The sequence below is a fragment of the Schistocerca americana genome, chromosome X (assembly GCF_021461395.2).
Source record: "Schistocerca americana isolate TAMUIC-IGC-003095 chromosome X, iqSchAmer2.1, whole genome shotgun sequence".
Classification (NCBI taxonomy): domain Eukaryota; kingdom Metazoa; phylum Arthropoda; class Insecta; order Orthoptera; family Acrididae; genus Schistocerca; species Schistocerca americana.
In genome coordinates, this window is record NC_060130.1 from 281419956 (window position 1) to 281541851 (window position 121896).

Genomic DNA, 121896 nt, shown 5'->3' on the forward strand with positions numbered 1-121896 from the left:
ACCCTACATCCCTTGGCAGTTCTGACATCGCTTTAGGTTTCTAGCTCATAATTTTCATGTTTGTGTCTCAGTGCAATTTTGTGCGTATGTCGATGTGTGTTTGAGGAGCCTGATTCTTCGGCCTACTTATGTAAAATAAGTTGGAGGTTATAGGAAACCATGGAAAGTAAGAAGGACTTCAGCAATAGAAGTGTATGCATATGGAAAGAGGGAAAGATAGACCGGTACTCAATAGAGAAGTAAGAAAGGAAAAAGTAGAAACGGTTGCTAAGATCAAAGAAGTGAAATAAGATAACCCCAAAGAAAGGAAAACCTTTCCAACTCCCGTTCCCCACCGGTACTTGAGTGAGAAGCCAGAGGAGGTATGATGTTAAACATCTCCTACAGAACGGACATTCTCACCTTCACCTTTGAAGTCCTCGAAGAAAGATCTTAGCAACTCCTATGGAATGGAAAATGGTGAAGAATCAGTTACACTTGTCGGCGAAGGTAATTATACAAACCCTCCCATTTACTTTGCATCTCACAAAAGGTATAAAATTACTCTATAAAAATAGAAAATTATACACTACGATAGCACAATTGTTTATTCATTCAGTTTACACTATTTTTCTTACATACATAAAGTACTTTGCTCAGTTTATGACATCTAGATATTACTTTGCTTGAATAGTACGATGATATTACCTTTATGCTAGTACTATTTCCTATTTGTTTCATTCCATGTTTAGATATCACTGCTCATTCGTGAATCTCTTCAATTAGTCACTATCTTGTAGTCATATTTGGTCACTTAAATACTAATATGATAGAATAGTGTAAGAGGTTATGAATAGATTACAGAATAGTTGAAGATTTGAAGGGAATTCAGTGTGGGAAACTAATGTGGAAGTAACACCGAAAACAACTCAAGGACCAACAGTCGTCACTCCACCCATTAACACAGAATGTTAACATCCCTGGAGTACAGATGTGACTCCTCCTGGATCCCATGGATCTGACATTAACCTCACTTGATTATTCACAGACCAATATTTCTCATTAAATTTCGTGTGAAAGTTTCCGCACAATGAAACAATTACCATTTTATTAGGAAACACAAAACTAAGTAAAGTTATTCTATTTTCTACTCTGTCATGGACAAGTTTGAATTCTTCATCCATAACCTTGCTAGGAACATTAGGATTCGAAAAAGCAACAGTCGAAATGTTTCCGGAGATTTTACTCTCGGTAATTTCTTGATCTATAATTATCTCAAATGGTTCCGCCAGAATACTTACATTTATAATGTCAAAGTTGGCTAATTTTTCTTTAAAATTTTGTTCTACATTGTTTATTCACAAACTGACAGTTCATATACTAACACCTGGAATACTCGATTGAATAATCGATATTAATTCCTTAGGCCACTCTGTTCTCTCTTTTAAGATAGTCATTTTCTGGTTTACAGAATTACATTTAACATTACATAAAGTTTCACAAGATTCTAATTTTTTGATAAGATTGGGGTCTTTATTATTGCACTTAGCGTCAAATTTAGTTTCCAAAGCAATCGTGCCTTCACACAGATTACTCAATTATTTATTCTGAGTGTCTACTTTGACATACAACAAAGTGATGTTTGTTGCTTGGCTTTTTCGAATTTTATTTGGAGCCTGTAACTGAGAAATTACAGATTCTACCTCTTTACTTAGAGTTGCACTTAAAGCTTTAGTCTGGTCTTTTATAGTTGCAGTATGGGTATCTATTTTAGTACCGATTGAGTGTGTCAAGTCTAGGGTTTTCTTGAAATGATCATCTAAATCTTTTCTAAAAGCATTTAAAAATTCATCCTGGGCTTTGAAATGATCCTCTAACTTAGCATCTAATCTAGTTAGAGCTTCACTCTGGGCTTTAATTAAATTTACTAATTCAGACAAGTCATGCCATTCTTTAGCAATTTTCATAGCCATGGCTGGTTCTGACTTCTCCCCAACTGGTTGTGTACTGTCCATGCTTCTATAGATTTTTCTCTTGTGAGCATCTAATACTACAGGGTGGCGCACGAAATGTGTCACCAATTTGTTTTTGAATATAAACTTTATTGTCAATACAATTTGAAAGGAACATATACTACAATGAAGAGCCGTCCATGGAGATTTTTTCTAACTCAGCACACGCTCAATATGTCCACCATTTCATTTCCTGACTTCCTTCAAATGAACACTGAAGTTAGTGATTACCCTACAGCACATGTCTTCCGTAATTTCACTGCAAGCTTGAAGAATAAGTCTTCTGAGGTCCGTTAAATCACTTGGATGTTTCGGGAAAATTTTTTCCTTTAGGTACCCCCAAAGAAAAAAGTTACATGGATTAAGGTCTGGACTATTGGGGGGGCCAATTTTGTCCACCATTGAAGCTTAGGCCGAGGTTGCTTCACTTCCAATACTGTTCCTTCCTATACAAATTTATCGTACAACCTGTGAATGGTCTTATTGCAAGGGACCCATCATGTGTTAAACTGTTGTCGAAAATGCCTCTGAGTCACAACAAGGCCTTTTGTTTCATGAAAAAGTAACACCATTGCCGATCGTTGCTGTGTTGTCAGACTTCCATTGTCAGCCATTGCTGCTTATTAGTCTTCTAGCGGCAGTATCGTGAATTACACGTCATTTCGTAACTCATTTGTTTTTCCAAGCTCTGCTGGTACTGCTGTAGAGATCCCAGAGGGATATCTAGTGTGCGTCGTAAATTGTGAAAGAAACAATTGGTAACACATTTCGTGCGCTATGCTGTAATTTCAATTATACCAATTACACAGTAAAAGTTTGCATCATAGTATTTTGTAACACCTCTTACTAGAATAATAAAGTTTTTATTTCACACTCACCTGGCATAGAATTTTATGCTGTGTCTATGAGCAGGTGCAGTATCAGCAACGGTGAATAGCACAGGCTCCGGCAACTTCGAACGGTGGTTGCAGTGTCGGCAAGAGGACGCGAAGTCAGCAATGGTGAACGGCAGTTGCAGACAGAGACGGTGGCTGGTTACCATGTTGGTGTCATTGGCAGGATACTGAATCGACGTCAGGGCTGGTTACTGCATCAACATCGGCTGGTTACTGCATCAGTGTCGGCTGGGTCGACGTATGTGTGAGGACTGTTTACTTCCTCACACCAAATCTTCTTAATTGAACTATTCTCTGCGTCTTCCTTTGTTCGGAGCTTATTAACTTTTTTGCCCTTTTTTTTTCTTTTAGGTAGAATCCAATTCTGTGTAACGGTTTCTTTGTCTTGTTACTCTCAGTTGCTATGACAACTCAGTATCTTCTTATCTCAATTTCTGTTGTTAAATTCCTCCTTTTTGAATCGTGTGATGGTCACCATGTTCTGGCAGTTTCCTGCAACTAGAGGAAGCAATGAGGTGCTGGTGTGCGAGACTCACATGTCCCTTTCATCACTGGACTTATTTGGAGGTGCTTTGCTGATCTGTTTCTCAGGATAGCGTGCTGCAACAATCTGCCCAACTTCTTCTCCAAAGATATGATGATGTTTGGAGGAATTTTTTCTACTCTTAAAAAGATTGCATACACACAGGATACTTTTAAATCAACCCTGCTATATTTCACTTCCACAGACAGAACACCACACAACAGTTTCACATCAATGAATGATATTTCATAAATCCAATGACTTCCAGTCCATCAGAAACTATTGATTACTTTTACAATAAATACTGTTCCAAAAATTTCTCAAAGTTCTCTCAAGTCCACCATCTGCAATTCTAGTGAGTCAGTAAGTAAGGGTAAGTAAAAGTAAGAGTCTTTTCTTTTCTTTTACATAATTCAACTGTTTACAATAATGACTGATGTAGCACCGTCTTGGAGTAAGGCGCACTTTCTCTTAGTGCTGGTCATGTAACTTCTGTGATGAGTGCAGCAACCACTTGCCCATGCCAATAGACCATCACTACTGTCGTATCCTCTTGATACAAGTCCACCCTACGCACACAGAAAACCGGTGCGAGGTTGACACTCTCCTGTTTCTCATGCTCATACGTAAAATATTGGGTGTTCGAGATGGTGGAAAGCCGCAGGTCTCTAGAATTTGCATCGAAATTCTCGAGGCACTACAGTTTTGTTGTGTACACTCTCTGGGTTTCTTAATGTGACACTCTGCATTCTCTATTTAGATAGTGTGAAAACCAGTTGCCACAATGTCTCTGCTTCCCTAGGAGAATACTGTGGACTGCACAATCAAATGCATTTGAAAAAAGCAGCTCTATGATCAGCCCCAGAGGACCAAATGATGCTAACAAGCTGCCATGTCATCCTGTGCCAATGGTGGCATTTTGATGTGGTATGGGGTGTATGGACTCAGCATACTGTTCTCCCACCAGTTATCAGTTTTCCAGACCTTGGAACCATTACTTCTCATTCAAGTAGCTCCTCAGTTGGTTTCATGAGTATCAGTGCACCCTGTTCCAGATGTCCCACCAAGAAAAAAATCCCTAGCAGTACCAGGAATTGAACCCATGATCTCCACACAGCAGGTGGACAAATGTTTTTGAATAGTTGCAGCAAATATCAGTTCGCAATATTTTGTCACTTAAATTTCATATGATCGGATTTGTGAATTGAAAACTAGCATGCCCTATGAATCCTTCTGCAGTACAAATTAGGATGGACTAATTATCTTATTTTGGATCAGGCATATTATTTTTCTTGTGCAGGTCATCTTTTCACTACCTTAGAGGAGGAAGTAAACAGCAAGACTATTCAGCAACTTTTATTTTGTATCTGTACTTTATGGTCTTCATTGGACCACTCTAGTCAATTAAACAAAGGTTTGTTAATATTCAGTAATAAAATTCAATTCTTTAACAATTCAATAACACAGTTGAATAATGCAATGGCTATACAAAGGATTATTTTAATTTATTGTTGTATAAAGGATTTTTCTGTATTCTGTATGCCCAATATTTCTTCATTCTTTCAGATATGCTTTTTTTTCTTCATTTGAAATCACTATTCCTCCAGTCCTTTTGTTGATCTTCATTTGTAATTGGATTTGTGTATCTTGCAGTATTTTGGTTTTGTCTGTATTCTTTTAGGTCATCTACTGTAATTTTGAGTTCTCTTATGTCTTTCTTAAGGTCTGTAATTCTGTGATGTTGCTCTTTCTAGTCCACAGTTCTTCTATTATTCTCTCATTAATTTTATTTTCTGGTTTTATGATCAGATTTCCAAAGAATGTGTTTCTTCTTCCAGTAACTTTCAGGTTTGCAGCCGGATCCCATCAACATTCTGCCACCATATTTTGGCCAAGAGACATCCGGCCATCCTCAGGTGAGTAGATGAAGTAATGAAGAGACCTGATGCAGTTATGGTATTTATAGCAAATTCCGCACATGCGAATTGTACTTGCAGGTTACGGCGCAGGTGTTAGGAGGTGACACGCATGAGGCAGCCAAGTAGTGTGTGATGCCCTCAGTGGTGAAGAATGAATAGTCTAATCACTGAGTATCGACTGAGCATGTCAATTCTGCTGTGACCGCATAATTTTAATAATTGGATTCCAATTTGTATCCAGCTGAAAGCTGTTATTGTGATTTATTAAATTGTCAGCAAGATGTATTATCATGGATTCTTTAATTACAGAGTCCCAGAAGCTGGAAACCGGTGCTAAAATTTTGGTGTTATTGTATTCCAGTGAATGTCCCATGGAAATGCAATGTTCTGCTACTGCTGATTTTAAGGGTTGCCACAGATAGGTGTGTCTTTCATGTTCTACACAGCGTTCCTGGACCGTTCATGTCATCTGACCTATAAATGCCGCACCACACTAACAGAGAATTATATAAACACCCGCCTTCCTCAATTGTAAATCATCTTTAATGGATCTGACTAAGGCCCTGCTCTTTGCTGGTGGATGGAAGATGATATTGATATTATTTTTCCTAAGCAATCTGCCTATATTAGAAGATACGTTCCCGGCATATGGAAGGAACACAGTTGATTTATAGTCACGTCACCTCAGAGCATTGCTTCTTGTTATTATAATTGTGCATGGCCTTCTGAATTTGATGCAAAGTATAGCCATTCTATTTAAAAACCTTCTCCAGATGCACTAGTTCTTCATGAAGGCTATCAGCATACAATATTACATTCGCCTGATGAATTAAAGTACTGAGAACACCGGCAGTTTGTGCGGAGTGATGGCAGCTGGATGCCTGAAGATATACATATGTATGTCTGGCTTTTCTGTACACCGAATGTCCCAAAGACCCGTCATTCTAAAAAGGGTAAAGTCCCATCTTTCTCAATCTCCATAGTAAACTTGATGTTCTCATGTAAAGAGTTTAAATGACAAAGGAATTTTTCCAGTTCTTGAGTGCCATGAGGCCAAACAATGAAAGTATCATCTATATAACACCAAAAAACTGTAGGCTTTAAGACGGCAGACTCACGAGCTTTCTCCTCAAAGTCTTCCATAAAAAGATTGGCCACCACAGGGGACATGGGACCCCCTGGCGACACTGTCAGTTTGTTGAAAAAAATTGTTATTAAATAAAAAATACGTTGAGGAGAGAGTATGTTCAAACAAAGCCATCAAATCATCACTGAACAAGTTACCAATAAGATGTAGCCAGTCAAATAAGGGCACTTTGGTAAAAAGTGAGACCACATCCAATCTAACTAGTAAATCCAACCTGCTCAGCTTAACAGTCTTCAAATGATTGATAAAATCCTTGGAATTATACATGTGGTGGCAGCACTTACCCACATACAGCTTGAGTAAGGAAGCAAGATGTTTTGCAGTTGAATAAGTAGGAGCACCAATATTACTCACTATCAATTGTAGTGGAACACCATCCATGTGAATCTTGGGCAGCCCATACAGTCTTGGTGGAACATCATTGTGTGGTCTTTTGATAACTTGTTTAGGTAAAGAAATATCGTTCAAAAGAGTAGCAGTCTTTCTGGATATATGGCTCAGTGGGTCCTTATCAATTTTGTGGTACACAGAATCACTTAAGCTGTTGTTGTGGTCTTCAGTCCAGAGACTGGTTTGGTCTTCAGTCCAGAGAGTGGTTTGATGCAGCTCTCCATGCTACTCTATCCTGTGCAAGCATCTTCACCTACCAGTACCTACTGCAACCTACATCCTTCTGAATTTGCTTAATGTATTCATCTCTTGGTCTCCCTCTACAATTTTTACCCTCCATGCTGCCCTCCAATACTAAATTGGTGATCCCTTGATGCCTCAGAACATGTCCTACCAACCGATCCCTTCTTCTAGTCAAGTTGTGCCACAAATTTCTCTTCTCCCCAATCCTATTCAATACCTCCTCATTAGTTATGTGATCTGCCCATCTAACCTTCAGCATTCTTCCGTAGCACCCCATTTCGAAAGCTTATATTCTCTTCTTGTCTAAACTATTTATCATCCACGTTTCACTTCCATACATGGCTACATTCCATACAAATACTTTCAGAAGCGTCTTCCTGACACTTAAATCTATACTCAATGTTAACAAATTTCTCTTCTTCAGGAACAGTTTCCTTGCCATTGCCAGTCTGCATTTCATTCTCTGGACTGAAGACCACAACAACAAAGACAGAATCACTTAGTTGACTACATATCTTCATGTTGCAGGATTCCCTTGTTGAAAGGACTGTAGCATTACCCTTATCAGCAGGGAGTGTGACTGTACCAATATCTTCACGGAGATTGCGAAGAACAGCTCTTTCTGCTGGAGAGTTGTTGCTCTGTTGCAGCACACATTTCAGCAAGATATGACATGATTCCCGTCGAATTTCAACTGCAGAATCTGCGGAAAGAGGTCCAATAGCCTCCTCAATAGAACTAATGAAAGACATTAAAGGAGGTGAAGAAGGTGTAGGAGCAAAGTTTAAACCTTTCACAAGCACTGACATTGTTGCATTGTCAAACGATTTCTCTGTGAGATTCACAATGGATTGTCCAGAAGGGACTTCTTGTGGTTTACGTGTTGCGAGATGATTAAACTTAGTACTTTGTCTGTCTGTACTATCCCTGTGGGCCCAGTCCACTTTGGCCGAAGATACACCATCAATCCAATCGCATGTAAGGGAGGAGCATCTTGCCACAATCTTCAGATGCAAATAAAATAAATCTTTGGAAATCACCTCTAACTCTCAACATGTAAAATAGATTCGTTCTCTAACCAAGGCCATACTTGCCCTGCGCTTAATCTCATTTGCAGCAATGCTATTAATAAAATGAACAACTCTAGCAAACATTGGAATCAAATTATTTTCTCTACATTTCAATAAGAAATTTAATGAGCACAGTAACCTGGCTCTTTTCTCATGTAATTTATCCAGTCTGTGGATATCCTGAACCATCTCCTCCCCACAGAGGTATTTTTAGCACAGTTTCCACCTTCTGGGACTCTGTAATTAAATAATCTGTGGAAATATGTCTTGCTGACAATTTAATAAATTGTGATAACGGCTTTCAGCTGGATAAAAATTGGAATCCAATTATGAAAGTTATGTGGTCACAACGGAATCAACATGCTCAGTCAATACTCAGCGATTAGACTGTTCTTACTTCACCACTGAGGGCAGCACACACTAACTGGCTGCCTCGCACATGTCACTTCCTAACTCATGTGCCATAACCCACCAGTACCATTCACATGCGTGGAATTCACTATAAATACCATGACTGCATCAGGTCACTTCAGTACTTTGTCTACTCACCTGAAGATGGCCGGACATCTCTGGGCCGAAATATCATGGCAGAATGATGATGGAATCTGGCTGCAAACCTGAAAATTACTGGAAGAAGAAATACGCCGGGAAAATTTCAGAAGTCACATCAATGTGTTTCTTCCTGATCATGCTCATTACCTGTTCTATTTTCCTGTATAATCTTTTGTTTGAAGCTATTCTCCAATGCCCATTAACTTTATATTTTTTATTTATGCATATCATAATTATTCTTCATTCTGTCTTAAGTTTCTGTCAATTTCTGCCCTGTTAGTTGTTTTGAATATTGTTTCAGCTGCATATGTTATTCCTAGTTGTGTATCTGTCTTATAATGTTTTAATTTTGCAGCTATTGACAGTTTTTTGTATGTGTTTTTCTAGTAATGTAGTTTGCTTTGCTCAGTGTTTTTATTATATATTGCCGTATCAGATTCTCATTTAGGTTGTAGTTTAGGGTTTCACTTAAATATTTATATTTATCAATAATTTTGATTTCCGGTTTTTCTATTGTACTTTCATTTGCAACTGGTGTATGAGTTAGCATAATCTCTGTTTCTTCAAATAATATCCTAAGGCTGATTTTTCTGTGCTGTTTCTTGTAGCAATTTAACTTCTTGTTGGGTTTCTTGACCATTGTTAGCTAGGAAAGCAAGACCATCAGCAAATCCCAAGCAGTTTAAACTTATATCATCTTTACAGTTTCTAATTTTTATATCCTTTGGTTTATGCTTGTAACATTCTCTTATTACAGATTCCAGGGAACAGTTGAATAGTAATATTGGCAGGCAATCAACCTGTATTTTTATGAGGAATAGTTCATAAATTCCTCCTCTAAACTTTACTTTTGTGTTGGTTAGAGTAAGTATTATCACTTTCATTAGTTTTGGATGAAGTCCTAGATTCCTTAAAATTTTTGACACTGAATATCTAAGGAGACAATCATATGTCTTATTAAAGTCTACAAATGTTATTGCCAGAGTTTTGCTCTGTTTCTTGTAATATACCATAATTAATTTTAAACTAGTGATCTGCTCTCCACGTCTTCTTCATTGTCTATAACCTCCTTGGTATTCCCTAACTCCTGTTCCAGTTGTTCCTTGATGCTTCCACACAGGATCATGGATAAAATCTTGTATGAAAGCCTAGGAGAGAGATTCCTCTGTAGTTGTCCAGATTACTCTTAGCCCCCTTCTTGTATAGCTGATGGATGATGGCCATAGCCCAGTGCTTGGAGAATTGTTCAGTTATCCAAATTTTTGCTAGAGCCATGTGTGATGAGGGTTTGATTGTGTCACTTGAGTATTTTCACATTTCAATAAAACTTAATCTTCTCCATATGCCTTTTCCTACATATACATCTACATCCATACTCCGTAAGCCACCTGACGGTGTGTGGTGGAGGGTACCTTGAGTACCTCTATCGGTTCTACCTTCTATTCCAGTCTCGTATTGTTCGTGGAAAGGAAGGTTGACAGTATACCTCTGTGTGGGCTCTAATCTCTCTCATTTTATCCTCATGGTCTCTTCGTGAGATATACGTAGGAGGGAGCAATATACTGCTTGACTCCTCGGTGAAGGTATGTTCTCAAAACTTCAAAAAAACCCGTACGGAGCTACTGAGCTTCTCTCTTGCAGAGTCTTCCCTGGAGATTATCTATCATCTCCGTAATGCTTTCACAATTACTAAATGATCCTGTAACGAAGTTCGCTGCTCTCCATTGGATCTTCTCTATCTCTTCTATCAACCCTATCTGGAACGGATCCCACACCAGTGAGCAGTATTCAAGCAGTGGGCGAACAAGTGTACTGTAACCTACTTCCTTTGTTTTCGGAGTGCATTTCCTTAGGATTCTTCTAATGAATCTCAGTCTGGCAACAGCTTTATCGATGATTAATTTTATATGGTCATTCCATTTTAAACCACTCCTAATGCCTACTCCCAGATAATTTATGGAATTAACTGCTTCCAGTTACTGACCTGCTATATTGTAGCTAAATGACAAAGGATCTTTCTTTCTATGTATTCACAGCACATTACACTTGTCTACAATGAGATTCAATTGCCATTCCCTGCACCATGCGTCAATTCGTTGCAGATCCTCTGCATTTCAGTACACTTTTCCACTGTTACAACCTCTCAATATACTACAGCATCATCCGCAAAAAGCCTCAGTGAACTTCTAATGTTATCCATAAGGCCATTTTTATATATTGTGAATAGCAACGGTCCTACGACACTCCCCTGTGGCACACCTGAAATCACTCTTACTTCGGAAGACTTCTCTCCATTGAGAATGACATGCTGCATTCTGTTATCTAGGAACTCTTCAATCCAATCACACAATTGGTCTGATAGTCCATATGCTCTTACTTTGTTCATTAAACAACTGTGGGGAACTGTATCAAATGCCTTGCGGAAGTCAAGAAACACGGCATCTACCTGGGAAGCCGTGTCTATTGCCCTCTGAGTCTCGTGGACGAATAGTGCGAGCTGGGTTTCACACGATTGTCTTTTTTAAACCCGTGCTGATTCCTACAGAGTAGATTTCTAGTCTCCAGAAAAGTCATTATACTCGAACATAATACGTGTTCCAAAATTCTACAACTGATCGACATCAGAGATATAGGTCTATAGCTTTGCACATCTGTTCGATGTCCCTTCTTGAAAACGGGGATGACCTGTGCCCCTTTCCAATCTTTTGGAACGCTACGCTCTTCTAGAGACCTACAGTACACTGCTGCAAGAAGGGGGGCAAGTTTCTTCACATACTCTGTGTAAAATCGAACTGGTATCCCATCAGGTCCAGCTGCCTTTCCTCTTTTGAGTGATTTTAATTGTTTTTCTATCCCTCTGTCATCTATTTCGATATCTACCATTTTGTCATCTGTGTGACAATAGAGAAGGAACTACAGTGCAGTCTTCTGTGAAACAGCTTTGGAAAAAGACATTTAGTATTTTGGCCTTTAGTCTGTCATCCTCTGTTTCAGTATCATTTTGGTCACAGAGTGTCTGGACATTTTCTTTTGATCCACCTACCACTTTGACATAAGACCAAAATTTCTTAGGATTTTCTGCCAAGTCAGTACATAGAACTTTAGTTTCAAATTCATTGAACGCCTCTCGCATAGCCCTCCTCACACTACATTTTGCTTCATGTAATTTTTGTTTGTCTGCTAGGCTTTGGCTATGTTTATGTTTGCTGTGAAGTTCCCTTTGCTTCCATAGCAGTTTTCTAACTCGATTGTTGTACCACGGTGGCTCTTTTCCATCTCTTACGATCTTGCATGGCACATACTCATCTAATGCATATTGTACGATGGTTTTGAACTTTGTCCACTGATCCTCAACACTATCTGTACTTGATATAAAACTTTTGTGTTGAGCCGTCAAGTATTCTGAAGTCTGCTTTTTGTCACTTTTGCCAAACAGAAAAATCTTCCTACCTTTTTTAATATTTCTATTTATGGCTGAAATCATTGATGCAGTAACAACTTTATGATCACTGATTACCTGTTCTGCGTTGATTGTTTCAAATAGTTCAGGTATGCTTGTTACCAGAAGGTCTAATACGTTATCGCCACGAGTCAGTTCTCTGTTTAACTGCTCAAGGTAGTTTTCAGATAATGCACTTAAAAAAAAAAATCACTGGATTATTTGTCCCTGCCACCCATTATAAACGTTTGAGTCTCCCAGTCTATATCTGGTAAATTAAAATCTCCACCCAGAACTATAACAGGGTCGGGAAATCTACTCAAAATATCTTCCAAATTTTCCTTCAGGTGCTCTGCCTTAACAGCTGCAGAGACGGGGCCTATAGAGACACCCAATTACCATGTTTTCCTTGAGTGCTTTTTCTGCCCATTGTTTGGAAGTCTAATTTATTCGGTTTGGTTCTTATCAGGGCATTTACATTGATTTGTGAGAGTTATTGGTATTCTTCACAGTTCAAAAGCTTATTAAATGCTTTTGCCATGATTTTAGCATTTTCTTTGTTACTGTGTATCTTTCTTCCAGTCTCCATCTTTCATTATTAGTGTAGGGTGTTCATATTGTTGTAGCTGTTTCGAAAAAGGTTTTGTAGTAAAAGGTACATTCAAAAAGGAATGTGCGAGAGGCTGTAGAATGAAAACTACTGAAGGGATCATAATGCCATTGCCTACAGAAGAGGGTGTGGTCTCTATAAGAGTGCTGATCCTCTAAACTATGCACAAGAAGGACACAGGCTCACACCCACATGGCAACAGACCAATCATGTGCACACATTGACTATACACTGTACTTAGACATGGAGACTTCAAAAGAATTTCATGTCCACTGCAAGGGTCATGGCACAGCATAAAAGATTCCAGGATGGACAAATGTCATGTACCAATGATGCACAATCTGGAACGACACTCCGTATTAGGGGCACCACTGTCCAGCTGGTGAATGCCATCATTATTGAAGACCAGCAGCAGCCATTGTGCCAGAGGTCAAATTGAGCATTAGAATTGCAATGAACATGCAGTGCTCTCCTTACACTTGTGCCATTATTTGATGAATTTCTATTCCCCCCTCTCCGTCTGGTGTCACAAAACACACTACAGCCCTTTGATGTTCTTTTGAAGCTTCCATTTCACTATTTTCAACATGAATGAGTGCACATGATGTTTGACAGGTGTACATGATTGCTCTGTGATAAGGTGTCCACAGATTTTTAGAGGATTAAATTCATGACCTTTTCATGACTTTTTCATTACCTCCATTATTATATTCACAACTTCATGAAACTGTGTGTGGTATGATGACAAAAACACTTTTATATGAACCTGAAAGCTGGTTGAAATAAAAGATGAATGTAATAATTCTTATATTACTCAACTGTATATCAGCATGAATAATGTAACTGTGTATGACTTGTAATATTTCAATCATCAAATGCTATAAAAATATTAAACTCTTACATAGGATGGCGTATGACTATTTTCAGACATATTTATCATCACATCAATTAAAATACAAATTGTTTTAAAGTAGTAATGTTGAAAACTTACAATTTTCCTTAAGACAACAAACAATTTTGACGTACAAAATGTACATCAAATGTTAAACTTCACAGTAAAAGAATCAATGTTTAAGTTTCATAGCTAAATTTGAAATTGCAACATCTAAAACTTCAACTTCTTCTTCTTTTACCATTTCTATAATCATTCTTTTTTATTTTTGAGCTCTTTTATTTCTTGAATTGTCCTTCTTTTAAGATACTTCCTCAGCAACACATGAGATGGCAGCACTGTCATGGGGCAGGTCATGCATCCTCCTACCACCACCTACTCCAGTTCAGTTAGGAACATCACCTATCCTAACAAAGGCAGGGCTACCTGTGAAACCAGTCATGTGATCTACAAGCTAAGCTGCACCCACTGTGCTGCAGCATTCTATGTGGGTGTGACAACCAAGAAGCTCTCTGTCCGCATGAATGGCCAAGAAACAAGTGGTCCACCCTGTTGCTGAACATGCTGCCAAGCATGACATCCTTTATTTCAATGACTGCTTCACAGCCTGTGCCACATGGTTCCTTCCCACCAACACCAGATTTTCTGAACTGCACAGTTGGGAACTCTCCCTGCAATACTTCCTATGTTTCCATAACACTCCTGGCCTCAACCTTCGTTAGTCACTGTCCTCATCCATCCAGCCTCTCCCCTGTTCTCATTCCAGCACTACACAGACGTCATTCCACCATCACACTCAGTCTTTTTACTTCTCTCCTTTTCCACTACTTCCCCCCTCCCCCCCCCCCCCTCCACCCTTCGCTGCCCACCATCTAACCTGCAGCACTTCACTGTCTGCCATCCCCCACCATACTATCCCTCCCCCTCCCCACCTCTGCTGGGTGTTTGTGTGTGTGTGTGTGTGTGTGTGTGTGTGTGTGTGTGAGAGAGACGAAGGCCTTAATGGACAAAAACTTTATTCATTTATGACAGTCACTTTGTTGTGCCTACCTGCAGCTTAGCACCTCCACTATATGGTGAGTAGCAACTTTCCTTTTCATGCTATTGTTACATTCCTTACTGGATTTTCCATTGTTTAATTACTGTATCTATTATTTTTGTATTTTTGTTACAAATTGGGGACATGACCCTCTGTCTTGGTCTCCTATAAAAAATTCTATATCCTTGTAATTTCAATAGGTATTCTATCATGTCTTTAGGTCTCACTGTTAAAATTTTGTGTTTATCTAATTTGTCTGTGAATTTTTTAAGTTTTCCAGTTTAAGTAATGAGCTTATTATGTTGTTTGTTGTTATATAGTTTTTTTTGTTTATACTGAACCTTCTTTTTGTGTGTTAAATGGCATTTGGGTGACCAAAAATGCTCTGATCCATTGTTGTCCTCAAGTTGACTAAACCTGAATCATTATAGTCTTTATCTGCCTTTTTAGTGTCTTTTTTTAATAAAGACCTTTCAGTATTTGACTTACAAAAGTTATTAAACTGAGTTAACTCCAATAATTTACAATTATGGTTGTTAACCACAGAGTTGTTATTTCATTAAATAATACATAGGATCCTCCCCCCCCTCCCCCCCCCCCTGCTCTCCATGAACCATGGACCTTGCCATTGGTGGAGCCACAACGGAGGGGTATATCTGTGGAGAGGCCAGACAAACATGTCATTCCTGAAGAGGGGCAGCAGCCTTTTCAGTAGTTTCAGGACCAACAGTCGGGATGATTGACTGATTTGGCCTTGAAAACTCAACCAAAAAAGCCTTTCTGTGCTGGTACTGCGAATGGCTGAAAGCAAGGGGAAACTTCAACCACAGTTTTTCCTGAGGACATGTAGCTTTACTGTATAGTTAAATGATGATGCCGTCCTCTTGGATAAAATATTCTGGAGGCAAAATAGTCCCCCATTCAGATCTCCAGGCAGGAACTACTCAGGAGGGTGTCATTATCAGCAGAAACAAAACTGGAATTCTATGAATTGAAGCGTGGAATGTCAAGTCCCTTCATTGGGCAGTTAGGTTACAAAATTTAAAAAGGGAAATGGATAGGTTAAAGTTAGATATAGTGGGAATTGGTGAAGTTCAGTGTCAGGAGGAACAAGACTTCTGGTCAGGTGAATACAGGGTTATAAATACAAAATCAAATAAGGGTAATGCAGGAGTAGGTTTAGTAATGAATAAAAAAATAGGAATATGGATAAGCTACAATGTACATTATTGTAGCCAAGATAGACACCGAGCCCATGCCTACCACAGTAGTATAAGTTTATATGCCACCTAGCTCCGCAGATGATAATGAGATTGAAGAAATATATGATGCAATAAAAGAAAATATTAAAACTGAAGAAACTGCAAAAAGGTACGAATTTCAAGAGGTGGGACCTGAATAAACTGAAAGAACCAAAGGCTGTAAACAGTCTCAGAGAAAGCATTAGGGAATGACTGTCAAGAACAGGGGAAAGAGATACAGTAGAAGGAGAATGGGTAGCTTTGAAAGATGAAAGAGTGAAGGCAGCAGATGGTCAAGTAGGTAAAAAGACAAGGGCTAGGTAGAAATCCATGGGTAACAGAAGAGATATTCAATTCAATTGATGAAAGGAGAAAATATAAAAATGCAGTAAATGAAGCAGGCCAAAAAGAATACAAACATCTCAAAAATGAGATCAACAGGAAGTGCAAAATGGCGAAGCAGGGATGGCTAGAGGACAAATGTAAGGATGTAGTAGTGTGTATCACTAGGGGTAAAATATATACTGCCTTCAGGAAAATTAAAGAGACCTTTGGGGAAAAGAGAACCACCTGTGTGGATATCTAGAGCTCAGATGGAAAATCAGTCCTAAGCAAAGAAGGGACAGTAGAATGGTGGAAGGAGTATATAGAGGGTGTATACAAGTGTGATGAACTTGAGGGAATATTATGGAAATGGAAGAGAATGTAAATGAAGATGAAATGGGAGATACGATATCGTGTGAAGAATTTGACAGAGCACTGAAAGACCCAAGTCGAAACAAGGCCCCAGGAGTAGACAACATTCCGTTAGAGCTACTGACAGCCTTGGGAGAGCCAGCCACAACAAAACTTTTCCATCTGGTGAGCAAGATGTATGAGACAGGTGAAAGAATAGTAGAATATAATAATTCCAATCCCAAATAAAGCATGAGCTGACACATGTGATAATTACCGAACTATAAGTTTAATAAGTCACAGTTGCAAAATACTAACATGAATTCTTTACAGACAAATGGAAAAACTGGTAGAAGCTGACCTCAGGGAAGATCAGTTTGGATTCTGTACAAATGTTGAAACATGCAAGGCAATATTGACCCTATGACTTACCTTAGAGCCGCACGGGATTAGCCGAGCGGTCCAAGGCGCTGCAGTCATGGACTGTGTGGCTGGTCCTGGCGGAGGTTCGAGTCCTCCCTCGGGCATGGGTGTGTGTGTGTTTGTCCTTAGGATAATTTAAGTTAGTAGTGTGTAAGCTTAGGGGACTGATGACCTTAGCAGTTAAGTCCCATAAGATTTCACACACACAGACACACACTTATCTTAGAAGATAGGTTAAGGAAAGGCAAACCTACATTTCTATCATTTGTAGACTCAGAAAAAGCTTTTGACAATGTTGACTGGAGTACTGTCTTTCAAATTCTAAAGGTGGCAGTGGTAAAATACAGGGAACCAAAGGCTATTTACAATTTGTACAGAAACCAGATGGCAGTTATAAGAGTGGAGGTCAATGAAAAGGAAGCAGTGGTTGAGAAGGGAGTAAGACAGGGTTGTAGCCTATCTCCGATGTTATTCAATCTGTATATTGAGCAAGCAGCAAAGGAAACAAAAGAAAAATTTGGAGTAGGAGTTAAAGTCCAAGGAGGATAAATAAAAACTATGAGCTTTGCCGATGACACTATAATTCTGTAAGAGACAGCAAAGGACCTGGAAGAGCAGCTGAACAGAATGGACAGTGTCTTGAAAGGAGGATATATGATAAACATCAACAAAAGCAAAACAAGGATAATGGAATGTAGTCAAATTAAATGAGGTGATGCTGAGGGAATTAGATTAGGAAATGAGACACTTAAAGTAGTAGATGAGTTTTGCTATTTGTGGAGCAAAACAACTGACTATGGTCACAGTAGGGGGGATACAAAATGTAGACTGGCAATGGCAAGTAAAACGTTTCTGAAGAAGAGAAATTATTTAATATTAAGTATATATTTAAGTGTCAGGAAGTCTTTTCTGAAAGTATTTGCATGGAGTGTAGCCATGAATAGAAGTGAAACATGGACAAAAAACAGTGTAGACAAGAAGAGAATAGCTTTCGAAATGTGGTGCTACAGAAGAATGCTGAAGATTAGATGGGTAGATCACATTACTAATGAGGAGGTATTGAATAGAATTGGGGAGAAGAGAAATTTGTGGCACAACTTGACTAGAAGCAGGGATCAGTTGGTAGGACACATTCTGAGGCATCAAGGGATCACCAATTTAGTACTGGAGGGAAGCATGGAAGGTAAAAATCGTAGGGGGACACCAAGAGATGAATACACTAAGCAGACTCAGAAGGCTGTAGGTTGCAGTAGTTATTCATAGATGAATAGGCTTGCACGGAGTAGAGTAACATGGAGAGCTGCATCAAATCAGTCTCTGGACTGAAGACCACAACCACAACAACAACAACAACATAGGATTATCACCACTCCTCCTGCTATGACTCAATATTTTTGCCATTTGGTTAGTTTTCATTTTAATTACTCCTAAATTATTCACATTTTGCCACAGCTACCGTTACCATATTTAAAATGGCAAGACTTTGTCAAAAGCCCTCAATGAGTAGCTTTCCATAGATATTGTCTCTCCCAGTATTGTAAGTCTTCTATAGCTAACAAAGTCCTGTCTTTGTAGGGACCTTTGTTGTTTACCCATGTTCCTAATTACATACTTTATTTCCATTAGTATCCAGCTGCATAATCCTAAATTTTGACATTTCATTATCAAATCATTTGTCAACCTGAAGCACAATGTGGCACACACAGTGTTATATGGGGCATGCCATTCCCTTCTTCTGGGGTAAAGCCAATTCACATACAGTTAAATTATAGAATAACCTAGAGAGTAACATAGAAGCTGAACAATGATGTTACTGCCGTAGTTATTTTTGGCATGTACAAAGAACCAGCAGTACCAGGTATCTAACACAGACTGTTCATCATGATACTCTCATATCAACTTACAGATATGAGTATAATACATGGCTTGTTAATTTCACAGTTTTTTCAGACCAACTGAAATTATTGTCACTTTCAGCGAGTCATTTTCACTCATCCACATATGTGAGATGTGTGTGATACAGAGGATATATTGATGTCATAGCCCATAAATGTGATTTGGTAGTGGACAGTCAACAGTTATACGTTGTAGATTAACCAAGGTTTTCTTGGGTGGCCAGTTGGTCCAATGAACTTTATCTACAGACACACAGTAGTCACCACATATAACACCTACCTTGACTTGACTCCACAATTTTGCCCGTTAGCCACACCAAGTGCAATAAATGTTACTGTAGCAGCTCACAAATAACTCATAAGGGCAAATGTTAGAGATGAGGAGTCACTACAAAACAGCCCTCCAGGTCCTATTCCGAATTACTAACTGATCAATTTGATACATTTTACAGGGTTTATGACGAGGCCCTAGAAACACCACACAGTTGTATTAGGAATTTGGGAGTGTGGTCATAATTACTGATATGTAAATCAAACAGCCCTTGAGGAGGCATGTAACCTCTAGAGGGCACATCAGCAGGTAGCAGAGAGGGGAATGTCCCCCACATATGGGTGGTAGGGGGAAATCAAATACCTCCCATGGACCAACAGGCACACATCAGTGTCTGACCAAAGTCTTATGAGCCATTCCCTGAAAATATTTCTAGAAGTCATGCATCAAAGGTTATAGGAAATATTTTAGAAATTCATTGGTGAAACTATAAAAACTTTAGATACAAGAGAAGCAATAGTTGCACTACAATTTTAGTTCAAAAAATGCTATGATTAGTATAAAAAAGTAGGGCTTAATTTTATTGCGGCACACATTTTCAACTGTCCCCATTGACTTATATCAACGCCAGTATGCAGCTGGGGATATTCATTTCACTGCAATTACAATCTATTTTGGCCAGCTATTGGCCAAAAGCAGTGCTCATACCATAGCTGTAGTTCTCTTATCCCCATTTTCCCACTCTTGCTTGCTGTGACGTAAATATCCCCTACTGCCCTTGTTAGATCACACACATGAGAAAGAATTATAGGGGGTAGAGCACCTCCAACTTCTCACAGCACAATAAATAACTTTCTAGCCAATCTACCATCCAGACTAACAGTTGGCATATTTGTAAATGAATGCATTAAAGCACTGACATTAGTTGATCTTGATACAACTACCTGGGTATCTAATTTCCGAGGTTCCTTTCATATGCATTTCCTCTTCAAATCCCAATCGATCAGAGTTGAAAACTGATTCCTTACTGAACAATGGAATAAGTTTGTTTATCTCATCTACAAATTTTTGGGCCAATTCTACAGTTTGCTGTGCATCATCAAGTTGACACTTTGCTTGAAATTTCGTTATCTTACATCTTCCAGTTCTGTAGCAATGTTGAATTTATGCAACCATCCACTGCTTACCTTGATATCACTGTAATCTAAGTCACTCACAATTTGATGTGCATAGCATATTAGGTCACTGCCATGCACATCCTGTAAATTGTATCAAGCATCCTTGAAATGTGAAACACCAGTTTTTGTAATAAGTGTGCCTTGTCCTCCCTTGAATATCAGTAGTTTTTCTTATGCATGACATTGTCATATTGCTGCAGACTTATTCAAAATCTGTACGCAACAGTTTTTTTTACTGTGCTGTGTATGGTCTTCCACATACGTAATTCTGTTTAGAACCTGCTCCTTCAATGGTTGTCCTTTACTACGTTTCAGTGGAGAGGGAATTTGTGGCTCCCTGTCTGCCAAGGATGATGAACTACATGGCTCATCACCTGTTTTAATATCATTTTCTATTTTTAAGCACACATTGTCATCACTGTATTCCTCATGTACATAGTCCACAGAGTCGAGTGGGTACGACGCCAAACCTTCCACTGACTCATCCTGCAGAAACACTAATATTTCATCTGCCACTTCTTTTTCACCCTGCAAAATTCCTTGGGTTCCTTTCTGACAAAATGTCAACTTCAGCAACTGTTGTTGTAGGTACAATGAAATGTTTTCTTTGTTTATCATTCCATTGCTCTGCTTTGTATCAACACACCACTAGCACTGTAGTGATTTACTTGCTGACTAAGCAGAAATGTTAACAATGTTTAAAAGAAAAAAACTAAATACCTAGGACATAACTTACTGAAGATAAAATATATACTTCTAAAATTGATAACAGAAGGGAAAATTGAGGTTAAAAGAAGAAAAGTGTAAAGAAGAAGAATGTTTTGGTTAGATAATATAAAACAGTGAGTGCAACTCAGCTGTTAGCAGTTCATGGAATAATGATGCATCGTGGGGTTGCCAACATCCATTAATGAATAGGTAGCAGAAGAAGAAATCAAACAGCTGTTGCATCAGACAACATTCATTAATGTCACTTACCACGGGCAGCTGAGGAAACACAAAGAATTAAGTGCTAACATACTATGAGTTAGAACTGACATGCTTAGCACAGAAATTGCAACACATGAGTGGCATTCAAATGAAAACCGAATACCTGCAACAATGTGACCATGGAATGGCTCTATTCAAAAGTAATAATAATAATGTCACGTGACGAGGGCCTCCCGTCGGGTAGGCTCCTCGCCTGGCGCAAGTCTTTCGATTTGACGCCACTTCAGCGACTTGCGCGTCGATGGGGATGAAATGATGATGATTAGGACAACACAACACCCAGTCCCTGAGCGGAGAAAATCTCCGACCCAGCCGGGAATCGAACCTGGGCCCTTAGGATTGACAGTCCGTCACACTGACCACTCAGCTACCGGGGGCGGACATTCAAAAGTAATCACCCCATGCATTAAGACACTCATCCCACTGGGGGATGAGATCAATTCTTGTTTCGTAGAACACAGTTGGCTGCTGATGGCTCCACAACCAAACCAACTCTCTCATTTCCTCATCCAACTGAAACTGATGTCCACATGTCTTTCTTCAAGTCACCAAAGATGTAAAATCACACAATGACAACCCAGACTGTACAGAGGATGTTGCAGTGTTTCCCTACCAAAGTCCTGTAGCGCAGCCTTGATCCAAATGGCAGTGCAGGGGCTAGCATTATTGTGCAACAGAATGATTCTGTCCAACAGTATTTTGACATCACGAGGATAAATGGCAAAGCCAACAGTGGAAACATCCCACATCTCTCCCCCCCCCCCCCCCCCACCACCAACCAAAGAAATCCAGAGCTGTTCACACAAGTCATGATGACCTCCTTCTCTAACTGCAGAGGCAATCTGCTCATTGAGTTCCTTGGATGTGGACCACAATCATTGCGCAGTGCTATGAAGACACTTTACAGAAACTGCAATGTGCCATAAAGTCAAAACATCCAGGAATGCTGATGGATGGAATCGTCCTGTTGTATGATAATGTCCGCCTACACACTGCCAATCGAATGATGACTACATCACAGTGACTTAGTTCGCAAACACTGCAACATCCTCCATATAATCCAGATCTTTCACCATGTGATTTTCACACCTTCGGAGAACTGAAGAAAGACATACATGGACGTCAGTTTCAGTCAGATGAGGAAGTGCAAGAGTGGGTGTGGTTGTGGGTCAGTCAGTGGCTAGCCACATTATGTGAAATAGGAATTGATCGTCTTGTCTCCCAATGGGATACATACTTCTTAATGTGTGTCATGATTATTTTTGGATAGAACCATTCCATGATCCCATTGTGGCAGGTGTTCAGTTTTCATTTGACTGTTCCTAATATGTCCCACACACAGCTTCATACTAGACTCTTCTGCATATCTTTGTCAAATGAAGTGCCATTAGTAAAAGCAGGCATGTCACTTAACAGCCAAAATGCTTTTGTGGATATCATTTTACTAATTTCTTTCTAACCAACAATTATTGCATCTATCAAAATAGTAAATACAAACAGAGCAGAGGTATGGTCATGGAAAATAAGATAATAACTTTCACATGAACCACTTATAAATAATTAAATCAGTAAGTAGGGAAACAAGTTATGTCAGATTATTTATTTTTTAGGGTTTTGAAGAATCTGCATTTGTTAGACCTAACTAGATACATTCTAGAACGATATGCAATACAGGCAACAATCATATTTTGCCTTTCAACATTATGAGGTGACATGAATTATGTCAGCAACATAGTCGTTTTCTTCACGTTGCACTGACCATTTTGTACAGTTGGTGCAACAGCTGTAGGAACATTTCATCTGTCAGAAAATACTGCAACCCAATTATTGTTTCAATTTTATCTGTGGTTTGTGCAGCCATCCAAGAGAAATCAGAATGAAAGTGGGGCAAAAGAAAGATAGATCAATTTGAATGCCAAATGAAGAGGATTAAGGAAGCAATGACTCAGTTTTATCTACAGTAGCTTTAGATGAAATGATGTTCCAAGAAAAGCACAGACAGTGGCATAATAACATTCCCTGCACAACTACTTGAAGTTGCCACAGGTGGTTCCTGCTCTTGGGGGTCCCATAGTACTGGCACATTAGTCTCAACCCTATAATGGCCCAGGATTTACTACATTTAAAATGAAATTTTATAAGTTACAAAATTCAACAAAATGTTTTTGATGGGTTTGAGTTCAGATGCAAAATGCAGAGAAAATGTAGTGTTCCAACAAAAGAAACAATAGATGCATTTCAAACACACACAGTGTGACTGGTTAGCTACCCACCCATTTTATAATATAAAGGAATTTATCAATTTTAATATGGTACTGTAATGTTGATAACTAGCCTGTATTTTTTTTTAATTATCAGTTGTACTGTACCATGTGTACCTTGTTGTCTACTGCCATAATGTTTTAGTGACAGTAAAATAATAATAATAATTGTTACTATTATTATTACTATGCCAACAGAAATTTTATAATCACATTCAAGGGTCAAAATGTATTGAAATTCTTCCACAGTCTTTAAAAACTATGAATGAAAGAAATCATCATATACATATATAAAGAGCAACTTTTTTGCCACATGGCAAACAAAGATGGCCGAGAAGAACAGGCTTTGAACTTTGAAATTTAAGAAAGAACATTTCTTTAATATTTTATGATTTCAAATGATATATATATTTGTAAAAGTCCCTTCTTATGTTTCCACAGTGTTTCACAAAAACGGATCCTCCACATAGGAAAGTATTAGTCCAAGGCAAAACATGCAAACATGTGCAGAACGAAAGCCTTGCCCTACTAAAAATTCCTGAAAATTGCAAAGGCCATCGATTCCTAATGTGGAATTGCATATTTTATACTTTTAAAGGAAGAATACAGAAATTGACCAAGAAAAACACTCCTAAGGAAAGTGTCAAATTATAGCAAATAACATGTTTGTCAAAATAGTTCATGGGTGAACTATTTCAACATGAAGTGCACCAGGAGAATCTGAAGAATCACAAATAATATGTTACAGTGATTTTGACTCACGGTGAAGATGGAATGGATTTCATTTCATGGTGGCCTCTAGAAAATCAGCCAACAGGTGAGTACTTCATAACAAAGATCAAAGTTGTACCATTTCAAAATTAATATTTAGATATAATCCATCCAACTATAGAACACTGAAGTTTATCCTTTTATAAATAACTGAATCATGATTTCTAATAACTGATTCCTCCCATCTGATGAACCTGGCTTTAAAGGGTATATGAAATGGGATTAGTTAACACCATCTAACATAAAACTGATGATATTTAGAAACTGTTGACATACATATAACTAGATGAAGTACAACTCTTTTACGGCGAAAAATTTAACTGGACAACTCTTTTTGTTTAAGGATCCCATTTACAAGAATGTGATTCTGTTGTACCTTTATACTGCCTGCAGTTAGTGTAAACACACATTCTTAAAGAAACAAAACTCTAATGAGAATAGATCATTCTTGTAATTACATTCTGATTCTTGTTTATTGTTATCACAAATTTTCCATGTAATTTTCATAGTTTATGATATAAATAGATTTAAAAATTTGAAACTTGTCAATTTAACACTTTAGCTACAGAATAGTTTTTGGCTCCTTAAAAAGGAGAAAAGACTTTTATTAGTGGTTGTTACTGTGATTTTCATTTTAAAATATGACATCATCTTCATTAAGAAAAGATAAAATTTGGTTTTATTATAAAGTTTTGTTTTTACTTTGACATATTTTCATTACAAAAAGATAAAATTGGTTTTAGTATAAGGTTTTGTGTTAGACTGTTTGTTTGTTCCAGCCTATGCCTGTTTGTAAACAATGGCTCATGTAATGCTTCCATGCACTGCGTGTGGCATCATAGGTGTTGTCTTATTCATAAATTGGCTCCCTGTTTTGATTAAAGAAACTGTAAGAAAAAAAATTAAGTATAATTTCTTAGCAGTGTGACTTGCTTACTCCTATATTTATTATTTTGTTGTACTGATGATGATTATGGTATGCGATAAAGACTATGCTAAAGGTCTGATAGAGATGCCACCTGCATGAAAATTTCCTCTTGCTGACTGAGGTGAGAAGATACTTTAATGGCAATGCTAAAATTTAAGTACAAGATAAGATTGTTTCTCATCATGCACCCTCTTTTTTTTTTCCTCATCAGTCTTCTGACGGGTTTGATGCTGTCCACCACAGATTCCCCTCTTGCGCTAATCTCTTCGTCTCAAAGTAGCACTTGCACCTGACGACCTCAATTATTTGTTGGATGTATTCAAATCTCTGTCTTCCCCTACAGTTTTTACCCTCTACAGCTCCCTCTAGTACCATGGAGGTTATTCCCTGATGTCTTAACGCATGTCCTATCACTCTGTCAACATTCTTCTGTAGCACCACATCTCAAATGCTTAAATTCTCTTCAGTGCCAGTTTTCCCACTGCCTATGATTCCTTACATCATCAACTAACTTCTTTAATGGTGTTAGTATTTCATTATAAAATGTATGAAGATGATGCCTTCTTACAAAAGATATTCCCAACTTAACACTATAACACCCTTCCACCACTAGGCCAATTTTCTAATCTTTCTTTACTTTTCATTATGTCAAACTTCTGCAACTCTTTCACTACTCTGCACCCCTTACTGTTACTTTCATATCTGTCTTAGTGCCAAACCTTCCCCATAAGGTATCACTATTAGTGCTTCCTACAGGATTTTATTCATAAGCTGCAATTCATTACTTCAACTGGACTTTCTGTGCTCTTCCTGCCAAAACATTAACACAAATGCTTCAACTCTGGCAGTGGTAACTCACACTCGACTATGTATTTAGTTCCTCCCAATGTCTGGCACAAAGATAATACTGATCTTGCCAGCTGATGGTATATTATCCAGTTTTTTCTATTTTCCACCCACCTACCCACTCCCCGTCCCACACACATTCTAACTTTAACAATTATTTACACCAGTCCAATAAAGAAAATAGTGTTTGTCTTCCCCTTCTTAACAATTGCAATATTAAATTTTTACTCCCTGTACCTCACTGTGATGTCCTTGTGCATTTCACAACCTCTACCTGCATGGGCAAAATTCTGGGGAATGAACATCAGTAACAACACAACAAAAACATATAAATAATACATTTAATCACAACATACACAAAATACAATGAAAGCCACATTTATATCTTATGAAACAACAAATTTACAACATCAATACATATATTGAGCACTATGAACACAGATACACATTTCTGTACAGTATCATCAAACTTCAAGGTTACAAAAATACTTGCTGAAGAAGATAACACATTATATTTTAACAAAAGTAAAAGAAACATTTTTGTTGTACTTCAAAAAATTAGTATACACCTTTCTTTACTAGCATTTTCTTTTATGAAATACTAATAATGTAAATATTTAAAAATTAAAAAAATTATTTCTTTGAATACCATAAAATATTGAAAGACTAGAGATGGAAAAGTGGGGAAACTTTGAAGTGTATCAGTATTACAGTGTTAACAGAGGCACAGCCAAGACCTGAACACACACACACACCCTTCTCGTAAGCCACGTTATTGCTACGAACACCACCAAAAGAGGTCATATAAAAACTGTGTCAGAGGAAGAGCTACACATAACAAATTGAGCTGAGACATCTGCATCAACATTTTAATGGTACAATGCAGATCATATTCCTGTTATGGTATTGTGACAAATATTTTATATAATTATTCCATTCATTTCTTCACAATTTCTTTGGTCATCAGCATGTAAAGTGTACAATGATTGATTCATGACACACATTTAACTCTGAAATACTTCAACATATTTTGCCAATTTCTGGGATTTATTTAAGAGATTCTGTATAAATTACATGCAAGTAAAGCTGCCATAAATTACATGTAATGTACAAGTAAAACACACACTTTGAAAGTTCACATGAAATATGTTGTATGCTTTGCTTGCACCTACCATTTATAAACAATTTTGTATTAAAACACACCAAGAATGACACAGATATGTCTCTGTCATCAGGAGTCTAGAAAAATGTTTGCATCTGCAAATAAAATACTAATATTTACTTTGAAACACTGTTATTGCAGCACAAGTGCAGCTTAACAACGATCTTCATTAAATGAACCAACTGAACAACTAGAGGCAAGAACAAAACTTACAGTTTGAATGATTTAACAGAAAAAAAACAAGAACAAAAGTGAATATAAATTCATTAATCACTCCTCAGCAATTGTACTGCGGAGTGGCTGCAAAATGACAGAAACAACAGAACAATTATTAGATGTAATTCAAAATGTAGTTGGCATAGACATCTACAACAGAAGAGAGCAATAGTGAAATCTTTGGCCGAACGTGTAACACATGGTGGGCCACTATCATTGGTTAGAAAGGGCAAGGGCGGGAATACTTCACTTACTAACTAATGATGATGGCCCACCAATGGTAGCCACAAGAATTTTACCCAATAATCCCACGTCTCCTTTTTATAAGAGGACATGGCACTGGTCTACAACAGTGTTCAATCAACAGTGGACACCACAACATCCTGCAGCAGAGGGGTCAAAACTACTATCATTTAGAAGAAAATATGATGTGGTCTAACCACCCAGAAGATTTTAGTTCCAGTGGCAACAGCCACAAGAGCCAGCATACATACATTTTAACCACAGAGATTCTTTTATGTATAAATACTGATAAACCCATTACTGGGTAAAATCCTCTTAATCTATCATCCTTACTTATCAGTATTAAAATATATAGTGATAACATAAATATATATACATATACTTTTCTCTTGAATATTTCACTTCCATTAGTCTGTATAAAATGCAGATGATTAAATGTGTGATAATCTAGAACACATTACAATAGTTAAGATACCTAATTTGAAAGTACACATTAAAATACACTGCAGTCCTTACATGATATACATCTTCAAAAATAATTTAGAGTTCAAAAGAATTGAGCATAATGACCACAAATGTGCTGTTTTCATTATATACATCTCTCTTTCTAATGTTTTCATGGATATCACACTTTTTTTTTTTATTTGGTATAACAAGCTTTGGCTTATTACACAAAACTAATGTTCTACTTCTCCTTTTACTCTCAGGAATGAGAGAAAGAGCAATGAAAGCGTTTATGCATTCCAAGTATGCACAACACGGTAAAGACTCTTCTCTATGTGAAATGTCTGAAAGACTAGAGACAAAATAGTACCCACACAGTAGAATTTTTTCAGTGGGTGAGTATTATAGGAAACACAGCCACAAACTGCACACCAATGTCCATCTCTTTGATTTATCTTCAAACAGTCTCCACCCTCTGAGTACAGAAGGTGAGAAACAAGACAACAGTGTGTCTAAATTATTTTCAGTTCCAATAAGGCTCTATCAAAATAACAATATTTAAATATGAACAATAACAGAGATAGATGGGCACTTGCAATTTTCCAGTTATAAAAATGCTATAAACTCTAGTTAGAGAAAAATGACCTATTATTTTATCATCACCACTGCCCTAAGGCTTCCACAATGGTTCCTGTTAAATGTAATACGATACCTGTCAGAATTACACAATTACAGTCTCCAGTTAAAGCTATGAAATATTTCTGACCACAAATCTGAGGTCTATTATAATCTATGATTGCATATTCTCTCACATTTTCCAGTAACGACAATCAGTTGGTCATCACAGAGTATAAATTTTGGTATGCAGATACCGCCCTGCATCTCTTTTCTCTAGCTCTTAATATTGAGTTTTCCAACAACCAAAGTCCAAAAGTTCCCTAAAATGTAAATTATGTTTTGTTCCAGAATAGCTCTGAAATAAAACATCTACTACTGTCATTTATGTAAATAGAAGACACTTTATGCAGTATTGACTCTGCAGTTATGCAATTTATGACTTTTCTAAGTGCTGAAAGGCAGACTATTGTCCTATGTTGTCCTTTAGATTCAATAAAATACAGCATAAATGCTACCGCATTTCAGTGCTATTGCTTGTGCTTCAAATGTTTGACTCGGTATATCTGGTGTCCAAAAAAACAATTAGAACACAAAATGGACACAGGTCTTCAGTCACGCAGTCAGTCTGTTTGTTTCATATCCCATGTATCATTTGCATGATAAATCATAACAATGTGGAATGAGTTACTTTATACTCACAAATTATTTTTAAGTAAGGCTACATGCTGATCATTTAGAATGTCTTTTTTTTGTTTTCTTCTCTTTTTAGGGCAATAAAATTAAGACTGAAATGAAATCCCATCTGAGTGCAGCACCTGTTGCTACAATTGGGAGCTGGAGATATACTAGACACGTAGACACGGGCTACAACTGAATAGGAGAGGGAAAAAGAGGTTGGCTGAGCTTCTTGCAGATAATATACTGGAGCCACCACCACAAAAAGCAACATCCCTGTGGTTACTGGTGTCACGGACTTATCTTTTATAGATTAGGATCAGGAGTCAGGCACCCTGTTTTGAAAGAAGTCAAAATAACAGACGAGCACAAAATGTTGAAGAATGCACAGAGAAGTAAAGTTAGCTTATTTCCTCAACATATTAGAGACTTGAGAAATAAAGTAAAAGAGCTTCTTGGGTGGAAAATTTACAGAGCTCTGAAAAGATAGACATCCTTGCATCTATCTGAGCATGAAATATGCACAGGGTTAGGTAAGTTACATACAAAAGATTACACTGTAGCAATTTATTCAAGCAGAACTAATACGGGAAAAGCAGGAGTTGTTACATATATTAAGACAGAACACATATTCAAACACATTGAGACAAGTATATTTTGAAGAGATCAACACACACAAGTTTGTGTTTGTGAATTAATACTGAAAAATAGTTCACTTTTAATTCTTGAATAATACTGAAAAATAGTTCAATTTTAATTCTAACTGCATATAGATCCTCACTGGAAAATTTTGAAATGTTTAAGATAAATCACGATTCTTTACAATGCTACCGGTCAGATAGCAGTAAGCTGTTAACAGCTTGTTGTGACATCAATGTAGATTTTCTAAAGGATTCTGATAGAAAAAGTGATCTGAAACCTCGTGTGGATTTACAATTTGATCTCTGTTATTACATTTCCAACATGGGTAGATAAAGGCAGTAGGACCCTAATTGATAATGCTTTCTCAGTGAAGCTCAAAGCAAAAAAATAACTGTTTAACCAGTAACAAATGCTCTCTCTGATCATGATGCACAGTTATTGAGGATAAATAACATTGTGCCTCACAGTATGGATATTGCTCAGTGGAAATCAGTTAGAATAATTAAGGACTCCAGGGCAATTTTTTTTAAAGTAAAGTTTACAAGATATAACATGGGATGAAGTTTAATCTATACCAACATAAGTTCATATCATTATTTGAAAATAGTTTTCAAACATAAGCTAATCAGAAAGGACATTCAAAAGCCATGGATCACTACAGGGATTGAGTATTTTGGAAAGGAAAAGGGGAATGTATCTGCTGGCAAGAATAAGTAGAGACCCTGCAGTAGCTGTACAATACAAATACTACTCAAAATTAATAAGAAATTTTACTAAGAAATCACGGAACATGCACATAATGTCAGAAATCAGTCATTTCGATGACGACTTACTTCTATATGGAATGTAGTGAAACAAGAGACACGACACCAAGCCACAGAACACGATAACATCACTACTGAACTGAATGGAATGGCTATAAATGATGAGTCACAGCTAGAAAATTTATTTAATAATCATTTCTTAAATATAGCAGAAAGTATAGAGACAAACAGTTCAGTCGTATGAATGTATTACCAACTTCTCCTACTGAAATTAAGAAAATTTTATATGCTCTCAAGAATATAAGCTCCTCTGGTTTTGACGGTGTTTGCAATAGAATACTAAAGATTTGTTCCCATACAATAAAGCTGGTCTTATCTGAAATATGTGCTGCATCACTAACTCCAGGAACTTTCCAGAGGGGCTGAAATGTGCCATAGTCAAACCCCACTTTAAGAAAGGCAATATGAGACATGTCAATAACTACTGACCTGTTTCATTGCCCACATAATTTTTCCAAAATTTTTGAATTCATGTATTCTAGAATAGTATCTCACCTGAGCAGCAATAATATCCTCAACAAATCACCATTTGGCTATCAGAAGAGTTGCTCTACCAAGAACTCCATTTAAATGTTCATTCATCAAATTTTACAAACATTAAACAGTAAAACAGTGGTGGCTGCTACTTTCTGCAACCTATCTATGGAATTTGACTGTGTGAATCACAGTATTCTCCTAGAGAGAATCAGAGAGAACCAATTTATGATTTAGTTTATTTTAAAATTGCATCATAAAGAATACATACTAATGTCCAGAATTCATACAGATGGATGGAAGAGGGAGGGAGGGCAGGGGGCAGGACGGGTGGATAGGGAGGTGAGTAGGAGGGAAGGAAGGGCATGGTGGGGTGATGGGGGTGGAGGAATGGGGGACTGTAGGGAAGGGGAGCAGAAGGAAGTGAGGGGGCACAAGTAAGGGGGGGGGCAGGGGCAGAAGGAAGGGGAGGAAAAAGAAGGGGGGGGGGGGAGACATAATGGGGAGTAAAAGGAAGAGGGAGGAGAATAAGGAAGGGGGCACCAAAGGGAAGGGAGGTGTGGAAGGAAAAGGGGGGGGGGGGGGTGGGATGCAGCAGAAATGGGGAGCAGTAGTAAGGGGAGAGAGGAGGTGCTATATAGCTGTTACGTTTCCTAATAAAAAGATTCCACCTCCCTCCCTCCTCACCACCTACTTCCTTCCTTCCAACCCCCCCCCCCCTCCTCCCACCAACCCTCTAGTCCCCCATTCCTACAGATCCTCCCACCTAACCTGCCCTGCCTCCTTCCTACTCACGTTTCCCCCACATCACCATCTCCCTCTTCCATCCATCTCTCAGAATTCGAGGCTTTTATTATGCATACTTTATGATGCAGTTAACCCTCAAGTGGGCGAGCCTGTGTATAAAGTGCGCCAGCCATAAATAACATTGTCCTTTACTGTTCAATTGCTAGTCTGTATATATTCCCTTGTTATTGTTTCAGTTAACACTGCGATAAGTTGTGCCATATGTCCAAGAGAGCAGCAAAGGCATGCGACTTCTCATGGTTAACAGCTTCAGAAATTGTACTTAATATGTACACCTCACATGATGGTCTATACTTTGCTTGCACTGCTTGCTAGTGTGTGCGTTTTTGACCAATTTTCAAGCACTTACTTTTCGGTACGAGTTTCATTCTTGTTGCTACTTGATTTTTCTTTGTCATGTATCTTACTTATGAATTATGCATTGCCTTTTATTGCCACTGTTTCCTGAAGATGATGTATCAAAAAGTGTCACAATAAATAAATCCATCTGCGACCAAGACATCTCTCAGAATTTATTACAAGTGAAGGTTGAATGGTCATGTACCTAAACTGATGATGAATTTTTCAGTCAAATGGAAAAAAATTTCTTCCAGTTAAAAATACAACAAGCAGCTATACTGATGATTATATAAGGGTCAGTCAAAAGAAAACTGAACACCCACAACAATGGGACGATGAAATTGCTGCATTCAAAAGTAATCACAACACACTTTAAGACATTTATCCCACTGGGAGACAAAATTATCAACACCTGTTTCATTCGCTGACAGAACCACAATCACACTCACGCTTACACTTCCTCATCCAACTGAAACTAGCACCCACACATACTTTTTCAGGTCACCAAAGATGTGAAAATCACACAGTGAAAGACCACGGCTGTACGGAGGACGTAACAGAGTTTCCCAACCAAATTGCTGAACCTCTTCCTATTGGCAGTGTGGGGGGCGGGAGTTATCGTGCAACAGGGTGATTCCATCTGAGTGCATTCCGACGGCCCAAGGCCCGATGGCAAAGCCAACAATGGAAACATCCCATATTTCCCCTGCCAAAGAAATCTCCTCTGCCAATCAAGCTCCTCTAGCTTGGAACCACAATCAATGCGCAGCACTATGACGAAACTTTGCAGAAAATGTGATGTGCCATAGTCAAAATGCCAAGGAATGTTGTTAGACTAAATCATCCTGGTGCATGATAACCCCACATTGCCAATCGGTTAAAGGCTGCGCCTCAGCAGTTTGATTGCGAAACACTGCAACATTCTCTGTACAGACTGAATCTTTCATCATGTTGTCTTCACATCAATGGTGGTTGATGAAAGACATGCATGTCGGTTTCAGCTGAACGAGAAAATGCAAGAATGGGTGCAGTTGTGGATCTGTCAGTGGTCAACCACATTCTATGAAACACGAATTGACTGTCTCATCTCCCAGTGGGATAAATGTCTTAACATGTGTGGTGACTGCTTTTGAATGGAACCATTCTATGGTTTTGTTGTGGTGGGTGTTGCTTTACATTTGACTGCCCCTCATAAAAGAATTAATGATGAAGGACATACGCAGAATAGACCATGAACACTTTCCCACTCGCAATCATAATGCTCCAGATTGACATCTACCATCTTGTTACAACCCAATAATTTACAGCCAGACAACGTGATGACCTGTGTACTGGACCCATATGATCTGCCTGCAGAGTACGCATTATACATTAGTGTAAAGTATTTGCTGAACATACCATGAGTGCAGATTTCAAAAATGTGAAAATCACGTGGTGAAATGCCTTGGCTGTATGGAGGACATTGCAGTGTTTCACATCCAAGCTGCTGAACTGTAACCTCATACTGTGGGCAGTGCGGGGGAGGGAGTTATCATGCAACAGGATGATTCCATCTGAGTGCATTCCGAAAGCCCGAGGGCCAATGGCAAAGCTAACAATGGAAACATCCCATATCTCCCCTGCCAAAGAAATCCCCTCTGCCGATCGAGTTCCTCTAGCAGGAAACCACAATCGATGTGCAGCATTATGAGGAAACTTTGCAGAAAATGTGATGTGCCATAGACAAAATGCCCAGGAATGCTGTTAGACTAAATCATCCTGGTGCGCGATAACCACACACTGCCGATCGGTTAAAGGCTACACCTGAGCAGTTTGATTGGGAAACCCTGCAACATCCTCTGTACAGCCTGAGTCTTTCATCGTATTGTTTTCACATCAATGGGGGCTGAAGAAAGACATGCTTGCATGTCAGTTTCAGCTGAATGAGAAAGAGCAAGAATGGGTGCAGTTGTGGATCTGCCATTTTACAAAACAGGAGTTGATGGTCTCATCTCCCAGTGGGATAAATGTTTTAACATGTGTGGTGACTGCTGCTGAATGGAACCATTCCATGGTTTTGTTGTGGTGGGTGTTTGCTTTTCATTTGACAGCCTTTCACGAAAAATTGATGAAGGAGGTACCCAGCATAGACTAGGAACACTTTCCCACTCACAACCATAATGCTTCAAATTGACATCTACCATCTTGTTACAATCCAGTGATTTACAGCCAGACAATTTCAAAAATGAAGAGGTTTGTATAAAAGGTGGAAATATTTCTATTCCACATGCTTTTTCATGAAATTGTGGCAATAGCTGAATGAGGAAGATAGTGATAAAAATTGCCACGATGAAGACCGTTGCCATAAGGATACCACTGATTTTAGTGGTCAAATGTCTGATCTATAGTGAAGAATAAAGTGTCAATATTGAAGAAGAGTATAATTGCCAAGACAAGTTTTAAAAGTACAGTTAGTACAAATGAATCACACAATGCTGTTTCTTTTCTAATCATTGACACAAAAAACCTCGAAGTTGAATTAGTATCACACCAAATCAATAGTTGCTCCAGACCTTGCAATTTCCAGTTTTTTCTGGAGCTGCCTCAATGATAGACAAGATACCTGTTATACCCATGCATGAGAAGTCAAGTCCCAATATTGTTAATCACAATGATAATAGAAAGATTGACTCGGGGCTTGGATGGAGAAGCAGGCATATTGCTGTTTTGTTATACCAGGGTGTTGGTTAATATGTATGGTTCGTGGTCAGCCAACTTGAAAGGGAAGGTTAGTTTTTAACATACCACTGACATCGAGGTCATTAGAGATGGAGCACAAGTGTGGATTAAGGAAGGATAATGAAGAAAATTGGTCATGCCCTTGCAAAGGAGCAATCCAGGCATTTGCCTTAAGCAATTTAGGGAAATCTCGGAAGTCTTAAATCAGGACGGCCAGAGGGGGATTTGAAATGTCATCCCTCTGAATGCGAGTCCAGTGTGCTAACCACTGCACCACCTCATTCGGTAGTTGACATGAGAAACAATTTACCCATATGTTTGTTTGAGAGGGTACTGTCAGATACACCATATGTGATATGTTTTGACAGTTGCTGTTAATACTGCCCAGGTATCTTATTAAAAGGCTAACAGAGCATGATACATGGAAATACACATATGGATGTAGGAGCCATAATAATAAGTGTGACAGAGAGCACCAGGTGAGAGAAAGAAGGAATGAGAGACCAGAAAGCAATCTCTACATTATCACCTGGGGCCAATGAAAGCAGGAGGTATTAACATTATGTCATCAAGCATCAACAGAGATCAGAGCTCCTCTCCCCCCCCCCCTCCCCCACCACAACCCCCCACACCACCTCAGGACATGGGAAAAACAGGAGGAATCAGATAGGAAATGATATCAAATTGTGAGGATAGTGGCACTGAGGGACCAGTGGTCAGTGTCAGTAAGTGACAGAGAGAAAATAACTTTGAACTTTTACTTTTGTAGACTGACATTTATCTATCATTTCACACAGAACTGATTACATGCATTTTGAAACAGAAGCTATTGCTGTGGAAATATAAATACTTCGGTGCTCTAAACGGAAAGCTCATTTTGCTGTTTTTCAGTTTTCCACCGTGTGAAGAGTGTGAATCTGAAGCAGCATAAAACAGAAACGGAGAATAAAAGTTTTTATTTAAAAACACTGCAGTGTTTATTGTCACTGCATAGAGGGCTGTTCCTCGCCGCTCTCTCCAGCTGTCATCATGGAGCTTTAATAGTCTGATGATCGTACCCCACAACTGAAACCGGTCACCTGATAAACAAATATTAAAATTTTTAACAATTTACAGGCAATCCTAGACTGTTTTTATTTAAAAACTTTTAATTTAATGATCACTGTTTCCCAGGAACAATGTCCCAAATGATACTTATAACTGGCTGTTGTTCACAGAAAGTTTCAGTTGATACACGAGAACTTTCAGCTTTGCAGCTTTTAATCACTGCCTATTGTGATAATGTTTACATGCTCTTCCCTTAACCAAATATCTTATGAAGCAGCAGTTGACTGTAATCCAGTGGCAAACCTCACAGATATATACGAACAGAAGATATCGATATTCTAGGTATTGTCTCATAATACTGGGTCATAATTTGAGGGGGGGGATGTACAGCAATGATCAACAGCCTTTCTTTTAATGGACAGCCAAAGAATAGAGTTGAATGGTATATACAGCCACAATTACAAAAAGTTAAAGTAAACGAAGAGTGCTCATCAAAGCTGCACTGGTGTCTTGTGCAGTTTTCTAGTGTTTTGTGCATGTTGAGTGAATCAAAGGTATGAGCAGCAGAGCAAAAAGGAAAACAAAATGTTAAACTTAAGCTCAGGGAGCAAAAGCACAGACATGTGCAAAATTTGATTCTAGAGTTTTTGAGAAATATAGTAGAAAAGACACAACAGGCTATACGAACAAAAGGATGAAAACCTGATTGAAAGAAAGCACAGAAGTAGTTCATTAAATTACTCACACAAAGCCAATAAGCAGCACAGGGAAAGCTAGAAAAGGAGAGGTTGAAAGTATACAATTTATTTTAAAAGGTGAAGGCAAACTCAAGAAAGACCAGTTTTTTAAGAGGGAAAATGAGAGGAAAAGTTTGTATGTGAAAAAGAGAAGAAACAGCAGAAGCTCAGCAAATTTTTGCAGGATGGCAAGGAATAATGAGGGGAAATAAAATTATCTTGAAATGCAGGTGAGATCTGAAGAACAAGAAGGATGGGAGGTAATAAGAAAGGAAGATCAGTGTTTAGCATACTGTCAACAACAAAATAATAAGACACAGACATTTGGAGGGTCTAAAGACACAATGGACTAAGAGGAAACAAGTCAAAAAGAATGCAGAAGTTACAAAGTACAAAAGAGACATCATACGAACTGAGTCTCCCCATGGTTCAACCTGGCTCAAGAATGGAAGACCACTGCCAGTAAAATGTCAAATGATTTTTTTAATTGTGCACAAAAAAAAAAAAAAATTAAATTAAAAATAAAAATAAATTACAGTCTGATCATAACTAATGACCTCTTCTACAAGAAAAGATGTAATCTGTGTATGATACAACTACTCAACACAATACATGGCTCTTCAGAATAATTAAATAACGTAAAAACTTATTTCATATGCAACATTTTAAGAGCAACTAGAGACCTCTTTTTCAAACATAATATTCAAAATTCTGGAAATCCCATATATCAAACATAATTCAGTTTTTAATCATACTGATATCAAGTATGGTAACCACAAACCACAACTACATGCATGTATAGCTTCTGAGAACTATGATGATTATGTAATACAATACTTTAAATCAGATTTTCTGAAGATGTGTTCACATGAGAGAACTGTGCAAAATTCTAGTGCATAGTGGATCCGATGGATAAACATTTACAGCTAAATGTCTAGTCCTCAACTGACCTGTAACAGTATCTTTTTTATTTATATTTTACAAAAATAACGAAGTGAAAATCCTGGGAATCTTACTCCACAGCCACACAGTATCCAGAAACACATTTTGTACTACAATATCAATAGGAAATAATTACACTACTGCCCACTAGCAGAGCAATCACAGCCATTGGTTTGTCACAATGCTAGTATATTTTTCATTTGACACAACATGAGTACCTTTTCAATTACACACACAAAGGACAACAGTAACAATTGTAACAATTACAGCCTTTTAAATTATTTTTCACAAATTAAAAAAGAACAAGCACTAATAAACTACAAAGTAGTAATCATTCTTTACACATAAATCTTTGAAAAATTTTAGGCAGACTAACAGACAAAGAAAACATCCTATCTCATAATGAAAACAAGTTAACAAAACCTAAATAATTATGTTTTGTCAGTAAGTTCGAGTAACGATACAACAGAATACTTAAGGATAAATAATTTCAGTCATTTCAACAGTTAATAAATCCTGCTAAAAATGCTTGAAACGAGAAGAAACACGAATATCAGTATATGTGTTTCTTGTCTTGAGTTTTTAAGAAAAAACAGATGCAGTAGACATCAGTTTATGTACAGAAACTGAGCAAGCAACATTCAGAAGCAAGCGTCCGTGTGCCAGTAGTAGAATGACAGGAACAGTTCTTTGTGATGAATCACCAAGAAAGTCATTCAATTTAATAAAAGAGCTTGTTTCTCTCAACAGTGCTCAAAATCAAGATGATATATCTGATTAGTGAAAAAGTGTGGAGGAGTTACAACTGTTCCAAGCAGCAGATGGAAAATGAGAAAGAAAAGAAGTGGCTGATATGAATGAGGAGGAATGCAATCATAACATGAGGGGAGAGGGGGGGGGGGGGGAGAGAGGAGAGGGAGAGAGGGAAGGGGGGGAGAGGGGGGAAGGGGGGAGGGGAGGGAGAAGGGTGTGGCAAGTGACTCCATAATCAGTATGCTCACTGATATGCACAAACAAATATAACACTCATTATAACACCATATCAAAAGGAAAAAAAGAACAATAATAATCAGATTAATAGCTTTTGAGAATATTTGCTTTAAGAAATTATTAACTGAAATTGTACTTATTTGCTTTTGGGAAGTTAGCTGCAAAATAGAAACACAGTGTCAGCACTATGCAAAATCCCCTGTAGTTGATTCAAAATGTCTAATCATTGCAGTACTTACCGCCAGAGGTAGAACACATTAGTTTTTAGGATACCACTGGAGTTACAACAAATTATCAATATATGGCACAGCATAGATCTAAATTGGGAAAATATTATTCTGATTAATATTGTATAGTGATAGCTTTTTAATGTAAATCATTATCATTTACCATAAATTCTGTCATCCACTCAGTCTGACACAAGACAATTTTTCTAGTCTTCAGCTTCGTGGCTGCTTAAATTCCATAACATTAAGCAACTGAAGTGGCATTCATGGACACCGATGTATATTATATTGTTGTGTTCATCAAATTGTTATAATTACATTCAGAATTAGTACAACATGTCTAGATTATATTCTGGTGCCAGTAAATTTCTGCTTGCTTTGTTTCCTGGGTTTGATGCTATATTGCCACCTTTTACAGTGAAAATTAATACTATCTTCAGTTCTCTGAATAGTCAATTCTGAATTATGTCAACATTGCATTAATCTTTGGAGTTTTTCCATATTAACTTAAAAAATTATGCCTTGTAGTCAGTATATTCTCCAATAGAAAATTAATGCTTTGAAATAATATTCCATAACTCATTTTACATCTTGTGCAAAATATTTAGTACCACTGTTACTTAACAGATATATTTTATCTTAACAAAATTCATAAAGTTCACAAACTTGTATAAGTAAAATCACACAGAAAAGATCACTGTGGTCCCTATTACACTTAACCTTTCAAAGTGTATTCAAGTTTACTGATACTGTACTATACAATTGTTTCTAATACACTATTTTATACATAGGGCAACCACAGCCAAAATATTCCATGATTTGAATAAATAAGACCACTGCAATTGTTAGAATTCTTTATTGGAAGACAGACAGATAGCAGTTATTTGGCACTGCCAACAGCAACGCTTCCTCCCCAGGCTGTCTACAGTGGGGGTCGGGGATGGCCTTAGTTCCCAATACATTTTTTCATAAATGCACACGTATTTGTGAGTCAGAAGTTTTAAATACTTGGACATAAATGTCGGGGATGGCTCTATCTGGTTTAAATAGAAACTTTAATCTCTCGACTTGAAGCACCTGAAGATACAAATTTAATTTGCAAAACTGATAATGTTCTCCAACAAAGAATTCTAACAGTTGCAGGGATCTTGTTTGTTGAAATCATGGAATATTTTTTCTAACTATGAATGTTAGGGAAATTAGTAAACTGATCTGGTAATCACACCATCAATCTGAGCAGCACATTTGTGCAATTCTTTGGTTGAGGTAAACACTCAAACAGTACCACATTTTTGTCAAAAATACATATTTAAAAAGCTGAACAATAAAGCAAATGTTTCCTACAAGTTGACATATTTCAGTCTAGATTCGGAAGTCAACACTACATATGGGATTGAATTTTTTTGATCTTTAAAATTAACAACAAAAATATGAACTGGGAATGGGAGGACAATAAGTTCTTAAGCTGCTCAAACATGAGTAGAAGGAGATGTGGGAAAGTGCATAAGGAACATGAAAACCAATATTGTTTTGATTTTTTCTTTTTAGATACAAGCAGTAACTAATGGAGAAAAGTTTGTTTTACAAATATTCAGTGGGAAAAAAAAATACTTTCATACTGTCACTGTGAGCTAAGCGGAGGACTGACAATGTATACTTATTTCTGTATCTTATATTTATTCATGTAGAAGTAAATCTAGAAGACTGTGAAACTTTGAGTACCCTTTCAACATCTGTTCTTCTTTTTCATCAGACACATTGTTGATTCAAACACATGGTGATATAATGCAGCCTCCTGTTAGGTACTTAACGGGGTGAAATATCTCTGTATCTCCAAAGTTCTCTCTCTCTCTCTCTCTCTCTCTCTTTCTTTCTTTATTAGAAACACATTGATGATAGGCCACTCAATAGTAATGCAGAATTTCCAATACTAGTTTCGGGTGCATTAATTTGATAGAAAATGAAACAAAGATTCTTGTTGTGCCAGCAGTGAGAAACCTGAAACAAGAAATACTGTAAGATAATAAAAAGAGACAAATGAAAACAATGTAATAAAGATTTTATGTGTCAAAGATAGACCTTACACAATAAATGAACAATGTGTATGACAATTTCTGTCTTTAATAAATTCAATTATTTTTATGTATTCATTTAATTGAAATATTTTTATGACGTCAGTAAATTAAATTATCTTTATGTAGTTGTAGTTGTAGTAGTAGTAGTAGTAGTAGTAGTAGTAGTTGGCTCTGAGCACTATAGGACTTAGTAGTAGTAGTAGTAGTAGTAGTAGCAGCAGCAGCAGCAGCAGCAGCAGTTGTAGTAATAGTTCATTCAGAAATACCAATATGATTGTATAATTTTAGAAAACCAATAAATGTAAATTAACATAAAATCAAAATTTTAAGCTTAATTTTAATCTTCACAATACCTACTCCAATCAAAACATAAACTGACATATAGCAGGCTCCAGCAGATTCAGACCCGACCAAAGGATAAAAATACTAGATTTCATAACTCGAGGTTTCTTCATACACCAAAGGAAAGAAATGGACGGCAGGATACAAGACAGTCGAGTATTATGGAGAAAATAATCTGGGGCCATGGGTCATGGGAGAGACAGCGAAATGTAAGAAATAGAAAGCTACACAGTGAAACATCACAAGTTAGAAAGCCTCTCCTTCACTCCAATAAAACACAACATGGAGTGTTTAGAAGAGCATGCAATTTACCTGATTCATTTATCCATTTTCTGTTTCATTTACAAAAAGCATATGGGAGAAGTGACTGGTTGCGTGTATTCATGTACGCAGTCGACATGTCAGAAATACAAGAAACACAAGCAAACTAGAAGTAGAACCAAGACAAATATTTGAAGCAACGGCAAGAAAAGAAGTAAGTAACAATGTGCTAAGAAACAGCAACAAAAACAGAGCACACACTAGAGAAGGTGCTCTGCTATATGGAGAATATGAAACTTTCTAACAGATTGAAACTGTGTGACAGATCAAGATTTGAGCCCAGAACTTTGCCTGGATATCCAGACCTGGACAGCTGAGTCAGTAAGAGCATTATCTACAGAGGGGAGGTTCCAGATTCAAGTAGCGGTCCAGCACACAATTTTAATCTCTCTCAAAATTTCAAAACAGCACTCACTCCCCTGCTGGATGAGACATTTGCACTGGAGTTCTCTATATTCATTCCACTGTTTGTATTCCAGTACAGAATTTCCAACATCATATTGACTCCATGTCTGTTTAGCCCAAATATGTAATTACTTGGTTCATATGTTGGATCATCCCTAAAATTCTGAATGTGTAAGTTCCTGAATCTTCTAGGTAGGGCATTTTCATTGAGTGGGTCAATTTGATTAGTTAAGATCAATTCTCACAGTGACGCAATCAATATTCAGAGAGTTTCAAATAATTATTTCACAGATGGAAGTCAGACAGGCATAGCCTAGTGATGCTTTGATTAGACAGAAACAAGTAGACAGATGGACTCAATAAACTACAAATCAGGTTTGTGACACTAGTGTTGTAACATGTAGAAAAGATGACAGTTCGCATACATTGAGAGGTGTAAGAATCAATAACTTTAATGCACTAGTGACCATTCACATTAAACGGGCTTTGTCAATGGTACAGTACAAGCATTTCAATGAGCATATCAGAAAACTTAAAACTAAAGTCAATTCTGTGCATGTCATAGAAATCTTTTCTACAGTAAAATCAGTTGTCTGGCAGATAGTTTCATTGTTTTATTTTTGTATTTTTCAATAGCATTGATCAGTCACAGAGAGGTAACACATTAGACATTCCAAGGATATAATTGGTGATTTTAGTTATACGGACATTAGCTATAGTCTAAGCCATGTTTCTGTAACATTTCATCTCCTAATGCTAGACACATCTTCAGAGGTTATAAAGTCTTTGTTGGTTGATTTGTACACTCAAACAAGCTCAGTGAGGCAAACTGTTTATATGTAACAACGCAATGGTCAGGTTATGACATTATTTGATCACTACCTAAGCATGCAGAGTCATGCCAGCATGTGTTATGGAGCTCGTACTGCTGAAGAGTTGGTGCTGTTCATTTTATTTAGCACTTTGGCCCTCAACTTGCCTAATTTCAGTCCTCCTTTTCTGTTAAAGATGTTTTTTAACTTCTATGGTGTACGTACAGCCTGGCATAGCATGCATTTAATTGTTCTGAGGACACTCAATTCATCTGAATTCCAGTTTGTATTTGCTGATACTTTTCCTTGGTTCTGGCACCATGTTGCTGAATTTCTTTTCTGGCAATGACTTGTGTAATGTTGTTCCTGACATTGAGAACAGAAACACAAATATACAGTGTCACAATTGTAGTAAAAAGAGAACAACAGGGATCTACAGCACTAGCCTTACATACTGTATGGACACACTTTTTTGGGATCAAAACCTTTAAGCTGAGATCCCAGTAAAGTTACCCTACTGTGTCTTCATTACTCAGAGACTGTGTATGACTTCAAATATAATCCTCCAATAATTTCCTCTCTCTTTGCTGTATGAAGGAACCTCAATTCAACTAGTTAGTACTGAAGTAATTTTTTTTAATGTGTGTTTGTCATCCATCGACTGATAAATTCTTTTACTTTTATTTAACTGCTGTTACATTTTGGAATTTCCTTTCTTACTTCACAATTTAAAAAAAAAGAGGCTGCCAAAATAGTAATTAAAACCAGTCACTCCTGAGCATTGCACTAAGAGCATACAAAGTCACAATTTCAATGACAAATTAAAACTGTGTGCCCGACCGAGACTCGAACTCGGGACCTTTGCCTTTCGCGGGCAAGTGCTCTACCATCTGAGCTACCGAAGCACGACTCACGCCTGGTACTCACAGCTTTACTTCTGCCAGTACCTCATCTCCTACCTTCCAAACTTTACAGAAGCTCTCCTGCGAACCTTGGAGAACTAGCACTCCTGAAAGAAAGGATACTGCGGAGACATGGCTTAGCCACAGCCTGGGGGATGTTTCCAGAATGAAATTTTCACTCTGCAGTTTCAAAATCTGGTATTTCCTAACACAGCAGAATTTCCATTCAAAAGGTTTATCTGCTGCTGGTGATTATGGGTTTACAGAGACTAAACATCTAAGGTCATCAATCTCTTACCCATCCCACAGGATAGAATCAGTGTACCCCACCTGTTGGCGTCTTGAGTAAATTCTATGTCCAAGTGTGAGAAAGTTTTCTAAATGTTTGTGTAGGATGTATCTGATGCTAAACATGTGTACCAGGCCAATATTCACCAATTTGGATGTGGGAATCTGCATAAAAACCACAACCAGTGTGGCCGGCAGGGTATTGCGAGGCGGCGTGTGTCCCTGTGTATTGGCAGGGGTGCTTTAACTTGCACAGCTATCTGGGCAGGAACCTGATATGTTGACATTATTAATTTGTAGATAGTTAAATCTATAAAGATTAGTTTGTGATTAACCAATATCCTTTAACCCTAGATCACCAGCTTATCATTTTGATGATGCACGATTGCTTAATCAGTTATGTTTTTCACATCACACTGCTATACTTCATTGTAGCTTCCTAGCTTTTGAAATGGTTGATTATCAAGTATTCACTGTTGAAACTCACTGGTTTGATTCCACAGTACTAAGTGCTATGTCATAAATTTTATGAGAATTTGTATCTACATATCCAGAATTACATGCGGTAACTTCAAGAACCAGAACTATTTCTAGCAATAACATTGGTTCACTACATATAAAAAACAGTATAATGAGCATAATGTGTGCTGTCAAGCATTTGAATTTTTATTTTATTTTGGATGAGTATTCTGCATGGAGATGACCAAAATTTCACAGAAAATAATGAAAATTCTTGGGAAAAAAATAGATGAAAGTGGATTCGACAGTGATTCTAGTTTGAACAATGAAATTAGAGTCTGATGAAATGGTAATGCCCCATTCAGATAGCGAAGATATTCCAGGGCCAAATACTGACATGAGTCGAAGCAGTCCTGAAGACAGTCTTGTGCTTGGGCAATGTGGACAGAAATGAAAATGGCTTGAATCTGAAAATTCTAATGAATCCACATCTGAAAGTAAAGAAGATCATACAATTTCCTCACCATCAAGGAACACAAATACCGTGTTGGGGGGGGGGGGGGGGGAGGGAGGAGGGGTAATAACAATTACTGCTGGTCTGTAATATCTGCCAGTTGTTCAAGTTGTCACACACCAAACAGAAATGTTATCCTCCTCATTCAGGCGCCCATTCAACGGGCTAAGGCAGTGAAGACACCTCTGGAGACATTTTCTTTCTTTTTCATGCATCAGATGATAAACGCTATAGTGGCACGTACTAATGAAAAGAAACCGATAGGAGGAAATCAAGAAATAAAACATTGACACACACAAAACCAAACCTGCCTAGCAGAGATAAAGGCCCTTCTTAGAATCTTTGTAATAGCAGCAGCTTAAAAAAACAGTCATCTGTCTGTAAGAGAAATGTTCAATACAGATTAAGTTGGTTCTCTATACAAAGCCACAATGAGTTCTGAAAGGTTTGAATTCTTAGTCTCATGTCTGAAATTTGAGAACAAATTCGTCAAGCTACAAGAGAAAACTATTATTTCACACTAATAAATTTGAGAACAGTTTACTCAAAACAGAAAGACCTGTTATAAACCAGAGCCATTTGTTACTGTAGACGAGCAACTGTTGTTTTTTCATGCAAAATGTCCTTTCCACTTTTACATCCTAAACAAACAAAATAGATATGGGATGAAAATAGTAATGACCTGTGACACAAAAACAAAGTACATGGTCGACACATCTCCTTACCTAGGAAAATGCAGAGAGACAATTGGAATGCCTCTTGGGGAATTTTATGTAAAGTAAATGACCAAGACTCTTCGAGTGTCAAACAGAAACATTATGGTAGACAATTGGTTTACCTCACTGAAACTGGCAGGTGATCTTTCAAAAGATAAACTCACACTGGTGGGCACTATTCACTCCAACAAACCTGAAATACCCTGAGCTACTGTCCATGAAAAACAGAAACATAGGTACATCTATGTTTCGCTTTGACAAAGAAAAGAACCTCTGATTTCATATACAGCACAATCAAATAAAATGGTTGTTCCGCTGTAAACTGCTTATGACCAGCCCACTGTCAATGGCATCAGTAAGAAACCACACATAATAGAGGATTACAATGCTACCAAATTTGGAGTACAATGCTGGACCAGATGTGCAGCACCTATTCATGTAGCTGGAAAATCAGAAGACAGCCACTAAGTGTATTTTATGGCATGATAAATATTGGGTGTGTGATGTGTGATGCTTGGGGTATCGATACCTACAATAACCAGCAGCAGAAAACCAACAGATTGCCAAGAAAAGACTTTTTATACACTTGGGTGAAGAATTCGCTAAATTCTGGATGACGAAGAGGCTAGAAAATCCCAGCCTACAAACACACTTTTGAGTAGCCACACAATATGTCCTAAACTAAAGCGTCACCATCACAAAGGCGAGAACAACCTACCACTGGCAAGAGAACTCTTTGTCACATCTGCCCTTCTAAAAAGGAATGAGACTCATACATTGCAGAGAATGTCTTAACACTTACTGCAAAGAACACTGAACAGATCTGTGCACAAACTGGTGTAAATGAAGAAATGTGAACTGTAAAAGAACAAGAAATTACTTAAAGATGCGATTTTGTTTTGAGTTATAGCATTTTATTGCATTTTCAATTTCCTGTAGTGTGTTTCTATGAACATCATAAAAAGAAGTAAAATTTATGAGGATTTGTGTTAGGTGTTATTGGAATAGGCTTTGTGATGTAGGGTTGATCATAATTCTCTCAGTTTGTTTCAGAAGTCTTATCTAAGGTTCCAGGAAGATCATTGAAATTAGTTGAAGTTACAGATTTTCTTTATAGTTGCAGAAATATGACAACAGGGGTCTAATACACCTTTGAACACTGATATCAGAGCCTTTTGTGCAATTACACACCCACCAAAGCTGCAGAAAACAGTCACCTAAGACACACATAGAAGCATAGCTCATTTAGAGAACAGTTACATTATGAATTTAATAACAATGGTTAAAATTTATCATTTGCAATTATACCTAAAGATAATTTCTAGAATGTGTTAGCTATCCAGTTTTCCATTCAACAAATCTTGAGAAGCAACCATCACCATTGGTTGGCAAATTGGAGGTGGTATAGAATTGAGCAATTCTGTCAACAAAAAATGAACACTGTAGAGGCATCCTATCATTGACAGCCAAACATTAACGAAAATCACAGACATCAACACTTAAAACAGACCTTTGAGAAGCACCATTTGCTTGTTTGAATATTTTATATTGAGTGTTTCCAACCTGATACACAAAAATCATCTTGCACAGACACCTACAAGGTTTTGTCTTCAAAACGAGCATGTTGCATTGTCATCTCTACATGTGTAAGGTTTTCAAGGGTTGAAATTTATGTCCTGAGCCCAAATTTGAAGTAGCCAGTTTCCTATATTCCAACTGACTATGTGTTCTACACTCATTCTTACACGTTAGTGAACGCAGTACTACAACAGTTATTAGATAATACACTGGTACTCACTTGCTTCAGGAGGAGTACCACAACTTCCATCACCCAGAAGTCTGGGAAGCCTTAAATAGGCTACCTTCCAGCTCTATGTTAGGTATTTTATCATGCTATAATAGATAATACCATTTTCTACACAAACTTGCCCACTTAGTTGTCACATGGAGAAAATGTAGTCGTACTGTTTGATACTGTTGGATGTGAAGTCCCAACTAACCCTCTGCACTGGTGTGCAGTGGCGCTAGACAGATAAGACTGTTGTTTGCAGTGGCAAGGACTAAATGGATATAGTTTGCCATAGTTACCACACACTGTTTGTAGACACCCCCACTTCAAAACAGAACTTACTGATCACTTGTCATTCTTGCCAGAAATTCTCCTTATGGTTTCTCATATGTCTGAGGTGGCACTGGAATGATTTATTGAGTACAAAAAACCGTGCAATGAATTATTCTTGCTCTCTCGAAATGTTCTTTATGCCTTAAACATTATTACTTGGAAGCACGGTGGTTTTCTGCACTTGATAGGCATCTGAACCATTAAAGTGCTGTATTCTTCACCCAAATTGCAGAGCAACATCAGACATAGTACAGCTGTCATGGTGACTTCAGGACTTTAGGATGGGATGGGTGCATCATGATTGTCAAATCTGCTGTGATGAGGTCAACAGTTTCCTATTGAGACCTGCATATTCTCTTGGGTGGGTCCAAATGGGAAGTAGTCACTGCCTGGTTTCATGAACTGCTTTAGCTAATGTGTGACTTTAATTTGGAAAGTAATCATTTAAAAGTCACCAATTCTTTTACACTGAGAAGTGAATGAGGGGAGTACAATAGAGTGGGGTTTTAAGGGCACAGAATGACCCATCACAGTGTTGATGGTATGTTACCATTTGTAATAAGAAGGTGTAGTTCCTACAACATGAAGCTCTTTATAACAACTCAGTCCCTGTGGCTAGTATATGCATTAAAATCCCTTAGAAGTAGTAACAGTATGGGGAGTTATGATGTATGATCTTTGAAAGGATCTCTGTCAAGAGCTTCCTGAGGTGGCGAATAAATATTAACCAATGCGGCATTAAATGTCATTTATTTATTTATTGGTCCAAGAATCAGTTTCGTACATTGTTTGTACATGTGATATAGGACAGTGGTAAACTTAGTTAGTTTACAATACAGTAGTCATTTTGACTACATTGTTGACATAACAAAAATGCATAACAATGTAGGTTGGTGTACTACATTGCTTCTACATGTGACAATAGCAGTTATTAAGTGAGATGACATGATAAGCACAATGTGAACTATATTATGTATTGACAATTAGTGAAATTTGGTAAATGAGGTTTACTTATTATGAAGTTCCATAAGCTCAGACAAAGACTAGAAGCAGTGGTCAAGCAAGAACTGTTTTAACTTTATTTTAAATGCATTTAATGTTGGTATGCATTTTAGGTAAGAAGGCATATGGTTATACAGGGTGTTACAAAAAGGTACGGCCAAACTTTCAGGAAACATTCCTCACACACAAAGAAAGAAAATATGTTATGTGGACAAGTGTCCAGAAACACTTACTTTCCATGTTAGAGCTCATTTTATTACTTCTCTTCAAATCACATTAATCATGGAATGGAAACACACAGCAACAGAATGTACCAGCATGACTTCAAACACTTTGTTACACGAAATGTTCAAAATGTCCTCCGTTAGCGAGGACACATGCATCCACCCTCCGACACATGGAATCCCTGATGCGCTGATGCAGCCCTGGAGAATGGCGTATTGTATCATAGCCATCCACAATAAGAGCACGAAGAGTCTCCACATTTGGTACCGGGGTTGCGTAGACAAAAGCTTTCAAATGCCCCCATAAATGAAAGTCAAGAGGGTTGAGGTCAGGAGAGCGTGGAGGCCATGGAATTGGTCCACCTCTACTAATCCATCGGTCACCGAATCTGTTGTTGAGAAGTGTACAAACACTTCAACTGAAATGTGCAGGAGCTCCATTGTGCATGAACCACATGTTGTGTCGTACTTGTAAAGGTACATGTTCTAGCAGCACAGGTAGAGTATCCCGTATGAAATCATGATAACGTGCTCCATTGAGCGTAGGTGGAAGAACATGGGGCCCAATCAAGACATCACCAACAACGCCTGCCTAAACGTTCACAGAAAATCTATGTTGATGACGCGATTGCACAATTGCGTGCGGATTCTCGTCAGCCCACACATGTTGATTGTGAAAATTTACAATTTGATCATGTTCGAATGAAGCCTCATCCGTAAAGAGAACATTTGCACTAAAATGAGGATTGACACATTGTTGGATGAACCATTCGCAGAAGTGTACCTGTGGATGCCAATGACTTGCTGATAGTGCCTGCACACGCTGTACATGGTACGGAAACAACTGGTTCTCCTGCAGCATTCTCCATACAGTGACGTGGTCAACGTTACCTTGTACAGCAGCAACTTCTCTGACGCTGACATTAGGGTTATCGTCAACTGCACGAAGAATTGCCTCGTCCATTGCAGGTGTCCTCGTCGTTCTAGGTCTTCCCCAGTCGCGAGTCATAGGCTGGAAGGTTCCGTGCACCCTAAGACGCTGATCAATTGCTTCGATCGTCTTCCTGTCGGGACACCTTCATTCTGGAAATCTGTCTCGATACAAACGTACTGCGCCACGGCTATTGCCCCATGCTAATCCATACATCAAATGGGCGTCTGCCAACTCCACATTTGTAAACATTGCACTGACTGCAAAACCACATTCGTGATGAACACTAACCTGTTGATGCTACGTACTGATGTGCTTGATGCTAGTACTGTAGAGCAATGAGTCGCATGTCAACACAAGCACCGAAGTCAACATTACCTTCCTTCAATTGGCCCAACTGGTGGTGAATCGAAGAAGTACAGTACATACTGACGAAACTAAAATGAGCTCTAACATGTAAACTAAGCGTTTCCGGACACATGTCCACATAACATCTTTTCTTTATTTGTGTGTGATGAATGTTTCCTGAAAGTTTGGCCGTACCTTTTTGTAACACCCTGTATAACATAGCTCCAGAATGATACATTCCTCTTTTGCATACATTTGTATTTACTGTGTTCCTGTGTAAGTTCACCTTCTGTATAGTTTCATGTGTCTGTATCTCATAGTTGTGTTTGATAAGATTTTCCTTTTTTAAGATGCTGTCTTTTGTGAAAATTAGTATTTCGTATATATACAAGCAAGGCAGTGGCAATATTTTCAGTTTTAAAAAGGGGTCTACAGGAATCCTTACAGTTAGCTTTTTTTTCATCACCCTGATAATCTTTTTCTGTATTTTAAATGTTCTTGTAGTATTTGTGGAATTTCCCCAAAAAATTATTCCATACATAAGTAGCGACTGTATACTGCAGTGATACATTGTCAGCACTGATGAGCAGCTTGTATTTTGAGTGAGGATCCTAACAGCATATGCTAGTGAATTCAGTCTCTTATTTAAATTGTTTAGGTGTGCCTCCCACTTCAGATATGCCTGAACGTGTACACCTAGAAATTTTGTATGACTGACCTTCAACACATTTTTTCCTTCGATTGTGAAAACAGGGTTTGCAGGATGGAGGTTTTGTGTGGTATGGAAGTTAACTGGCACAGTTTTTTTTCAGAATTTATGATGAGCCTATTGGTCTTGAACCAGTGTGTTAAGGTACGCATAACTGATACTGCAGCCTCGTGCAGATTTTCCTCATTCTGTGATTTTATTAGAATATTAGTGTCATCTGCAAACAGTACAGTGGTTCCATCATGTATTTTACTAGCCAAGTCATTTACATACAGCAGAAATAGAACAGGTCTTAGAACTGACCCTTGTGGGACTCCATACTTGATTTTTGCTCATCATTGTAAAAATTAGAAATTTTTTGTGTTTCACTATCTTTGTGTTTTATTTCTGTAATCTGCTGACTATTATCGAGGTATGACTGGCTCCACTTTTCAGACTGACCTCAAATTCCATAATTACTTAATTTACACAAGAGAATGCCATGATCAATTACATCAAAGGCTTTACTTAGATCCAGAAATATGCCAGATACATGTTGTTTATCATCCACTGATTTTAATACTTCATTTAAGAAGGCAAAAATTGCTGCCTGAGTTGACTTTCCAGTTCTGAACACATGTTGGGAGTCACTTATCAGCCTCTCTTTAACTTTGGAAAACTGTTAATCTTCTAAGGAAGATTTTTTCCATAATTTTGCTGAAGCCTGAAAAAACTGAAACTGGTCTATAATTAGCAAGATCACTTTTTGCACCTTTCTTATGCAGAGGTGTTACTTTTGCAGTTTTTAGATTATTTGGAAATACACCACTTTCAAAAGATGAATTTACTACGTCTGTTAGTGGTTCCACAATAAATGTTGCACTAACTTTGATAATAGCACCTGGTATCTCATCAACACCCACTGAATATTTATTAGGTAATTCTTTTAGGAGTCTTGACAGTTCCTCGGGTGTTGCTGGATACAGGAATAACGTGTTTGAATGAATTTTTTGATTTGAGTGACTGGTTGGCTGTTAGTCATGGTGTGTATTTATTAATTGCTGTGCTATATTTGAGAAATAATTGTTGAAAGCACTAGCAACATGTCTGGAGTCAGTTAGTTTATTTTTATTCATAATCAGCTCTATATTACTGTGATTAACTGGCCTGGTACCCATTTCTTTCCTTATAATTTGTCAGGTTACTTTAGTTTTATTCTTGGAACCACACAATATTTTGTCATTTCCTAGTTATTTTGCTTTTGAAATAACTAGTGTTAGTATTCTTTTGCATCTTTTGAAATATGCAATAAAGTCAGGACTGGTATTATGATTGGAGTACTCATACAATCTCCTTTTATTTTGACATGATATCCTTATCCCTTTTGTAATCCACTTGTTTGTTTTTTGAATAGAGTTCCACATAATTGTTTTCTTGGGAAAAGCCATTTCAAAAAAATGTTTGAATGTAGCCATAAACTTATCATATTTCTCATTGGTCTCTTTACAGTCATATACATATTTCCAACTTTCACTCTCTAGGAGAGAACAAAAATATGCCACATTTTTTATACTGAAATTCCTTACAGTGTGTTTTATTCTACTGGGAATTTGATGTCCTGAAACATTTATTGCAAGAATTTGAGCATAGTGATCGCTAAAACCCATGTTTAAAATTTTTGTGTTACAGGCATATTTGCACGTATTTATCAAGATCTGATCAATAATAGATGCAGAGTTAGGTGTTTCTCGAGTTGGTTCAGTTACTGTTGGACTGATGTTGAACGACTATAGTAAATTTATAATGTCATCTCTGAATTTATTGGATTTAGAGAAATCAATATTAAAGTCACCACATATAATTATATTTTTCTTGGGGGAGTGAATTTCTTCCAAGAGTTCCTCCATGTGATTGTAAAACACTTTTTTGTCTCCATCTGGTGACCTGTATACACAAATAATAACTGTATTTTGCCTTGGTAGTTCAGCAATAGGGAGTTCTCTATCTTTTTCACAGGACAGTTTATGGTATTTAGTTAGCCTACATTATTGAATTCAATATTTTCTTCAACATATATACAAGTACCCCCATGACTCTATATTTTCCTACAAAACATGCTTGCAAGTTTGAACTGAGGAAGGTATGTTTGCTCTAACATATCTTGTTTGAGCCAGTGTTCTGTAAAGCATAGTACAGAAACATCATTTAGATCATTTAATATTATTTCTATTTCATTTAGTTTATTTGGGAGTGACTGAACATTTTGATGGAATGTGCACTGCTGCAACAAGTACTTGTTCATCTGTGATGGATGAGGGGAGAGAGTACATGCCTCCTCCTCTCTAGCTGTGTTCCAAATGTGGTCACCTTTCAGTGGAAACTGTACCTTCTTAGTACAAGATCATTAGTATTTTGAAAATGGCTTCTATGTAGGCACAAACACAAGTCTGTGCTAAACACTTCAGTTTTTCTGTGTGTATTCCTGAACTCATTATTGTTCCACTGGGTTGCAGGATCATATATTGCAAAGGTCTGCCAGTATTGCTGAGCTCTGTCTAAGGGTGGAGTTTTGGTACTACACACTAACACATCTGAAGTACTTTAAGTTCATTTTTTGTAAGATGTTTCACCCATTTGGGTCTTACAAAAAGCTACAGAACTATGCAGTCTGTCCCTGCAGAGCGCAATATGCCTGGGTAAGCCTAGTACAACTGGAGTTCATCTGTTGTGTCACAGATTGATTGCCAATAGCTTTTATATTGAAATAAAAGTTATTGGCAAGCAACACCATTTATGTTAAGTGCAATATAAACTTATTTATAAAAAGACTTATGCCAGTTAGTTAAGAAAACAGTGAAACAAATAAATTACACTCCACACCAGCCTGCAACAGTCCATGTCGGCCTGACTCTTAAGCACAGTGGTCCTGATGGTGAGTTGTGAGCATTTGGAACACAGTGATTGAGTCACAGGGAAGCTAGTTGGCACAGCAACAGCATTGGGAAGGGCAAATGTATGTCCAGACCATGGCAGATTAGAGGAAAACCGCAATCAGCACAAAGTGGGACAGAACTTTAATGTCATTTGGAGTGTCTTTTATAACTGCAAAGCACTCTCGTCTCAAAACTGTTATTTTGCCATTAAGTAATCAAAGGCATCCAATCAGCAGAACAATTACTCTAGCTACAACTTTCATGGCAACTTCTGATCCACACATATTTCAGAATCTGTACTTTTGATTATAAAGGAACTACTACATCACACACTGCTGATAGTGACAAGAGTATACAACCTCATATCACACAAATTTTGATCTGTAAATAGAATGATCTGTTGATGGACCAGGAAAGAATGTGGTATGCACAAACTGTTTAAACAGAAGTTCAGAAGTACCATGATATTTGAGAGGTCGCTTCTGGAACAGTATCTTGCATCTCACTGCAATTCGTTGCCTAACTTTCCAGTTGCTGGAATTTTTTTCCCACACTTACAGAACTATTGTACCTTTGATATCGGTATGAAAATGTCAGTGTTGAAAACGAGAATGCCGCAATACATAAGAAGTAACAGTAGCCAATGATGTGTGAAATGAATCTACTGATAATTTTGTTTTATCAGAAGTGAAAGTACGGTGGCAGTGAAATGTTTTAAATTTCTACTGATTTTTTAAATGTTAGCATAAACATAAATGCTTTACATTTGTCATACAAGTAATGAATACAAAAATGGAAGAATAATTGAAAGGTCACCTCCTGGAGATACAGCTTACCACATTTTTGTATCCTGTTTTCAAATATTGGATTGTACAATAGACCCTTCTGACAGGAACTCACGAATCCAGTCACACAACTGAGACAGTACTCGATACGCACATAATTTTATTAGAAACCACTTGCAACAAACAGTATCAAAAGCCTTTTGGAAATCTAGAACTAGGGAATCAATTAAAGAGCCTATGTCAGTAGCATTTATTACTTTGTGAGAATAAAGAGCTAGTTGTGTTTCACAAGAACAATACTTTCTGAATATGTGCTGACTGTGTCAACAGATTGTTTTCCTTGAGTTAATTCATAATATTAGAATGTAGTATATGTTCCAAACTCCTTTTGCAAATTGACGTCACTGATATGGGTCTATAATTCATTTGATTACTCCTACTGCCTTTTTTGAGTATTGGTGTGACCAGTGCAACTTTCCAGTCTTTAGGTACACATCTTTTGACAAGCAAGTGGTTGTATATGACTGTTAAGTACAGAGTCATTACATCAGCATACTCTGAAAGGAATCTAACTGGTATATACAATCTGGACCAGAGGACTTGCTTTTATTAAGTGGTTTCAGTTGCTTTGCTACATCAATGATATCTATTTTTAAGTTACTCATGTTGGCAGCAGTTCTTGATCTGAATTCTGGAAAATATACTGTCTCTATTTGGTCAAGGAATTTCTGAAAACAGTACTTAGTGACTCAGTTTTAGTGGCACTGTCATCAGTAACATTACCATCGCTATTGCACAGTGAAGGTATTGATTGTCTTGCTGCTGGTGTATTTTCCATATGACCCAATCTCTTTGGATTTATGCCAGATTTCAAGACAAAGTTTCATTGTGGAGCCTGTTAAAAGCATCTCGCAAAGAAAGTTCACACTAAGTTTTGATCTCCTGTAAAACTCTGGGAATCATTGGGAATTTTTCATTCTTTTAAATTTAACATGCTTTTTCCATTGCTTCTGCAACAGTAGTCTGACCTGTTTTGTGTACCATGAGGGGGAGGCATCAGTTCCATCTCTTAATAATTTATTTGGTATAAACCTTTTAATTGCTGTTTATAATATTTCTTTGGATTTAAGCCATATCTGGTCTACACTTTCGTAGTTGGTTCAGACGGAATGGAGGATGTATCTTAGGAAGGCATCAAGCAAATTTTTTGTCTGCTTTTTTAAATAGATATATTTTGCATTTATTTTTGGTAGGTTTGGATGTTACAATATTCAGTCTCACTACAACAGCCTTGTGCTCACTAATCCCTGTATCTGTCATGATGCTCCTTATTTGTGTGGGATTATTTGTTGCTAAGAGGTCGAGTATGTTTTTGTGACCATTTACACTTTGAGTAGGCTCCTGAAGTACTGATTCAACACAGTTTTCGGAGAAACCACTTATTAAGAATCTGGATGATGCTTTACACCTACCACTGACTTTAAACACGTATTTTTGCTAACATATCAAGGGTAGGTTGAAGTAATCACCATGTATAATTGTACAAATGGGGTACCCATCTGAATTGAAACTCAATTCTTCTTTGAACTGTTCAGCAACTGCATCATCCAAGTTGGGAGGTTGGTAAAAGGAACCAATCCAATAATTAATTTATTCCAGTTTTCAAGTATAACCTCTACCCAGAGTAATTCATAGGAACTACCTACTTCAACTTCACTACAAGACAGACTACTTCTAACTGCAAAAAACATTGCACCACCAACTGCATTTAAACGATCCTTTCTCAACAACGTTAAGTTCTTTGTAAAAACTTTGGCTGGGCTCATCTCCAGCTTTAGCTAGCTTTCAGTATCTATAATGACTTGTGCTTGTGCTTTATATGAGTGTCTGGAACTCTGGTTCTTTCCCAAATACAGCTACGACAATATACTACTATAATACCTATGGTTCCTAGGTCAACCTTTGTCCTTTGTTTGACCTGCACCCTCTAAGACTGAAACCCTTTTTGTTCTTTGTTGAGACACTCTACCCTAAAATACCATCCACTCCACTCCGCACAGCCCCCATTATCCGTGCAGTCATCTCCTGTGTCTATTAAGCTGGACCCAATACCACACCACCCTATGGTGCAAGTCAAGGGATCTGCAGCTCACTTGGCCACAAAACTGTCAGAGCCTCTGATTCTGACCTTCTTATCAGCCCTGTACCAAAGGTCCACAATTGGTCCAGCCGATGACGCTACAGATGTTGAGCTCTGCCTTCATTTTAGAAGCAAGACTGGCAGTGTTCATCAATTCAACTAGTCAGAATCTGTTGCAATCCAAAGCTGCACACATCATTAGTACTGACGTGAGCTATCACCTGCCCCTTCTGCTGTTCATGGCACCCAGAAGGACTCGTTCCACATTTGGATGACTTCCCCAGTATGCACACAATATTTCTTCCCCTCCTTGGTAGTCATGTCCCTAAGGGACACCATTACATGCCTAAAATTAGAGCTCCCAACTTTAAATAATCCCACATTCAGTGACTGCCCAGATCTTGCAGGTTGAGTGGCTTCCTCTATAACAGGACAAGCAACTGCATCTGGCTCAGCCACAGATAGCACCTTAAACCCATTTGTCAGATAAACCAGGGAAGCCTCTTGATCCTCCCCCCAGAAAGTCTTTCACTGCCTGCCTTGGGACAACCTGCCACTCAAAAACTGGTGAGGGTTCAACCTCAGTGTGTGGGCAGTAACCGGGGCATCAACAGTAGTGGACCAGTTGGGCTACATATGGGACATATTGGAGCTACCCCAGATCCCCACATCTGGTCCCCCACAGCAATGCCCATTGGCAACAGCCTCAAGCTGCGAGATTAATGCCAGCACTGCCTAGAGCTGTGAGAGAAGAGTCACTATCTCAACTTGCATCTGAACATGGCAATCACAGCCACTACCCTTACTAATGTTGGCGGACCTCTACACTGCACAATTATTAAAATGCTAAACTGCGCATAGCAAGCACACAAACACAGAACAGATTTAAGAATTAAACTAGTAATCACACAGGTAACTGAAAAAAGTTGCTCCTATTTGGAGCTCATAAAAATAATTCACCAAAACAGGACACTGGGAAATTTGTTGAAAACTGTTGCAAACAGTCAGGGAATAAGTACTAGGTCTCTCAACACTCCATAGCAATGTCACAAGTATCTTTGTGAGAGTACTGCATACAAACCACTTCACCCCTTTTGAATCCACAAGGTGCAAGCAATGCTGCTGGGAGACTACCAACAGACTCTGTTGATTATAAATCAGCAGCTGCAAGACTACTATTTATCAAGAATGATACTCTTCACAGCTAGAGCCTGATTCACAAGGAATGGCACAGTGAATTTTCATAATATACGTGAATGAGCAGAGGAGGTAGGTCCCCACACCCCAAGTTCAGATTGAGAGAGGATGAGAAACGAAATCAGCTATGTGATTTTCAAAGGTATCAGCCCAGTATTTGCCTGAAGTGATCTATGGAAACCACAAAACACCAAAATCTGGATGGTCAGCCGTTCTCCCGAATGAGAGTGCAGTGTCTAAACCACTGTGCCACTTTGCTCAGTTATGTATCTTGGAGGAAGTAACACATTTCTCAACTCTTACTGGAGTAGGGTACAAGTACCTAGGGATTCTGAAAGTTAGACCATTCATGAGTCATAATACCTTTCTTGTGTTGCACTGCAGTTTGTTGAGCATTTCAGTCACATTCTTGTGCTTCAGTGACACATTATGTACCTCTACTCTGAATCTTCCCCAATCCCTTCCACAAACCCAACTTTGTAAGACCTGTTCACTGATGAACATCACCCATGAACAGTTTCAATGAGGATTTTCTAAGTGAATTACATTTCCTTGAGTTCTACCAATAAATTTCAAGACTGGCCTCTGCCTTCCTCACAGGTTGATTTATGTTGTGATTTAATTGCTCAGGGCACATACCACACATATTTGACTGCTCACAAATTGTGTCATCAAATGGCTTTAGGTCTTTTGTCCCATCACAAATCTTACATTATAATATATTAATTTATGTTGATTATTGGCTGCCATTCTTTACATCAAGTGCTTATCATCAACAAGTCTTCCTGCATTTCAGAACAAATTTTAATGACATTACTCCTATGTACATAACTGTGTCACATGTGAACAACAAAAGAGAACTACAAATGGTTACCTGCAAGTCATTTACATATGTATCACTTCCTACATGTACACTGGACACCATATTCTGATTGCTATGTTTTCTTCAATCAGTAGCCCATTCATTCTGATATTACATTATAACATTTTCTCTTCACGACAGCAGATAGATGCATTTTCCGTGGACCTGTGACTTCTCACTATGATGTGGAAGGTTTCAGTTAGTTTATAATTATAATACATGTGCGTGGATTACATGTCCCCACCTCTCGCCATATGAGGGTATGTTCAGCACTGCTAAACATGATTGTCTTCCGGTCTAGGTGTTATGGTGTGGGGAGGCATAATGTTGTATGGGTGCACTGATATCCAAAGTACACTCATTGGTAAGTGTTATTGTTACATTATGCTCCTTCCCCAAGTGCATCTTTTCAGGTGGGCATTCGACCCCGACTTCATTTTTTTGGATGACAATGCGTGACTGTATCAAACACCGGAGGAAGAGGAGGTGGAGGTCTTGGAATGAGAGGATTTACAGAGGCCGGCAGCACCCTACAGATGCCTGAATTGTTCGCTTTATTTTGATTGAACCACCACTATTAAATTATGTAAATGTAATTCAGTACCCCTACAAAGTACCTAGCATCGTAATGGACAAGGTCTCAACATAATTGTGAGTTGTTTGTAATCAGTCACGTGAGACTGCTCTGAAATAACTGGAGCCACAATCATGAAAAATGCACTTAGCACGTATAAAGTGGCATTACCATACACAAATAAGTAAATCATAATGAGCTGCCTGATTTCAGCAGAATCATAATGAATGACATGGTAGTTTCTAATAGACACAGGTACGGGTGTAACTTGAAAGAGGGGAAGCAATTGCGCCTCCACCTTCCCTTTTTACAAGGATGTGATCTTCACAAACTGAGCTCAAATCCTGACCCACAATACAGATGGACATATCAACTAAGATTAAGTTTGAAGAAAGGCAGAACATGCAAAGCAAGTTTACTCAAAACCATGTCACGTGTCATGAAATCTCAAAACTATTTTAGCATTCACCATGAAATTAATGTGGGTTGCCCCCTCCAGGACAGAGAGTGCACTGTTGCATCACATACTACAGTATAACAATCATAGTGCTGAAACTGATTTTATTTTGTCTGCTGTGGATTGTCTATGCAAATTACTCCATCATAAATTTTAAAAAAATGTTCACCAGTCATAGCACACAAACTTGCTGTAACAGCACACGATATAAAGATTCTTAAAGAAGAAAAATGTAGTAGCCCACCAGTTGCTACACCTACTGCGGATGCAAGTTGGGCCACTATGGCAAGCATAGTGTGCACTGACATTCAAATAGAATACCCACAGACACCCTTGGTGGCTGCCAGGGGCGGCACCCTCATCAACCACAGTCACTGTTTACAAGAAACTGCTTCGCCAACATTTGAAGGCTTTCTGAGTGGTCGACAAGGTTGTCTGTAAAGTTCTTTTCTTATATTTGTTTGGTAAATAAAAAACCCTTCTCTTGCTGCACTTTTCTCCCAGACCAATTTTGCCTTTTATCACTTTTAAGGCATCATCAGTGGAACCTGGAATGATATAGTTTTGTTTTTATGTGTGTTACTTGTACATTCTAAAACAGTTCATGTTTCTTTTTTTATGTAAATAAGCAATTACTCACAGTTCTTCATGTTTCTGGTTGGCATCTGTATTTCTGCCATCTGGTCACATGCTAGAGATGTTACTATGACTGATAGTGCATCATGACAGTAAGGGCAAACAAGATCAAAAGTGGACAGAAAAATGTCTCATCTTGTTTGCCCTTATTGTCATGATGCACTATGACTGATAGTTCATCACAGCAATAAGGGCAAACAAGATGAAAAGTGGGAAGAAAAATGTTCAGAACATAAGAAAATGCTTATGTTTCGTAAATAGAGGAGTACTACAACATCCAGCATGTGACCAAATGACAGGAAATGCAGATGCTTGAACTAAAAGTGCGAACTGTTTTATAATCTACAAGTATTACAAATCAAAACAAAACTGTATCATTCTAAATCCCACTAATGCTGCCTTAAAGTAAAAACAAAGGCAAAACACGTCTGGGGCAAATGAAATACAGCACAGCAAAAGAAGCTGTTTTTTATTTACCAAACAAATATTTCTGTGCTTGACGTGCAGGATGGGCACACAAATAAACTTTTTCTTTTCTTATCATGGATAACCCCTCCCATATGTATCACTTTGCCAGTTACCTCTTCTGCAAGAACCGGCATCATTTGCTTTTGATAATATGTGCCATTTGCTATTTACGTACTACCGCAAGTGTACACATGAGGTCACTGTACGTGTTGAATTATACCAATGTTGCATACAGCCAGAGTAATCTTCATTATGCTTGGGCAGCTGAGATTCATGGGCGCAGTCATAAGTGTCGGTTCATCACGGCTAAGTATCAGGAGTTGTATGCAGACACCATGGTCATAGACACAATCATTTGTTCATACACAGATACGAAGGTGCATAAACATGCCCTTCAGCTCTAGGAACCTACACTGAAGGTGGATTTCAATATTGCACAGTCATTCAAGGTCTCCACATTGCAGACCACTAATAAGAGGCTTGGAGTGATATTACCATTGTTTACAGTGTGCAGCCCCAGAGCGTTGAGCACAGGACACTGGGGGAAGAAGAAGTAGCCACAGTACAAAAAGTCCAACCAGGGTAATGTGGACAAACACGTCGTCAGCAGCAAGCACAGCAAATGCCACTTCCTTTGTGCTCCCTTGTTCCGTACAGCATGAGCGAACAGCCTGCCCCAAGCGCTTGATTTCTTGCTGTGTAAATGTAAGGGGGGAAAAAAGGTCCCATAGCCATGGTATGTCGATGGCACAATCTTACAAGGACTTTCGTACACACAATGGCGGTCACCATGTCACAGCACCTACCTTCCATCTGCAGTCAAACAGTGAGGCACAACACCTTGTCTGAACATTTAAGACACTCGTGCCCAAGTGCGTGGAAGATTTATGGCTAAGGAAGATCTCATTTTTTTTTAAGTTCTTACAGAATGACACTCATCGTGGCTAAAAGTTCTGCTGAGCTCCTGCACAGCTGTCAGCTGCCAACCCTGCTCAAACTCTTGCAGTTGAGCATGCATCCCCCAGCAGTGCCAGTTTCATCAACGTTTGTGCGTGGCATGCCAGTCTGGACCATGGATTTCAGATGGCAGTCTCACTGGATTCTGGTCACCATCCACAGCCAGCATTGTCACAGCATCTTCATGGTTCGCACCAAAGATCAACTCGTGGCACACCATCGGAACCAGTTGTGTCCAAGGATGGGTGAAGGCCCTTCCTCAAGCTGTGGGCCTGGTGCCCTGTTCCTCATTGGCCCTGGCCACTCTGGGGGTCAGGCAGACCTCACCTCTAAGGCACTCAATGCTCTGTCAGCACCCATGGTGTGTTTGCTTCCTGCAACCAGTGCTGTCTCCTCCCATTGCACTGAGCAGCTGCCACCATCAGCAGGGACAGAAGCCAGTTCTACATCACCAGAGCCTCCTCTCCAGTCCACCATCATCACTACATGGTCCAACACCACCTCATCACAGACTCTGATGTCCAGATGGCTCCTGCCCCTGCCCCCTCCTGGTCGCATCCTGTCCACCAGCTGCCATGGGTGGCCTCGTCCAAATCACTTTCGTCCATATGCGTCAGTCGGGATGGATCGGGAACTTATGTCTTTGGCTGCCACTGCCGATGCTGCCACCAACACCATGGATGTGTCTGCAATGACAGCACCGTGGACAGCGAGACCTGGCCCTTCCCACTGAAAGGAGGTAGTGTAGTAACCCACTGGTTACTATGCCTACCATGGACACGAGTCAGCCCACTACAGCGAGCATATGGCTCTGAGCACTATGGGACTTAACATCTGAGGTCATCAGTCCCCTAGAACTACTTAAACCTAACTAACCTAAGGACATCAGACACATCCATGCCCGAGGCAGGATTCGAACCTGCGACCGTAGCGGTCGCGCGGTTCTAGACTGAAGCGCCTATAACCGCTCGGCCACCCTGGCCGGCACAGCGAGTATAGTGTAAGGTTAGTTTGCATGTTGAGGAATTTGGGGAATGATGGTGAAGCAAGGTTCGAGGTTAAGAAATTCTGCGAAGTCGACAGGGGATGGTTTGGAGGCAATTGGGGTGGATCACGGTTGGATGGAGGAGTGAACTGAATTAGGGAAAGTCCAATATTGGTCTTTGGTTGAGTCTGATTGGTAGGGTTGGTGGCAAAAAAGTATGTCCACTGTGGGCACCAGGAGAAGGTCTTTAACAAGCCCTGCATGATTGAATTTGGGAGTGGGGCAAAAGATGAGGCCTTTGGAAGGGACTGATATTTCTGTGGGGCTAAGATTCTGGAGGAAAGGTTCATGACTGTGTTGCAGGTTTGTTTACGTTCTGGATTCTGTGTGGTGGTGGGAGGGAGTTTCGGAGGGTGAGGTAAGTCTAGTAAGTCTGTGAGACAGGGTTTGTCAGCTAGGAGGGGTTGTGGGGGAGGTTTGGAGGTTGCTGTAGAGGTTGTACTACAAGGTGAGAGTAGGAAGTGAGCAGGATGGAGAGCTTTTTGAGGTGGCATTGTGCATGTTGTTTGAGCATGTCTCATAGAACTACTACACTTACCCAACGATCCAAAACTCCCTCCCACCACCACAAAGTATCCAGAATGTAAAAAGACTTGCAACACAGTCATGAACCTTTCCTCCAGAAGCCTCAACCCCACAGAAATATCAGTCCTTTGCAAAGGCCTCACCTTTTGCCATACTCCCCAATTCAATCATGCAGGGCTTGTTAAAGACCTTCTCCCCTTCTCCAAGTCCCTGCAGTGGGAACACTTTTTCACCACAGCCCTACCAATCAAACTCAACCAAAGACCAACAGTGAACCTTCCCTAACTCAGTTCACTCCTCCATCCAACTGTGATTCACCCCCACTGCCCCCAACCCAATCCCTGTCAACTTCACAGAATTTCTTAACCTCAAACCTCGATTCATTCCCCAAATTCCTCAACATGCAAACAGCAGATGCGCAAAACTATAGGCCTATATCTCCAACATCGATCTGTTGTAGAATTTTAGAACATGTTTTTTGCTTGTGTATCATGTCATTTCTGGAAACCCAGAATCTACTCTGTAGGAATCAACATGGATTCTGGAAACAGCAATTGTGTGAGACCCAACTCGCTTTATTTGTTCATGAGACCCAGAAAATATTAGATACAGGCTCCCACGTAGATGCCATTTTCCTTGACTTCTGGAAGGCGTTCGATACAGTTCCGTACTGTCGCCTGATAAACAAAGTAAGAGCCTACGGAATATCAGACCAGCTGTGTGGCTTGATTGAAGAGTTTTTAGCAAACAGAACACAGCATGTTGTTCTCAATGGAGAGATGTCTACAGACGTTAAAGTAGCCTCTGACGTGCCACAGGGGAGTGTTATGGGACCATTGCTTTTCACAATATATATAAATGACCTAGTAGATAGCGTCGGAAGTTCCATGCGGCTTTTTGCGGATGATGATGTAGTATACAGGGTGTTACAAAAAGGTACGGCCAAACTTTCAGGAAACATTTCTCACACACAAATAAAGAAAAGATGTTATGTGTACATGTGTCCAGAAACGCTTAATTTCCATGTTAGAGCTCATTTAAGTTTCGTCCACCTACGCTCAATGGAGCACGTTATTATGATTTCATACGGGATACTCTACCTGTGCTTCTAGAACATGTGCCTTTACAAGTACGAAACAACATGTGGTTCATGCACGATGGAGCTCCTGCACATTTCAGTCGAAGTGGTCGTACGATTCTCAACAACAGATTCGGTGACCGATGGATTGGTAGAGGCGGACCAATTCCATGGCCTCCACGCTCTCTTGACCTCAACCCTCTTGACTTTCATTTATGGGGGCATTTGAAAGCTCTTGTCTACACAACCCCGGTACCAAATGTAGACTCTTCGTGCTCATATTGTGGACGGCTGTGATACAATACGCCATTCTCCAGGGCTGCATCAGCGCATCAGGGATTCCATGCGATGGAGGGTGGATGCATGTATCCTCGCTAACGGAGGACATTTTGAACATTTCCTGTAACAAAGTGTTTGAAGTCACGCTGGTACGTTCTGTTGCTGTGTGTTTCCATTCCATGATTACTGTTGTTTGAAGAGAAGTAATAAAATGAGCTCTAACATGGAAAGTAAGCATTTCCGGACACATGTCCACATAACATATTTTCTTTCTTTGTGTGTGAGGAATGTTTCCTGAAAGTTTGGCCGTACCTTTTTGTAACACCCTGTATAGAGACGTTGCAGCATTAGAAAACTGCAGTGAAATGCAGGAAGATCTGCAGCTGATTGGCACTTGGTGCAGGGAGTGGCAACTGACCCTTAACATAGGCAAATGTAATGTATTTCGAATACATAGAAAGAAGGATCCTTTATTGTATGATTATATGATAGCAGAACAAAGACTGGTAGCAGTTACTTCTGTAAAATATCTGGGAGTATGTGTACAGAATGAAGTGAAGTGGAATGATCATATAAAATTAATTGTTGGTAAGGCGGGTGGCAGGTTGAGATTCATCGGGAGAGTCCTTAGAAAATGTAGTCCATCAACAAAGGAGGTGGCTTACAAAACACTCATTCGACCTATACTTGAGTATTGCTCATCAGTGTGGGATCTGTACCAGGTTGGGTTGACAGAGGAGATTGAGAAGATCCAAAGAAGAGTGGCGCATTTTGTCACAGGGTTATTTGGTAAACGTGATAGCGTTATGGAGATGTTTAGCAAACTCAAGTGGCAGACTCTGCAAGAGAGGTGCTCTGCATCGCGTTGTAGCTTGCTGTCCAGGTTTCGAGAGGGTGCGTTTCTATTTATACCTCCCGAGGATATCACGAATGTAAAATTAGAGAGATTAGAGTGTGCACAGAGGCTTTCCAGCAGTCGTTCTTCCCGCGAACCATACACGATTGGAACAGGAAAGGGAGGTAATGACAGTGGCACATAAAGTGCCCTCTGCCACACACCGTTGGGTGGCTTGCGGAGTATACATGTAGATGTAGAGCCTTGAACCCACAGAAAGAACCACAGTCCACAATCTAAAAGCTGATCCTGACATTGTAATCCTACCTGCAGACAAAGGCTCCACCACTGTTGTTTTGAACCACAAGGATTACCTGACAGAAGGACTCCACCAGCTGTCAAGATACATCCACCTACAAACCTTGCCACAGTTACCCCATTCCAGTAATCCAACAAGATCTCCACTCACTACTCAAATCCCTAGGTCTATCCCAGAACCTCTCCCCAGAGTCCATCTCTCTACTCACTCCTACCACTCCCCACACTCCTCCCTTCTACACTCATGCTCATAAATTAAGGATAATGTTGGTACGTGGTGAAACAACACTCTGATGGGTGGATTGCGGGTTTAAATCACCTCAAGGTATGATCATGCAGTGCATTTGACCTGCGGTCAACGCCCAGTGGCGCTGGCAGTAGTCCACATACCCAGAGATGTGTTGGTGCATGTCAGAGTATGGTGCAGCGAGTAATTGTGCAGACATTTACAGACGTGCTAATGATCACTGTGTGCTGAAAATGGCTCAAAGAACACATATTGACGACGGTATGAGAGGGCGACCGGAGGCCGCTCAAACACAGCAGGTCGTAGCACAGGCCCTCCGTGTGCCACAAAATATGATCTCAAGATTATGACAACGATTCCAGCAGACAGGAAAAATGTCCAGGCACTACAGTACGGGATGTCCACAGTGTACACCACCACAAGAAGACCGATATTTCACCATCAGTTCCTGTAGATGGCCATGGAGTACTGCAGGTAGCCTTGCTCGGGACCTTACCGCAGACACTGGAACAGTTGTCTCCAGACAACGAAACAGACATGGTTTATTCACTTGAAGACCTACAAGATGCATTCCACTGACTCCTGTTCACAGGAGAGCCCATAAAGCCTGGTGTCAAAAACACAGTACATGGTCATTGGAACAGTGGTCCAGGTTATGTTCACAGATGAGTCCAGGTATAGTCTGAACAGTGATTCTCACCGGGTTTTCATCTGGCGTGAACCAGGTTCCAGATACCAACGCTTTAAGGTCCTTGAAAGGGGCCTGTATGGAGGTCATGGTTTGATGGTGTGGGGTGGGATTACGATTGGTGCACATACACCCCTGCATGTGCTTTGACAGAGGAACTGTAACAGGTCAGGTGTATCGGGACGTCATTTTGCACCCGTATGTCCGCCTTTTCTGGGGTGCAGTGGGTCCCACCTTCCTCCTGATGGACGATAATGCACGGCCTCACCGAGCTGCTATCGTGGAGGAGTACCTTGAAACAGAAGATATCAGGCAAATAGAGTGGCCTGCCTGTTCTCCAGACCTAAACCCCATCAAGCACATCTAGGATGCACTCGGCCGACGTATCACTGCACGTCTCCAAACCCCTACGAAACTTCAGGAGCTCAGACAACACTGGTGCAAGAATGGGAGGCTATATCCCAGCAGCTGCTCGACCACCTGATCAAGAGTATGCCAACCCGTTGTGCGGCCTGTGTACGTGTGCATGGTGATCATATCCCATACTGATGTTGGGGGTACATGTGCAGGAAACAGTGGCATTTTGTAGCACATGTGTTTCAGGATGGTTTTCTCAACTTATCACCAATACCGTGGACTTACAGATCTGTGTCGTGTGTGTTCCCTACGTGCCTATGCTATTAGCGCCAGTTTAGTGTAGTGCCACGTTGTGTGGCACCACATTCTGCAAATATCCTTAATTTATGAGCATGAGTGTATATGATTCCTAAAGTCTATAAAACTAACCACACAGGACGCCCCATTGTGTAAGGTTACTGTACCCCCACTGAGAGAATCTCTGCTCTCTCAGACCAACACCTTCAATCTGTTACCCGAAACCTACCCTCCTATATAAAAGATACCAACCATTTCCTCCACCGACTCTCCACAGTTCCTGTCCCTTCAGCACACGGTGTCCTGCTCGTCACTATTGATGCCACCTCATTGTACACTAACATTCAAAATGTCCATGGCCTTACCGCTATTGAACACTACCTTTCCCAACACCCGACGGATTCCAAACCCACAACCTCCTTCCTAATCACCATGACCAACTATATCCTCACCCACAATTACTTCTCCTTTGAAGGCATTACCTACAAACAAATCTGGGTACCACTATCGGCACCATCCTATGCCAACCTATTCATGGGCCATCTAGAGGAATCCTTCCTAAACACCCAGAATCCTAAATCCCTCACCTTGTTCAGACTAATCGAAGGTGAGGACACCCTATCCACATTCCTCCATAACATCAACAACTTCTCCCCCATTTGCTTCACCTGGTCCTACTCAACCCAACAAGCCACTTTCCACGATGTTGACCTCCAACTCAAAGATGACTACATCAGTACATCTATCCATATCAAACTTACTAACCACCAGCGATACCTCCACTTTGACAGCTGCCACCCATTCCATACCAAGAAGTCCCTACCGTACAACTTAGCCACTTGTGGTCATTGCATCTGAAGTGATGAGCAGTCTCTCTCGAAATATACCAAAGGTCTCACTGAAGCCTTCATGGATTGTAATTATCCTCCCAACCATTTAAAAATACAAATCTCCTGTGCCTTATCTTTCCAGTCTCCCAAAACCTTCCAAAGTCCCACCGTCAGCCACAGAGGAGCGTTCCTCATAACTCAGGACCACCCAGGACTGGAGCAACTGAACAACACTCTCCCCGCCAGGGTTTCGATTACCTCTTGTCATGCCATGAAAAGAGAAATGTCCTGCCAACTATCCCTCTCACAGTGTTATTCTTCCGTCCACGAACCTACACAATATACTCACTCCATCTTTACACAATCCCTGCTCCCAATCCTTCACCTCACAGCTCATACCCCTGTAATAGACCTACATGCAAGAAGGTCCCATACATCCTCCCACCAACACTTCCACCTACTCCAGTCCGGTCACTAACATCACCTATCCCATCAAAGGCAGTGCTACCTGTGAAATCAGTCATGTGATATACAAGCTAAGCTGCAAGCACTGTGCTCCATTCTGTGTAGGCATGACAACCAACAAGCTGTCTGTCCACATGAATGGCCACTAACAAACTGTGGCCAAGAAAGAAGAGGATCACCCTGTTGCTGAACAAGCTGCCAAACATGACCTCCTTCATTTCAATGACTGCTCGACGGCCTGTGCCAAATGAATTCTTTCCACCAACACCAGCTTTTCTGAATTGCACAGGTGGGAACTTTCCCTGCAATATATCCTACATTCCCGTAACCCTCCTGGCCGCAACCTTCATTAGTCACTGTCCTCACCCATCCAGCCCCTTCCCTGTTCCCATTCCAGCACTACACAGCTGTCATTCCACCATCTCATCTCAGTCAGCCTTTTTACTTCTCTCTTTTTCCAATACTTCGCCTCCACCCCCTTCCCCACCTCTCCCAGCCCTCCGTCTAAGCTGAAAGCTTTCACTGTGAGAGTCTTTTTGTTGTGCCTATCGGCAACTCAGCATTTCCACTATATGGTGAGCAGCAACTTTCCTTCTCATAATATTGTTACATTCCATCCTGGATTTTCCATTGCTTGATTTCTTCAGTCTCTTCATATCTGCAGAGCCAGTTGTAATATAAACTTTTACTACTGTGGTGGCTATTTGCTTAATGTCTATCCTGGCTACAATACCGCATACACAATGCTGTCCATAGTCGCTTACCTGCATTCTGACTTTCTTAATCATTATTAGACCTACTCTTGCATTACCTCTGTCTGATTTCATACTGATAACCTTGTACTCACCTGACCAGAAGTACTGTCCATCCCGAGCTACCATTTCCCTATTTAGATTTTCTAACCTGCCAGCATGATTAAGGGATCTACCATTTCACACTCTAACATATAGATTGCCAGTTTTGTTGCCCTGACAACAACCTCCTGACTAGTTCCCACCTGGAGATCCGAAGGGGGACTACTTCACCTCTGAAATACTTTATCCGAGAGGATACCATTATTTAACCACACAGTAGAGCTGCATGCCCTTGAGAAAAATAATGGTTGTAGTTTCTTATTGCTTTCTGCTGTTTGCATTACCAGCATTATAAGGCCATCTTGGTTGACATTACAAGGCCAGACCAGACTATCATTCAGACTACTACCCCTCTTCAAGAATCACACATTTGTCTGGCCTCTCAACAGATACACCTCCACTGTGGTTGCACCTACAGTACAGCTATATGTGTTGTTAAAACATGCAAGCTACCCCACCATGGTGGGGTGTGGGTGGGGAGGGGAGGGGGTGATATGTGCTATTAATGAATAACACTAACACCGTTAAGCTTGTAACCATTATCATCGTCTGTACTGTGGAAGTTGCAGCCTCTTAGAATGACTGTAATTTTTTTGTTTGTCTTCTCCATACACAAAGTTTTTTCTGTGCTAGGAGGTAGAGCTCTTCCATACATGTTCTGAATCAAATCATGTTTCACTGAATTGCAAGAGCCACTGATCAGTGATGGTTTACCTCCTCTTTTGTCTCTGCCACGGTCAGTGTCATTGTTGCACATACTGTTGGTGCCGTGGCGAGCACAGCCACACAAATGCAATGGTCGGCTACTGTGGCAGAGTTAAGCGGCGCCTGCAACTTAGTACCGGTGCGTTCCACCAGCCAGCGCTAGAGGCGTTCCCGCCAAACATTCAATCAGCCGCAAACTACACATGCGCACGAGCCTTTTTCCAGCATCGATGGTCACACTATGATATCACCATCTGCCAATCAGGGATCACCAACGGCCGCCAATCATCACTCCGGAATCAGCGGAGGAAGACTAGAGCTGCCGTGTTAAATAGCCGGAGGATAGGAAAGCAGATGTCTTTCGACCCGCCACGGACTGCCGCCCAGAAGAGACTTCGACACAGCCAGATCGTCCAGGTGCCACGTCTTCGCTACGCCGGCCAACGACCCTGGACTCTGCATCCGCCGGAAAACATCGAGAGAAAACCCAACAAAGGAACGTAAATTCAGTTCAGTTGCTAATATTTGAATTCAATAAGGTGGCATAATTCTTTGGCTTGTTATAAAATTTTGGTAGGAGAAGAAGCTTTTTGTTTTTGAAGGATGTTATCTTTTTGTAAAATTAAGCCGTGGCCTTGCTCCACCTAATAAAAATTTTTTGTTCGCAAATGTGTGTTAATCTGTGGATATAACAGTTGGCTCTGGAGAAGCTGAGGGGCTCAGAGGCAATTTTCCATTTACAGGTGCACCTATAAATACATTCACTTTTTGTCATCTGGGACATTTGTTGCTTTTGGTGATAGGTAATTAAAGAACTGTTGCATAAGGGGGTGGAAAATTTTGGAGGCTGCACTACTTGGTTTCTGTCACTCATCATAGGGGTTTCTTCTCACCTTCAGTTCCTCAGTGTTTGTTGGTTCATTGATTTAGAGTGAAAGGAACTAAACTGCAAGGTTATCGGTCCATTAAACAGCAAACCAGGAGTTGTCTTTAAAAGTTCAGTCAAGACAAGGCATTAAAACCAAGAAACGAGAAGGAATAAAGAGGTGAAAAGGGCAGAGACCAGGCTGGGCCAACGAGCAAGGGACATCCAGGGGTGAGGGGGCAGTCAGGGGGGGGGGGGGAGGGGGGGGGAAGGGTGATCCAGCAACCCTTTAGGCAGTCAATGCAGCCAAAAAGCCCTACCTTACAAGGTACAATATAAACCACCTTCGCAGGCAAAATGTAACACCAGATCAGCCTCTTTGGCATCATCTGCTAGCACCAGAGGTATCATGTCAGGAACATTAAGATGGCACTTCAAAGCATCTGAATTCGGGCAGTCTGTGAGTATGTGGGCCAATGTCAGGCATGCCCTCCATCGGCAGTGGGGGGTTCCTCACATGGTAGAATGTGGTCATGGGTCAGCCACGTGTGGCCAATACAGAGTTGACAGCAGACAGTGGATTCCCTGTGAGAAACATGCAGGGAAGGCTGCTACGAGGTCATGGTCTCATTGTCCTCAGTTTGTTTGGGGAGATCAGGGCAGAACATTTTGAGTTTCAGACATCTGCAATTAATGGTGTACAAATGACCGAATGTCTGGTTCTAGGACCCCCATTTCCAGAATCTGCTTCCTGACGACCAGCTTGGCCAACTAATCAGCTCATTCATTTACCGAAATGCCAACATGATTATGGGTCCAAACGAAAATGACTGGTTGTCCAGCTTGATGGAGGTCAGAGACAAGATCCTGGATAGCAGTAACCAGTGACTGAGAAGAGAAGCACTCGTCTATAGCCTGAATGCTGCTAAGGGAGTCACTATATATTAGGATACTCTTGCAGTGCAAGAACGAACATGGCTAAGGGGTAGTTTAATGGTCAAAGAGAGAGAGCAATGCAAGAAATAATGGCAATACATGACAAACAATACATCAGATCCCTTAGCATAGAGACAGCAATGGCACTATTCAGAGCCAAAATCTTCCCAATACTGACATATGGCATAAAAATTATTGGACCACATCTTACAGTGAACAACCTAACAACACTACAAAGAGTGAAGGCAACCTAGATAAAGAAAGCAATAGGAGTGTCCAAAACAACACGATCGAGACTTGTATATTTGCTGGCGAGGGAACCCCTCCTTATTGAAGACCTTCGTACAATCCTGATGCTACCCAATAGCAGCGCCATGGAAAGTCTACTTAAAACATTGGAGGAAAAAAGAGAAGACATGCCTCCAGAATTTCACAGCACAGGTGCCATGATTGACCGAATATGGACAAAGGAAAACTTCGAAATGAGACACATGATCACCAGATTGGCAGTCCATGGCTTCCACCACATTATTTGCAACAAATCATATCATGAACCAAACAAAATGTGTGAGTGTAAACTGCGTCACCAAATTTGCAAACGTTACCATATAGAGCTCTGTACCAAAAGGACACGAACAATAAGTGACTATGCAAATCACAATATGTGAAATTTCTAATTTGTCTTATTATTATCACTGTACATTGAATTTGTATTGCTATTTGGCTGCAATAAACTTATTATTAAAAAAGGGGGGGGGGGTGCTCAGTACAGGGCCCTTTGGGAACCCGTTTTCTTGGTTATGGGGAGTACTGAGTGAAGCACCCACTTGGATCTGGAATGTACGATTCAACAGGAATTTCTTGACAAAAATTGGGAGTGGACCCTGGATGGTGATGCCACATCATGTCATAAAGCTTCTGAAAAAATACAGCGATGAGGTGCAGAGGTTTTCCAGATAGCGGACTCCAGGTGAACCAAACTATCAGTAGGGGAGCAGCCTTTGTGAAAACATTCGAGCAACTTACAGAGAATGTCCGTAATGCTGATCGGGTGATAACTGTCCATGTCTAGGGCTTCTTACCAGGTTTCAGTATCTGAAGTATCACACTTTCTCGCCACTGGAATGGAAACTCACCCTCATTCCAGATCCGATTAAAGAGGGCAAGGGAGGGGGGAGGGCGTTAGGCTATGACCCAAGGCCATGTGCTACCACCGGTTGAGGCATCAGGGGATCCACTGATAGGTTCTGTGGCACATTGCCTGGGGAGATCTGGTGTCTCAGGTGCCACTGGGATCTCCATGTTGGGCACAGGGGGCCATGCAGAGTCTGGTGGCATCACATCCACCAGAGTTTTCTTCGTCTTAGAGGAATTCTGTTTGTCCTTGTCCTGCTACTCCTCAGAAGGCAAGGACTGTGAAGGTGTCCCTGAATTGGTTTCAGGAACACAGAAAGAACAAGAAGTCTGACAGCCAGCAACCTGTGGTTCCTTCAGCCACCAGCTGGTGTCTGGCTGTGGACCAGCAGGAACCATCTAAGGAAGAGTCCTGAGGGACCCCTTCCTAGCTAGAGAAGAAAGAGGAGGATGAGACAGGATACGCAGATGGGGGAGAGGCACAAGTAACGTTCACATGGAACGCACTTCCACAATACCAGCAAACAAGGGTAACGGTGCAATGGGAAGGTATATGTCCGAACTTTATACACATGAAGCATTTCATAGGTGGAGGAACACAAGATTTCATGTCTCACTGTAGAACATCACCTTGACCTCCTCAGGCAATGTATCATCCTCGAAAGCCAAGCTGAAAGCCCCAATAACAACTACATTTTTCCTTGGTCCCCTATTGACATGACAGATGAAGTGCATACTCTGTCGCTCTAAGTTTGTCCGCAGGCTCATCATCACATTGAAAAAGATCATGGTGAAAGGTGATGCCCTGGACCATATCAAGACACTTGTGGGAAGTAACAGGAACGTCACCCAGCTTTTCACAAGAGTGTAGCTCCTATGAATGGGCAGGAGATGACGTGTTAATGAGGAGGGAACTGCTCTTCATCTTAGAGATGGCTGAAACTTCCCCACTTTTATCTTCAATGTGTTCCAAAAATAAATAAAAATAAAGACTTTGTGGCCAAAAATGTATGTTGGTCCTGGTACAGACCAGGTATTGGGAGCTGGATTTTGCTCCTTGTTGTTTAGTCCTGTGTTCTTCTCACAGCATGGCCAGGGAAGGGAACACATTGGGATCATAATTTGTTGCATCACACAAAGGCCTTTCCATTTGAAGAGACTGCTGTGGCCGTGCGACCACCTGTTTGAGAAAGTTTAAGTCAATTTACATGCAAACTATCCACCATGGTGCCACCCAATCTGAAGGGGGGCACTCCCCATGGGTGCCACCCAGTCACAGCATGGTCTATCCAGCCAGTAATCCATTTCCAGGAGTCCCCATGCCCCAGTCATGATGGGCGCGTACTCCATGGCCTACATGGGGAAAGTGTAGCCAAGTGCCAACAGTGTGATCCCTGCGTTGTCAAGGGGCTACCACTGTGCAGGTATTTGATGACCCCCTCCCCCACTACAGGATGGATACTGTGCTGGATTTTGGGCATACTACGACATCAGGAAGGAAAGGGTGTCAGGACGGAAGGGCACAGAGGCAGAGCATGCACCACAGTGTATTGATGACACACACTCCTGAATAACTTGGGAAAGAGGGTAGGTCAAACCCAATAAAGGGTGCCACATAATTGTTAATGGAAGGTGGAGATAGCATCAGGCCTGAAATTATAAATCAAGACCAAAATCGTGAATTAAGTCCAGGCAGGTTCCGCACCAAAAGTACAATCCGACAAAGTCAGAAGAGGTAAGAGAGAGTATGTGTATGTTTAGAGCACAGAAAGAGGGAGTAGTGGTGGTGGTGGTGGGTAGTGTTTAACGTCCCGTCGACAACGAGGTCATTAGAGACGGAGCGCAAGCTCGGGTTAGGGAAGGATCGGGAAGGAAATCGGCCGTGCCCTTTCAAAGGAACCATCCCGACATTTGCCTGAAACAATTTAGGGAAATCACGGAAAACCTAAATCAGGATGGCCGGAGACGGGATTGAACCGTCGTCCTCCCGAATGCGAGTCCAGTGTGCTAACCACTGCGCCACCTCGCTCGGTGGAGGGAGTAGTGTTGCAAAGACTGGGCCCGTGGTAGCGAATCACGTTCTCACCAAAGAGAGGTGAGCTCCATGAGAGGTCCTCAATGTTTATCTCATAAATGTTCCACACTCAATAACCTGAGTTATTTACAGGTTGAGGGAAATATACATGATTCTTCTGTTTTATGTCCTGTTCCATATCTGCCACACACAGCTTGATTGTTACAAGCAAAGTTTGTACGACCACACTTAATATTTACAGTACCTCATAGGGATTTGTATACAGAGTCTAATTTCAACCCAAATAAAATTTTAAGTTAAAACAAATGCTATGCAGTATTTTATAGTGACAATCTACTTTTCTTATAATGACATTCCTGTGATGAGCACATATGACTATTATACCTGCTGTTCTTAGGGGTTAATACCCATAAAATGACAGAAACTACTCACTAGCCAAAACTATGGTTGTTACAAATTAATTTAAGTCACAATACAGTGTTGTCTAATTTTATGAATGCTGAAAGCTAACACACTTTTTCTCTAATGTCTCAAAATTATTTGACTTGTTTCTAAAACCCAACAACTACCTCCAGATCTTTATAAATATAGAAAAGTGATGCTTTTTTGAAGGATCTTTCCTCAATCTTCACTAAAATACATTAATTATGGCAAACTTTTGCCCTGTTTGTTTATTTAACATAAATTATATATAAGGCAAACTGGCCATTTGACCATCATCTTCTGTGCAGATGCACAAGCAGTGCCCGAATCTGCTGCGGGTAATGACTGTAATAGGCAGGGGCACTATGAATATAGTGCGGGACAATATGTTGCGAATGTGGGTCTCACAGGAGGCATGCCAGAGATAAGTCCCTGGAGTTGCTCTATCCTCTGTGTCCTCAATGGCTCAGATGGATAGAGCGTCTGCCATGTAAGCAGGAGATGCTGGATTCGAGTTCCAGTCGGGGCACACATTTTCAACTGTCCCCATTGACTTATATCAACGCCTGTATACAGCTAGGGGTGTTCATTTCATTGTAAATGATTTATTTTCTCACAAGATCTGCCCACCTGACATCTCATTGTTGATTATTAGTAGTCTCAATTGCCCAAATCTCACTGGGATTTTATAGAGTTTGATAAGCATAAACCAATGCTCAGAAAGGTAGAGCATATAATAGCCAGAAAGATTCACAAATATCAGAGCATGCCTATTATGAGTGGGATGCATCAGTGCTCCAGAATTAGCCCAGAAGTGTAAGTTTTGCCTCAACAGAAATTGTAACCTTGTCCAGTCTATTTTTAAGTTAAAGATTCTTTTAGAGGGATTTGCACCACCCTCACAAGCCGGGTGGTTAAACTGAGACTCCTGTTTGAGAGACATTTGATCAAAATGCTGCACAATGGCAGCTACTACATGTCCAGAGTCTAATGGATTTGTTATGCCTATTGGTAGCTTCTGCTGCCTGAGACATCTAGGGATTAAAAAAACTTGAATTCTCCCTTATCTGCATGCAACACACATTAGCTTCTTTAATGAGGCCTTTCCAGCAAGAATGAAGCTCCAATGATATGCCAAAACTCTCCTGACCAACAATGAAAGTGCCTATGACACAGGACTGCCTAAACCAGAGGTTGTTCAGAGTTTCAGGGAGAGCATAAGGGAACAATTCACAGGAATAGGGGAAAGAAGTACAGTAGAAGAAGAATGGGTAGCTCTGAGGGATGAAGTAGTGAAGGCAGCAGAGGGTCAACTAGGTAAAAAGCGGAGGGCTAGTAGAAATCCATGGGTAACAGAAGAAATATTGAATTTAATTGATTAAAGGAGAAAATATAAAAATGCAGTAAATGAAGCAGGCAAAAAGGAATACAAACGTTTCAAAAATAAGATTGACAGAAAGTGCAAAATGGCTAAGCAGGGATGGCTAGAGGACAAATGTAAGGATATAGAGGCTTATCTCACTAGAGGTAAGATAGATACTGCCTACAGGAGAATTAAAGAGACCTCCGGAGAAAAGAGAACCACTTGTGAGAATATCAAGAGCTCAGATGGAAACCAGTTCTAAGCAAAGAAGGGAAAGCAGAAAGGTGGAAGGAGTATATAGAGGGTCTATACAAGGGCGATTTACTTGAGGACAATATTATGGAAATGGAAGAGGATGTAGATGAAGATGCAGTGGGAAATACGATACTGCTTGAAGAGTTTGACAGAGCACTGAAAGACCTGAGTCGAAACAAGGCCCCGGGAGTAGACAACATTCCATTAAAACTACTGACGGCCTTGGGAGAGCCAATCCTGACAAAACTCTACCATCTGGTGAGCAAGATGTATGAGACAGGTGAAATACCCTCAGACTTCAAGAATAATATAATAATTCCAATCCCAAAGAAAACAGGTGTTGACAGATGTGAAAATTACCGAACTATCAGTTTAATAAGTCACAGCAGCAAAATACTAACACAAATTCTTTACAGACGAATGGAAAAACTGGTAGAAGCCAACCTCGGGGAAGATCAGTTTGGATTCCGTAGAAACACTGGAACACGTGAGGCAATACTGACCTTACGACTTATCTTAGAAGAAAGATTAAGGAAAGGCAAACACACATTTCTAGCATTTGTAGACTTAGAGAAAGCTTTTGACAATGTTGACTGGAATACTCTCTGTCAAATTCTAAAGGTGGCAGGGGTAAAATACAGGGAGCGAAAGGCTATTTACAATTTGTACAGAAACCAGATGGCAGTTATAAGAGTCGAGGGACATGAAAGGGAAGCAGTGGTTGGGAAGGGAGTGAGACAGGGTTGTAGCCTCTCTCCGATGTTATTCAATCTGTATATTGAGCAAGCAGTAAAGGAAACAAAAGAAAAATTCGGAGTAGGTATTAAAATCCATGGAGAAGAAATAAAAACTTTGAGGTTCGCCGATGACATTGTAATTCTGTCAGAAACAGCAAAGGACTCGGAAGAGCAGTTGAACGTAATGGACAGTGTCTTGAAAGGAGGATATAAGATGAACATCAACAAAAGCAAAATGAGGATAATGGAATGTAGTCGAATTAAGTTGGGTGATGCTGAGGGAATTAGATTAGGAAATGAGGCACTTAAAGTAGTAAAGGAGTTTTGCTATTTGGGGAGCAAAATAACTGATGATGGTTGAAGTAGAGAGGATATAAAATGTCGACTGGCAATGGCAAGGAAAGCGTTTCTAAAGAAGAGAAATTTGTTAATGTCGAGTATAGATTTAAGTGCCAAGAAGTCGTTTCTGAAAGTATTTGTATGGAGTGTAGCCATGTATGAAAGTGAAGCATGGACGATAAATAGTTTGGACAAGAAGAGAACAGAAACTTTCAAAATGTGGAGCTACAGAAGAATGCTCAAGATTAGATGGGTAGATCACATAACTAATGATGAAGTATTGAATAGAATTGGGGAGAAGAGGAGTTTGTGGCACAACTTGACAAGAAGAAGGGACCGGTTGGTAGGACATGTTCTGAGGCATCAAGGGATCACAAATTTAGCATTGGAGGGCAGCGTGGAGGGTAAAAATCGTAGAGGGAGACCAAGAGATGAATACACTAAGCAGATTCAGAAGGAGGTAGGTTGCAGTAAGTACTGGGAGATGATGAAGCTTGCACAGGACAGGGTAGCATGAAGAGCTGCATCAAACCAGTCTCAGGACTGAAGACCACCACCACCACCACCACCACCACCACCACCACCACCACCACAACAACAACAACAACAACAACAAGATACAGTAGCAATAAAAGACAAAGATGTAAATTATATTCCTTGAGCTAAAAAAAAAAGAAAGGAAAACAGAGTTATGAAGAGTGGTAAGACAATGTATCAGGTCTTCCCATTCACTAATTTCAGGATTCCAAAACTATATCCTTGATCACTTGTGCTTCTTGAAATCTTCAAAGCAGTGCTGTGTTGAAACTGACGACCACATTCAAAATCACTACTACATTGCGGCATTATCTATGTGAGAATAGATCACTAGTTTATGTCTCAATATATATGACGCAAGCCACAATACAGTGCATTTCTGAGGGTCCATTATGCAATATTAGGTACTTCTTGTCCTATTTCACCTGCGTATGGAGTTATGAAAACCACTGCCTATACAGCTTGGTACATGCCATAATCTCTCTCACGTTATTCACTTTGTCTCAAATGTGATACATAGTGACAGCAGCAGAACTGTTGAGTACTCATTCCCTAAATTTATCCAAAAGAGCTTCTTGAGAACAATGACACCTTTCTTCAGAAGTTTCCATTTAAGTTCACTAAGCACCTCCATTAGACTTCTGTATCAGTTGTACTAACCTGTTATGAACCTAGTCAACATTTCCTGAATTCATTTGATATCTGTTGTCAAGCTTACTCAATAAGGACTGCATAAACACTGGAGCAGTACTCTAGAAATCATCACACTAGGGTTGTGGCTGTGGTTTCCCTTTACAGATGCACTGCTCTTTCCCAGAAGCTTTCAAACAAATGTATGTCTTGCATTTGTATTCCCTACTACTGATTTCACATATTTTGTCACATTCTGTATACCCCTCAATATTTCATACAATGTGACCCGCTCCGGACATTTTAAATCAATCTTGTAATCAGATGCTACTGGGTTCCTTCTTTCCCTTTCTTTTAGACATCATCTTGCACAGACCCACATTTGCAGTTCAGAATGGCTACCGAAATACTGTTCAAAATATTTTACTTTTCTCTATAATCAAACAATGATAGTTCCTTGCAGATAACAGTATTGTATTGTCAGCAAGCTGATCATGTTGCTGACTCTACCCAGTAAACTAGGCCTTCATTGGCACACGTGCAGATAAATATCAATCTGGATGGGTGAAAATGATAACAGGGAGTGTGGTTCTTCATTTTAGGGCATGGGAACAGACAGTAAAAGCCTAAAAGCCCTGACAAAAATTGTAATGTGTGTGTGTTCAAGTTCTAAGTTGTACTGACCGGTAAAGGGATTGTTCATTTGCGCGTGGTAAATGCTTGTGAAGAGTGTTGAGTGTGCATGAAGAAAATGCACAAGACTTGTTTCTATTTATTTATTTATTGTTCCATGGGACCACATTAAGGAGAAGTCTCCATGGCCATGGAACGAGTCAATACATGAAATTATAACACAATAGTGGAAACAGATAAAATGAAATATAAGAAACACATTCAGACGACAATTCGTAAGATTAAATAAAGAAAATCAAAGAAAATCAATAATGTAACACTGGAATTTGCTTAATTTTTCAGCTCTTCCAGGAAATCCTCGACAGAATAGAAGGAGTGAGCCATGAGGAAACTCTTCAGTCTAGACTTAAAAGTGTTTGGGCTACTGCTAAGGAGGAGGAGGAGGAGGAGGAGGAGATTAGTGTTTAACGTCCTGTCGACAACGAGGGCATTAGAGACGGAGCGCAAGCTCGGGTGAGGGAAGGATGGGGAAGGAAATCGGCCGTGTCCTTTCAAAGGAACCATCCCGACATTTGCCTGAAGCGATTTAGGGAAATCACGGAAAACCTAAATCAGGATGGCCGGAGACGGGATTGAGCCGTCGTCCTCCCGAATGCGATACTGCTAAGATTTTTGAGTTCTTGTGGTAGCTTATTGAAAATGTGTGCAGCAGAATACTGCACTCCTTTCTGCACAAGAGTCAAGGAAGTGCGTTCCACATGCAGATTTGATTTCTGCCTAGTATTAACTGAGTGAAAGCTACTAACTCTTGGGAATAAGCTAATATTGCTAACAACAAACGACATTAAAGAAAATATATACTGTGAGGACAACGTTAGAATTCCCAGACTATTGAATAGGGGTCGACAAGAGGTTCTCGAACTTACACCACACGTAGCTCAAACAGCCCATTTTTGAGCCAAAAATACCCTTTTTGAATCAGAAGAATTACCCCAAAAAATAATACCATATGACATAAGCGTATGAAAATATGCAAAGTAGACTACTTTTCGTGTTGAACTGTCACTTATTTCAGATACTGTTCTAATGGTAAATAAAGCAGCGTTTAGTTTCTGAACAAGATCCTTAACGTGGGCTTTCCACAACAGCTTACTATCTATCCGAACGCCTAGGAACTTGAAATGATCCGTTTTGCTTATAATATGCCCATTCTGTCTGATTAAAATATCGGTTCTTGTTGAATTGCGAGTTAGAAACTGTAAAAACTGAGTCTTACTGTGATTTAGCATCAAATTATTTTCCACAAGCCATGAACTTATTTCATGAACTACATTATTTGATACTGTTTCAATATTACACACAAGATCCTTCACTACCAAGCTGGTGTCATCAGCAAACAGAAATATTTTTGTATCACCTGTAATACTAGAAGGCATATCATTTATATAAATAAGAAACAGCAGTGGCCCCAGCACCGACCCTTGGGGAACGCCCCACTTAACAGTGCCCATTGGGACTGAACATCACTACCACTCTCAATATTGCGGAGAATTACCTTCTGCTTTCTGTTCTTAAAGTAAGAGGCGAACCAATTGTAAGCTACTCCCCTTATTCCATAATGGTCCAACTTCTGCAGTAATATTTTGTGGTCAACACAGTCAAAAGCCTTCGTTAAATCAAAGAAAACACCTAATGTTCGCAACCTATTATTTAATCCATCCAAAACCTCACAGAGAAAAGAGAATATAGCATTTTCAGTTGTTAAGCCATTTCTAAAACCAAACTGTACATTTGACAGCAAATTATGTGAATTTAAATGCTCCAGTAACCTTGTATATACAACCCTCTCGATAACTTTAGCAAACATCGATGACATAGAAATAGGTCTATAATTGTCAACATTATCCCTGTCTCCCTTTTCATAAAGTGGCTTCACTACCGAGTACTTTAATCGGTCAGGAAATCGACCACTCCTAAAGGAAAAGTTACAGATACGGCAAAGTACTGGGCTAACATACATAGAACAATACGTCAGTATTCTGCTACATACCCCGTCATATCCATGAGAGTTCTTGGTCTTTAGTGATTTAATTATTAACTCAATCTCCCTCTTGTTAGTATCATGGAGGAGCATTTCAGGTAACAGTCTCTGAACACTTTTTTCTACGAGCGCTATATGATTCCCTGTTGGGACTAGGTTTCTATTTAGTTCACCTGCTATATTAAGAAAGTGATTATTAAATACTGTACATATATGTGAATTATCAGTAACACGGACATTCCCACTACGCACTGATTCTATATCCTCGACCTGTCTCTGCAGACCCGCCAATTCCTTTACGACTGACCATATGGTTTTAATTTTATCCTGAGACTTAGTTATTCTATCTGTATACCACATACTTTTTCCCTTCCTAATAACTTTTTTAAGCACCTTACAATACTGTTTGTAATGGGCTGCTACATTTAGATTGTGACTGTTTCTAACGTTTTGATATAATTGCCACTTTGTTCTACAAGATATTCTTATCCCTTTAGTCAGCCACCCAGGCTGCCTGTTTGTGCTAGTACCCTGTTTTGAACGTTCCAACAGAAAGCAACTTTCAAAGAGCACGAGAAAAGTCTTGAGGAAAGCATTATATTTATCGTCTACTGTATCAGCACTATAAACATCTTGCCACTCTTCTTCCTTGATAAGGTTTACGAAGGTCTCTACAGCAACTGGATCAGCTTCCCTAAAAAGTTGATAACTATATTTAACATGTGTTGCAGCACAAAAATCTTTTAGAGTTAAAATTTGTGCATCATGATCTGAAAGGCCATTCACCTTTTTGCCAACAGAATGCCCTTCTAGTAATGAGGAATGAACAAAAATATTGTATATGGTTGTTCTACTGTTCCCTTGCACTCTCGTTGGAAAGCATATGGTTTGCATAAGATTATATGAATTAAGGAGGTCTACCAGCATCCTTTTCCTTGCACAATCACTTACACAATTGATATTGAAGTCACCACGTATAACTAACTTTTTGTATTTCCTATAAAGTGAACCAAGAACTTCCTCTAGCTTTAGCAAAAATGTTGTGATATCGGAGTCTGGGGATCTATAAATAACAACAGTAAGAAGTTTAGCTCCACTAAATTTAACCACGCCTGCACAACATTCAAACACCTTTTCAGTGCAGTACTTTGAAACATCAATTGACTCAAATGGGATACTGTTTTTCACATACATGGCTACTCCCCCACACCGCAAAGAGCTCCTAGAAAAGCTGCCAGCCAACCTGTATCCTGGTAAATGAAGCCTCTGAATTATCTCCTTATTTAAGAAGTGTTCAGATATACCAATAATTTCAGAGTCAACATCTATGAACAGTTCACTAACTTTATCTCTAATACCTTGTATATTTTGATGAAATATGCTAATTCCCTCATTAATCGGATACCTAAGCTTTGTCGAAAGTGGTTTCTTTGTTAGAGAGACTTCCCTTAAGCAGGAATACCTATCAACTGACTTCAATCTAAAAAAGGTACAGCTCTAACAACCACAACTACCGGAATTTTCTAAATGTACTACATTTGTTTAAACTGTCAACTGCCAGCAAATCACCAAGGGATGGTTGTTTTTTTTTTTTTAGATTGGTAATTGGAGTCTACTTTTAGCACCAGTTTTGTAATAATATCTGTCAACTGGTGGTCAGGTTACATAGTCATAATAAGCCTTTAACAAAATCCATGCACACTACACATTAAGCGTTTGGTTATGAAAATTTACATGTTTTTCCCAACAGACAAGAAATTTATATCCTCATCAATTTCATGTGATTATTTAATGTTGCTGGTTTGCCACTACATTTTAATTGCTTTAGTAAGTAATTGTGGAAAAAATGTGTATAATCTGGTTCTAATTTGTCAACAGTACAATGTATATTTTTGGAATAATTTTTACTGTTACCTTTCCTAAGTTATGATTTTTTTCTGGATGTACTATGTATATTACTACTTACCCACACATTGCATTTTAGAGTAATTTTTATGGCCTACTTTGGATATATGGTTATTTTCTAAATCAGTTTTTATGTTATAATGGGTCCCACTGCTGTTATAAGACATGTAATAAAATTATCTCCTTCATATGAGTATTCATAACCGTTTGCTTTACAGTTTCATTTCTGTTGTATCAACTGTAAATGTATGTAAGATGGATTCTGACCCAGTTCTTGTGCAAAAGTGTATAAACAGAGTGCAATGTATTTTTTGGGACAAATCTTTTATAGATTAAAGAGAACACCGTTTCCTTATACCCAAGTTTTGTTTGTATCATATGAGAAAATTTGTTCTATAAACAATAGGTGTGGGAGTGGAAGTTTCTACTACACTAGCGTATTTCATGCACTTGTGTCTGTAGCCAACATATCACTAATTCTTTGCAATTTGTAACAGTAGTTCTTACTGATGATTGCACTAAACGATCTCAGCATCCACAATGTGCTTTAATATCATTCTGCTTTTCATAATTATGATTTTTTTAAATTAAGCCTCAGAAACAGGTTATAATGTGTTAACATGTCCAAACAGGATGAATGAGATGTGTGTATCATCATGTCGTTAAATATGATAAAAAACTGTTAGTCTGCACACTAAAAAAAAAAATTATTTTTTTTTATAAAGAATATTGTGTTTCATGACATTTTGACCTGTTCAATTGTGGCATATACTGTACAATCACCACCATTTATGTATTTGACTTCGTGGTTTCAATGTAATATTTTACATAAATTAAGAACTTTGCACCTCTGACTTCCCACACCAGATAGTGGTTACTGTGTTATAACAAATTCTGTTACATTTGATGTCATGCTATTTGTATATTTTTCTTTTTTACTAGTCCTGTTATCCAACACCTTATAATTTACCTGTTGATTTTTATTCTTGCACGTTTCTTTAAGTTGTTTTGAAAACAACACGCCAGTGTATGTTGGCAAGATGTGCATTCCCCGTTCCTTCTTGCTATGTATTTTTAATGTACAATTTTAAATTTGAAACATTCAATTAATGATTTGCAAGTGCACATTTGGTATTTTGTGGTAATCTCTTGGCAAATAAAGTAATGTCAAGACTACGTGACGTGTCACATAGAGGGCGTTCCAAGCCCCTGTCACACTGAGGTCTGTTGTATAGGTGAATGTAAACAGCAGCCTCAGTTATTGTGATCATTTCATTTCATAGCTTGTGTTACTGCTAATAACTAAGACACCAGTGCCTACGAGCTTTAATTTGTACGCTAAACGTATGTTCTTACCAACAGTTGGTTTATACTCAGATGTATTTGTTGTCTTTTGTTTCTTATTCACTGATCGCTATGTGAAATGTTTAACTTCCAGCACTGATGATCATTATGTGATCGAATATAAATTTTGCTGTTAATAAATCATCAAAATCACGGCCAATGCTGACCTTCCTTCTAATTTTATTTATCATATGGTTGTTGTACACACAGTACACTACGGAGTCGCCAATCAAAATTTTACTTTATTACAGTTTAAGTGTGTGTTAATATTCTTTAGTTTTCTGAAAAGTAGATCATGTGCAACAAATGTAGATGTTTGCAGAGGTTGGTTAGTATAGAAGAAACAAGTCAGGGTTGTAGGTTTATGTTTCACTGGGGCGATTGTAGTGGGGAAGCCAGTAAAGTATCAGATGAGGCTCTCGCATGGATTATGTAGTCAAGACAAGACGATCCTGAATGGGGAAGAAAGATTTGTGCCCTTCATGCACATTAGAAATGATGTGCTTTGAATTTGATATGTTGAAAAGAGAAATACAATGGTAGATGGGAAATGGTAGCAAGTAATAAGCAAAAGGAGGAAACCTGAGAAATCACATTAAAAATTCAAGTTAGCAATAAAAATGATGTGTTACCTAGAATACAAGTAGAGCCTCAACCAGTTTTTGAACAAAGCAGAGAGCAACGACTTTAAAACCAAGTCCACAGAAAAGCCAGGTAAAAAGAAAAGAATCCTGCTGCTAGGCAGCAGTCACAGGAGTGGTGTGGGCCAAATTCAACTGGAAAAGCTACCTGCAGAATACCAGGGCACAAGCATCATGAAACCCTGTGTCAAGCTTCGCCAGGTGACAGAACATAGGGGCCTTCTGCAGAAATTTTGATGAAGAGGATCATGCACTTAAAGTATGGGGAGCAGAAAACGGCATGGGTAGCAACTTAATAGAGAGTCTAGTAAAAAGGTGACCTGGAGGAAAGAGGAGTAGAAATAGCACAATTGTGTGGGGTTTATGGGTGTTTCTCAGTGCCACGACCAGCTCTGGATTAACATGGCTGTTAGCTGTGTAAACAAAGAGCCGAGTGGATTTCTTTTGACTCAAATATCATTTCTGTCATGCCTGTTGCTGCAATTGGGAAACTGGGATATACTAATCATGGCCTGCACTTGAATTGGAGGGGAAGGACACACTAGCTGAGTATCTTGCAGGAAGTGTAAGGGGGCAGCATAAGCACTAAAGTCAAAATCCCTGCAATTACCGTAGTCAGTGGGGCATATTTTTTGGGTTAAAGCATGTTATAGAAAAACACACTTGAAATAAATTAGAACAGGACTGTAAGATATGTAATAGTTACCATAAAAGTAATTTCTTTTATCGAAACATTAGGGACTTTAAAAACAAGATAGATGGGCTTCTTTTAGGCCTAGAAGATGTGGGAAATTCTAAAGTGTGTATTCTGTGCCTCTGAACACCACTGTAGCCAAAGGGATGGTGAAGTTGAATACCAAGAATTATAGACTAGTATCATTTTCATGTAAAGCTAACAGAAAAAGTTGGAGTTGCAACATATGTAAAACTTGAAATTAATGTTGAAACAAATATTTTCATGTAGATCAGAATGTAGAAGCCTGTGCATGTGAGATGTACCTGCAGAATACTTCTCTGGTGATTTTAACAGCCTTAAGATCCCCTTTAAGAAAATTTTAAGTACGAGAAATTTAGATGCAATATGGAGCTCCCGGTCAGACAAGAAAAACAGTCATCAGTTCACAGGAATATAAAAACACAGGTTTCTTAAAAGATACGGACTGGAAAAATGAACTAAAATCATTATTTGGGCGTTTGAATCTAATTTCAGTAGTCAATTTTCCAACTTGTGTGTAGTAAGTAAATTGTCAAGTAGTATGTACATCCTGACAAATTAATAATGTAGATAAACAGATTAAAACTCCATAGGATATTGTCAAATGGGAGACAGTACAACGAATCAGTGTACAAGATTCCATAACAATTAAATGACAATATCGTGATTTAATTGATAAGTTGTGAGTACTTATTACTTTCTCAATGCAGAAACAAAAATAGGATTAAATGGTTCACTCAAACAAGCAAGAGGGGTACCTTAAAACTGTCATTCCACAGAACTTTAAGCAAATAGAAGTAGCACTATCATCCTTCAAATAAGTAACAGAATTGTGAAAATTCTCAGAAAATAAATGCTAGTCTGGTGTTGATGGGATTACAAAAGGAATTCTGAAAAATTGTTCCAAGTTAATAAGTAATGTCCTTCATGATATATGTAATGCATCACTGGTGCAGGAAATTTTTCCAGACAGATTAAAGCATCCAGTTGTTAAACCATTTTATAAGAAATGTGACAAAAATTATTGTCAGCCAGTTTCCTTATTGATACTTTTTCCCAAAATATTTGAAAAAGCAATGTACTCATGAGTAGTCTCACATTTATGTAGAAACAGTTTACTTAGCATATCACAATCTGGATTTCAGAAGAGTTGTTCAACTGAGAATGCTATTATACATTTACTCACCAAATAATACAAGCCTTAAATATAGTCATCTGGTTTATTTTTTGATCTTTCCATGGCATCTGCTTGTGTAGATCATGTTATACTCTTGGAAAAACTAGTCTGAATCATACTTACACTGCAAAATGTGCTAAATGGTTCAGACTAAGTTGGAAGGGTAGAAGATTCTAATTAGAGGGGAGAAATCACAATGGGAAATCCACAGGGTTCAATTGTGGGGTCCCCTCCTATTCTTCATGTGTGTGTGACCTTCCATTTAACATTCAACAAGCAGACTTGGTGCTTTTTGCAGATATTATCATAAATTCCACTAGAGGGAAAGCAACAGAAGAGAGTGTAATGATTTTTTCAAAGAATTATTAAGTAGTTCTCTGAAAATGGTCTCACCCTAAATTTTCAGAACACACACTATATTCAATTATTTACAAAAAATAGTCATACCAGCAACTGATGTAGCAGATAAAGAGGAGTCAGTAAATAGTGTAGAATGCTCCAAATTTTCGGGTGTACACGCTGATGAAAACTGAAAGAAGCATATCACTGCACTTCTCAAACAATTAAGTTCAGCTACTTTTGATCTTTGTACAATTGCCCATCTCGAAAACAAACGTATCAACCACTTGACATATTTTGCATATTTCCATTCAGTGACATCTTATGGAACAGTGTTATGTGGTAACTCCCCACTTACAAAGAAAACATTGATTACAAAAAGGTGAGCAGTAAGAATCACATGTGGTGTTCGTTCACCCATGCTCTCCATGTAGTTGCCTCTTCAAGAAGCTAGGCACTTTTACTGCACCGTCACAATACATGACCTCCTCCTCCTCCTCCTCCTCCTCAAGGATTAGACTATTGCTTGTTATGAATTCACCAAAATCCTTTTGGCTTGTAGTTCTGGATTGTTTGGGGAATTCTCTCACTTGCTATTCTCATGAGTAATTGTCTCCAATCTTCACAATACTTGTGGATTTATTTTTTACATATGAATATATTTGCTACTGAAATTTCTGATAAATAATACCTCAATTTGAGAAGAACAGCGACTTTCATACCTATAACGCTAGAGGAAATAATGAACTTTTTTTATTCATTATTAATGCCGTCGGTTGTTAAAGGGAAAAAAGAAGTAACAAAACTGTCTGATCATTTGTCCAATAACATAAAACATCTGACAGGTAGCAAGCCAAGTTTTAAATCTAACCTAAAATCACTTCTCTTGGACAACTTATTCCATGGACAAATCAAATTTCCACTTAAAAACTCTTACCGTGGGGAAAAAAAACCTTGCTTTTAAGCGTAGTTGCATGAGTAGGACTAAAAAAAAAAGTTTTCATTAGTGTGTGTGATGAAGGCTGTGGCTGAAAGCTTATGTGTGTCTTAATTGTGATTGTCTGCAACTTAGTATGTCATCTTGAAGTTAAGTAGCAATCTATCTTTTCCTATGTTGTTGATATTCCAACCAGGAGTTTCCATTGTTGGATAAAGAAAAAAATTATAGTGTGAACTTAATCATTGAAATATTGATCAAATGTAATTCAGTCTTTGAGACTTTTGTTCAATCCCACATTATAATATCAGTATAACAACTGACCAAATGTAAATGTCACTGACACATTCACAGACTTCACATAAATCCAAAAGTCTTTCAATTTCTAATTCAGCACGGCAGACAGAATTTTAATTTGGTTACATTTAACCCTTCTCAATTGTTCTCTTTTGGGTATTTTGACTGGATTCCACTTATATGTCTGTCAGCAGGTCTTTGGATTTGTTTAGTTCTACACTGAAGCTTTCATTGCTTTGGGGCAACTTCTTAACATGGCTACTGAATCACGAGTCTTTTGCATGCTGTAGAACCCTGCCTGACATGTAAATGCCTAAACAATCTTGCATAAAACTAATTTTATCCACAGATACTCCACCTCAAATATCACTGTTTCATGTTGACTGTTCAGGTAACGTGTTTTCTTGTGGAACTTGCTAAGTTAAAATATTTTCCAGCCAATGTTAAAATTGCTGTATATCTGTAATTACTGGTGCTATAACAGCTTTACGGTTCTCAGTTCCCTCCTCTAAGTGCTGTCACTACAGTTCCTGAGGCAGGTTGTCTACAGCATCATTCGATTACCATATTTGAGCCAAATTTCACATTTACCTTCACTCAGATTATATGCATTTGCAATTGATTATTTATCTCACTGTATACATACATATTATAAGGATAGATGGACATGTGCATCTTTCACATCTCCTAAGCCACTCTACCAATTTTGATCAAACTTACATACATATCACTAACTGTTTGGAAAGAATTGCTGTGAGGTAAGAACCTCCCTCCTATCAAAGAGTTGGGGGGGGGGGGGGGGCGAAAAATCAGTGCAGCCCACGATGCATGAATATCCATACTTCATTATCAGAGAATGAAACCATTTACTTGCAAAAAACTTTACACATTATTGCAAACCTTTACAAAACTTTTTCTCATTACAACCCCCACAAAATTATGAAAGAAAAAAGAAGTTCATTGCTTACTACATTTTCGCTGTTCATGCACTAAAACTTTCACATTATGTTTTAATTTATTAACTTCTTACTAATTGACTAAATTCATAACACATTTCACAGATAACAGCCATATATGCAATTGGATGCACCTGCAAAATTATATCATTGAAAAGGATTGGATTGGTAGAGAGAGAGGGGGGAGGGGGGGGGGGGGAAGCAAGGCATGGACAGGCTAGTTGCAGGAGGAAGGGATGAAGAGGGGGTAGGGGAGGGAGGGAGGGAGGGAGGGGGAGGGTGAGGGGGGACGAGGAGGAGGAGGAGGAGGAGGAGGAGGAGGAGGAGGAGGAAGGGTTGGACAGAGGGGGTTGGAGGAGACCAGGGGGACGGACAGAGGCATGGGGGAGGGGGGGATGGACAGAGGTGGGAGGGGATGGGCTAATAAAAAATTGGAATAAATACATACCTGGGCAACACCAGATACTCAGGTAGTATGACAATAAGGATGTTCCCACGATTTATGTCCAGCCCATCCTTGCGATATATATTCCAATCTGAGTTTAAGATTGCCCTGATTCTCACTTCAGATTTTAGGCAGTTTTCTACTCATAGTGCTATGTAGGTATTTTTATTATTAACAAATGAGACTAATTCTGCTCATTTACCATGGAAACTATGGCAGTCAGCTAGTATCTTATTAACATTTTTTTTATTAATTCAGCCAACCACTTAATGAAATCAAGGATAGATTCATAACTTAGGGACCTGCATTATTCGTAAACTTAAGTCACAACTGACAGCTGCCTGTACCTAGAGCATTCAGTAGTTGCTAGCAAAGCTTCCTTTGCATCTCTGACAAAACTACACATAGGGCACACTGGCTTTCCTTCTGGACCAGGCAGTTATTTTCCTACAGGACTCCATTAGCCACATCACAACGAAGCTTGAAATGACCAGCATACTGACAATCTGACTGTCTGGACCTTCCACTCCCAAAAAGTGAGGCACCCCATGCTGGCTCAGATATTCTTTCAGCAATGGGGAGTACCTCATATCTGTTGCTAAGGTTTAAGGGGACAGCCATGCATCCAGTACGGTCATTTGTCTTCTGCACCAAGATTTGTGAATCTTGCGAATGTTTGTCATTCATCCACAAGGACAAACTGCACACATCATACATGTCAGAATGTGCATTGACAATATACATCACAGATCACACCAGAGGTGCCACAGTCTTAGCCTCGGGTGCCTCAACACCACAGCAGCCTAATATCTGTCTACCAGTCAGCCCATCATCTTTTTTTTCTGAACAGCAATCAATTCCCTTTTATCCTCCACCACATACAAATATTGAGTAGCAAATAAGAGGATACTAACTCAAATAATTCTAGACTAAATTAAGAGTACAGTGAAACTCCTGTAATAAGAGATTAAATTAAATGACTGATTCAGAAACATGTAGTACCAAAATTATGAACTACCAAATATTGAAACAAAAAATAAAAACAATCCTTGGGAGGTTTGAGGAGGCAATTACACTATTAACATTGTCCTACAAGTAAATAGGTAATCAGTGAGTATTACCCTACTGTACACAGACAGACAAATGAATAAAAATGCAAACTTCACACATCATCTGCATTTATATTTTTTATTTATGTAACAGCAATCATGAAACAAATCAATAACCTTATAAACAGAAGCACTGGTAAACAATTTCTTATTTGAGCCTGAGTTTCCACATGCAAGAAAATTGCTGCCACTTTAGTGGTATAATAGCAGTTGCATGTGAAAACACTCAGATTCCTGTGGCATCATTCAGATGATGCCTCTTTTAGCCATGCCACTAAAGTTGAAGTCACTTTGATATCCACTTATATTTCTCCACCATTTTACTGCCACCTCGTGCCTAAATTTTGAAGCACATTCCTGTATTCTGGTTTTTATATTAGAAATTTTTCAGTTTCTGTGTTTCACAGTACCCAAAAATGTATAAAAGATAATTGTTAGCAACAATCATACAGTTTATTCACAATGCCTAAATTAATAAATGGGGTAAAGTTTTAAAATTTTATAGGTGTGATGGGTCTGCAGGTCCATGTGGCACCCAGAAGGATTGATTTCTGAAAAATCATGTAGCAAATGTAGAGTGGTAAACAAAATAAATGGTACTAAAAGAACTTGTCGCTTTGTGTGTATTTAGAAACAAGTTATCTCCATTCTCTTTAAAATACAAGTGTGAGTTTGCGACAGCTGGGTGGAAATAATGTCACTACATCTACATACATACTCTGCAAGCCATTGTACAGTGCCACATACCACTACTTAGTCATTTCCTTTGTAGTTCCACTCTCAAATAGAGCAAGGGGTAAAATAACTGTCTTAAAACCCTCCATATGAGCCCTAACTTCTCGTATCTTATCTTTGTGTTCCTTACACAAAATGTATATTGTCACCAGTAGAAACATTCTTATGTCTGCCTCAAATGGCAGTTCTCTAAATTTCCACTGCAGGACCTCATGAAAAGAGTGTCATCTTCCATGAAGGAAATCCCATTGGAGTTCATAAAGTATCTGCAGAATACTGTGCTGGTCAAACCTACTGGTAACAAAGCTAGCAGCATGCCTCTTGCTGTACTTTGCCAACACAAAGAATTGATCATTTTATGCTGTATAGTAAGTGCACTGCCATAACAACAAAATGATATGCAGTATGAGTTTGTTCTTTACGCTGAGTGCCAAGAAACTCTGACGTGTGTGTTTTTACTTTAGATAGTATGTGCCTATTTCCATGACAACATTGTGTGTATTTTAACAGGAACATGATATTACCTTTCTCTGTTCAAGTTTACTGACAGAGGTTTTACCATGGCAGTTACATGAACAAAATGGTTATATCATGAAGGTATATGATATTTCTACAATTCCATGCATGAATAAGATGTGTGGAGTAAGCAAGTGTTACTGAGCAATTAGTTACATGTGATTTGTAGTTTCGCAGCAGCTTGCTTAACTCTACAAATGGTGAATATTAATGGCAGTAATTTACATTCTAGGACAGGCTACATAAAAATGCACCTTAACATCTGCCAAGTGAATTTTAGACAATGATTAGTAAGTTTTCTGGTGATAGTATAATTTCAGCTTGACTGCAGCTTTCAATAAAGGAACATGAGTAGCCATTCATAAAATATATTAGTGTCTTAGTGCATTTGCACAAAGCATAGCTCCAAACTTCAGAATAAAATCGCTTCAATATTTGTCTTATTTAACTAATGTGGGATCCATGAGTGAAAATATTAGCTTTCAAATGAGCATCCAACACATCACAAGAACATTAAAACTGTACTTTTGGGAATGTGGTATACATACTGGAGACTGGTAACCACCAGTAGTTTCACTCAAAACTAGTATGATATATCTAATGTATCAGATTTCTTAACAGGGGTTGATACACCCCTCAACAAGTATTTTAAAATTTACTTTTGTTATCCAAAAGCAGTCTGCGAATGGATTTTTGTTTACGAGTGTTACTTCAATCATAAGTGTGTTTGATGCCTCTGACATTACTACACAACATCCACTTCAAAATCTAGCTTCTTCTTCTTCTTCTTCTTCTTCTTCGTCACTGGATTTCCAGCTCAATTTTAATGCCATAACCTGAATGACAACATTGTCTGTCCAAATAACCTGACCCGACAGCACATTAAAAATGGTGCAACTAAAATTTTGACAGTTGAATGTGGAAACAGCAGCACACAGTGCCATTGCTGAATCAGCTGTCACACCACCTGCTGTGGCATCACTTTAGTAGCATGGGGGCACCTGGTTTAAAGGTTTCTTGAATAGTTAAGCAGTTTTCTACCCAAACGTCAGTTTCAACACTGTATGCTTTACTAAACATGGCAATAGCAGAAACATTAAGCCTTGTCTGTGTCCAATCTTTGCACTGGCTTATCCAGTCAGTTTTAAGTGGACCTATAGTTTGATGTTGACATCAAAGCTCACACCGTGAATAGGTAAATGGAATGCACAGCAAATGAAATTCACTGGCATCCCATGTATTTGCAAACCTTTTTTTCCCCTTTCTATTTGATGAAACACAGATTAAATTATAACATGAGGCATTATATCTTTTATAATTGCCAGCTGAATTAGTTTTTCCATTTATCTGGTAACTTTTAGTTTGAAAGTGCATATCATGGCATTTTAACTGGCACATTGGTGAAATAATTTCTTATTTTCTGACAATACACCTGAAGCAAACTGACAAAAAAGCTGGATGAACTCTTCTTTTATGACATCTTACACTCGGTATCATCCTCTCTAGTAACTTTCTAGAAATTAATAAATCTTCGTAGATGCCAATATCTGGGTTACTAAGTTAGTTGTTTCTGTAATATATCTGAAATTAGTAGAAACTAAACTACATAATAACCAATTTCAATTTATTTTAACTCCAAAATATGTGACGTCTTCAAGTGCATACAACTCAAAACTCCATCACCACATCCATTCATATAAGATCGCTGTAATCTCCATTTTGGATTCACTAAGTCACATTCTGTCCAGACACAAAGTTACAAAATGTTACCTAAACAAAATTAATGTCAAATTGTTTTAGTACCCTTGTTTATCTTGTAGCACAAACACAGAGGTAACTCCCCACAACAGAAAATTGTTGTTGTTGTTGTGGTCTTCAGTCCTGAGACTGGTTTGATGCAGCTCTCCATGCTACTCTATCCTATGCAAGCTTTTTCATCTCCCAGTACCTACTGCAACCTACATCCTTCTGAATCTGCTTATTGTATTCATCTCTTTGTCTCCCTCTACGATTTTTACCCTCCACGCTGCCCTCCAATACTAAATTGGTGATCCCTTGATGCCTCAGAACATGTCCTACCAACCGATCCCTTCTTCTGGTCAAGTTGTGCCACAAACTTCTCTTCTCCCCAATCCTATTCAATATTTCCTCATTAGTTATGTGATCTACCCATCTAATCTTCAGCATTCTTCTGTAGCACCACATTTCGAAAGCTTCTATTCTCTTCTTGTCCAAACTATTTATCGTCCATGTTTCACTTCCATACATGGCTACACTCCATACGAATACTTTCAGAAATGACTTCCTGACACTTAAATCAATACTGGATGTTAACAAATTTCTCTTCTTCAGAAACGCTTTCCTTGCCATTGCCAGCCTACATTTTATATCCTCTCTACTTCGACCATCATCAGTTATTTTGCTCCACAAATAGCAAAACTCCTTTACTACTTTAAGTGCCTCATTTCCTAATCTAATTCCCTCAGCATCACCCAACTTAATTAGACTACATTCCATTATCCTTGTTTTGCTTTTGTTGATGTTCATCTTATATCCTCCTTTCAAGACACTGTCCATTCCATTCAACTGCTCTTCCAAGTCCTTTGCTGTCTCTGACAGAATTACAATGTCATCGGCGAACCTCAAAGTTTTTATTTCTTCTCCATGAATTTTAATACCTACTCCGAATTTTTCTTTTGTTTCCTTTACTGCTTGCTCAATATACAGATTGAATAACATCGGGGAGAGGCTACAACCCTGTCTTACTCCCTTCCCAACCACTACTTCCCTTTCATATCCCTCGACTCTTATAACTGCCATCTGGTTTCTGTACAAATTGTAAATAGCCTTTCGATCCCTGTATTTTACCCCTGCCACCTTTAGAATTTGAAAGAGAGTATTCCAGTCAACATTGTCAAAAGCTTTCTCTAAGTCTACAAATGCTAGAAACGTAGGTTTGCCTTTCCTTAATCTTTCTTCTAAGATAAGTCGTAAGGTCAGTATTGCCTCACGTGTTCCAGTGTTTCTACGGAATCCAAACTGATCTTCCCCGAGGTTGGCTTCTACTAGTTTTTCCATTCGTCTGTAAAGAATTCGTGTTAGTATTTTGCAGCTGTGACTTATTAAACTGATAGTTCGGTAATTTTCACACCTGTCAACACCTGCTTTCTTTGGGATTGGAATTATTATATTCTTCTTGAAGACCGAGGGTATTTCGCCTGTTTCATACATCTTGCTCACCAGATGGTAGAGTTTTGTCAGGACTGGCTCTCCAAGGCCGTCAGTAGTTCCAATGGAATGTTGTCTACTCCGGGGGCCTTGTTTCGACTCGGGTCTTTCAGTGTTCTGTCAAACTCTTCACGCAGTATCATATCTCCCATTTTATCTTCATCTACATCCTCTTCCATTTCCATAATATTGTCCTCAAGTACATCGCCCTTGTATAGACCCTCTATATACTCCTTCCACCTTTCTGCTTTCCCTTCTTTGCTTAGAACTGGGTTTGCATCTGAGCTCTTGATATCCATACAAGTCGTTCTCTTATCTCCAAAGGTCTCTTTAATTTTCCTGTAGGCAGTATCTATCTTACCCCTAGTGAGATAGGCCTCTACATCCTTACATTTGTCCTCTAGCCATCCCTGCTTAGCCATTTTGCACTTCCTGTCGATCTCATTTTTGAGACGTTTGTATTCCTTTTTGCCTGGTTCATTTACTGCATTTTTATATTTTCTCCTTTCATCAATTAAATTCAATATTTCTTCTGTTACCCAAGGATTTCTACTAGCCCTCGTCTTTTTACCTACTTGATCCTCTGCTGCCTTCGCTACTTCATCACTCAAAGCTACCCATTCTTCTTCTACTGTATTTCTTTCCCCCATTCCTGTTAATTGTTCCCTTACGCTCTCCCTGAAATTCTGTACAACCTCTGGTTCTTTCAGTTTATCCAGGTCCCATCTCCTTAAATTCCCACCTTTTTGCAGTTTCTTCAGTTTTAATCTACAGGTCATAACCAATAGATTGTGGTCAGAGTCCACATCTGCCCCTGGAAATGTCTTACAATTTAAAACCTGGTTCCTAAATCTCTGTCTTACCATTATATAATCTATCTGATACCTTTTAGTATCTCCAGGGTTCTTCCATGTATACAACCTTCTTTCATGATTCTTAAACCTAGTGTTAGTTAATGATTATGTTGTGCTCTGTGCAAAATTCTACCAGGCGGCTTCCTCTTTCATTTCTTAGCCCCAATCCATATTCACCTACTATGTTTCCTTCTCTCCCCTTTCCTACACTCGAATTCCAGTCACCCATGACTATTAAATTTTCGTCTCCCTTCACAATCTGAATAATTTCTTTTATCAACAGAAAATGACAATCAAAAAATGGAAGCTTTCAAAATTATTTGAGTGTGACCTATGCCAAAACAGTATAAATCACTTTAAGAAAGAGCCTTGACATTGTGGTTTTTCTTTAATCCAAAGTGGAAGAATGGAAACTAGTCCATTCAAATCACCCAGTAATAAACACTTCGGTTGACTTATTTTTTTAATTCTTTCATATTTTGTTTCAAAACTATCTTGATTGCTTCCCCTTTTTCCACAGAATAGAATATTCATAAACAGTGGGCCTCTTTTTTTATGAAGCTATTAAATGCATGAATTCGCAACATGAGATCATAAAGATAATGTATGTATGTTGATTTTATGATTACAACTGTTGAAAATTTAGTTTGATCCAAAATAAGATTAGTGCGAATAATGAAAGTTTATAGTGCAGCCACAGGTGTATGAAGATGGTGTCATATGAACAATTACATGACAACCAATTCCAAAATTTTATAGACGATTTGAAAGAAACAAATGAGGTTAATTTGTCAAAAGATTTTTTGCTTTCCCTTTTACAATATTCCTGTAGCAGCATGGGGACATATGATAAGCTCGAATTATTCTATTCCAAACAAGTTTTAACCATATTATGCTATGATAGAAGAATTTTTTCCATGCTTCACTTACTGCTGTGACTTTTTGATTGTAACATCTACATACTGCTGCAAGATTTCATTATTTACACCAAATCAGAAAGAACTGGAGAGCTGGCACTTAGAGTCTGTTTTCCTTGTTGACACATGAATCTCTGCAGCTTGTGTACCTTTTCTTACGAACAGCTTGGAGCTGATATAGAAACAATGGCAATAAGACATCCTTCAGGTGTCTATGTACATCTATCACCATCTTTAATATCCTAAGTTGAGCCCTTTCATCGGTTATGAGAGGATAAATAGTAACAAAATATGCATTGTAATCAGCTAACATATCCTTACAAATTCACAGCACTAGTACATGTAGGTGTCAATACAACAAATGCATTATCAACATAGAACCGATCCATCACATTATATTACAAAAAATTGTGGTGCATAGTCCCATACAAATGTTACATGTATTTCTCTCCTCAATACCTGTTTTGATATGTAATATCAAAGAGGATATTGTGATAGATGAATCTGTACTGTAATTTTTAATATTCATAGTTAATAAAATTATAGTATTTGACCCAAGGGAGCCATACAATGTAATCAAAAATCACTGTAACTCCAAAAGGTTAAAAATTGTAAGAGGTATCAAATTCTGTCCTTGTCTATATTTTCACCGATTTTCCAAATTAAAAGAAATATCATGTATATTTAATTCATACTACACTGGATCAATTGCTCAGATGAGGAGGCAGTGTCCCTTTAAGAATGCACATTTCAGTGACAGGCTGTATAATAGCCATTTTGGTATTGTTGTTGTTGTTGTTGTGGTCTTCAGTCCTGAGACTGGTTTGATGCAGCTCTCCATGCTACTCTATCCTGTGCAAGCTTCATCATCTCCCAGTACTTACTGCAACCTACATCCTTCTGAATCTGCTTAATGTATTCATCTCTTAGTCTCCCTCTACAATTTTTACCCTCCACGCTGCCCTCCAATGCAAAATTTGTGATCCCTTGATGCCTCAGAACATGTCCTACCAACCGGTCCCTTCTTCTTGTCAAGTTGTGCCACAAACTCCTCTTCTCCCCAATTCTATTCAATACCTCCTCATTAGTTATGTGATCTACCCATTTAATCTTGAGCATTCTTCTGTAGCACCACATTTTGAAAGTTTCTGTTCTCTTCTTGTCCAAACTATTTATCGTCCATGCTTCACTTTCATACATGGCTACACTCCATACAAATACTTTCATAAACGACTTCTTAGCACTTAAATCTATACTCAATGTTAACAAGTTTCTCTTCTTCAGAAACGCTTTCCTTGCCATTGCCAGTCGACATTTTATATCCTCTCCACTTCGACCCTCATCAGTTATTTTGCTCCCCAAATAGCAAAACTCTTTTACTACTTTAAGTGTCTCATTTTCTAATCTAATTCCCGCAGCATCACCCGATTTAATTCGACTACATTCCATTATCCTCTTTTTTTGTATTTGTATTTTTGGTATTAGTATGTGCAATTTCTTTATGTATAAAAATATCAAAAACAAAATGTGGTTATGTCACATCCAGTGTGTTTCATGTGGCCCTCTGAAAAGGTTTGTACAGGAATGAAGGAAGTAAGTTTAGCGTTCCATAGCTAGTCAACGATGACAATCACAGATGAAACAGATTCAGACTGAACAAGGCTGGGGACAAAACAGTGCACAGTCTATTTTAACTGCATCACCACAAAATTTGTCTTTAGTGATAAGCAGCAGCTAAAGAAAATATAAATCACGATGGTGGTGCTCCTGAAAACAAGTTCAGTGCACCATCTATCATTAGAGAACAATTTGTGAACTTTTCTGAAACAGCATGCCCTGGACAAGAGAAAAAAAAATACATTAAGCATTATACTAGTGAATCTACAACCATTCTCACTGTACAATACTATCTAATATAATGGCAGGGGTGAATGCAAATACATCACTGAAGTGTTCTATTAAACACATTGAATACAATACAATGCAATGTATAAGGGTGCATTGACTAGTGATGTCAATATGTCATGGTACGAGACTAATCTGTAGTGTAACTTGTGGTCTAGGTTGGCTGAAAAGTGATAAGAAGGTTGTCACTTCACATAGCCAATAAACGTGTCATAATATATATTACTGGCCAGGAATTTTTTTAAGCTAATGAAGCTGTCACACACACACACACACACACACACACACACACACACACAGAGATATATATATATATTTTTTTCTCAAGACACTGGTAATAGGATCATCTCCACCCCAAAAACCCCAAATTCCTGCAGTGGTTCCAACACTAACAGTTAAATTATATTAGTGAAACCAATGAAGTCTCATTTTATTACTGTTGTAATAGCTGGGTTTGAGTCCCCATGGCGTAGAATCTTGCCATCCCATCACTAACACCTGGTATGTCTTGTAGGCAGGCTGTCTGCAGTATATGAGCTTATCTATGAGTAGTCAGGTCTATATTGGTAGGATAGGGTCAAATTGAGCATACAATACCACTTGTCTGCTTTGATCTGTGCTACATTGTGTGTCATGGTGGTATAGCATGTTTGCAGAGTGTGTGTTGGAATATGTGGTGGTGGGCTCTAGTGTGGGGCATTTATGTTTCTAAATTGTTTTTTTTTTACAGATATTAGGCTCATTGAGTTCTGTTTGTGATGATAGTAATAATGGGAGAGTCTGTGGCAGTTATGGCAAATAGTTTCATTTTTGGAAATTAAATTTTGTGTTGTGTTAATTATAGTTGGGATAACAAAGTTGATAAGTTGGTCCCTGTATGTCACAATGGGGGACAGCATGTTGAGCATGACTAAATTCCTAGACTTATTTGTATGAATTACCAAGCACACAAAGTATTAAGTTTGTGGAGAAGGAATGAGAATGACCAAAGTTGTTGCATTTTGGACCAGGAACCAGTATATGTGGTGGTGGTGATGGTGGTGGATGGTGTTCTGTATGAAAGAGTTCCTGGTCTGAGAATTCTAGGCTCCCTGGTTATGAGATTGTGTTGATGAAATATTGTTTTTGCTATCACAAGACAGCTAGTTTGGTGCATCATCTGAGTTGGTAGGTATTTTGTATGGTTTTTTTTTTTTCTATTTACTATGTATGGTATCTGCATTAATTGTTTCATGTATATACAAATTAGTTTTAGCATAATTTTCTATGAACTTTTTGGTTGTGTTGTTAACAGTTGGCGATTACTTTGGATTGAGATCGGTAAAGGTATCATTTAGTGTATTTCACCTGCACGGGGTGGAGTCAGGTTTTAAAGTGTTAGTTATATGAAGAAGTTTTGATTTTGTGGTACCATGGACAGATTGACTGATTTCGTCCATACTGTCTTACATTAGTTTTCATGATTGTTCACTTTGTGTATCTGTCATGTCTTTGGCTTTTTTTTTTTTTTTTTAGTGAGATGTTGCTTTTGATTTTTGTGTACATATCACTCTTTAAAACTGAGCTACGTGGGTCACCACAGGTTGTCAATACAGAGTTTTGTTAGATTTTGCAGTTTTCAACAGTTGTGCAGCACAACTTTTTTTTAACATTTTTTTGTATTAATATTGGCCTTTCCAGCTGAGCTATAAAGGTCAACTCAGGTTGTCAATATCGTGTTTTATTATCTTTTGACGTTTTCCCTGTAACTCGTTTTGTTGCTGCATTTATATATTTCAGTACTAATGTGATTTTGCAGTTACATTCCACAATAGTATCTCCCCCAACACAAATTCCATTTCTTACAGCTGTCACATTAGTTTGTTTATTATTAAGTATTTGCATGATTTTTATACTTCATGTTTATAGTTGGGTGCCATGGAAATGTTTGCGAGTAGTGGTTGCTACCTTGAAATCTTTTGTGTTGCACCTTGGTACGGCATTATTAGTCAAAGCTGACCAGTGATATTGTACACCCTAGTTTATCCTGCTGTACTCCATCAACACATGTGATACAGTTTTGCCAGTAGGCCAAACTGACAATTGCAATGGGTCCATACAATTTCAACAAGCTCATGTCAAACACTCTTGTACAAGCAGTCCACAGATGAGTAAAATTACTGTTACTACAACTGTGTGCCTACAGCATTTGTGTTCTTATTTTGTGTTTGAAGAACTGTAGGAGACAGACAATTTGGATCTGTGTGTCCCATCAGCAATAAGATACTCAGAGATGGAGCACATGTTTGGAAACAACAACAACAAGGCATCAGCTTTTCAAACACACCAATCTAGCATTTGCTTAAAGTGATTTAGGGAAAATATGTAATCCAAACCCAGTTATTTTTATGAGAATTTGGACCATATTACTTTCAAACTTATGTGAAGTCCAAGCACTCACGCCCACTATGATTTTAGTATTGATCAAAAACTAAAATCATAAGAGGACTGAATGCTTGTTAGTCTCTTCTTATATCAAATGTAGTAATACCAAAACTGTACTGATTGCAAAATGTTTTATTTGTGTGCATAGCCGCACAGGATTAGCCGAGTGGTCTAAGGTGCTGCAGTCATGGACTGTGCAACTGGTCCCGGCAGATGTTCAAGTCCTCCCTCAGGCATGGGTGTGTGGGTTTGTATTCAGGATAATTTAGGTTAAGTCGTGTGTAAGCTTAGGGACTGATGACCTTAGCAGGTAAGTCCCAAAAGATTTCACACACATTTGAACATTTTTGTGTGCATAAACTCTAAACTAGACTGATTTAATAGTTGCAGCCACAGTACACATTATTATTCACAAGCATTCACAGTGCTTCCCCTCTGCTCTTTAAAGGGTGCTAGTACAGTTCCACAATAATGTCACATTTATTTCTCTTTGTCAAAATCACATTCACTTCATTCAATGCTTCTCTTCAGCATTCAAAACCACTGGCAGTTGGGAACATTTATTCAGCCAGGACAACACATCTTCATGCTTAAAAATGTGCCTTTTTAAAGTACAGTCTTTGGTTGCAGCAGAAGGGAGATTAGGGCACAATATCCTGAGAAAAAATAATGTCCCACAGGACAAAATCAGGGTTAAAAGGAATACAGTCAAGAACTTTCAAGCCTATTGCATGAGAACAGTCTTAAAATTATTCCCTGGCGTTCAGTAAAACTGTCTTGGAGAATTCATTTGATGATGTACATAAGGTTGTGCAAATATCTTTAAGTGTGATACCCACAAATAACTGATTTTTCTAACAAGATTAAGATCCTGCAGGCTTGTGTTAACCACAAATTCAGATCAGCTTATGGACTTTTCTCACTTGTGATATGATATACTGGTTTTCTTCAAATAGTTTCTGACTGCAGCAAGATTCTCTTCATAATCACTGACCTGAGAAGAATATTTACAGCACTTCATTTACCCACTTTCATTAACTTGTGCCTACTTAACCATGTGGATATGGTGATGCTATGTGTACAGCCTCATAAGAGCCCAGCATACTGTTCTGGTAGCGATTTCCCCCCAACAGCACTCAATTATGCAGAACTGCCCAACACGTCTTTCTTTCATTGTGACATATCTAAATTTTAACAGATGAAAAATTTCTGCAGAACTAACAGTTATGTAGTCTCTCACCCACCCCCTTGCTATTTTCTATTATGTAATATGGCTTTTTCAGCTCAACTGAATCTACTGATATCAAAAAGGTTCGCTCCATTCAGTAACATAATGACGCAGTGAACAAAGGTATGTGTGTGCAAAAAAGAACAGAACACTGACAATATGTCATCTGCATTATTAGGTTTGGAATGTAGGCTGTGGCAACGAACTGATCTGTTGATAGCCTGAGACCCAGGTCAGGTTGGAAAGCGACAATTTGTGGGTTGGCAAAGCCAACAAATGTTAATACAGAATCTTTGATGTCATGGCATATTGATCTGTAGCTAAGGCAAAGGTCTAAGCTAGCTTGAAAGTTGATAGTACATATGGAAGTTGTCTAAGCAGTATCTAACCTTTCGGTTAATCCACTTTTTCTATTTTGCAGTTTTATTTATTTATAACAAAAATATGTTAAATATGTGACAAATGTAAACTTTAGGCAATGACACAAATCAATTTCTGATGACAACCTTTATGTTGTATTCACATTCATTGGTTTCACCAACTGTCAATCAAATTTTCATCCTCCAACTAAATAAGATCCTGAGCTACACTACAGCTATATGTCACCACTACTAAGATTTCAAGACAAGACACTACCACACACTAAATGCACATGTACCAACATTCTGCTAACTTGTGTCTGTATCCTCACACCACATAACATTTCTAGTATGGTACGTTTGATACAGGGTGTTTATAAATTAGTTGTACTACAGTAACATTTATCTATGAAAAAGGTAAATAATTTACAGAAATGTTCAATACAGCACCGAATGCAAAACATATTCCAGTTTTATTTACAAATTTCAATGTTACTACCTTTTGTAGTGACACTAATGTCCTATTTGTAATTAGTTTCATGCCAAATCCTATCAAGCAAATCTCTATGTATGGTGACAACTGTGTGTTATTTGTTGTCACACCTCACTAACATTTCCCAGAAGTAGAGGAACAAACACTGCCCTTAACGAAACCCCATACACAGCAGTCTATTGAGGTTAAATCAGGTGATCGTATTAACATTGTTCTGCACTGTCCAGTCTAAGTCAGGACATTCCTACAGAGATAAGTAACAGTTCCAATTTGTAGTATTTGAATACCTTCCACACTGTAACTCTAGACATATTCTATTCTAAGCTGGTATGTCTCCGTTTACCTGGACTACAAATTTAAGACTGCCAACCTTGTTCAATTGCTGCATCAGATACTGCTGACTGACAGGCTTCCTCTGCGATACATGGCCAGTTTTGGTGAAATTTTTGTACCAATTAATAACAGTTTGTCTTTGAGATGGTGGCTTGCAGTGTTTAGTCCTGAAATATCTCTGAAGTCTAGTAGGCCTAGTGGATTTAGATTGATGAAACCATAAACACAGCACATGCTCCACAGCCTTATATGACTCCATGATGACTGTTGCAGTAACTCAATTACACATGTAAGCTAGTGGGAACATCAGGAAGGCAGAAATAAAACTTTACGATACAGTGCGTTTAGTGCTGTTTCGAACATTTCTGTAAGTTATTTAGCCTTTTCACAATACTCTTGCATAACTTATTCATAAACATCCTCTATTTTTTACTCGTTTATACATTTTAACCTCACCCCCAATTAGGCCTAAATGAAAATAAACAGAAACTACTATGTATGAGATGATAAATTCAACAATGAAACTTCTGTGTGTCTCTGATCTACTTTTAATTCAAGCACACACTACAAAGAATCAAAACTTAAAACATGCCACAATGTTGTGACTCACCCGTATGATTCAAATTCCATAACCGAATGTTCAAAGGCCGTCGTCATTGTCATTGCCTGACAGCGGTGACACGGGAGATGGCACACCCACTGCTTCCAATAATATGCTGTCAACCAACTGTTCTGTTGCAGTTTCATCCCAGTCATGTGGAAGACTAGTTTCTGTGATTTTAGAGACATTTGAATTTTCCACTGGGGGTGAAAATTTATTACAGGAGACATTTAATGGAACATTGTGTTCAAAATCTTGTGCTAAATTACTCTGCTTTTTATCATCTGGGCTGGGTTCAATATGTGCAAACTTGTCTGGCTCTCCCGAGGCAGCAATGGCACTGACATCTTCACTACTACCATTTGTTGTACAAGGAATCTCCTCAGGGTGACCATGGCACTGTGTCGTCTCCCCTACATGGAGCTGGTTTTCTTTGGAATCACTTGACATTTTTCCAACAGTGCTGCGTACTTTGAAATTGCCAGAATATATCAACAATTAATTATTATGGCCTGGCTTATTCGAACACTTTGCACCTAAAATTATAGGTACTTCAAGTACGTGTGTATCCGAAAGTACAATACAGATAATTGCATTCACATAAAAATGTTGCAATCAATCATACTTGCTAAGAGCAACAATATCAACATTATGATCATCATTTATCTTGGGTCGATTTTTAATTTTATTCGCCACCACTTTAAAAATGAGAAACGAAGGCAGTTTACATTTGACAATGATGAGGAGAGAAAATCTGGTACGAGCCTTCTTAAGGAACCATCCTATTACTTCTATTCAAACAAATAATTTTCCAGCCTTTATATTTTAGTTGCTTTTTTATGGTGGAACATACCTGAGGTTGTATGATTCATGCCTGATGAAAGTCACCAGTTCTCTAGTTCGAACTGGGCACGTTTCTTGTAACAAATGCTCCTGCTATTGGAAGCCGTAACGCATTTTCACCTCGTCCAGTGGTGTCTATTTTGCGTCTTTAACTTCGAAATTACGAGAGCCAGCGAATGCAGAGATTCATTTGCAGACAACGCAGCACTGTTTATATAAATATGTTTGCAAGTGTTTGGAGTCGTTTATAGTTGAAATCTAACTTCGCCGGGAAAACCATTTGACTTTTCATATCTTCTTGGATAATTTAACATGTTCCACCGATAAACATAAATTTGGCAAAAGATTTTTCCAATCCCAGCAACAGAACTTTAGCCAGACCACAACACTTCAGTTTTCCCGCAAAAAAAACAACAATGAATGATTGAGATTCATGACAACTCAATCCACCACTACCGTCACTACCTTCCACCTCCCACCTTCTAATCCCTCACACAACAAAATCGATTATAAGCTTCATTACCAAAGATATTGCACACTAATAATCAGCGTTGCCAACCCAAAAAGTATTCCTTTTAAGTGAAGTTACAATTCCAATAATTGTTTATTATTGTTATTTACCTTCCTAAAAATGAAATTTCGAAGCACTGATAACTTACAAAGAAATTTTCTGTCATCTCCATTGCATATTCTTCTTCTTCTTCGTATTATTATTACTATTCTTGAGGGTATTTTTGTTCTGTCGTTGCAACTAGAAAACTGCGTGATTTTTTTTTTTTCGCCAGACGTGTTCCGCTTTATTGGAGTAAAACATCATCATTTCGTTAAGAATAAGTTAATTTGTATTTAAGGTGATTTTTGGTTGATTTCTCGTTTACATCGGGAAATGCCGTCTGCTCGCACATCGTTGTTTTCTGCGTTAAACACTCATAATTTTCGTCTAATTTTTAGTTTTTCTGCTGTACTATGCACCAAAATTATCAGTTTCTAACGCAGAAAAACAACTATGTGCTAGCAGACGGCATTTCCTGATGTAAGCGAGAAATCAACCGAAAATCACCTTTAAGTAAAAATCAACTTATTCTTAACAAACACACATATAAAAGAAATAGCACTCAGAGACGAAAATGCTGTCTGCAATGGCAAACTAACCAACACCTGGCATGTAAATATCATCTGAATACACGCCACTCTTCCAAGATTTTATAATCTTGTTGTAATTGTTGATATAGGCGTTTCGAATAACTAATTTTTAGTCTAACAGCTGCCACATCACACTCTAGAGCTATTTCCTGCATATAATCCACAATTTATACAATTCTTGGTCTCACAAATTACGAAGTTTATACGATTCGCATTTTTGGTTACATGTATTAAGATTATTTATTCATTCCTTCGTGGGATATGTCACTGGTCTGCGCACACACACACACACACACACACACACACACACAAGACTGCATAAAAACAGTAATAGGTTGCTGTTTTTGTAGTTCTAGAAGCTGCGAAAGTGTACTTGCCGACCACCGTTTTGACTTTTTCCATAAATAAAATAAAAACACGTTGAGACCGAATGAGGTGCTGGAACAATGACTGTACGATAACTGCGACAGAATGCTCGTGTTTCGCAATATTGCTGCCACGGAGCAGTGGTCGTAGGGAAGTGGTGCAACAAAGTACAACCAAGTTGAACTTTCTGTGGTGTTACAAAAGTCGCGTCTCCTAAGTTGCACCACTAAAAACTGGGAGTTCACACATGCAACTGCAGTACCGGTATGCTACCAGCTGTGGCGACACATTTGTTGCGTGTGTGAACCCGGCTTAAGATCAAAAGATGATACAGTCAACCGCGCATTATTAATAATACACACGAGAAAGTTTCAATGTTAATCGACATCGTCGGTGTTTTTGATATCTGTCGGTGGCCTGTGTTGTTCGCTGGGTTGAGTGAGATGCAACTACGAACTGCCCTGTATAAAAGCTTAATAGATTACTGCAAAAATGGAAGAGCAGAATGGGAAGCCGGAAACCATAAAATAGTCATGAACGTAAGGAAAGGATGGACGCAAGGCTCAATCTGTGGAACAATATCTTGGGACATTGCTATCGAACCACTCTTAAACAACGTGGGTGGAGATGACAGGGGGTTGTTAGGTGTCGTATCAGCAAACTCACGGGTACACCCAGAGAACAAAACCACATAACTTCTCATATGTATAAGTAATTGGTGTAGCCAATACAAACTCAAAATAGCTGCAAAGAAAACAGTAAACCTATTGCTCAAAGGGGCATTGAAACGGAACCCAGTTATTAAATCGGATAACATTAACATAAAGAGGAAACAAGTAACTCTATATTTGGGAATACATATTGACAAACGACTTACTTTCCATCTACACATCAGACTCGTAATTGACAAAGCGACGAAACTGATGCACAAAGTTGCAAGGATAAACACCATACAATACTAGCTATGTTTGAGGACGCTACAAACGTATCACACAGTTCTCTTGGAAGCCATAGCGCACTGAGGTGACAAACGTCATGGGATAGAGATATGCACACATACAGATAGCGGTAGTATCACATAAACAAGATATAAAATGGCACTACACTGGTGGAGCTTTCATTTTTACTCAGGTGATTCATGTGAATACGTTTCCAACGTGATTGTGTAGGTACAACAGGAATTAATAGACTTTGAACGCGGAATGGTAGCTGGAGCTAGACGCATGACACATCCCATTTCGGAAACCGTTAGGCAATTCAGTATTCTGCAATCCACACTGTCAAGAGGGTGCCGAGAGTACCAAATTCCAGGCATTACCTCTCACCACGGACAACGCAGTGGACGAGAGCCGTCACTTATTGACCGAGAGCAGTGCGTTTGCGTAGAGTTGTCAGTGGTAAGCCGGCCGATGTGACCGAGCAGTTCTAGACGCTACAGTCTGGAGCCGTGCGACTGCTACGGTCGCAGGTTCGAATCCTGTCTCGGGCATGGATGTGTGTGATGTCCTTAGGTTACTTAGGTTTAAGTAGTTCTAAGTTCTAGGGGACAGATGACCTCAGAAGTTAAGTCCCATAGTGCTCAGAGCCATTTGAACCATTTTTTGTCAGTGGTAACAAACAAGCAACGCTGAGTGAAATAACTACAGAAATCAATGTGGGACGTACGATGAATGTAAACGTTAGGGCAATGCGGCGAAAATAATGGGCTGTGGCAGCAGAGGACCTATGCGAGTTTCTTTGCTAATATCAGGACATTGCTTGCAGCGCCTTGCCTGGGCTCGTGACCATATCGGTTGGATTTTACACGACTGGAAAACCTTGGCATGGTCAGATGAGTCCCGGTTTCAGTTGGTAAGATCTGATGGTAGGATTCGTGTGTGGCGCAAACCCCCCAAAGCCATGGACCCAAGTTGTCGACAAGGTACCGTGCAAGCTTTGTAAGGTGGCTATAATTTCGCACCTTACAAGCACTCATCCACATACTTTGCCGTGAACTACAACCACAATTAGGTATCATTTCATAGGTTGTACATCGTATATATGAATATTTAAAGGAGACTGACATTGTCACGTACACCTTGTAAACAATTGCGAACGCTTATTGCATGAAAGGTGATGGAGTGTCTTTATTAACAGAACAGCGTAATGAATGATTGTCTATACTAGTAGAGGTTGGAACGCCAGTGGAGATGAAACGGCAGGCAGAGCTCAAGCTCTGTGTGGAAGGCCTGCACAGGTGTTAGTCCTGCTTAAAAACATGAAGTAGCTAGACGGACATCGTGGCACCTGAGCTCTGGAGCATAATTTGGGTGACGGCCGGCCGCTATTGTAGTAGGACCGAAAGGATAACCGGGAACTCTGTAAATCTTGGACGCAGGTAAGAGGAACGAAGAAGCGGCACCTCGGAAACCACGCAGGCTGGGTTATTTCTAAGGATTTTTACTCAGAAGCGTACCATTGTACGAATATAGGTTTTTCCTCACAAACTTTCCGCGCTGGACGACAGCAGACTAAAATATGGTTTGTCGGCGTTTGGAAGAATCTGTAGGGAGGGAGAATATTCCGTGGTTTCGGGAATATGGTTCGTTTTCGGAATTACGAGGATGGGAAGCCGAGCCTTGCTGGGAAGCCAGTAGTGGAGAGACGAGGTCTTCCGTTTTTGACCGCCCGTGTGTGACGGTCGCTCGGTATCAGCTTTGTTGGTTCATACGGACTTGCTGCCTTTACTCTCAGGAGAGTTAATAGCTAGAACAGTTAGGCACTGTACTGTTGCGAACATATACGATTCTGGACTTCACCTCCAGACTGGAAGTAGTCGTTGAGTACGCAGCGTTCAGTAATTGAGAGCACTTCTTCTGCCTATTCTTACGTTGAAACGTTATCTGAACTCCGTCCTTGTGGCTGGGAGTTCGCGTTTCTCGTCTTTAGGACGGAGAAAGGAGAAGACAGTATTAGAGTATATTAGTCAGAGGACCGCCTTCTGCCGTCTTAGTGTTTAAAAGAGTTTATTTGTGGCTGGAGTTCTTCCATCGTTGCAGATGAGTACGAGAACCATCACTTCGACACAGCGGACACAGTACATATGGTGATATCGCAAATTGCTTCAGCTTATTAGGGCTATAAAGCTAAACAGCTGTGATCATGTTAGTTTATTTCCACTGAGGTTCCACACCACCGTAGATCATCTTTTAACACTTTCGTGAGCCGTCGGAAACATGCTTCCCACTACAATGAACTCGCTCCCAGTCCCGTGGGATTCACAGTTCCCACCTCTGTACGGTGCTACCACCTAGTGAACAGTATAGGGTACTACTTCCAATCGGAAGTTCCCGCCGTTTTTGCTGTACCTTCGCGCAGAGGCATTGTATAGGTGAGTGTTGCTCTGTAGAGGAGCCTTTCAGTGCTGTTTGCGTGACATTTTGTGATTTTTTCCTCAAAGCTGTAGTATAAAGTAAATAATTTTGATTTACCCAAATTTATGAAGGAAAACGTAAAATTGGAACGAGGAGAATTCCAGTTTGAAACAAAAGGAGCCATTTCTGCAGTAAAATGGATGGATAACCGTCCAGTCACTTTCCTGTCCTCAATTCATTACCCATGAGAAACAGCCACAGTGAAAAGGAAAAACAAGGAAGGTACTAGTACAGAGGTTTCTTGTCCTGAAGTTGTGGCAGAATACAACAAAATAATGGGTGGTGACGATAAGTTTGATCAATTACGAGAAAGGTGTGCTATTGGCAGACGTTCTGTAAAATGGTGGCACATAATATTTTATTTCCTGGTGGACGCTGCTGCAGTGAACAGTTTTATCCTGAAGAAAATAAGTAAAAGAGAAAGTGGACAGCATGATCAGCTCACATACAGGATCCATTTAGCCAGACATTTTATCGCTGGCTTCTCATCCCAAAAAAGGCATGGACAAAAAACTGCCTTTCTGGCAAAAAGGGGTAAAGTACCTGAAGATTTTCGTCATGTGGCTGTAGGGGAGCATCAACCCATTTTAGGAGAAACCTACTGGACGTGCCGTCATTGTAGTACCAAAGCTGAGTAAAAGAGCACTCGCTGTGTTTGTACATATTGTCAAATACCCCTTTGCATAGACCCATGTTTCAGAAAATTTCATGGCAAGTAATTGTGAACAATCATTGTAACAAGAGAAGTAAATTTATCAAATAAATATGACATATATATTGAAAAAGTTCCCACCTTGTTGTGTGACCTCACTTTCACAGTTGGAGCAAATTTGATATTCTGTATGCTAAATATACCTATCTGTTAACTACTATCTGCTCTCCATTCATTAAAAAAAACTGCTCAATAATTTTGCCCATGAAAAGGTTAAAGTAGTGTCTTCTAGTGTTTGGTATGTAGATGATGTCAGTCATTTCACGTTGTTGATATTACATCGTGCAGTCATAATAAGGGGCAGAGTTGGGCAATTTATTACTAATTTTAGTTAGGAAATATAGACAATTGTACTTAAAGGGCTGATTTTAATCTATAATAAATATATATTGAACAACAACATTTATCATTTAGTAGTATTAGTTGCCTCCATCACACATTTATGTTTAGATTGTAATTTATATGTCAAAAGAGAATGAAGAGATCCTAAGATGTGCTTCAGGGGGTAGTCAGACAGGGCCAAATCATCGTTTTTTTTCCGTTGCTCACATTCATTTAACACCCGCCTGGAGTAGCATCATGGAGCTTCATAATGGAGTGAGATGTGTTTACATGGAATGGACAGGGTCTTATGTTCAAACTTAACCGATCGTTGACTGGAAATGATTATGCTCAGTTTCTTGGAGACAGTTTGCAGCCATTCATGGACTTCATGTTCCCAAACAACGATGGAATTTTTATGGATGCGAATGCGCCATGTCACCGGGCCACGATTCTTTGCAATTGGTTTGAAGAACATTCTGGACAGTTCGAGCAAATGATTTGACCACTCAGATTGCTTGACATGAATCCCATCGAACATTTGTGGACCGATCGAGGTGGCGCAGTGGTTAGACACTGGACTCGCATTCGGGAGGACGATGGTTCAATCCCGCGTCCGGCCATCCTGATTTAGGTTTTCCGTGATTTCCCTAAATCGCTCCAGGCAAATGCCGGGATGGTTCCTTTCAAAGGGCACGGCCAACTTCCTTCCCCGTCCTTCCCTAATCCGATGAGACCGATGACCTCGCTGTCTGGTCTCCTTCCCCGAAACAACCAACCAACCATTTGTGGGACATAATCGAGCAGTCAGTTCGTGCACAAAACCCTACCCTGCAACACTTTTGCAGTAATGAACGGCTATAGAAGCTGGGTGGCTTAGTGTTTCTGCAGGGAACTTCCAAAGACTTGTTCAGTCCATGCCATATCGAGTTGGTGCACTATGCTGGGCGTAAGAGGTCTGACACGATATTAAGAAGTATTCCATGACTTTCATCTAACGGTGTATGCTCTGCATCAAGTGCATGAGCTAATGTCCGTGTCTAGTGACCTATATGAACCTGGTAAAGTGAGGACAGAGGAGCGTACTACTCAGAATGCTGGGTGCTTTCGGCACTGCATCAGTAGAAGCCTTGTGTCTGATTCTGGAGCCTTGCTCCATTGACATCACTGTCCACCACAGAGCGGCGGCATACTGGGTAAAGAATGGTAGACGTGACAAGGTTCGTGAAATAACAGGGGAAAAAATTGTAGACATGCATTAATTGAACAGGTGGCGCCTTGACACATGGCATCGAGTGTGGGAGATGTCTGAAAAAGGCCATCACATTTTCTCCTTCTTCGACAAAAACTAAAGCATGCCAATCCTATTCGTGGCGTGATTCAGTTTTTGACCGGCCACAGACCGTACCCAGCACATTTTAACCTCATGGGCCTCAGTCAGAGTACTACTTGCACGCGTGGAGCATTACATTGCAACTCCTTCATACGTGTAAGGTCTGTAACAAAGTACAGTGATGTCAAAGAAATGTCATGCGACCCAGACAAACGGTGTGCTCTAGGTAACATTGCTGATAAAGTTTCAAGAACACTGCACGACATGTGTAGACAAAAAAATCCATATGACAGATCTCGAACAGACACACAACAAACACGAGAACAGAATCCTTGGCAGGACATAAACTGAGACAGGCAAAAACACTGATGTAGATGTAGACACATAAAATGACACTAACACAACAACATTGGACACGAGACTCATAACGTAAGGAGTATAACACCTAGAATAGATAAATCAGATAATTATAAGAAAAGCAGACATAGCATATGATTGATTCATGTATCAAAAACTGCTCTTTAACTATGATAACTAAATAAGGTAAAGGAAAATGACAAATATAAGCAACGATACAATAATTACATCTAAGCAATACACCATACGTGAGGTGGGAAGTTTTAAGTTCCAAGGCTTCCATCCTGCCTATGGCACTGGTTAAGGGAAATAGTATCATGGACATAAACATGCAAGAGAACAGCACACAAATAACATGTAGAACTATATCTATACATAGGTTGGTTTGTGGGGGTTGAAGGGACCAGACTACAAAGGCCATCAGTCCTGTCTATATACAGGGTGCATCAAAAAAATGTATACACACTTTGAAGCGTCATAGAAAATTTATTTCTCGTTCTACAATGTTAAATTTCTGGAAATGGAAAGCTTAAAGTCCAGTTGGAAAAATAAATGTACTTTGCAAATGTGATTAATGTCCAAACTGGTGGCCTTCAGCATCAATACATTTCTGGGTACGAGTCACCACTGATTCCGTAGATCGTACCAAAGTGTCCAATGAGATTTCTGTGCTCACCACCAGAATCTCTTTCCAAAGTGTGTCCAGGTTACGTGGTTTACGTTTGTACACCTCATCTTTTACTGTGCCGCATAAGAAGAAATCCAGCGGCGTGAGGTCTGGAGAGCGTGCAGGAAACTCGATTGGTCCCCTGCATCCTATCCACTGGCCTGGCACATTGTGATCCAGGTATGTTCGTACGTCCCTATGATAGTGCGGCAGGGTGCCATCTTGTTGGAAATAAAACTCATCATTACCGTATAATGTACGAATGGCAGGGAATATGGAGTCAGCAAGCATTGTTAGGTACATTTCTCCTGTAACAGTACCTTCAAAGCAGAAAGGCCCAATGAGTCCCTCGCAGACAAACCACACCACACATTTACACCAGGCAAATTCACAGTCTTTTCAACTGTAATGTGAGGATTATCTTCAACCCAGTACACACAATTGTGCCTATTGACAGTTCCATTGAGTTTGAATTGGGCTTCATCCGACCAAATTATGCTACCCATAAATCCTGGTTTACGTCTCACCATCTCCTGAACCCATTCACAAAATTCTAACTTTCGATCTGGATCGTCGTCACTTAGCTGTCGCACCAGCCTTGGAATGTACACGCAAAATTTGCCTTTCTTCAGGATGTGTAACACACTACAAGCACTTTCATTTCTCTCACATTCCGCTTGCCTTGAGGATTTTTGAGGCGAACGCTAAAAAACACTTCTAAGAGCACAGTTGTGGAATCATCACTTGTAGCTGTACGAGGTCGCTCTGATCGACTTTTACGCACATCTCACAGTGTTCCATGAATTTCGAATTTGTCTCATAGATGTGTAATTGTTAACCTTGAAGGTGGTTCTGTACCATACTCACTTCTCCACAGTCTTCGAACCGCAGCTACCTTCTCAAACTTCCAGTATCACTTAATTATCCGTTTCGGCGCTTCAAAACTCAAACGCACGTCCGCCATGTTGCAGTTACTTCCTTGCCACTGCTGTCACCTGTTGAAGAAATATAACATTACTTTCTCACAGATATTTAACCTTGCAGAACGGGAAATAAATTGTCTATGGCAGTTCAAAGTGTGTATACATTTTTTTGACACACCCTGTATATAACAGCACAAATAGTGCAGTGGGTATGCCCTGCATAAGCACTTAAAAGATATAACAAACAGTACTAGTTCTTAGACAGTAGAAACAAATACATACAGAGTCACTCATGCTGTATTTCATTTATTAGTATAAGAAGACATAATTTTGTATGCTTCCTCCGTTGAGACAGGCTCAATATTTCTGGCAAGGCCCTCACAAATAGAACAGCAACAACACGAACCATAATTTATATGTTATATGTTGTTTTAGCAGTCAAAGAAAATTTGCAGCTTGTCCATTTCTATATTTCTATTATTTTCTTCTAAATTACTAACATTTACTATTTTTACTCTTCATTTCCTACAACTAATTTAATTTTCTTTGTAACTCATTGTTATTACCCTTGTTTTATTGCTCAAAACAAATTTTGCTGGCAATGTGGAACAATGTACTGTTACAGGTAAAATTGTATAATGCACGACCTGCTTTTTAAAATATCAGGCAGCATGTCTTTAAATATGCAATAACTGAAATGAAAAGTTTCGGAGATATGTTTTATCAAATTTAGTTGGCTAAATGTCCTTCCCTTCTCTTCATTGGATCATGGTAAATCTAATAGCATAATAGCCAGATATGTAAGTTCTTGGAAAGAATCTGAGTCACTGGCATCTCCGTATGACCTAACTTCATTCCAGAGTGCCACAGCATTGTTTATTTCTTTTCACTAGACAATAGCAAGCTTCGAGCACCGAAAACCAATTTTGTTTACTGTTCAAGCGCATTTCCTGAGCCAACGACAAAACGCGGAAAACAGTTTCTAAACCGGATATCCAACATGTATTGCACTTCTGAACTATTTTCAGTATTGCACTGAATAACTTTCTATAAGCAATTTGACGAGATAAAGACATAGGAAACCAAGAATACGTTTCTGACAACAAAAACTCCAAATTATGGGGCAGCAGAAGATACCGTCAGCTGCTCGGAATGGCAGACACAATGAACTAAGACAAGATGAAGAACTTCTCTTTTCAAATGCCGATACACACCATTATTGATGCTTACTGTAACTGTTGCATTGTCAGTACCCAAACTGGGCTTTAAATCAATGTTGTAGGCATACTCATCAATCAAAGATTTCAGACCATTAGTTATTGCAATTGCCTTGCTTTCTTCTTGCTCTATCATATCCAAGAATGAGGAAAAAATGCGTCCTTGGGCTTCAGAAAAGTATACCACACACGTAACTAACAGTTTATTGACCCTAATGTCTGTAGATTCATTTAGAAGTACACTGAAATATCGGTCACCTATACCCTTTTTCGGGCTGGCATCGAAATGTTGGCAAAGAATATTTTTAATCAACACAACTACACGTGCTTTTTGCAAGCATGTGAGAGACATGGTCAGCACCTTTAAAATACCGCTTTGAAAGGCAGCGGGTGTTATCCACAGATATTATTGCGCAATGGTTAGCAACAAGTGAACTTCATGTGGCATGTGCAACAGAAATTGCACTGGAATGCCCAACCGCTGGTGAACCTAGTCTCAACTGCCCCTGTGAATGGTAGGATGTTTCAGCTTCTACTTGCTGTTTTGAATGATTTAATAAATTCGACGAACACGAATTTAAATCCACTGGCGAAATCGACATTGTGCGCTTGAAAGATCGGTGGGGAGCTCAAATTGCCAGTCTTTAAATTGTTTGTTGCTAAGCCACTTGTTTCTTAACTTTTGACTGTATTTTTTGTCCTTTTTCTACGGCATTTTGATGACGTAAAAATACATACGTAAAGAAAATCACTGAGTACACCGCGATCAACTGCATCACGAAGATTAACATTTTAATTTCATGCACTGTACTGACAAGAAGGCCAAACTTCGGTCCAGGTTAACTTGTAAACGTGATGCTAAAAGCAAAGAAGATTGGGAAGGATTGTTCTCTATAAATATCGAAATCTGATTATTAAACTTTACGCAATAAGCACATGAATGATACGAAGTAGGGGATGCTGAATTGCATTCTCACAGTTTTGTCGTAAGAGTTTAGAGGAGAAAGAAGTCAAAGCATTGAAAAGTATTCTGATCCATTTCTTATTTTCTGCCCTTATGAGTTCTCATAGTGCAAACCCGAGAGGAAAGCATAAGTATACTGTTTTTCAGTACCATTATGACTTTGGCCGAATCGTATTACGATAATCGTGCATATAAACACACGCCTTGCAGGGCAAGTTGGTATGTATAGATTATGTCATGTTTCATAAGTATTGTGTAATGTGCACGTTTCATTGAAATGCATGTCTGGGAAGAAGGGAGGTTAAATTGCAGGCCCATAGGTTAATCGTAAGAGTTAGGTGGAGTCATATCGTTGCCACTTTTGGATTTTTTACACTAAATACAGTTTCTAATTGTATAATGGAAACACTGAATTAAACAGTAAAATACTGTTGCAGACAACAATCCATAAATCCGTTGATCGCTAAATGCAAAATTTCACCGTCACATTTAGTAGAAATTCCGTTAACTTGACAATCCTGCTTATTACTTCACACGCAAAAACAACTCAGGTTTTTTTTATTGTCCTTCCAGCTGGCATGCCACTGTGCAAATAGAGTGCTTCCGCAGGCAAGTCGACAGTCAGAAGAGGTCTTTGCACTATGTCTGTGCAAGATTTTAAAGCCTATGGAAACCTGGCTGACTCTCAGCCTCGAACTGTTTAATACTGAAACGGTGGTATCTGCAATAAGGACAGTGACAGTTGTACAATACAGCTTTCAGTCAGGCTTTTCATGTATTTTAGGGAGAGAAACCTCATACAAATATTAATCTACATCTACAGCTACACTCTGCAAACCAGTGAATGACAGAGGGTACGTCCCATTGTACCAGTTACTTTGATTTCTTCTCATTCCCTTCACATATTGAGCGTGGGAAGAATGATTGTTTAAATACCACTGTGTGTGTTCCAATCAATCTAATATTGTTCTCACGATCCCTACGTAAGCAATAAGTAAGGGGTTGTAGCACATTCCTAGAACCACCATTTAAAGCTGTTTCTTGAAACCTTATAAGTGGTGGTGGTGGTGGTTAGTGTTTAACGTCCCGTCGACAACGAGGTCATTAGTGACGGAGCGCAAGCTCGGGTTAGGGAAGGATTGGGAAGGAAATCGGCCGTGCCCTTTCAAAGGAACCATCCCGGCATTTGCCTGAAACGATTTAGGGAAATCACGGAAAACCTAAATCAGGATGGCTGGAGACGGGATTGAACCGTCGCCCTCCCGAATCCTTATAAGTAATCTTTCTTGTGATAGTTTACATCTGTCTTCAAGAATCTGCCAGTTCAGTTTCTTCAACTCTCCCACAGGTCAAACAAACCTTTTGCCATACGTGTTGCCCTTCTCTGTATGTGTTCAATATCCCCTATACTCCTATTTGGTACGGGTCTCACAAATTTGAGGAATATTCCAGAATTGGTCACTCAAGTGATTTGTAAGCAATCTCCTTTAAGGACTGATTGAATTTTCCCAGTATTTACCAATAAAGTGATACCTGTCATCTACTTTATCCACGACTGAGTTTATGTTCAAATGGTTCAAATGGCTCTAAGCACTATGGGACTTAACATCTGAGGTCATCAGTCCCCTAGACTTAGAACTACTTAAACCAAACTAACCTATGGACATCACACACATCCATGCCCGAGGCAGGATTCGAACCTGCGACCGTAGAAGCTGAGTGGTTCCGGACTGAAGCGCCTAGAACCGCTCGACCACAGCGACCAGCTGAGTTTATGTGATAATTCCATTTCATACCACTACAAAATATTACTTCCAGGCATTTTTAGGTGTCGGCTGATTCCGGCTGTGACTCATAGTTATTATAAGATTCAGCGTGTTTTCGTTCTGTGAAGTGCACAATTTCTGAAAATCTAAAACAGGCTGCCAATCTCTGCTATGAAATCTTATCAATATCTGATTGAATATTTGTGCAACTTCTTTCAGGGAGAACTTCACTACAGATAACTGCATCCTCTACTATTAACATTGTCTGCCAGGTCATTGATATACAACATGAGCAGCAATGGTACCAACACGCTTCTCTGGGACACACCCGAAATGACTTCTACATTAGACGATTACTCTCCATCCAAGATAACATGCTGCATTATCTCTACCAAAAAATCCTCACTCCAGTCACAAATTTCGCTTGATACCCCATATTATCGTACTTTTGACAATAAGCGTAGATGTGGTATTGAGTAAGCGTTTTTCCGAAATCAAGAAATACAGCATCTACCTGACTGCCTTGATCCAAAGCTTTCATTATGTCATGTGAGAAAAGTGCAGGTTGGGTTTCATGTGATCAGTGTTTTCGGAGGCTGGCACTGAGGAGGTCATTCTGATGGAGATTCCTCAGTGTTTTTCAGCCCAGAAGATGTTCCAAGATTCTACAACAAATCGATGTCAAGAATACTGGATGGTAGATTTTTGGATCACTTGGAGGAGGAGATTAGTGTTGAACGTTCCATCGATAGCAAGGTCATTAGAGATGGTGTGCAAGCTCGGTTTAGGGAAGGGTGGGGAAGGAAGTCGGCCGTGCCCTTCCAAAGGAACCATCTCGGCATTTGCCAGAAGTGATTTAGGGAAATCACAGAAAACCTAAATCAAGATGGCCGGAAGCAGGTTTGAGCTGGTGTCCTTCCGAATGCAAGTCCAATGTGCTAACCACTGCGCTACCTCGCTCATTACTACTACCTTTCTTGTAAACGGGTGCGACCTGTGAATTCATCCAACTACAGCACACTGTCTTTCTTTTGTTCGAGGGATCCACGATAGATTTTAGTTAGAAGAGGGGATAACTCAGCTGCAAAATCAGTATATAATCTGACAGAAATTCCATTGGCCATTGGAGCTTTGTTGAATATTAACGATTTCAACTGTTTTTCAACAATACCACTGACACTAATACTTCACTCATGTTTTCAGTGGTATGAGTATTAAATTGGGGCAATTCTCCTGGGTTCTGCTTTGTAATTGAACATTTGAAAACCGAGTTAAGCATTTCAGCTTTTGATTTGCTACCTTCAGTTCCAATTCCTGCCTCATTAGCGAGGTGGGACGCTAGACTTTGGTGCCACTAACAACCTTACAGCAATAAATAAGAAATTTCAATAGTAAATGATGCCTCTATAAACCGTTTGTTTTTTCGTCTGGGTGATTTGTGACAGTACAGATAATTACACTATGTGATCAAAAGTATCCGGACACCCCCAAAACATACGTTTTTCATAA

General features: G+C 39.2%; 1 protein-coding gene across 1 annotated transcript; it reads right to left on the bottom strand.

Moving 5' to 3' along the window:
• Positions 1-41160: 41160 nt before the first annotated feature.
• LOC124556618 lies at positions 41161-107611 on the bottom strand. The gene is made up of 2 exons (XM_047130585.1): positions 106372-107611; positions 41161-41293 (listed from the first exon to the last, which is right to left on the bottom strand). Exon 1 carries the CDS (start codon positions 106810-106812, stop codon positions 106402-106404), a length of 411 nt encoding a protein of 136 aa, XP_046986541.1. The 5' UTR covers positions 106813-107611; the 3' UTR covers positions 41161-41293; positions 106372-106401.
• Between the last annotated feature and the right edge of the window lie 14285 nt (positions 107612-121896).

Excerpts from the sequence above, each read along its gene's own strand:
- LOC124556618 (XM_047130585.1), bottom strand. The coding sequence starts at position 106,812 with ATGTCAAGTGATTCCAAAGAAAACCAGCTCCATGTAGGGGAGACGACA.